The sequence below is a fragment of the Salvelinus alpinus genome, chromosome 29 (genome assembly GCF_045679555.1).
Source record: "Salvelinus alpinus chromosome 29, SLU_Salpinus.1, whole genome shotgun sequence".
NCBI lineage: Eukaryota > Metazoa > Chordata > Actinopteri > Salmoniformes > Salmonidae > Salvelinus > Salvelinus alpinus.
In genome coordinates, this window is record NC_092114.1 from 36,176,725 (window position 1) to 36,291,067 (window position 114,343).

A 114,343-nucleotide genomic window follows, 5' to 3' on the forward strand; every position below is an offset into this window, starting at 1 on the left:
TCTTTTGACTTCTTGTCAGGGTGATAGGGAAAATTGTGGGTTAACTGCCTCTGGTCAGCTTCCTCTTAATGAGCTGTGGGTGTGTGCATGAGATGTTGGCATAATTCTGTATTTGTCAAAGGCTACAGCCAACCTGATTCTCATAAATAGGCACACTACACTGAGAAGATAGTTAGTTTCAAGCTATAGGCAAAGCATCTACCATATGTGCCTAGGGGCCAGCCATGCAATTTTTGTATATTTTATAATTTTTCAGTGATTTTAACTTGTGTAAAAAGTTTAAATGATTTTAACTTTTGACAGAAATGGATGCGTAATGTAATCCATCTCCTTGTTGCAAGGGCTTGATAAATATAACCACTTTTTCTTAGCGTTCCACATTTTGTTTTGCCATAGCTTCAATGTTGCCATCTAAAGGCAAGGACGGAAAAACTATATAAAAGATTACTGCACCTTTAATTTCCTCCCTGCCACAGATTCTAGCAGAAATCTACAATGACTTATGTTAATTTGGGAAACTATTGACAATAACTGGACAGTTGTATGAAGCACATTTATTTGCAGATACAAATATATACAGTACTTGCATTCTCGCCTTTCTTTAACTCGCATTGTAGTTCTTGTGTTAAAAAAAAGAAAAGAAATCTATATTATTATCATCACTGCATTGTTGTCAAATAGCTCGCAAGGTAAGAACTGGAGAGGACTGTTTTATACCTTTTGTATCCTGTGCATGTGGCGAATTAACTTCACTATCAGTTCCAATATATAGCCTACCAACATTCACCCTTCATTGACCTTTCCTTCTTCTATCCTCTTATTTTGTCTCTCCTTTATTTAATGACTGAGTTTCACAGTCCAAATATCTTTGTCAGTTAAGATAACCGTTCTCTGTCACCATCTCAGTTGTAAATGAGAACTTATTCTCAACTGGCCTACCTGGTTAAATAAAGGGTGAAATAAAAAAAATAAACAGCCGTTCCATTCTTTCCAACCAGAATTCACAATCCTTATCAAGTCTCACTGAGTCTTTATGAATGAGATCAGATCCACAGACAAAAATATACAATGTGGATGGGTGGGTCTGTCAATACTAGTCAATGTCAATTGAGACCCATCTATTCAGATGGTATGGAGTGCGCAGAATCATTCTGGGCTAACAGCGCGGAAAACAGAAAAGAGAAAATGACTCTTGCGGTTCAGCGGTTGTCAGTCAATCAATCATCACTGTCAATCATCGTCGTCCTCTTCCGAGGAGGAGCGCATCATGCCTCCGCTATCGTTGCGGTAACAGCGGGCCAGGAGGCGGAGTTGCTCCAGGGACTCCTGGAAGTCGGGCAGCTCAGGCCCCTGGGAGAGGAAGCTGGGGGCGATGCGGCGGGGGTCCAGGGTGCTGGCACCGCGGTGCAGCTCTGACAGCCACGGGCCCAGGGCCGGAGAAGACTGCAGGGAGGTGAGCACGGGGAGGGAGGAGACCACACAGGACCGCTCTGTGTGGAAGAGAGGATAGGAAGAGGGAGATAAGGTTAGAGGTATAGACCTGACAATAATGGGAGAGACTGTTGGATACAAGCATAGTGAGGCATGAAAATAGAATAGACTTATTTAGGGATTGTGAGGCAGAGATCTGAAGTGAAGTGACTGACAGGGAGTGAGCGGGGAAGGGTAGAATATGCATATACAATCACCTGTGTAGCCAGATAAAATGGCTTTTACTATTACTATTTATTAATACTGCACAATTTAAAAACACTTGCCCCCTAATCCCCCCTTCCCAGATACATGTGTAAATATTGCACTAAAAATCATGCCTTCCTATATTATACTTCTGCAAAAATTATATATTCTACTGAGCCATTTACTTTATGTTCGTATTCTTATATTTTATTCTTGTTGTTGCATTGCCGAGAAGGAACCTGCAAGTAAGCATTTCATTGGATGGTGTATACCATGTGTATCCTGAACATACGACTAATAAAACTTGATAACAGAAACATAGACTGAGTCAGAGAGACAAACATTGAAAATAACTTGACAGAGTGAGACAGCGCAGTTAGATAAATGGACCAGAAATGCCAGAGAAACATTAGGATTAGATTTACTCACTGTTTGGGGGAGGGGCTTGACTCTGCAGAAAGCCCTGTGGACCCAAGGATTGGCTGAATATCTGTGGGAAGGGCGGGGTCAGCTTACTGGGGCTGGATACAAGCTGGACCGAACTGCACAGGGAGAATGAGGAAATGGTCAATTGTGATTTTCATGGTTTAAACAGCAGGATTGGTTTGGTCTATCAAACTACTACAGTCGTGTGTGTGTTGAATCCGTCCATGTGGCCATGTCTCTAAGCCTGCCTATGTGAGTGTGTGACATTGTCAGTGCATGAGTGGAAGTGTGTGTGTGTGTGTGTGTGTGTGTGTGTGTGTGTGTGTGTGTGTGTGTGTGTGTGTGTGTGTGTGTGTGTGTGTGTGTGTGTGTGTGTGTGAGAAAACGGGTGCTATTGAGTATGCAAGAATGACACTCACAAAGGCGTAGCGGGGTAGTGAGCATTGATGTAGGAGGCTAGCACCTCTTCCCCACAGTCAAGGCTATGCAGCTGGGTGGGCGGCTGCATCCCTGGTCTCAGCTGGCTGCAGATGGGACCGCAACGTTACAGCAATGCACATTAACACCAGAGCAACGTTTCCACACACCTTCAGAACCATTAAAAACATCTGCAAATTTGTCAACTCAACCTTTGACTAACGCTGACAGGATAACTTATCTGATATAAATGCGGAGTGATATTGGGAGTTTTGTATCTAAAACCCTATGAGTTGGAATACCCAGATGTACACAGACCTACATGCCCCAAAAATACACTTGCAGTTGACAGAGTAACATAACAGTAACATAACAGCCATGTTTTGTCTCACCTGACCAGACTCTGCCCCTCTAAACCCTTGAGGGTCACTGATTGGCCGAAGCAGTGGCCATCGCCCAGCTCGGGGCAAGCCGATAGGGGTTTCCACGGCAACACATCGGCGCAGTCACCCAGGGCGTCGGGGAGAGAGCTGCCTTGCGTCATCGGAAAGGGGAGGGCTCCGTACGCAGCCACCACCTGAGGAAAAACATCTCGGCCATGTTAATTAAATCAAAAACCAAATGAAACTTTATTTGTCACATGCGCCGAATACAGCAATAGCTTACTGTGAAATGCTTACTTACAAGCCCTCAACCAACAGTGCAATTCAAGAAGAGTTAAGAAAATACTTACCAAATAGACTAAAGTAAAAAATAATAATTGGGCGAGACGTTATTAGGCACCAAACGGAAGAAAACAGACTGAAACAGGGAGGAACTACACAGACTTGGCCAACAAGAAATGTTTTCAAATGATTTTTTGTTGTGTGCCCACTAATCAATATGACCCTGGTCTCACACACACTGTAAATCTGTTAAATGTATAGTAGGCTGTGGGGAAGACATAATGATTATCTTGTGCCCTGGACATTCCCTTCTAAATGTTATTTGAGGAGGACAACTGAAGCCAACCAGAGCTGCAGTCTAGCTTGAGCTGTTATTTTAGTCATACCTGTAAACCTTTCAGACCTTTCACAGGTTATTTAACCAGGTTAGTGTCATTGGGAAGAAGGGGAAAAAATTCTGACATAAGAGATAGCAGTAGGGTTAGCATTGTAAATAGCTTGATTTTAAACTAATGCATTCAAAGAAAGCACCCAACTCTCACCTTTCTCCCGGACACTGCCAGTGCGTCTGCAAACTCCCACATGGGGGTGCTGTTGTTCCTCAGCCTATAAGGGACAGTAAGGGAGTCCAGGGCCAGAGCCAGCACAGAGCTGGAGTGGTACCACAGTGAGGGCTGGAGACCGAAAAGACAGTGAGTGATGGGAATAGACAGAGAAACACACACATATTTCTGGGGTTGTAGGACATCGATGCTAACAGTGCTAAAAATAACTGTTAGCATCCTCTCAAGCAACGGTGGGGGAGAGCGATGTCAATCATTTGCACTACAGCTCAATCAAGTCTATATATTTTCAGCGACAGAACGAATAAATGAGTACCAAAATGTGGGAATAGACAGATGATAGATGGGAAAAGAGGGTGGCGTCTGTCTGACTCACGTCGTAGTTGAGGTGGGGGAAGGAGGGGGGTTGGGCGGGCCGTCTGCCCAGCCCGCCCTTCAGGGTCAAAGGGCAGAAGAACGAGCTGTTATTGGCCATGTGGACCATGCCTAAGGAGTAGTTCAACAGGTGATAGAGCTCCTTCATCGGGGTCTGAGGAAAGCAACAGAAGAACAATGTCATAGGACTTTATTCACAACACAATTGATGTGCATGAAACAATTACTATGATATGGACAAAACCAGATTATAGTCATTAAATCAGTAGCAAATTGTGAAATAAAAACAAAATCACAGATCTCAGCTGAACTCTGAATTACATTTCTATCTACAATTTACAGCGAATAAAACCCATGGCATTACATGGCAAAGAACACCTGGGTCATGTTCATTAGGCACCAAACGGAAGAAAACTGACAAACAGGGAGGGACTACCTGGACTTGGCCAATAAGAAATGCTAATTGTCCATTGAGTGCCCTAATGAACATGACACTGTTGAAGAAAACAGTGCTTACTGATGAACTGCCTGAAAACACACTGCCAAAAACCTCCCTCTTGTCACTCACTGTGTCTGGGTGACTAACAGGTGCGAGCCCCCAGGTAAGGATGCCCCGTCCCCCATAGGAGTCCTGCAGCATCTCGGTGACCTTTGAACCCAGGCCAGAGAAGCCATCAGCCAGGTCACAGAGCACCTGGAACCCCTGGGAGGGAGAGGGATGGCAGAAGGAAGAGCAGGAGAAAGAGAAAGGAGAGATGACAAACAGATTCAATCAGCCATTCGAGGAGTGATTGTACCGAATGGGGCCTTTAGAATGAACAAAGTATGTTTGGATGGATATGGATATTTTTGGTATTCGAGACATGTAGTTTTCCAGGACCAGGGTTTGTGATAACCCCTATTGGAGAGTCATGGTAAAGGATCACCAGTCAGTTACCTGTAGGTAGTCACATTCCTCTATGAAGAAGTGTAGTCTGTCCTCCAGATCCTCCAGCACTGAGCCATGAAGCAGAGCCTCCCCCTGGCCAAACGTTTCCAGGCGGTGGGCCTCCCTGTAGAACACAATGACAAAACAAAGTCATTTTCCTGAGAAATCCAAGTTAGTTCTGCTGTAGCGTATGGGAAAAGCACTCCGTGTGAAATAATTGGAGTAGACCTAGCCACATAATAGGACTGGATGTACACTAAGAAAGGCACTGCGAGTAATGTACTGTAGTGTGTGACCTTAATCATTTTTCAGGTTCATATCTGTTCAACAACTCATCAACCAAACTTTGGAACTGGTAGGGACAGCTCAGGGCTTCATGCCCTCTTATCCCGCTTTTCAGTTTCCAATTGAGGTTTTGGGTTGGGCAAGGGTGCATCATAGTTAACCTTTTCTTGTCATCTTCAACTTGACTTTTATTAAAACAAACTATTTGGTTTAAAATATGTAAAGAATAAAAAAGACAGTCAAATAAAGAGGGGGTGGGGTTGGATATAGGATACGAACCCGGGTAAAGGTTTCATTTTTTGGGTTGGGAATGAGATACGGAGAACTGCATCTTTGGCTGTTACTATTTGACTGTATGTGCCTATGGTGATGCTCTCACCCGTCATGGTTGTACTCGTGGATGACAGAGATTGTGCGGGGGTGCAGGTGGATCCTCAAGAAGTCCGACCATACCCTCACACTGCCCTCCAGTCGATAGCCCCTCTGAGCGCGCTCCAAGCGGCTGTTCACCGTCTCCATGGCTAAAGCCCCTACTCAGGAAACACGGATCGATGAAAAGGAAGTGTGTGTGAGTGACCGAGCGGCTTGTTTCTCGGTCTGATCCTCTTTTAGCCCATTCTGGACATACAGGTTCACACACAATAGTTTGCTAACATATAAATCATATTAAATATTGATTAAATGTCATCTTGGAAATTATACTTTAAAAGGAAGCCCTTACCTGAACAGTGAGGCACTAGAGTTGGGTCAAAATCAACCTCAGCCAATATCTCCCCCTTCTGGACATAAAAATAACTGTCATAACAAGACACTTGAATGAGAGCCTTTTCGAACACGACTTATGCCTGGTCCAAGAACAACTCCAATTTCCTTGCCCTGGGCCCAAACCCTTTGGTGATTGAATAACTGCAAGTATTGGGCAGGTGTAAGTAATATGGTGACGGCTCTACCTAGCCTTTCAACAGGCTTCAGCGAGTTTCGGCAATATTGCTTACACCTATCTCGTTCCTTCAGACATGCAATCGGGCTAATGCCAGGTGTACACTACACAACTTTCAAAATCCTGACGTCGCTGAGCCTCTCACATTAAATTACCGTATTTCCTGTATGTTTTTGTCTTGCCAACGTAGTGGTGCGCACACTCAACGATCTGGCACAGACGGGTTGTCACACACTACAAGATTCTTCACTTGGTCATGAAGATTCTCCATACCACCATGCTGTCTTGCGAAAAAACAATGATGTGATTAGATTGTGTAGCTAGAATGAGCTGTGGCTCAAAGCAGCCTCAAACGTTTTCAGTCAGATATTCACGCTTGCCATAGAGTTGACATTTCTAGCAAACATGTTGAATTGAGAGCTGTAACAATTTGGCACTTTTGCTTTGGTTAAAGCCAAGTACAAAGGCATACTAGTAGTACTCATTGCTCCTGCACGAGTGAACACATTCTGGGTGATGCAAAATAACGTTGCCATTTCACTGGCGAGCTCTCATTGGCTATTGCTGCTCACCGTTCTCAAAACTTGACGTTGCACATCTTACATCACAAGAGAATTCCAGATTTTGTGCTGATAAAATTAAACGTTTGAAAAGATCACGACGTTTGGGACTGCTCACAGACGGGATTGGTAGCGTCTCTGACACGCTCACAGTAAATGAGCGTCGGTGATGGCCGTGCACTCCAAATAGGCAACATGGGGATTTTGTCTCCGATCTCAAAAACTTGTATGGGACAGCCAAATCGGGGACAAAATTGATAAGTGTACACCCGGCTTAAAGGTTTAAAGGCTAGGAGTTGTTTTTGGACTATCCTGTTTAAAAAGCCTTCATTCTTTGGGTTTAAAGGGAGAGAAGTAGTATACTTGGTGTTTGTGTCATACTCACGTCTAGCTTGTCCAGGTCTAGGAGAAAGGAGTTCTTTGTTGGCAGGCTCTCTTTGTGCACCATTACATTGCCCTCCCTGCAAAGAGAAGTAATTTACTTCATACACATAAACAAGGTTTGAGGGAAACACACACACAGACAGACAAATGCACGCACACACACTTACCATGTAATAGCAGTGGGATCCTTCCCAGTCTCATAGAGGCTCCCCTCCTGTCTCAGTGTCTGAAGGCTACCTATATAATGGCAATGGACACAGAGGATGTTGATTCAGTATTTAAATGTAGCCAACCTTGTTGTTCAATCTATATCTACCACTGTAGCCACAGTAGCTATCCTTACTCCAATGACATGCATTGTCCATTTGTCACCGTCAAACCTAAAGATGTACACTGTAATTGTGGCAAACTTTGTAAAACCTTCAACATGACATGTTTACTCAATCTGTGAACTCTAAGTGACATTCAGCAAACCATTTGTGTGAAATTTCAAGGAAGCGGTTAAGTGCTTCAGAACATTTCGGCAACATGGTGCCCTTATGAATGATGCACTGCAGGTTACCAAGGGTTGGTTACCTTTAAGGTCCATGGCGATCAGGCGGGGGGTGTAGGTAATATGACCCCCAAAGGTTTGCCCCTCTCTGAAGAGAACATCATTCTGGAGCTCACCTGGGGGTGCATCTGGGTCATAGGTCAGTGAGGCATCCTGATGCAATACAAACAGGGAGAGAATAAAATGTATCTTAATAGTGGCATAAGATGCAGTCAAGATTTACATACATAACATATGATTTGCCTTAAAATATTTGCTATGTATACTGTGTCAACTCATACAAAGACAAATGGTAATTCAATGTGTCACCTTCCATGGTGCAAAGGGAGGTGCACTGAGCACCAATTGACAATGTTTATGAAGACAGACAATAAACAGCCCACACTACAACAGCAGGTCCCGACACCATAAACAAACCATCTCTGCCTACAAAGACATAGTTAGCAGCAAAGACATAGTTAGCAGGCTAGCTATCTCGAACGTTAAATCACGTCTTTTTTTCCTGAGATTTAAAAATGACTCCTGGGTTTTTCCTCGTTGTTACCTAGCTAGCTACAGTACATGGATTATTTTATCTAGTTACTTTTGCTCTAGCGGTATAACGTTAGATGGCTGTGCAATATTTGTCGATGGTTGTTGCAGTAAAATGTGGGCCACACCCTCGCCTCGCTCCCTTTTGCTGCACCTCTCACCCTCTGTGCACCAAAACACCACTCTTCTCCGCATTGTTAGCCTGGCTATTTCAGTTTGAATGTACGATAACTAGGGTCATGCTAGCTAACTACAGTAACTAGTTATTTCAGAATAGTAGTGGCTAGCTAACCAGCTAACTTAGCCACGTACTGCACCAGTTGTTAACTAAAATAGTAGCTAGATAGCTAGCTTGCCAACTACAACTTTTAAAACACATGCATGTTATATGCAGAAACCGCTAACTTTAGCCCGTATCAACCTGTAAATTCCACCAATGTGTGCCAACGAAGTTTGAATAGTGCCCGAGTTGAAGAGTGACGATTTCTCTACACAGGCTACCCATCGTGACGTCTATAAATTAATACAAAAAATATCACAAATGCATAAATCTGTTAATTTCAGAATATTCTTTTAGAAGAAGAAATGTGACGCTCCATCATGGCAGGAAAACATGACAACAGAGTTATGGTTCACTCTAACCGTGTGTGCATCGTTCAGAGGGAGCCCACCCTTGATGAAGGCCTTAGCGTCTACTATTGGTTAATAAGAAGTACACGAACGAATATGATTGGCTCTTTAAAACGTTTTTCAAAAAGTGGATAGGGTTCGGTTTCACTGCGCCGAGGAGGCACACGTGCAGCGCACAGCGCTCTGATAGGAGCGCGGTGAGAAAGCAGCCTCTTTATTGGCCTGTTGATTGTAGACAAAGACCCTGTTCAGTAGACTGTCTAATGTTGGCCTACCTGCGATTTATGAAAATAAAATATGATGGGTAGCCTATATTTACCACGAGAGGATGCATCTTCACCGATTAAAATGAATAAAATAATTTCTAAAGATTACCAGATGGGTTTAACATGGTATATAGACAAAAATGTGTTTAACAAACTCTCTCTATCAATGTTATATCTGTGGTTTTGAGCTCGTCAGATTGTAGTCCTAAAACCCGGAAATAAATTACTTCTGGTTGGCTGGGTTCAGCCATACCTATGGGAAAACAATCGGGTTTTGGGATAAACGTCGAAAATAAGGTCTGAGGTTAACACAGGCTTAGGAGATCGTATACGTTTTGTTCTATGATATAATATCAGCCAGTTAATATGACCATTAATAATTATGAACCCTTTATATGTTTTAAAAATATATATAAATGCCTCAAAATTCACAAAACGTGACGTTATCTGATAAAGATTATCTCATGGAACAAAACGTATAGAAACCCCTAACCCTGTGTTTAACACACACCATATTTTCGGCGTTTATCCCAAAACCTTAGCAAAACGCCATTCATTTCCCCATAAGCGTTACCATGTTAAACCATGGCAGAGTTAGTGCCTACAAAAAACGCCATTACTATTTTTCTCTGGCATTGTAGAAAACGTAATCGTGGACAGAGTTGTCACATGATACTGTGTTTGCAACTACAAAAATGTCCCGCGGTGCTTTACCTTGACACACCTGTGAAACAACCCACCCCTACTTAAGTTTCACTTTACGACCTAGTTTGACAAACACTGGGACAAGTTAACGTATTTACTTGATTAAAACATCATATTTGAATCTCATGGAACAGCAGTAGCCTAGACATCAGGTAAGTCAGTCTAACTACAATTAGGCTACAGGGTTCAAAGTTCCTTATGTCTTGATGTTTTCACTATGGATTTGGTCTAGTATCGTTTGACCAGACTCGCAAAGCAAGATTTTACGACAACATTCCTTCTCTGTAACGCTCTCTGTTTCTGCACTGCATTACAAATTGATATAAAGTAGGCTAATACTTCTTTCTTTACCTTTATCAACTGTATCTAATAATATAAAACAATATATCTCTTTCTGAGTGCAGTGGGCATAAGAATGTTGCTAATTCCCACTTTGCACAGGAAAAGTTCACTTCCTTCCATTTAAAAGATTAAAGTTCAATACTCACTGACTCACAGCTTATTAGCTTATCAAATAGATTGATTTGTAGTCACAAAGTAATACATAAACAGTTTTATTGCTCTTGCCTTTCAGGTGAATCAGTGGGACTTGCCCTTATGAGAATGTTTTGTACCAACTTGTTTTATGGAATATCATTTGAAATGTTGAAACACAATGGTAAATAGTCACTTTGCAGACAGACAGACGGGCCAATAATTGCACTCACAACACATAGCCCCTAGACATGAATATCATACAGACCGAGACAGGCAGAGAAACAGTGATGTCAGAGCACCTGACTTTAAACCCAGAGCCAGATGAAGAACGAGCTGGAGGGCCTTCTACAACCAGTAGATCTGCTGCTACAGGACCTCAAACACCTGGATCGGAACAACAGGGCCTAGAGCACAGGAGGATGGAAGGAGAAAAGGGGGAAGAGGATGAGGAGGAGGCAACCAGCTCAGCTACCTTTGAGCCTAGCACTTTGCTATGGCTGGGAGACAAAGGGATGGTGCGAGAGGGAGAGAAAGGAAGTGTAGCGTCTGAGAGCAAGGGAACTGAAGGGGAGGAGAGGGAGATAGGGAGCCAAGAGCTTCTGGAGGGACAGGAGAGACAGCAGGAGAGTGAGCGAAAGGCAAAATGGAGAGAAAGCATGCCAGAGGGAGAGAGATGGACAGAGGTGGAGGGAGGCCAAGATGAGAAAAGGGATGGTTCGCTTGCAGATGATGAAGATGAGGAGGAAGGCCAAGTCAATTGGATGCCAGAAAAGACTATGCAGGTCTTCACTCCGACAGTGATAGTGCGTCCATCTAGCAAATGGGAGGAGTTCCCACACGAAAATAACTACTATGAGGAAATGGACACTGAGAAGAGTTATTTCTTAGAGCCCCAGACACATACAGGCCCACCAGTATACTACTACCCACAATGGACAGAGGAGCGGGACAACTACACACGTATGTACCAGTGCCGGACCAAAACCATTTATGTCAATTGGGGTCAGTTCAATTTCAATTCTAATCAGTTCAGGGATTGAAGGGCATTACTATGAAACAAATATTTGTCATTATGTAGATTTTTTTTAAATACAAATAATTTATGGTACTTTTTTTTTTTTTATCTGATCCGTTCCCCCTGAAGCTAGGACAGCAGATTCCCTGTTCCCTGCCCATCTTCTGAAAACATCTGAAACCCTACCTCAAAGAGTGTTTAAATTAATTCTACAGCGCAACCCTTTTTTTTCTTCTTTTAAGTCTTAATTTGTTTTTATTATAATACTACTTTTTTGTTTTTATTTAAACAATTTTCTCCTATTTGGCTCTAATTAATTGAACCCAGATTCCTCTGTTATTTAGATATGTGTTGCGGTGATGTTCTGAAACTTGGCCTGGGCATTGGTGCTGCAGCTGTTCTATTCCCTCTACTCGTGTGGGGCGGCTATGCCCTCTTGCCCTTTGATGCCCCGCCACTGGACAGCGCCCCTCTCAGGCTGGTGTACACACTGCGCTGCTCCTTCTTTGCTGTCATACCCATCATTCTAGGTAAGACTGGACTATTAGGGTAGGGCCGCGATATGATGTTGTTGCCTATCAGCCATTTAATAGACTCATAACGTGTGTTACTTCTTGCTCTTGGCAATGCTAATGGTTTAATAAAGAAAATTGAACTCGCATGTATGCATTCCTTTGCTGTTCCTCACTTTTTTTGTCTTATTCAACCTCTGGGAGGGAAACAATCATCCTCTCCCCCTACCTCTATCCCCATCCCTTGCACTGTCCCCCTTCCCTCCTCTCCCCTCCCAGGTGTGCTGGTGCAGGGGGTGGCGCGGCTGCACTACGGCGCCTTAACGCCCCTCTACGAGGGCAAGGTGGGGGAGGAGAGCCGGGAGATGGCGGTGCACCGGCACTACGTGGTTGACTCGCTCTCCCTCTTCCTGCTCTACTTCCTGCAACTGGCCGTTATGGCCACCTACATCAGCCAGGACCTGCTCAAGATGGTGCCCCTGCTCACCATCATCTTTGCCTTTGGCAGGTGTGTGAAATATATGTTCTCAACAAGGGCCATGGCTTGTGGAGGGATAGGTAATACTGCTTCGTGGATGCAAAATGGGTTGTGTTCGTGCAGATGGGTAGTAGCATTCCCTTATCACTGATCCATACTTTCAGTCAACATTGTTATCCTTATATTTTCGAACCTTTTTATATCATGTTTGTAAACTCTTGATACGTTCTCTGTATATTATCTCCATGTTCTCTGACCCATAGAATTATCTGGTATTCGTTTTTTGTTCTGCGTCGCCTTTTGGAGATTTGAATTAGTCTCGGCAGACTGGAATTTTGATGTTTTCTGTTAGCAGGAAGTATCTTCAAATTACTATGTAGTCTACCTTAAGTTTAGACTGGGGCAATATGACAGCGGTTACTAATATTCACTGAATATGGGCGAGTTTGTTTTAACATGGCCGGTGCCCTGGGTGGGCAGAGTTGGTTCTTAAGTGAAATCTCCACCCACCCGGGCCATGCAAAATGTCTCTTCATGTCTCTTCTTCTATAGACTGAACTACTGGGTTCGTGTGACCCAATTGGCTGATCTTGTTGTGATCTCTCACCCTACAGGCTGATCTACTGGGTGTGTGTGACCCTAGGCAGCAGTGTGAGGGGGTTGGGCTTCGGCCTCTCCTTCCTGCCCATACTGGTCATGCTGGGCGCCAACCTCTACTTTGTGTGCTCGTCACTCAGTGAAGGGGCTGTCTTTGATGTGGCCCCGCCCACCACTGCTCCACCTCCCCGGCAGAGTTGGTGGGGCTAAGGAGGAAGAGGAGTAGATACGCCCAATCCTGAAGCCTAGATGGACCCCCAATCCCTAGACACTTGTGTAGATCTGATAAGGATAAATTACATGGGAATATGTCCACTTTGCTTTCTGATAGACCAGGGGCATGCTCAGTAGGCAAACATTGTGCAACCTTGCAAATAGAAATGTATTCCTTACTCTATGTCAGAGATGCAAGTGTGTTCACAATATAACACACATTCCCCTACTGAGGTTTGTTTGAAATGTTGTTGGTACCCATTCAGCTCTACACAACTGTCATGGTGTTGATTTGGAAGGAGAGAGGGGGGAAGAATCAATCAAGTTCATCAGCTTGGATTTCACCTTCATCTGAAACATTGGATTGCATTTGCAGTGGTTGATGGTAAAATACAATGACTTGAGGCTAGCAACCCCATAGAAGTTGCTTGTAATTGAAGGATCGTGTGCCATACGCCCTATGGGACTCCCAATCACGGGGGTCTTCCAAGTTTACATTTATGAAGACTTGAATGCAACTTTGCTGGAGTATAAACCTAGTGCAGAGTTGACCATTTTTTTAAGAAGAAAAAAAGTGGTGTCAAACAGGCTAGAAACCCATAACAAGGAATAACAAAATATATTTAACTGAAGTAACCAAATACAATTACCAATGGTGTGAGTGGTTGCGTGCATAGATGTGATAATGAGGGGTGTTGAATGGTACCCAAACAAAATGGCCACAAAAATGCTACAACCAAAATCCAACAGTGTTGTCTGCATGGAGTCTCCTGAATGGGGAAGAGGTGTGTCCCATTTCGCTGACAACCCTCCCGGCTTTGCCCACCGACATCCTAATAAGGAAAACGAGAAAGAATACGGCTGGGAGGGTTGTCACAGCGGATATAATTGTTTTCATTTCATTTCCAAATTTGTACAGCATTTAATACTCCCAATGGATGGGAATGAAGTGTAATTTAATGACTACATGCAATATGTGCCTTGTCTGTACAGTACCATAAAAAGCAATGAACAATCAGTACATTGTTTGTATATGGCAGCCAGCTGATATTGTTGTATTCCTTTTGGACATTGTCGTTCAATATGTTTACACTCATAATGGAATGATGTTTCTCAAAGCACCTAATATTCCTGAGTTGTGTCATGACATCATGAAGCCAAGGGATGAAATGAGGATTGACAGCCAGCTCAAAAGATGACAAGATCCCTTCACTCAATTTGTCTATTTAATATATAAAATACGGTAAAACATACGCAAAAAGGTTAAGGGACTTGGATACTTTGGTACAACAAACACTTTTGTAAAAGCGGTATAGAATTTTAATAACATCAGTGCATACATTGTATATGAAAATATACACAAAATGTATATCGTTCTCAAAAACAAAAATAACCTTTACAACGAAAACCCAAAGCAGACTAACCGAGCACAATATATTAGCTATCATTTGTTTTTCTTACGCTACATTTTTTACGAGGTTTTCTTACTCATTTGTGATGCATTGTGATTTTTTAAAAATGTAACGAGCAATTATTTGTTTTGTATAATCCCAGGCATTTACATTTCCAAATTCGGTTAATTGCTAATTACAGTCCCCCCCCCCCCCCGCACATAAATAAATGTTCATATCTTAATCAATATTGCAGCATTTAACTGGTATTTTCCTTCATTGCATTTGCTGTCACAATAACTGATTGTGCAATTTTAGCCAGTTTCAAGAAAGGAAGCCAGTTTCACTTATGTATATAAGGTCGATTAAATAAAAGGTTGAATATCCTACACAAAATACCAAAAAAATATAAGCTCCATAATAATAGAATATTAATAAAAGACAATGGAACTGTCACCAGCACAAATAAACACTTGAAAAATAGTAAGATCTAGAAAACATTTTACACAAGAAAAAAAGGGTGCAGGTTTTTCATTTAACATTATAGATTGTCTTCAGACTACATTGCTAGATTGGACAGAGAACCTTTTGTACATGAGTGGCCTGCAAGTGTCAGGGTATTAAAACCAAATCAGTGTGGTGTCAAATGTCTCAAACCAGAGGGACCTCTCCCTCAGACTGAGGTGGGCCTGACTACACAAAAGTTCAGATAGAAATGTAGCGTGTAGAAAAGAAAACCCTTTGTCATAAAGAATTGGGCATGGATGTCTGTTCTAGACATTACATTTCTATCTGCAACGTTGCACCCCACTAGAAAGGTCACTGGTGCCAGCCATACGCACTGAACCCTGGGATACTCTGAGCAGGCAATGAAACTAAATCTGTGTTGCATAATGTACAGTAGATACATTTATAGAAATCAACACCGCCTTCTTACATTGTGTTAAATAGGACAACTCCATTAGACGTAGCTCACGGCAGAGTGTGAAGCATTTGAAAACATGATTTCATATGAATGATTAAAATGTGATTTCAAAAATTGGCAAATTACTTTAAATAAAGTAGCATTCGTTTTCGCTCAGCCTAACAGTGTATACTGTAGTTTACGAAGTCTGATCCTTTTAAGACAAAATACCATGATTCAATGCAATTGTACTAGTTTAATAGTACAATCCATTTTATTTCTATAATTTGTTATAGTGGTCTATCACTTGACTTTGATTATTGGGGATTGGGTTCAGAGCGTGAGGCCAAAGGACATGTTGACGCCGCAGCCAAGCAGGCCTCAAGAGTGAGACAGAAAGTGCACACCATCAACACTAGCATTATATAGGTTACTGAAACAAACTTCTCGGCTACTGCGGCAGGACTCCTGCATCGTAGCTCGAAACATATCACAATCACACTCATATGCAAACAGATCCACTGAGAATGAACACATTGCTTGTTTTAGGGATACCTAGCGAAGTCTATGCAAATATATTCATATGTACACACATCTGTATTGAAAAGCCTACTGCTTTGCTGCCAACTGAAGCTATAGAAATATAGAATATGTATTTTTCCATTCTGCTGAAACAGCTCTTTTGAAACATTGCAAAGAGCTGCAGAAAGCTAAGGGAACATCAAAATGCTTTTGTATAATGGGTGATTGTATACAAAGTCTTACTCTTAATTCCCCAAAACTACAGTTCAACAGTTCTAACCTTTATGAATGTGTCCAAAATGCCAAGACCAAATACTTCCTTAAAAGAGAGCAACCAGAAGTCCAAAAACAAACTTTAAATATGCATTGCATTGGGGTCTTCTACTAGTAGAATGAGCCTTAAGAAGTCCTGTGACACACATCTCAGAATCTAGCCTAAATTCTGGTGCAACAAAGATTGCAAAAATTCCTTCAGAATCAGAAAGGAAACACAGGTGACGACACAACATACATCTGAGCATAGAGATATTGAGAGCAGAATCAAAGTCAGTGTTTTCTTTACTGTTTCATGGAGGTGGTCAGTCATAATAACTGAACAATATTCTTCAGTGTCCCTGTACTGCGTCTGAGGCATTTGGCATTTAGGAAAAGAGGTTGATATCGGCACTCTGGCAAGATGCTCGATTTGGCCTTGGCTGACAGTGCCAGTTGACCACAGAGTGCCACCTGAGGCTTTGGCTGGGGTGTTGGAAATTGGTGGCAGCGGCGGGATCCATTCCTGTGTATCCCTGACCGACCGGACATCCTGTTTGCCCGTCTGGGGTCTCTTCGCTCAGTGCCACTGATGAAGCTGAGCCAGCAATCTTTGCAAGCAGCGCTCGTCAAAACAGTCATTCCCAAAGTGCATTTTGAAGGGGTGCTTTCTGAAGCAGACAGTGCTAATTATATCTAACAACAGAACTGAAGAGTCAACAGGGCAGAAAGTCCCACGGTGAAAACTAGCACTTGTGTCAAGCAAACACAGCAAAAGCCTTCCGTCGTACTGTTAACGATAGTCGTGCTCAAATTAAAATACGTGACGTGTCGACTAACGTCTCTAGATTCACTTTTACGTCTTGTATAAACAGCAATGAGCAGTCAAAACATTTAGGAGAATATGTTCTATTTTAAATCCATCCATTATCTTATCATCCTGATAGCGCAAGTGTTAATTCCCACAAAACACACAAACTCAATTTGAGCGGGACAGCATCGAGATTCTTTGAGCCCCCATATTCACTGCGCGGCCCAATACAAAATCCAACAGCACACTATAGCATCCTCCCCTCAGGTGGAGCACAAGCCCATACATTTCTGTCTCTGCTTTGAGTCCTGGGGAGCTGGGTAGGTGGAGGTAAATTCTTTGGATGGAGGCAGGGAAGAGGGGGTTGTGTGGGGGTGGCAAATGGCAGGTGGCGGCGGGGGGGTGTTCTGTGTTTGTGGTGCTTCAGGGGTCGATGATGTTGGCGCCATGGCCTCTATGTGACCCACGCGTCGAGTCTCATGCGTTTTATGTTGGCTCCCTCCTGCTCCGCCTCATTCTGGGCCCGCAGGAGCTCCACCGAGGGGCTGAATTCGGGGGGCAGGGAACGGCCAGGGTTGCCCATGTTGCCCGCTGCACTTCCGCCAATGCCTCCTCCTCCTCTGCCGCCTGCCGCAGGGTCGTCGCGGTCGTTGCCCTCGTAGGAGCTGCCGTTGCTGCTGAGGCTATCGGCGGGGGAACGGCCGGTTGGGGGCTCCAGGCACAGCAGGGAACCAGGGTATTGTGGCGGGGGCGCGGCCGCCTGGACGCCCCCCCCGGAGGAGGACGGCGGGGGGCACGGGGAGCGGCGGTCTCGGCCAGGCGAGATGGGCTCAGACTTGATGCTCATGTTGGAGTTGGTGTTGACAGTCAGCATGGTGCCCTGAGGTATGTGCCCCACCGGCCTGAGCGTCAGAGAGGGAGTGATAAGTACAGGAGAGGGGAGGGGAAAGATGGACAAAGATTAAGCACAGAGATGGAAATTAAGAGAAAGAGAAGGAAAACAGGACGGGTGAGTTTCACTTGACAATTACAATATATTGCAATACAAGCATAGTGACAGGTTTCTGATGTGAAGTTTTGGAGGGAACCCCTAATCACAAGAGAGCACCAACAAGGCATAGTAGTAGCAACACCATTTGAATTGATGATCAAATCCATTCCAAGCAATTGACAAGTAAAAGTAACCCTCAAGCTCCCAAAACCCATACAAAACAGGCCAACAGCATTAGAAAAGCATGAAATTGTCTGTGTATGAAGGAGTGATTTGGCAAGAGATCATGGCGGCTAAGGAAAAACAATCCAGAAACTGGGTTTTTCAAAAATCCCAGTTGGAGGATTCCCGGTTCCGGAATTTTTGAAAAACCTGGGAACTTTGGTAAGGTGTAAATCACCACCACAGAATTGACATGCCGGGGCAGCCAAAAGCGCACAGACATGACATAGTACGGAGAAATACAGTACCGGCCCAACCACTCATCTCTACCCAAGAGGAGGTTGGACTGCGAGGCGCTGTGGGGAGAAAGAAACATTGGAGCACTTGCAAAAGAAAATGACAGAGTATGTAGCTATGTATGTGAAAGGTGTAAATGAAGGGGTATATTAGTATTCATCAATCTACCGATCCATCTATACAGCAATGCAAACAAAAATAGATGGATATAATAATACATTAATGGAAATATGTATATGTTAAGGATAGATAGATCATAAATAGATTGAAGTTGTGCCCAATCCCATTTCTTCCAATATAGAAGAAGCATTAAAAAAAATAAGAGCTGTGACCATCACATTTTCAGGAGCGGTAAATAATATTTCATGGTTTTCATAAGTGGTCTCTGGACAGTCCGTTGCCTGATTCAATCGATTCAATGTTAGTGCAAGCCTTTGTGTCCCCCTGTGGTTAATGCTAATATGTCACCATCTGGAAAAGACACCTCTCTCCCTTTATAATAAAAGACTTTGCTTACGTTTGTAAATGTATTTGGCATTGTCCTAAATAAAATTGTTCTGAAAAAGGGTCTGTGTTCTTAAGGAAGGAAAACATGGAATAGAGAACAGTCCCCATCCACCCGAAGGTACACGTGACACCTCAGCAAAGACATTCACCTCAGATTAGATGCCAGACTGGAGATCTGGCTAGACAGGTCCCCGCTCTGTTTGTCCATGCCCCACATGCTGTGGACAAGAGGAGAGAACACACTCAGTCACACAGGCTACTGAGGCTGAGTGTGTGTGCATGGTGGCCATTTTGACCTCTACTACTTGGGTCAATTGACCACCGGAGGATTTGGCTGGGCTGGGGGGAGGTATTGGTGCTAGCAGTGGGATCCATTTTGACCTCTCCTGTTCGGGACAAAACAGTGACTTTTCTCCTTCAGGCCTTGAAGACCCGCCTGTTAGCAGCTTTGGAGGTTCTAAGCAACTACGCTATCCTGTGTGCTGCCATCATAAAGCTGAGTGTGGAGCCACAACGCAGCATAATACGACCGCCCTTATTGGTGCCCTGTGTGAGGAAAATAATACCTGGCATCTGACCTAAGATAATGAGGTATTTTATCAGTATATAAACTTTAAAACAAATCCTGTATTAAGTCGCATCCCTAAAAAAAACGATGGTGCTTCAAGAAGAAAAGGATCTGGGGTGGCATATGTCAGTGACACCAATTCACAGACCCCATCTAAAGAATGTGAATTGCTTGCAGCTACAAATGACATGGGGACACTATGCTACATGACAGGAATGGCCAGTCGCATAGTGTTTTGATGGACAGGTCGACAGTCATCAATTGGTTTGTAGAGAATGGAGGAGGGCTTCATGGTTGCTTTGTGACGTGACAATGCAAGGATGGACTTACACCAAGTTGCTAAGCGACGCCAGACTAAGTTGTTGCTGTTGCTGCTGCTGTTGCTGCTGGGATAAAGACGGTTGCTGTTGCCACGACACGTTGCCTTGCAGCAGGCCGCCTGGTGACGCCAGGGCGTGGAGAGCGGTGATGTCAGCGCTCGTCAGCTGGTATTCTGAGGGAGGCGAAAGAGAGGGAAAATGGTTCATCCACATTCATTTCCTTTTATGTGCTGTAATGTTGAAATGAATCAATCTATATAGGAACTCTGTACACACTACTGCAGCTATGGTGCATTTTGCAGCTGTTTGTTACTCACTGTTTGTTACTCCGCCACTCTGAAACTACTGATTTTGGTGTGAGGGAGAAATGAAAACCAGAAGGACTGCAGAACTCGAAGGCCAGAGTTGTGCAATCCTGAACTAGTGTCTGTGCAATATATACACAATGCAAGCATGTCTATTGGACAAGAATATGAAACGCAACATACAACAATTTCAGAGATTTTACAGTTCAGTTCATATAAAGGATCAGTCAATATAAATAAGTTATTAGGCCCTACCATATGGATTTTACATGACTGGGAATATTGATATGCATCAGTTGGTCACAGATAACTTTTTTAAAAAGGTAGGGGCGTGGATCAGAAAACCAGTCAGTATCTGGTGTGACCACCATTTGCCTCATGCAGCATGACATCTCCTTTGCATAGAGTTGATCAGGCTGTAGATTGTGGCCTGTGGAACGTTGTCCCACTCTTTAATGGCTGTGCGAAGTTGCTGGACATTAGCGGAAACTCGAACACACTGTCGTACACGTTGATCCAGAGCATCCCAAACATGCTCAATGGGTGACATGTCTGGTAAGTAAGCAGGCCATGGAAGAACTGGGACATTTTCAGCTTCCAGGAATTGTGTATAGATCCTTCCGACATGGGGATGTGCATTATCACGCTGAAACATGAGGTGATGGCAGAGGATGAATGGCATGACAATGGGCCTCAGGTTCTCGTCACGGTATCTCTGTGCATTCAAATTGCCATCGATAAAATGCTATTGTGTTCGTTGTCCAGATGCCTGCCCGTAACCATAACCCCACCATGAAGCACCCTGTTCACAACGATGACATCAGCAAACCGCTCACCCACACGACGCCATATGGCGTGGTGTGCCGGTTGAACATACTGCCAAATTCTCTAAAACAACTTGAGGCAGCTTATGGTAGAGAAATTAACATTGAATTATCTGGCAACAGCTCTGGTGGACATTCCTGCAGTCAGCATGCCAAATGCACACTCCCTCAAAACTTGAGACATCTGTGGCATTGTGCTGTGTGACAAAACTGAACATTTTAGAGTGGCCTTTTATTGCCCCAAGCACAAGGTGCACCTGTGTAATGATCATGTCGTTTAATCAGCTTCTTAATATGCCACACCTGTAAGGTGGATGGATTATCTTGGCAAAAGAGAAATGCTCACTAACAGGGATGTAAAAAACATTTGAGAAATAATATTTTTGTGCGTATGAAACATTTCTGGGATCTTTTATTTCAGCTCATGAAACATGGGACTAACACTTTACATGTTGCGCTTATATTTTTGTTCAGTGTATAAGCTTTTGTGGCAATCTGCTCATGCTTCAGGTAACCTGTGTTGTAAGCTGTTGGCATGGCGGAGAAGGGCAGCCCCTGCGCCAGGAGGCTGGGCGTTGTCACGGAGACCACCGGCGTGGTGAGCGCCTGGGCCATTTGTGCGCCGGCCAAACGCTGGGCATTCTGGGAAGAAAGGAAATTATGGAAAATGTTAGACCAAATAAACAAAGAATTTAAACCTTGGTGTTTGACAGAAATGAGCAACATGTTTAAAACCTGTGTATTCAATGAATGAAACTTCTGACATGATCGAATGTCAATTGTTGATACGGTTGGATTCATGACAAGCTAAGCCTTTCAAAATGTATCTCGTATTAGGTGGAGGTGTTGTCGGGAGACATCTTGTGATATCATGCATCACACACACAATAGTGGTGGTGGCATTGCCAGGTGAATGTGAGCGAGCCTTAAAGGTATAGTTCACATTTTAAAATGAATAACTTACTTCAAAAAGTGAATTATCCCTTTAAATGCATGCCATTCATTGTTTGGGTAACCCCATGCAGTTTCCAGATGGACAGGGAATGTGCTGCAAGTTGGTGGTGGCAACAAACTGCCAAGTGAAATGACACCCATCATGCTGCCCAACAGTGTCAGCGTTGATGGAAGAAAATGGGCCGACAAACGATGAAAATGATCCAAGCGGAGTATGTGGCAAACGTTGCCCAAAGTTGCTGCTAACATTCCCACTGATAGATGCTAGCGTAGCTTGAAAGAATCTTTATTTTTCACCTTAAATACAGCATCTGATCATAGTTGTAGGACTATATGCAGTCATGCTGGAGTCACACAACTACAACCCTAAAATCACATGCATTCCAGTGGCGACTATAAACTCATGACCATACCACTGGACCATAGCCAAAGAGACTATCTATACTTTGCCCTTAAATGACACACTCATGAGCGTTGCATTGCACACTTGTGACCATGTGAATGTAAGGGGAAGGTCAACAGTCATCGACACATGCGAGTGACAGGAGAGAGAAAAAATATATTAAAAAATTCACCTCGTTCACCATCTCCAGCTCATCATCTGTCTGCAAAGGGGCGGGAGCGGAAATAATTACGCCACTGACCTTTCTCTGAACCCAAACACATGAATCTCTAGTCTCGACCGACCGTTGACTAAAGGTCATGCTGGACAGAAGACCGTGAACAGAGAGAAGGTCCTGTTTGTCAACGATACTACACTGAGTGTACAAAACATAGGAACACCTGCTCTTTCCATGACAGACTGACCAGGTGAAAGTTATGATCCCTTATCAATGTCACCTGTTAAATCCACTTCAATCAGCGTCGATGAAGGGGAGGAGACAGGTTAAAGAAGGATTTTTAAGCTTTAAAACAATTGAGACATGGATCGTGTAATGTGTGCCATTCAGAGGGTGAATGGGCAAGACAAAAGATTTAAGTGCCGAGGTATGGTAGTGGGTGGCAGGCACACCGGTTTGAGTGTGTCAAGAATTGCAACGCTGCTGGGGTTTTCACGCTTAACAGTTTCCCATGTGTATCAAGAATGGTCCACCACCCAAAGGACATCCAGCCAACTTGACTCAACAGTGGGAATCATTGAAGTCAACATGGGCCAGCATCCCTGTGGAACGCTTTCAACACCTTGTAGAGTCCTTGCCCCGGTGAATTGAGGCTGTTCTGAGGGCAGAAGGTGGTGCAACTCAATATTAGGAAGGTGTCCCTAATGTTTTGTACAATCAGTGTATATTACTGATATTATAGTGTATGATATAATATATTTTTTAGAACCTTTGCTTACTCTAGGTGGCACAGGTTGTTTTTCGGCAATCTGGTGGTTTTGGTGGAGGCACAAATCTAAAATAAAAATCTTTAACTAGAAAAAAAACAACTCCAAAGTCCATACTAGATTTCACTCTTGCTACGAAACTGAGATGACCATGTGCATAATAAGTGTCAACGAGTTTGTGGAAGGGGAATAGTCACAACCCGCATCAATTATTATTTTGATGCATATAAAGTCAACAAAACACAGACATGTCCCATTTAGTCTGGTAAAGCCTGGTTGACCCCAGTTAGACCTGGTATGGCCTGGTTCTGATTGAACTTGGTTAGTGGTTGAGCTCACCATCTGCATCAGGCTCTTCCCACCCTGAGAGGTGATTACCCGGAGGTCTGGCTTGCGGCTGTTGACCATCTGTGGGCTCTGAGGCGGGGGCGGGGACTTGGCCGGAACTACTTTCCCCAGGCTGTTGCCATTGGAGACAGAGAGGAGGCCCGGGGAGGCTCTGGCACTGACGTATCCGTTAGCTGGAGGGGGAAAGGAATGAAGCGAGATAAATGACAAAACCCATGCAGGTAAATCAACACCTAGGCACAGCAGTAATTGCTTAGTGTATTTAGAAGACGAAACCTCAGAGGCTAATAGTCCTTTTATTTCATCATCACTGATCTGAAAGGAGCTTATATGACATACAGCACAGAGCCATGTTTTAATCTATCCTTCAACTATACGTGGTCACAGAGGAAATTATATGAGGGAGGGGGGCTGCCTTCTTGGGACAGGTCTTTCTTCGTGCAATGCGATAATCGGAACGATGCAGAATTTTTAAAGATTTAGTGTTGGCATACACCAAGAAAACGCCAGGGGAAAATGTATTTCTTTCTTCCACAATTATAAAAATGCCTCCACTATGACAGAGAAAATGTTCATGGGGCAGGGTTGTAGTGCTGCCAGAAGACTCTCCAAAGGGTTGCTAAAATGTCTGTCCTCAAAACGGTTTGTGGACATAGGGCTCAGGTAGGCTACGACGCAATTAACTAACTCGCTCTACTGTCCAAGAGTATGTCTTGCAAGATCACATACGCCTAATGATTAATTAGTATTTTACATAGTAAAACCAAATATAATAGCATAGTAAGCCTACATTACACCAAAAACACTTAATCATATTTTATGAGCTTTTAGGAAGGTTAGCTCACTGAATCTGAATAGTCCCCCAAAAAATTCTAATGCGCCCAAAACTGAACAGCGCACGCCACTAGGTAGGATATAGTCTATGCTTTAATTGAAACAAAATACAAGAAATGCTTATAGTTTGAACACCATCTACTCCAATTCTTTCACGAAACAGTCATTCAAGAAGATCAAATGCATATTCCCATGAAACTGATTAAAATCAAATGATTGGCATGCAGATGCAGTTTGGACATTTCACCGGTAAAACGTGAATAATTATCGTTTATGATTGACAGGGATGATTTCCTATTTGTATTAAAAATAGAACATTTCAATCCAGGCTGTATCACAACCAGCCGTGATCGGGAGTCCCACAGGGCGGCGCACAATTGGCACAGCGTCGTCCGGGTTAGGGGAGGTTTGGCCGGGGGGGGCTTTACTTGGCTCATGCGGCTGGGTGTTAAGAAGAGTGGTTTGGCGGGTCATGTTTCAGAGTACCCATGACTCAACCTTCGCCTCCCGAGTCTGTTGGGAGTTGCAGCGATGAGACAAGATCAAAATTGGGGAGGGGGAAAAAATGGGGTAAAACACAACAACAAAAAATCTTCAGACAATAGGCATAGGCAGACATTGCAATTGGAGTATACATTTTCTGCATATTCTATAATGATATTCAATAGGCTACATCTGTCAGTACAAACTTTGAGAAATTATACAGTCATACTTTTTGCTCCCACACCTACAAAAAAAAAATACACTACCAACTGCACTACACCGCTGGTTGTGGGACAACAGACACCCCTGATGTGCTCCCAACACGCAACTCAATGAAAATGTTTTGAATGAAAAAGAAAAAAAAACAGCCCGTAGTCAGCTTGCATTGCTCGTGAGCTGTGAGAAAATGTGTACATTCCACAGCAAAAAGTACACACAGAGTACACAGAAAAACATGTTGTCGTGTCACACGATGACATATGACAAATTGTCTTTACACCATAATCTCTGGATTGCGTGCTTCAAGCCTTCTTAACACCAGGCCTCCCCTCTCGCCAAAAGCCTGAGGCTAGATTTGATTTCTCCCCAAGGGAGGGTTGACACCTGAACCTTCTGGGTCTCCCTCTTCGCCTGGCTCCCACATTGATCTGGTGTCTATCCAGGCAAGTGCTAAGGACACCAGCTGACGTCAATGGAGACATTCCAAGATGATCCGGGGCAGTCTCAGTAATAATGGGACAGTAATGGCAGAGAAGATAGAGGAAGAGATGGAGAAGAACTACTAAGGACTGGACCCTGGATGGAGTATATGATTGCTCTTGGCAATGTGACAAGCATAAAATATGTTTTTCACTTTCCCTTACTTTCACATTCTTTCAGCAGGCCCTTTTCTTGAAAAAAAACAACATCCACATCTCTAATATGCTGATATTTATTGAGACATTTGGAAAAGTTCTGTCATTTGAGCGTCTCAAATCTCTGTGCGAGCAAATCATAGTGCAGACATTTTTCTGTCTAGCAACTAAAATATTGGATTAAATATGCGTTTTTCAATGAGTACATCGATTTCTTAACACATTGACTGTCAATGAGCGTAGTATTGTCAGTAGAAGTGGTATTGTAGAGTAGTCCGTCATAAGGTTACTCACGGACTGGACTTGGGCATCCTCCATTTGAATTGTTCAGGTCTCCCCCGAGCATAGCACCTGTTGAAATGATAAACACTGGCTTAGCAAGGAAAATATGAACACTCCTAGCAGGACACTGAATTAAAATGTTTTTCAATTACTTTAACACATTATAAGTATTCAGATGTATATTGTTTGAAAATACAAGTAGTAGAATATTGGAATGTATTTGGAAAAACACTTGGAAAGCATTGGCATGCATTTGAAAATACTCAAATAAAATATATATATTCCCATGCATTTGAACCCAGGTCCTAGGAGTGTTTGAAATAATATATTTGGGAAAAATTATTATTAGTATTAGTATTTTAGTATTAGTATTTTATACTAGGCTATTTATAAAATGTCAAAATAGTTTCAAATGATTCCAATAGAAATAGATGATTTTGGCCACATTATTAGAAAACACTCAAATACACAGAAAGTAAATATTTAAATAATCAAATACACGTGTGTTTGATCCCAGGTCGTCTGGATTCATTGCTTCAAAACAACATTGATTTGAAACAGGTTTCCAATTCATTGAATTGGAGTTTGTGTGGAGAGGAAAGATGACCTCATTTCCCACAGATGCCACAGTAGAAGGCCGTCCCGCTCTTTCGCTCACCTGCACTGGCCGGTCGCTGTGGCAACCCAGGAGACACGGTGTTTCTCTGGAGCGCCGGTTGCTGGGGCGACAGGTGGTGGTTGTCAGACAGCGATGGCGACGTCACGTAGGAGGTGGTCACCATGGCGTTGCCAGAGTTACTGAATTGCAATGTGTTCTGATTAGAAGCCTGGACGGTGACGGGCATGGAAAATGTGGGGGGCGGGACCGCGGACTGAAAGAAAATTGATAGTTAGCATTTTTCAACATTGGTTCAGGTCTCTTGACTTGATAAGCAGACAATGGAAGAATAGCAGCATCAAACTGCTCTAGGTGAAGTGGAGCTTCCACCATATAGTTCAGTGTTTCTCAAACCTCTGTACCACCATTCAGTGCACTTATTTGACCTATCCCAGTGCTATCACCCATACTAGGGGATAGTGGCTCGCTAAGGGCAAGGTGTTTTAGATTGGGGGAGATGGTGAGGAAAAGGGGAGATGCTTACACTGACACCGTAGCGCTTGAAGAGGATGTCTAGGTCTTCGGTGGTCTTGCGGTATTTGTCGTCGTTCAGGGGGCTCTGGTCTATGGAGTCCTCTCCGTCCGGCTCGGGACTTTCGCAACCATTGAAGCCTTTCTTTCGCAACGTCTGTGAAGACAGGATGAAAAAAAGAGTGGTGGGAGATGAGAACAAAGGATGGGAGCTGAAGGTCCGTCTGGCTGAATAGGAACAAGTACAGTCGAGCTGTATTGTTGAATTATGCGTCTGAGGGAGGACAATTTCAAGGTACATTTGTGCGATAGCCTGGTTCCAGATCGGTTGTGCTGTATAGCCAACTAAATATGATCATTGTCATTGCGAAATGACAATAGGAGTTGGGTATACAGTACAAAACGAACGGTGACAATGCTAAGCATCCGATGCACTTCCTCAAAAATGCCCACCAAACAGGTGAGAGAGTTCCAGACCTCCAGGCTTGGCAAGAAGACACACAGATCAGATCAGTTCTGAGACAACATTCCCATTCCCTCTCTAGCTGCTATTTGTATTCTACAACACTGGAGGCTACAAAGAAGCGACGACACTTTGGCTGCAATAAGGTTCATTGTTCTGTGCAGACCTGGGCTCAAACAGTTAACTGTGCGTGATTGAGCTTGGCTGGCGCAGTGGAACCAATCGAAAAGTCACAAAAGTGCAAACCCTGCCCACCTGGCATTCCAGGCAGTCTCAAGCTAAAGTGGTACGGTCAGAGGCTGATGGCCCTTTCTGTTTGCTTTACCTCAATGATGTCGGCGTTGGTCCGGCTCTCGTGGGGTTCGTTGTACTCGGTGTACTTGAGCAGCACCTTGTCCATGTCGGTGCTGGCGTACTGGAACAGTTTGTTGGAGTGGTTGAAGATGATGAGGGCGATCTCACAGTCACACAGCACGCTCAGCTCGTACGCCTTCTTCATCAGGCCAAACTTTCTCTTGGTGAACGTCACCTGCATTGGGAGGGGATAGAGAATGAATCAATTCGATTTATTTATACAAGCACTTTTTCCCCCATCAGCATTGTCACAAAGGGATTTACAAAACATAATGGAGGGAGGTGGGAAGAGATCGCAGAGGTTGAGGAAAGTGAAAATGAGTTTGAGTTGGTATCTGTAGAAAGTGTCAATTTAGGTCATTAACGAGTGCCGACAGTGTTAAAAATCTGAGTGAACCGGCAGTGTGAGTTTCCTTTATCTGCAATGGAGTGAATTGGTGCCAGTCTGGTTCTTCAGTGACATTTTCATTAGGGCACACTGTAGCAAAATGCTTCAAAACATTGTGCCACGAAAAACGTCTCCTTCCATTTCAGTGTTTTATTCAGTTTTGTGCCTAATGAACATGACCCACATGCAACTAACCCCATTCTCTTCAGCTTCCATCTCTTTGCCCTTCTCTTTCCCAACTCTCCTTCCCCCTGTTGCTCAGATCCCTGAACATGCAAATGAGATGCATTGATGAGAAAACTGATAAGGGACATCAATATCCTTCCTTCAGAATACCCCCCCCCACACCCCCCCCAGATATAGAGAATCTTCCCACTTTTACGTCAAAAACACACATGCAAGTGCGCACACGGAAGAGCAATGGAGGACAAGGAAGGGTGTATCATCTACTGGGGTTATGCTTTTGTAATATGCTATTATGAAATGCTACTGTGGTGATACGTAACCTTTGGTCAGCAATTATGGATTTGATTTCAATGTCTCCTGCATGTTGTGTGTACATTTCGGAATGACCTGAGGCAATCACAGTTGTTATTGTAGTAGGAATAGTGAATGAGGTACATTGTCACGGAATAGTCAACATCATAAACCGACCATAGCATTGTACCTTAAGTGCAATGCTAATATGTTTTGTATGTACCCTCTGTGTATTGTGGGTATTTTCTGCGTTTTGCAATGTACAACCAGGAAGATTATTTTAATATTTAACCATTCATGACTAATAAATGAATCGAATATCGCAACATCAGTCAAATAGGAGGGTGGTGAGTGAACAAGAAGCGGACAGTAACAGATTTCCCAAGACCGTAGCACAGACACAATCCCTCTCCCACACTTTTACCCTTTCAAACATACACGTATGCAAACACTCACCTTTCTCAACACACACCTACCCCCACACACACATTCACCCTTTGAAAACACACACGCGCACAGATCAGTAACTTCTGTCCCTGATATGACTGTGTCCACTGGCCTGCAGCTGCTGTGGACAGACTGATTTATCTGGAGCAGCTGTCCGCAGGGCTGTGTGTGACCTGATTGACTCCATGTCGGTTTGAACTCTGTGCCTACTCGGCCTGAAACACTATGCACTCTCAGAGAGCTCCAGTCAAGTCAAACGCACACCTTCAAACAAACTAAAAGATACACTCTGCACACACTATACTGTACAAACCCAGAAAACAGTAACATTACACTACAACACTGCTACGATGTTCATTAAATGGGCAGTGACACTAACACATTAACACAGGGAAAGATATACATTTGCACCTGTTATTTTTAGGAGGGGAAAAAAGCTAAAACTGTAAACCATTAGCTGAAGAGAAGGAAGAAAAGCTTAAAGTTATGTTTGACCTTTTTGGGTACATTTATTTCAACAGGTGTGTAGTTTGCACCGGTACAAACATTCAGTGAATCTGGCCCATGGTGTCAAATGGGCCTTAGAGGTCTAACACATACAGTTGAAGTCAAAAGTTTACATACACCTTAGCCAAATACATTTAAACTCAGTCTTTCACAATTCCTGACATTTATTCCTAGTAGAAATTCCCTGTCTTAGGTCAGTTAGGATCACCACTCTATTTTAAGAATGTGAAATGTCAGAATAATAGTAGAGAGAATGATTTATTTCAGCTTTTATTTCTTTCATCACATTCCCAATGGATCAGAAGATTACAGACACCCAATTAGTATTTGGTAGCATTGCCTTTAAATTGTTTCACTTGGGCCTTCCACAAGCTTCCGACAATAAGAATGTTGGCCCATTCCTCCTGACAGAGCTGGTGTAACTGAGTCAGGTTTGTAGGCCTCTATACTAGCACACGCTTTTTCAGTTCTGCACACAAATTTTCTATAGGATTGAGGTCAGGGCTTTGTGATAGCCACTCCAATACCTTGACTTTGTTGTCCTTAAGCCATTTTGCCACAACTTTGGAAGTATGCTTGGGGTCATTGTCCTTTTGGAAGACCAATTTGCGACCAAGCTTTAACTTCCTGACTGATGTCTTGAGATGTTGCTTCAATATATCCACTTAATTTTTCTTCCTCATGATGCCATCTATTTTGTGAAGTGCACCAGTCCCTCCTGCAGCAAAGCATCCCCACAACATGATGCTGCCACCCCCGTGCTTCACGGTTGGGATGGTGTTCTTTGGCTTGCAAGCATCCCCCTTTTTCTCCAAACATAATGATGGTCATTATGGCCAAACAGTTCTATTTTTGTTTCATCAGACCAGAGGACATTAAGCCAAAAAGTACAATCTTTGTCCCCATGTGCAGTTGCAAACCGTAGTCTGGCTTTATGGCGGTTTTGGAGCAGTGGCTTCTTCCTTGCTGAGCGGCCTTTCAGGTTGTCGATATAGGACTCGTTTTACTGTGGATATAGATATTTTTGTACCGGTTTCCTCCAGCATCTTCACAAGGTCCTTTGCTGTTGTTCTGGGATTGATTTGCACTATTCGCACCAAAGTACGTTCATCTCTAGGAGACAGAACGAGTCTCTTTCCTGAGCGGTATGACGGCTGCGTGGTCCCATGGTGTTTGTGTACTATTGTTTGTACAGATGAACATGGTACCTTCAGGCATTTGGAATTTGCTCCCAAGGAGGTCTACAATTTTTTGGGCTGATTTATTTTGATTTTCCCATGATGTCACGCAAAGAGGCACTGAATTTGAAGGTATGCCTTGAAATACATCCACAGGTACACCTCCAATTGACTCAAATGATGTCAATTAGCCTATCAGAAGCTTCCAAAGCCATGACATCATTTTCTGGATTTTTCCAAGCTGTTTAAAGGCACAGTCAACTTAGTGTATGTAAACTTCTGACCCACTGGAATTATGATAGTGAATTATAAGTGAAATAATCTGTCTGTAAACAATTGTTGGAAAAATTACTTGTGTCATGCACAAAGTAGATGTCCTAACTGACTATACTAAAACTATAGTTTGTTAACAAGAAATTTGTGGAGTGGTTGAAAAACGAGTTTTAATGACTCCAACCTAAGTGTATGTAAACTTCCGACTTCAACTGTACATCGACCCGCCTGGATTGGGAGGAAGGATGCCTTTTTTTCAGTATTCAAAGAGACAAGGCCACACATCTTTCTCGCCCATCTTATAAGGAGTCGACTATATTCAAGGCCCTTGAATAAGACCCTGGTCCAGACTATGAAGACACGGCCACACATCTCTCAGTCTCACCTGTCTGTTCCTCTCGTCGGTGATCCGTTGGATCTGAATCTTTTTCCTCCCCATGCTTCCGGTTGGTTGGGGTCAGTCAATCAGGGTCAAGGGTCAGAGGTGCCTCCTCTCAGACGAGGAGAGAGGGAGTGTAGCCTATTAGCTCTTTCTAGAGTACGGGCAGACTCATAAACAAACACCACGTGCAGTTGCGCACACACACACTCCTCTGCCCAGGTCTGGGGTGACGGGGCAGAGGGTCTGCCGTTGGTAGAGCTGGTGGAGAGTTGCCCTCAGTTCATTGTTCGCTCAGGTCAAAGGTCACCAGTTTCTCAACCGTTGCTGTGGTGAGGACGATGTCACTCCTTGAAGAGAGAGAGAGAGAGAGAGAGTTACGTCTACATTCCTCATGTACACACAGCCATTATAATGTGTTTTCATAGTCAACAACAACATAGTCTCTTCTATGTAACCAGAATCTGTCGTCTACGCTACACTGGGAGGGGAAAAAAACGAACCCCAAGCTATTAATATATTAATTGGATTTATTCAGCAAAGAAGATTTGCTCTGAATACTGCAACTTTACTGTGAACATATCCGTAAGTACTGTGGACAGAGTTATGCGAGAGAAAAACACGTCGTTGGTCAAAACATGTGGCTCAAGGACAATAGCCCAGGTAACACTGTCTGACCTGTCTGAGTACACACACCCCTTCACACCGTGCCAACAGCTATTATGCTTCTCCATCAGACAGTGTAAACACACACACCCCCCGCAGCTCAACGACAGAAAGGCTCTGACGTCACCCTGCTATTGTCATTCCTCCCTGGTCAGATGTGATCCCACACTGAGGAAAGGCATGCTAACCGCCGCTGGTGCTTCCAACCGATTAGCGAAAGCCCTCACCTATTCATAGAGGCTAGTCTATGACAACAGGTTGGCGTGCTAAGCGCTAGCTGCCCAGGAGGGGGAATTCCCATGCACAAGGACATCAGAGGGAGAGACGGAAGGATTACGACAGGCATCTAAAAATACCGGTGTTCACACAAGACGGGGGGGGGGGTTGTTTACTTCAAGGTGAGCGTGTTAGAGGATAAGTATGTGGCTAGGGCTAGCATGTAGCATATTAGCGTGTGGCATGATGTTTCATAGGCTGAAGTTAGTTGACAAGATAAGAAGCAACATGGGCAATTTCCTTCTTTGGAGTCAACTCAAACCTTGTTCCTTGGGGCCTAAGATTGGTGGGTGAAGCAATATCACAGCGGTAGTGGACACATTCACAGTTTCATAACATTCTGAAGTGATTTCAGAGTTGGATACTGTACATGGGACTGAATGACTAATAGATATCAGAAGCGCCTTTATTCGCCAAGTGAATTTAATCAGGCCCGGAATTAGCCATGTCCTCGAACATCAGCCACTTCCTGACAAAGCCATTGGTCCTATTTTTTCACCATAGTCCACACAATATGCTGACTAATTCAGCAGGGTTTCATTTCCGTTCAGCATACATTTTCATTACACGCATGAAGAGGCCACAAAAATGAATTATATCCTCATATTCCTCTCATAGGACTTTCCTGGAAATGAGACAATGGTGTAAGTAGTCCCACATCTCAAGAGGGCCTTATAAGCTCTTTATAAAACTGTGTTCAAAAACTTGTTTGTACCAACCACACATTTTCAGAGTTTTGGCTTATATGAATTCATGAGTGGTCTTGATACAAACCCAGGCTATAGCCTACTGCCCTCCCTAAGTTGGGATCGGAAGCATAAGGGAAAGCATCTCTATTCCAATCTCATTCCATATGTTGTACAGTATTGCAGCTTCACTAGATGCTAAGTGCATTGATTACAATTAATACTCAGCTGGAGGGAAATCCTGCATACACAAGGGGTCACCAGGATCAATGTGGAGGTAAATTGCACTATAACAAAAAGGAAACCAGGTAAATTCGTGCAGACCATAGTAACCCCTGCCTCAGTCAGAACCCACCTGTGTCCTTTAGTACATTTGTGTCTGTGCCATCCACCTCCATATTCACATGCTGGAGCAGGTGTTAGCACACTTTCTGTTCAGACTGAACCAGGTTTTCGTCTAGAATTTTGCCTGTGCTTAATTCTATTCTGTTTTGTTTTTTTGTTTCATCCTAAAAAAATTAAAAAATAACTCAGTAGTCCTTGCCGATGACAAGCATGCCTATAGCATGATGCAGCCACCACCATGCTTGAAAATATGAAGAGTGGTACTCAGAGATGTGTTTGCCCCAAACATAACGCTTTCTATTCAGGACATCAAGTTAATTTTGTTGCAGTTTTACCTTTGTGCCTAGTTGCAAACAGGATGCATGTTTTGGAATATTTTTCTTCTCACGGTCATTTAGGTTAGTATTGTGGAGTAACTTCAATGTTGATCCATCTTTAGTTTTTTCCTATCACTGATTTAATGTCACCATTGGCCTCATGGCGAAATCCCTGTATTGATACACCATCCAAAAGAGTAATTCAATAACTTCACCATGCTCAAAAAGGTTATTCAATGTCTGCTTTTTAAATGTTTTACCCATCTACCAATAGGTGCCCTTCTTTGTAAGGCATTGGAAAACCTCTCTGGTTTTGTGGTTGAATCGGTGTTCGCCATCTTCCTTTTAAAACAGGGAGTACATTTGTTTTCAGCACTTTCATTTCCAAAACTTGGTTTCTCATTGCTCGCTCTTGTCCGTCTGTAGCAGACATATGGTAAGCACAATATGTTTGGAAGATCAAATCGCATTTCGGCACCAAATTATCGTGATAATATCGTATTGTGAGGTCCCTGGCAATTTCCAGCCCTACATTAGCAGAAAGCCCAGTCTGGAAATGTATTTGTTCCAAACAATGTCTTTAAAATTTACTAAATCAAAAATGGTAGTTTTGAGATATGAATATTTATGTTGCATAAATTAATGTGAACATGTGTATTTCAGAATCAAGACATACTCCATATTTCAGAGCACACTATAAAAGGAGTATAATGACACCAAGATGTCTGGATCATGTACGGTTCTTAGATCAGGGTCTTACAGGAGTAATGTATAGGTCTAAAAAGAGCCTAAAATGGCCACTGTCATCATGATTTAAAAAAAAATGTGATACAAATGTAAAAAGCATGTCAAACATTCTTCCTCCTAATGACGTTTGCATGTTAGAATTGCCAGAACAATCTGAGATCCCTAAAATTATTTTGGGGCTTGGAAATCGCACAAGCGGGCTCGCAAACGATTGCCATTTCAAGAGTTCATGCAAAAGTTCCATGCGTAAGCAATACAGGCACATAGCCTTGAGTTGTAAATACAGGGCAAAATACATTCATGTGAACACAACAAATTAAAGGTGAATTAAACATCAACTAATTCGCCCAAACCGCATATCAGAAATGACAAAGCCACCAAAGCTCTCCATTCCAATATCACGACTGAAAACAAACGTAAATCGTATGTTATGACGGCAAGTACCATTTAAGACTGTGTTAGAGCAGGGATTTGCGTATGTAGTTTACAGACTGACATCACTGGCCATGACAGGCACATGAACTCCAAGACCACCCGGGGGTTCATTCCCTGTGATCATTTCCATTATCTAACAACATTATATATGCGTCAAGAGTGCTTCATCTGGATAGAACCCTATGGCACAATGTGACACTCCATCGAGGTAAACTGCATGCAAGTTACGGTCTAAATTTGGCAAGAAAAATAGTACATAAAAAGCTATCACCATATTCATGGTAATCCAGGACATTACGACTCGCTTTCTACCTCCTCCTGAAAATTAGATCTGTACTTGATTCCAATGTCTTTTCCAGATTTTTTATATTTTCTTCCAGGAAAGAAATGGATGGTTTTAGCCTCTTTGCACTTGCCCCTTTCTCTACAGAACAATTGTAAAGAGCAGCTGGAGAGGTCAGTGATTACATTGTGGATGTGCATAACCCCAACAGTCTACCATAGGAGAAAATCTAAAAAAAATAAAAAAATAATAATAATTAAAAAAAGAGTAAACTACAGAAGTTTGGAACCCAAATTCCCCCACACAAAAATATTCTCCATCCAATTGTCCAAAATCAAGACTGTGCCAAATTGTAGCTGGTTGAGAGAAAAAAAAATGATTCGCCTGCGCTATAGGTAGGGTTGCACATTTTGGGGAATATTCAGAGGGGGAACCTTTCCGTGGGAATTATAGAGAATAAATGCTAATTAATACCATTTAAAATATAGATGTTTTTTGCATTTGATATATTTACCATATCATATGGAGACAGAACCATAAACATTTTACCTTATCATAAGTAGAAAATTGCAAATGATTAAATTATTCCAATGGAAATTTTAAAAAATGTTTAAAATGTAGTTACGAATTTAACATTAGTTGAGTTCACTCTTCACATGGGATGATTTCACTGACCAACAAAAGGGAATATTGAATGATCCATCGCATCTCCCCAAAACTTTTTCAACATACATAAAATGATAGTCGAAAAACTAAAGCTTTGGTTGTCTTCCTCTCAGTCTTCCATGTCTTCTCCCTGGACCTCCTCAATGTCCACCTCTTGAACATCAGACTCTGAAGCATCATCTTTACTGTCACTTTCCAACCTTGAGGATGGCTCGTTGTCAGGCTCAAAAAGTCTCAAATTTGCCCAGATGGCCATCAATTTTTCAACCCTTGTATTGATCAGCCTGTTGCGTACTTTGGTGTGTGTTCCCAAACAAGGACCAGTTGCGCTCTGAGGCAGCTAATGTTGGTGGGATTTGGAGGATGATGGAGGCAACAGGGGAAAGAGCCTCAGCTCCACAAAGTCCCTTCCACCAGGTGGCTGATGAGATATGTTGGCACGACTGCCATATTGCATCTCCATCCCAAAGCCCTTGCTTGGAAGTGTACTTCGCCAGACTGCCAAGAACCTTGCCCTCATCCAAGCCAAGGTGGCGAGACACGGTAGTGATGACACCATAGGCCTTGTTGATCTCTGCACCAGACAGGATGCGCTTGCCAGCATACTTGGGGTACAACATGTACACTGAGGCGTGTATGGGCTTCAGGCAGCCAACTTCAAGCTTTTTGATGTATTTCAGAACTGCAGTTTCCTCTGCTTGGAGCAACAGTGAAGTGGGCAGGGCAGTATGGATTTCTTCTCTTACATCTGCAAGCAGAGTCTGAACATCAGACAGGATGGCATTGTCTCCCTCAAGCCGTGCAATGGCTATTGCTATAGGTTTCAGGAGTTTCAGGCTGCTTACCACTCTCTCCCAAAATACATAATCCAGGAGGATCCTCTTCATGGGGCTGTCCATATCGGCAGACTGATATGGCAAATTTCTTGGAGAGGCTCCTTCCCTTCCAGGAGACTGGTGTCATCATGTATGACACCACCCTAACGGTTGTTTCTGGGCAGCTTCAATGTGGTGCTCTATTTCTTCTCACTTTGCTTGGTGAGGTAGATTGCGGCTATATGACCTAGATGACCCTTAACATACATAAACATTTCCTTGGCTCTCTTGTAGTGTGTATCCATTGTTTTTAGTGCCATGATGTCCTTCAGGAGCAGATTCAATGCATGAGCAGCACAGCCAATGGGTGTGATGTGAGGGTAGGACTCCTCCACTTTAGACCAAGCAGCCTTCATGTTCTCAGCATTGTCTGTCACCAGTGCAAATATATTCTGTGGTCCAAGGTCATTGATGACTGCCTTCAGCTCATCTGCAATGTAGCGACCGGTGTGTCTGTGCCCTTGTAGAATACTGGTTGAGGGATGGAGATGATGTAGTTAATTATCCCTTGCCCACGAATATTCGACCACCCTTCAGAGATGATTGCAATACAGTCTGCTTTCTCTATGATTTGCTTTCACTCTGTTGAACCCTGCATCTAGAAAATGAGTAGATAAAGCATGTCTGGTTGGAGGGTTGTAGGCTGGGCGAAGAACATTCAGAAATCTCTTCCAATACACATCGCCTGTGAGCATCAGAGGTGAACCAGTTGCATACACAGCTCGTGCAAGACATTAAATCAGCATTTCTTTGACTACGTTCCTCCATTGAGTCAAAAAAACGTCTGGCCTCAAATAGAAGTTGAGGGACTTTTGTCGGGGGTTGCTTGTTGTGAGCGCTGAGGGAACTTTATGCACTTGGCCAGATTATTCTGCATCTTTGTTGCATTCTTCACATATGATTTGGCACAGAATTTCTAAATGTACACAGCTTTTCCTTCTTGATTAGCTGCAGTGTAATGTCTCCACACATGAGTGCCCATGGTATTTTCCTGTAAAGATTAGGGGGAAAATGGTTAAATAAAAACCGAATACAATTCCATGTACAGATAAATAGTTAAGCATTTACATTAAACAACTCCTTTGTAAGATAAATGTTTTAAAATGAAACATGTAAATTAACACCCCTCACTTAGGCTCAAGCAAGCTAAAACCCACATGGTAGCAAAAACTAACTAGCAGACATGTTAACAAGTTAGAAATGATTTTAACACACTTTGCTGTAGGCTACTATTTACTAGTTAACAAAAAATGTTGTATGTCGTATAAAATATATTCACCCGACCCAGTATTGTAATCAAACCTTACCAGAAAGCATGTAGTCCTTGGCTCAGACAGTGGAGTAGTGTGGGCTCAATAGCATCTCATTACTGTGCAAGATCTTGAGAACCAGCTGTACATGTGATGGAAGAATGCACTGCGCATGCAGAGGGTTGCAATTCCATTGAATTGGGGACAGATTAACCAAAATATGCCACAAGACCTAGAATTGCCTTATGTGTATTGCACAAAAAAAGGTTCACCGTTATAAGCTAACTTTTATGATGTAACTTATAATTTCTCCAAATTTCCAGGCTTAACTTCGCATGGAAAATTCCCAGAAATTTACCGGAAACTTTTCAACCCTAGCTACAGGACTGCTATTTTTATTTATTTTTTAATTTATTTTTTAAATAGGTCCACTAATACAGGACTAGTAAAAGTCCCAGAGCACAACTTGTGAAAAAAAAATTCTCAACCACTTTTTGCAGCACCCAGACTCTCCCGCAGTGAATGGCAACCTAACAATTTCTTGACTTTGCTGACATATTTGATTAGCCGTAGAATTAACTACAACAAGGATTGTGGCCAGCCCTATTCTCCCCGTGCGGCACTCGGCATGGCTACCCCCTCTCATTACTGTAATTGACATGTCCATCCTCCCTCTCCCTCCCTCCGAAGGCGCTGATGGCTCAATTAGGAGCTGGCTGGAGGACTGATTAGATGCCAAGATAATGAGGCTGCCGCTCGACTCACACCGAGCCAGAGCAGAACCAGCTCACTCTGTCAGTGACATTACAGGAACCCCAAAGAGCTAAAGGAGAGACATAGCTTTCAACTAAGGCCCAGACTCAGACACTTTGGACAGGCTCAGGCAGGCTGGTCTGAAATAGACTGCTCCGGGTTGCTGAGACCTTAGAGACCGCCTCATTATCTGTCGAGGGCAGGCCTTCCGTCACCTTGGTTCAATCGACCTGCCTGGATGTCTCCTTGAAACGTCAACTGGGTGCTTTCGCACCCTGTGAAAATGTCCTCTGATTAAGAGAGAGTGCGCAATCAAGCCAGGCTAGGCATCTGTCGGTTTTGGAGTGGTGTACAGTAATTAGTGGCAGTGACCTTTTAGCAGATTACACATTGGTCAATGAAATGTGGGCAAAGTCCTAGAATGAAGGCCAGGGCCATCATGCCTTGAAGAGGGGGGGGGGCTTATAATACTCATCGGTTACCTGACTCCAGCTAATGGAGGGATTCCTCATTGTTTCACAACGGAGGACAGGTTGAGTAAATCTCAGTTCTGTCATTTTTCTTGAGTCTAGGTTCAGTGGTTTGCAAAGACTTTGCTGGGTTCCATGCAGAGAGCTGCTCAAAGGTAGAGGCCTGACGGTCAGTATTCTTCGATACAGTTAAACCCCTTCTTGATCACTTACACTTATCCCACCTAGGCCTGTTGGTTTTTCCTCTGTAACCAGATTCATTTCATTATGGCTCTCTTGAATCTCGGAATTTTCCTTGTCACCTCCCTCTCCTTTGACCTTTTTCATTGATAGAGATGATCTCCTCATGCGGCAGAAATCCCACACTCCAGGGCTACATGGAGTCTCTTTACAATGAATCACCATTTGAGTCCTGTCACATTGGCTTCACATTGCAAACTCTTGCTGAGGAAAGAGTGTTCACAGGTCCTGTCAAGCTGGACCTGCACATGGTGCAGCCAGGTGTACTGCTACTAAGAGCAGTCAGGTCTAACACAATAGCTGAACATGGCAGGTGTGAACTAAATTGTGTCAAAAGTGAGTTCCTGGTGTGTCAACGAGTGACCATAAGAGTACATGGTAAACAGTTTTACACAGGGATTTGTCTAACATTGAAATCCTTGGGCGGGTCCAAACAGTGTAAAAAACATTTTATAACTTTTTCGGGATGGAAAAACCTTCAGTGTAAACGACTAAACCAGATATAAAGTAAGTAGAAAAGATAATGACCCTATATATATTTTTTATAACAATCTTTGAGAACTAGCAAATCACCCAAATAAAAGCTACAGTCATGGAACATTTTAAATGTATTTAACAGTATGTTCTGTTATGTTTGAGCAAAAGAACAAACAATAAGCCATGGCAGAATGCATAGAGTTGCAGGAAAATATTTTAAACTGCAAAATGTTCTCTCAGCTCCATGGCAGAACATGTAGAATCACAGGAAGTGCTTTAAAAACAGCAACATTTTCTCTCAGCTGCATGGCAAAATGTGTAGAATCTGCCTTCTTAACGATACAAGATCCAACAAAGTTTTTAGTGGTGTAGCATCCGTTGTTCCCAGCAGCTTTCCCCAAAATATTCATCTTCTTCCTGACGCATAAGGACAACTATCCTCAGAGCCCCTGTACCTCCAGTTCAACCAGACAAATTAAAGAAGAGGAACTGTTTTACTACTGTGGCCAACTTTAAAATGCAAACAAGCCAGGCCAGCCAGCCTTTATCTCAAATCAGTAGTGTAACTTGTGGGAGCTACTGTTCCTGCTCCTGTTGAATATGTGGTGAAGAAAAATACAATGTTTCCAGAGGAAATCAACATTTTGACCAACATGGTGAAATATTTTGGGCCAAAAAAAGTGAATTGATATAGGTTGGTGGGGAGGTGTTTAACAGATGTAAAAATACAATGAACAAAAATATAAAGGCAACAATTTCAAAAATGTTACTGAGTAGTTTATATAAGGTAAATCAGGCGATTGAAATGAATTCATTCAGCTTTAATCTATGGATTTCACATGCCTGGTAGTACAGATATGCGTCAGTTGGTCAGATACCTTTTTAAAAAAGGTAGGGCCGTGGATCAGAAAACCTGTCAGTATCTGGTGTGACCACCATTTGCCTCAAGCAGCATGACATCTCCTTTGCATAGAGTTGATCAGGCTGTTGATTGTGGCATGTTGTCCCACTCCTCTTCAATGTCTGTGCTAAGTTGCTGGATATTGGCGGAAACTGGAACACGGCGTCATACTCTTTGATCCAGAGCACCCTAAACATGCTCAATGGGTGACATGTCTGGTGAGTATGCAGGCCATGAATGAACTGGAACATTTTCAGTTTCCAGGAATTGTCTACAGATCCTTGCGACATCGGGCCGTGCATTATCATGCTGAAACATGCAGTGAAGGCGGTGGATAAATGGCACAATAATGAGCCTCAGGATCTCGTCACGGTATCTTGGTGCATTCAAATTGCCATTGATAAAATGCCTTTGTGTTAGTTGTCCATAGCTTATGCTTGCCCATACCATAACCCCACCATGGGGCACTCTGTTCACAACGTTGACGTCAGCAAACTGCTCGCCCACACAACACCATACGCGCTGCCTGCCATCTGCCCAGTACAGTTGAAACTGGGATTCATCCATGAAGAGCACACTTCTCCAGCATGCCAGTGGTGAGCATTTGACCACTGAAGTCAGTTACAACACCTAACTGCAGTCAGGTCAAGCCCCTGTAGAGGATGACGAGCACGCAGATGAGCTTCCCTGAGGTAGTTTGTGCAGAAATTCTTCGGTTGTGCAAACCCAGTTTCATCAGCTGTCCGGGTGGCTCATCTCAGACGATCCTGCAGGTGAAGAAGCCGGATGTGGAGGTCACGGGCTGGCATGGTTACACGTGGTCTGCAGTTGTGAGGCCGGTTGGACGTACTGCCAATTTCTCTAAAACGACATTGGAGGCTAGAGAAATTAACATTAAATTCTCTGGCAAAAGCTCTGGTAGACATTCCTGCAGTCAGCATGCAATTTGCACACTCCCTCAAAACATCGGTCGCATTGTGCTGTGTGACAAAATTGCACATTTTAGAGTGGCCTTTAATTGTCCCCAGTACAAGGTGCACCTGTGTAAACAGCATGATCATTAATCAGCTTCTTGATATGCCACATCTGTCAAGTGGATTGATTATCTTGGCAAAGGAGAAATGCTCACTAACAGGGATGTAAACAAATTTGAGAGAAATAAGCTTTTTTTTTCAGCTCATGAAATATGGGACCAACACTTTACATGTTGCCTTTATATTTTTGTTCAGTATACTTGACTAGTGAAGTGGCCGTCTAACAGCACGTTCTCTAATAGGCTTGGGCGGTATACCTTACATCAGGGTATTTGGAAATAACCAAGGGATGGTTTTACAATACCATAAATATTACTTCTTTGAAGTTTTTCTATACATTTTAATATTTGTAGCTATTTTTTTAAGTAAGCATAAATACCTGCAGTCAACTTGTTCAATGCGTTAGGAGATAAAGCAGATTGCGTTCTTATTTCACCCGTCACATTATGAAGTTTACTTAGTTCCCCAAAACAGTTGAGCCAGTCAAGTGTTTGTTTGTAAATGGAACAACAGGAGAAACCGGAAGGTGATTCCAGCTGTGCATTGACAGGGGTTGTGTTTTATATTGAAAGTCAGTGATTTTTTGCTTCAATAGAGTGATAAGGGACATGCAACTATAATTTTCCTACACAGAAAATACATTAGTGCAACACATTTGGCAGAAAATAGCTTATTTTCATCAGATGACAGAAGTCCAACGCTATTTGGCTGGCAGCCACACAAGGGAGCTTACAATGAATAAGGAAGGTATTTTTGGCAAAAACGATGCATGGCCAGCATATTCCTAATGTTTAGGCCTATCAAGGAAAGAATGTAGCCAGCTACATTTCCTAATGTTGTGCTTTAAGTTCATCTTGAATTTTTACCAATAGATACCCATCTGTCAGAGTAGTGTCTGCTGAACGCCCGTTCGTGAATTCTCAGAGTTTAGAAGAGCAACTGAAGCACACACGTAATCTTATGCCGAGCAGAAATTTCAGTAAGAAGCATTTTACATCTGCGTTTACAAAAACAGCAAGAATATTTTTTTCCTGCGTGAAAAACTTTGAATTTTGCATTAACACTGGGCTTGGGCAGTATACCATATACAGTGCATTCAGAAAGTATTCAAACCCCTTGACTTATTCTACATTGTTAGTCTTATTCTAAAAAGGGATTAAATATAAAAATTCAGTCTACACACACACACAACCCTATAATGACCAAGTGAAAACAAGTTATACATTATTGTAAATGTATTAAAAATAAAACAGAAATACCTTATTTACATAAGTATTCAGACCCTTTGCTATGATACTCAAAATTGAGCTCAGGTGCATCCTGTTTCCATTGATCATCCTTGAAATGTTTCTACAACTTGATTGGAGTCCACCTGTGGTAAATTCAATTGATTGGACATGATTTGGAAAGGCACACACCTGTCTATATAAGGTCCCACAGTTGACAGTGCGTGTCAGAGGAAAAACCAAGCCATGAGGTCGAAAGAATTGTCCGTAGAGCGCCGAGACAGGATTGTGTCGAGGCACATATCTGGGGAAGGGTACGAAAACATTTCTGCAGCATTGAAGGTCTCCAGAAACACAGTGGCCTACATCATTCTTAAAAGAAAGACATTTGAAACTAACAAAGACTCTTCCTAAAGCTGGCCACCCGTCCAAACTGAGCAATCGGGGGAGAAGGGCCTTGGTCAAGGAGGTGACCAAGAACCCGATGGTCACTGACAGAGCTCCAGAGTTCCTCTGTGGAGATGGGAGAACCTTCCAGAAGGACAACCATCTTTGCAACACTCAACCAAATCAGGCTTTTATGGTAGAGTGGCTAGACGGAAGTCACTCCTCAGTAAAAGGCACAACAGCCCGCTTGGAGTTTGCCAAAAGAAACCTAAAGGACTCTTAGACCATGAGAAAAAAAATATTCTCTGGTCTGATGAAACCAAGATTGAACTCTTTGGCCTGAATGCCAAGTGTCACAACTGGAAGAAACCTGGCACCCTCCCTATGATGAAGCATGGTGGTGACAGCATCATGCTGTGGCGATGTTTTTCAGTGGCAGCGACTGGGAGACTAGTCAGGATTGAGAGAAAGATGAACGGAGAAAAGAACAGAGAGATCCTTGATGAAAACCTGCTCCAGAGCGCTCAGGACCTCAGACTAGGGCGAAGGTTCACCTTCCAACAGGACAATGACCCTAAGCACACAACCAACGCAGGAGAGGCTTCGGGACAAGTCTCTGAATGTCCTTGAGTGGCCCAGCTAGAACCCAGACTTAAACCTCATTGAATATCTCTGGAGAAACCTGAGAATAACTGTACAGCAACATTTCCCATCCAACCTGACAGAGCTTGAGAGGATCTGCATAGAAGAATGCGAGAAACTAACCAAATACAGATGTGACAAGCTTGTAGTGTCATACCCAAGAAGACTCAAGGCTGTAATTGCTGCCAAAGGTGCTTAAACATAGAACTGAGGAAAGGGTCTGAAAAATTATGTAAATGTATTTTTTTTACTAAATTTGCAAAAATTTCTAAAAACTATTTTTGCTTTGTCATTATGGTGTATAGTGTGTAGATTGCTGAGGGGAAAAAAACAACTGATTAATTTTAGAATAATCCTGTAACGTAACAAAATGTGGAAAAAGTCCAGGGTTCTGAATACTTCCCGAATGCACTGTATATACCATATACCGGGGTATTTGGAAAAAGCCATGGGATGGTTTCTCAATACTGTTGAACTATTTCTTTGTAGATTTTTTTCAAAAGTAACTACAAAAAGAAACATTGTATAAGTAAATACCTGCAGTCAACTTGTGCAATAAGGTTAGGAGATAAAGAACACGGCGTTCTTCTTTTCACCCTGTCACAATTTTTCATTATCAAGCTTACCGGTAGTCCCCAGTCACGTAGTGTTTGTTGACAAGCACACAACGACGAGAGACGGGAGCCTTGTGAGTCACTCACTGTTGTGCAGCATGCGCCAGGTGATCTAATTACAGTATGGAATCCACAACTAAATGTTTGCCAGCTACATATCTTATAACTCCTAAGTTAATTGTATAAAATGTGCTAAATGCTCTGCAGTCTCGTCTGATCTCGAAAGCTAAGCAGGGTCAGTTGGGTTTGAAAACCGTGCCCCTTGTGTGCAGTGACAGTATTACTGAATATCTCGGTATGCCAGTCTGGATACCACCCAAGCCTAGTTAAGAAGACCCCTAACTTAATTTGCTAAGTGGCTGAATTAATAAGGTGACAACGCATCATATTGGGTTAGCTTTTTGTCGTGTTTTGTTCATTTGCACAATGTCTCTCATTCGCTTGTAAATGTCCAAACTCACCAAAAATGACATTCGATAGTTACTACCTGTTTAACTTCATGAGCTGGATTGCCTGTCTTTGCAATTTTTTCATTTTCCCTTTGCGTACGTTAGCATATTTAGCTAGCAAACGACATGGAAATTCTCTATCACTTGTGCAATTTTTGGGGGGGCATTCTGGTAGACACCCAATAGGCTTTTTTGCGGGTTATTTGGCACCCCTTTGTGTACTAAGCCAGTAATACCGTAAATACTGGGGTGAGAGAAGTACAGTAGGGGTGCCAAGGCATTCATACTTCTTGTGCATCGCCGAGCAGCGCAGAACTGTTGTGAAGGAAGTTGTCAAGTAAGTAAGTTTGTGTTTATACATGACCTCCCGCCCTCACCTACCGTCAACCAATCATGTCAATGCAGAGCTATACGGAGCCCTCAGAATTGTTACAAAATTTGAGAGGAATGCGGCAAGGAGCTCCAATTGGCCACTGTGTCCCTCCGGAGGTTCCGCAATTGTGTCACACCATCCACCAGCCTCTGACCATATTTTTTGATCAAGCATAAATTGTCTCTTAGAATGGCATGTGATGTGTTCAGAAGGTTGGAAGTTCATTGGTTTCTGATAACAGCTTGAATGTGTACTCCATTGTTTATATTTATTTATTTCCCATGAATTCAACAAAATCAAAAGTTGGTTTAAGTCTGGGTGATGTTTTGTGTAACAAACTATGTCATACTGTAAGTAAGGCTTACAATAACTTGGGTTATACGAGTTTATTTTCAAGCATTGATAAAATGACTATTGGAGTCTACATGATTGTGTCCTTCAGACTGGCCCCAAAGCACAAGGCTGTGTCTGGCATACTTCTACCCGAGCAGCAGCATTAGAATCAGAGTAAGAATCGGATCCCTTGGGACCCTCCACACAACATAGCTGACAATTTCCAGGTCACATGACATTAAAATGATTAACGTTCCACTACGAATCTAAATCAAGGCCCGGAATCTAATATTAATGTCTGCTGATGCATCAAGAGGTTATGCATAAGCTAAAGTACAGTATTTAGGTGGACAAACAGCTAGGGAATCCATACCCTCTGTTCTATGGCACTGCTCACTTGGCTACAGAGATCTGAGCAAATCTTCCACATGAGATAACATCTGTTATATCTGAACAGTGGTCAAGGCCTTCAAAATACTTTGAAAGACCATCTCTGCATAAGAAGCTTTATACAATACAGTTTCCCTTCAAATGTAATTGGATTTATTAAAGGTATGCTGTGTGAAGGTATACAAATCTAAATGTGTAGGCCCCTATGTGCAGTACAGCATGCACATGGTATTAGTTGATCTCCAATCCCCAGCGTCACAGATTAGTGATTTGTTGTTTGTTTTAATAATCACATGCAAAGCCAGTACATCAAGGTGCAATACTTACATGAGAAAGATTTGAGAGGTATAATGATTTTAAAATGCAGAGAGAGATTTGAAGTATAGTGATTATAAAATGCAAACATAAAAAAAGGCTTGAAAGTTTTATCAGCGTGCTCTGACATGTGTTTTTGCCTTTGATAGCTAGCCTACCTGAGTATTTCGTCACTACCAGCTAAATTACATTGAAGATGAAAGTATGACTGTTAATCCAGGGGAAATATATGGTCTACTGTGTGCAGCCTATAATTTTCTATTAAAAATAATTGTCTATAAAAAATTGTAATAGCAAGCCAGCCTACTCTAGGCACAGACAAGTCAAAGACGGACAGACATTCTGATGGCGCTTTCAAGCCAACTGGGAACACGGGGGGGCGAGGTCAAATCATGACGTCAGTGATCTTCAGGTCGGAAAGTTGATGTTCTAGAAAGATGCCCGAGTTGTCAACTTGGAATTCCGAGTTGGAGAACCGTTCAAAACGATTTTCGTTTTTTCCCCGTTTTCATAAAAGCACTGAAGTCGGAGAATTCCGAGTTCCAAGTTATTTTGAACGTGGCAAAAGACTGACAGTCAGACAACAAATCCGCTGTGACAGCTCGCTCTAGCTCTATTGTTTTTGTTGTGGCCCTGTTGTCAACATGCGCGCACCTCCACCGTTATAAACCGAGAGCTTTCACCGTTCAAACCATAATGGAGGGTTCATATGTCGTCTAGCGAAGGTGCTCTTTTAGGCCATTTCACAATCTCTGGCGAAGCCGACCGACAGCCATTAGTCTACCTTGCTTGCCAGCCTCAACTCTTACGAAAAATACAACCCAACCATCAAGTGCCATGACTGCGACAACTGAGCTCACCAATTATAATAATAATTTTTAAAAACAATTTAGGGGGTGAATAATGTTGTCAATACAAATTAGCCTACCCTCTGTCTAGAACGGTTTGATTAAAACAATACAAACACTCTTGTTCTTACGAGGGGGAAAAAACGAAAACGCAGGAAGCAAATGTATAATTCCACTTACCCTGAAATATTACATCCACAATCGTGTGAAAAGATAGAGGAATGGTTTAAAATAGAGGTATAATAAAAAGACGATGCGCTATAATCATGATCGACGTCTCAATTTAGATAAATCCACTCTCCCCTTCTCCGTAAAATGTAACTATTCCGTTCAGCCAAACGATACAATGTAGCTAGTGCACAACCTACGTCATTGAAACCGTTCATGAGTGACTTGTAAGAAGCCAATAGAAAGCTGACACTCCAGCATCAAAGCCAATCACAGTATAAATTACTGTAAATAGGAAGGGCATGAAGGAGACGGGATGACCGCCATGTTCTATAAGGGTTTTTGTATCCCTCCGCTTCTGTATTTACCTTTTGCATGATTTTGCATGTGGGTAAAATGTCACTGTGTGTATAGTCGAATGGCCTACCTCCCCGTGTTCATGTAGAAGACCCGTTAGCTGTTTTACAAATATGTGGTTTACAGTTAGGACTTTAGTATACATACAGAATGTTGGGAGAATCTCAATTGTATACTCATCACGTCCTCTCTCCTTCTCAAAACCCATTGGATGAGAAAGCCAGAGGTCCCTCCCCTCTGACCTTCTCCTCCAATTAATTTTGAAAAGGAGGCAGGAGAGAGGACTCAAGGAGTATGCAATTGAGATTTTCCCCTAGTCTTTGAGTTGACAGCAAAGAAAGTGGATATGTGGACACTGTAAAAAACCTCTGTGAAGTCTCCTCCATGATCAGAAGAGGGTGCCACTTCAACAGTATAGGCATGTATAGGCCTATTATTTAGGCAGCAGGTAGTGTGTTCTAATTATCTTGATTAATCAATTGCTTTCACCTCCTAAATCGATTGTTATTGCACAGAACATAATTTCCAAAGACCTTGTGTAAAGGAGGTCATGCTTAGTGAGTAGCCTACCTTCCCGCTTATTGAACTCAGGACCAACAGTATGGGTGTGTTCAAGCGGGTCACTTTTGTCAAGTCATCACCACCTTTCAAAATGTGTTGCATTCTGGGGATAAAAATTGTCCGACTTGTGCGTACATGTCAACTGCATGAACTTTACAACAACCATGTGATCAAAGGTCATGAAGATTCTCAGTTGCATAATCCTTGCGTCCTCTCTCCTTGCCTCCTTCTTAAAACTCATTGGATGAGAAAGCCAGAGGTCCCGCCCCTCTGACCTTCTCCTCCAATGGGTTTTAAGAAGGAGGAGAGGAGCGAAGTCATGAGGAGTATGCAATTGGGAATCTCCCAACATTTCTGCAGTTGCTCTTCACAACCTTAATCCTGCAGCATTTCTCAGTCTCAAATTTGTCTTGGGCCTAACAACACCCATGCCAATATATCCTCCAAACACTGGCTTCTCGGGCATTATCACTTATATAGAGCCTCCCACAATGCAGGCGATAGCTGCAGTAAGTAAATAGGCATTTTAACATCATAGATTTCGCTGGTGGTAATTTGTGGAATAGACACAGGCTGGAATGTCCTTTTAACCAATCAGCATTCAGGATTAGACCCACCGGTTGTATAATGTCTGCATTGGGGTGTTTTTGTTTGACCCACGCGAACGTGGCCAAAGACATGACTGAAACAGGAACTAATTTGCCTGGATGTATGTGTACCGTGGATATACATATAGCCTACAAATCAGTGTGATATTTGTGGCTCTCTCACTCTGTCAATTGATTGTAGGCTCCAATGTACACACATGATTTCAGGGATTGTGAGTGTATGATTTGAGTGTTGGAGATGTTTATTTCGGCATTATAAAGACAAACTTTTACAAACATGGCAACTCTGCCATGTTGATTTGAGCCTTGCTGTTGAAAAAACACATTTGTGTCCGACTTTCAGCTGTCGCAGATGCACCTCCCCCGACTTCACTCATGGACTTTGGTCTACTACAGTCTGTTCCTTTAAAAGGTAAATTCACACACTATGGAGACTGACAATACGGAGCATAGCGCAGTGTTGCAATGTTGTTTTCCGTCACAAAAGGGGCGGCTCCTTGTAATATTCAACATACTTTTGTACAACCTGAAAATTGAGACGCGCAATACGGGTAGTGTTGTTGCTTGGTTCCCTGATCTAATCTATAGGCTATTCATCTAAGTAACCTATTTTGCATTGATAAACAACCAAATATAATCTCAGTGACTTTTCAAAAAGTAAACCAAACAACAGGAATATACCGAAAAAGGTATTTTGTTTCAAAGTAATAACTGGTGATTCCAGGCTATTGTGAAATGGTAGAACCTTCTGTAGCCAACTAGCTATGTGCTTTTTTTCTCCATGACCAAAACATGATGGTATTCTATTTTTAGCTGATATAGGAATGATTATTTCACATGGAGATGTGGGAAGCTAAAAAGGCTAGCTAGTTTGCTATGTTTTTAGCCAGGTTAAAGCCAGCAGCCAGGTTAGGCTGCCAGCTAGCTAATACTAGCAAGAGAAGGTGAAATTAAATGAAAAACTTTGCTATCACCCCCCAGTGAGCGTATCGTGTTACCAAAAGGTGTTCCCTGCTCCAAAAATCCCACTTCGCACACACATGCACATAGATCAATGGAGTGAAGCTTGTAGTAACCTTAAAGGCCAACACACCCACTTTTCAACCTAATTTTCAATATCTCCAGTGTCAACATATCTGAAAACGGCACATTTCTAAGTTTAGTAGAATAAATAAAAAAATACGGTAAAAAAGTTATAGCCGATGACATCAAAAGTTAAAACATTTTAAAAACAGTGATTTTCAAACAATATGAGCTTCACGGTGACGTGGGGAGCAAGAAAATACCCTCCCTTGGGCGAGAAACTTGTTGCAGGTTTTGAAAATCACTGTTTTTTAATCTTACCCTGTGTCACACAGAAGCTTTCTTCTTATATTTTTAACCACAGATCACAGAAATACTCTGTTTTCACATATGTAGACACCAGTGGCAGCTGGTGGGAAGAGCTATAGGAGGATGGGCTCATTGTGATGGCTGGAATGGAATATATGGAATGGTGTCAAACATATGGAAACCACATTGACGCTGTTCCAGCCATTACAATGAGCCCGTCCTCCTATACCCCTCCCACCAGCCTCCTCTGGTAGACACTGGTTTGGTGCTGGAGATGATGAATATGGGGTTGAAAATTTGCCCTTTAAGCATCAATATCGTTCACGTTGTTTATTCATTCACATTACCATAATCACTCCGTTATGTTGCACCGGATGTCATGCATTTCAATGGGGAGGTCCATAACAGAATGGAAACGCAGCACCCCCTTGCAGTGGAAGGCTCTGTTGCGTGACCGACACCGCATACTTTGAAAAATGTCAAACTTTGCATCATCTTCAGTCCAGCCAGAGTCCATCGAAGAACAGGATGTTAACAAACCACAGAAGAAGTTGAAAATGTATGGTTTTCGGTGATGTCATTATGGGATAGTTAGCAACTTGTAAACAATTACCCATTCCTATAAGTGAGAACAATTTCAATAGTAATGTTAACAATACACATTGCCTGTTAAGCTAATTATATTATATGACTGTTGCCTCCCGTTTAAGTTTATTGTGATGGTAATGACGTTTGTTTTTTATGATAATTATTAGGTGGAGGTGACTAGCCAAAATGGTAACTTCAACCTAGCCAAGCTTTAGCTAGCTAGCCAGCCTTGTCTCATAGACTAGATATAACAGTACACTCAATTACAATGATATGTTACATAAGATGGTTGGTTACTTAAGGCAAAAACACAAACAAAATTGCGAGTTCGAATCTCATCCTGAATTGTACAAATGGTAATTTGTAACATAGCATACGAAAAGGAGTCTCTCGGATTTACATACAGAATAATACAAAATGCTCTGAGACTAGGTTGAGCTAGCCAGCTCTCTGCTCTGCAGTACAAGCTAGCTTGACTTCCTATAAAGTTAGAGAAACAAGTTGATGAAAAAGTAACTAAACAAAACATGTTTTATTATCACCTGAAACAATATATATTATCCTGTGTTGAATGAAAATGTCATATTTTGCAATCTCCCAAAATAAATAACATCTCTGACGAGAGACACGGGCTGCCGTCCAAAAAACTTAAGACACACCCCCTCAGCCCTCAAATTAAGTGGACACGTCTGATGACGTATCATGACGTCTGACGAGTATACACTTGCAGGGCAAGGGGCGAGGGAGGAAGAAATTATTTTTTAATTAACCACCTTTCACCGGAAATGTGTCACTCGTTCATCCCGCGATGATTGTGTTTTCAGCCACCGGTGGCTTGTGGGTGCTTTAAATGCTCTACATTAAATTATAAGTGCATGTCTACTTATATTAAATATATCATTATTAATATATGCCTACTGTATGATAGCTAGCAAATTAATTAGCTAACTAACGTTAGCCTGCCTAGCTGGAAATTCTATAGAAGGGAAATGTTTTATTTCTACAATTTCCAAAAGATAACCAAACAATAACATATTAACTTTTTACGTAGTAGCAAAATGTCTAACTTATTTGCATTCGTTTTTACTAACACTTGTATGTTGACTTCTCTATTGATGTTGTTTTTACGTTTTTGCGGACTTTTCGTAGCGTATGTACAATCATCGCGAATTGAATTATGGGGTGTTTCAGGACCCGGAGTGAACATAAGTGTACACTCGCAAAGCCGACCGAAACGAGGGCCGAGGGGCTTAAATTGTAAACTTCCCTTGCTTGGTTAATTATTTGGACTACCCTCCAAGATGGCGACAGGGATTCCCCCAAGGGCATAAGGCATGGGTAAGTGGATGAGGGTGTGTCTTATAAGTGTTTGGCCTGCAGCCAGGCTCTCCTCCAACTTGTGTTACAACAAAGATTATGGATATACTGACAAGATGTCTCTCCGCCCTAAGAATTGTAGTCATTGTCCACAATGCGATACGGCAGGCTATCTAGCTCCCGCCAAGCTTTCATTGGATTTGTGGATGCATCTCATTATTGTAATCGTATTTTTAATATTCGATGAGGGTTGTTGATGTCAAACGCCTGTATTCAATGGAGATGCTATGCTACTAGTTTCAATCTAAGAATATGCATAGCCATCTCGAGACAACTCCGGTATAAAGTGTTTTTTCTCAAAGTTGTCTGGATGTCACGTGTTCTAATTATATCAGTACACTTGTAACTACTTAGCTAAGCATTACAAAACTTACATTCGATTAAATTAACCTCATGTAGCAAATAAACCATAATTTTTTTGGTAATCCAAATTCTTCACTCATTGATCTCCATACAAACTCCTTGCTTGGTGGGTGAAACAGCGGGGGGGAAAGCGCCACCTGCTGGAGGGAGACAGATTTTCCATTGAGTTGGGTGTCTCTCTTCCTCTCTGACATTACTGCAAGCTCTACAGAAATACAAGATTCAGAGTGTAGCACAATGTTGCACTGTCATTTGTCATCACAAAAGGGGGATTTCCTTGTTATACGCTCCAGCATTCAAAGTACTTTTGTACTGGGTGAGCTTGAGTGGTCGAAGTGTCAGCATCGCCCGTACCGAAGATCCGTAGCTGGGACAAATTGTGTCCCTTGAGAAGGCAAGAACAAGATGCATGTCAAGAGAATTGCAGCGTTATCATAAGGAGATGTATACTTGGAAAACGGAGGAGGAATGCAGGGAAAATGAGAGGCAGAGGAGGTCGAAGAGAGAGGGAGGAAGAGGGTGACCTTGAATCGGTTAAAAATGGCAGAAAAAAGGGAGATGGTTCGTTAAAAAAGAATGGTAGAAAGTGTAAGCAGAATGAGCTGAAGACAGGAGGAGAAATGGAAGTGTGTGAGGGCGAACTATCAGAGGGGGCAGGTGTGGTGAAGTTCTCGGAGCCCGAGGCTTGCACCGATGGTCAGGATAAAGATGAGTCTGTGACAGTAGGAGTGACATTTTTGAAAAAGTGGACCCTTGCCTTTTGGCTGATCCATAGGTGGTTTCAGGGTGGGTGAAAACAGAGTTGGGTGCTGTGGAATCGGTGAGGGTAACCAGAAGAGGTCTTGTGATTATTGTTTGTGTTTCTGCTGGTCAGAGGGAGCAGGCGCTCAGTGTTAAATGAATGGAGACGAGATGTGAATTGTTTTGCTCTCAAGAAAAGGGCACCATTGGAAGGAGTGATTACTGGGGTAGCGGTAAATGTGAAAGTTGACCAACTGAAGGGGAAGATTCCCGGTGTTTGTGATGCTCGTCGTTTGCTACGAAGTAGACAGGATGGCGTCAGTGGTGAAACAGAAGATTCGTTCTGTTCTTTTGAGTTTTGATGTTGAGTCTTTGCCCAACAAAGTGATGTTGGGATATATAAGTTATCCCGTACAAGCTTTTTTGCTGAATATATTACCTTGTTACAGGTGTCAAGCTTATGGGCATGTGGCAGCAGTGTGTAGGAGGGAGGTTCCTAGGTGTGAGAAGTGTGCAGAAGGGCATGAGACAAAGGCATGTGTAGCCTTGGGGAAATAAGCAGTACGTGTTAATTATAGGGGTGCCCATGGGGCTGGGGATCAGAAATGTCCCATGTGAGAGAGGCAGGTTGAGGTTTCCAGGGTTAGAGTATTGCAGAAGTTGTCATATGCTGAGGCAGTGAAGAAAGTAGAGGAAGATGGGTGAGTAAATATTTGTATGAACAACAACTGAGACAAACTGAACAAGTCCCACAGACATGTGACTAACAGAAATGGAATCATGTGTCCCTGAACAATGGGGGGGTCAAAATCAAAAGTAACAGTCAGTATCTGGTGTGGCCACCAGCTGCATTAAGTACTGCAGTGCATCTCCTCCTCATGGACTGCACCAGATTTGCCAGTTCTTGCTGTGAGATGTTACCCCTCTTCCAACAAGGCACCTGCAAATTCCCAAACATTTCTGGGGGGAATGGCCCTAGCCCTCACCCTCCGATCCAACAGGTCACAGACGTGCTCAATGGGATTGAGATCCGGGCTCTTCGCTGGCCATGGCAGAACACTGACATTCCTGTCTTACAGGAAATCGCGCACAGAATGAGCAGTATGGCTGGTGGCATTGTCGTGCTGGAGGGTCATGTCAGGATGAGCCTGCAGGAAGGGTACCACATGAGGGAGGAGGATGTCTTCCCTGTAACGCACAGCGTTGGGATTGCCTGCAATGACAACAAGCTCAGTCCAATGATGCTGTGACACACCGCCCAGACAATGACGGACCCTCCACCTCCAAATCGATCCCACTCCAGAGTACAGGCCTCGGTGTAAAGTTCATTCCTTCAACGATAAACGCGAATCCGACCATCGCCCCTGGTGAGACAACTGCGACTCGTCAGTGAAGAGTACTTTTTGCCAGTCCTGTCTGGTCCAGCGATGGTGGGTTTGTGCCCATAGACGACGTTGCTGGTGATGTCTGGTGAGGACCTGCCTTACAACAAGCCTACAAAGGCCTCAGTCCAGCCTCTCTCAGCCTATTGCAGACAGTATGCGCACTGATGGAGGGATTGTGCATTCCTGGTGTAACTCGGGCAGTTGTTGTTGCCATCCTGTACCTGTCCCTCAGAGCGCTCCTTCCAGAGCGCTAAGAACCTTGGCGTGATCCTGGACAACACCCTGTCGTTCTCAACTAACATCAAGGCGGTGGCCCGTTCCTGTAGGTTCATGCTCTACAACATCCGCAGAGTACGACCCTGCCTCACACAGGAAGCGGCGCAGGTCCTAATCCAGGCACTTGTCATCTCCCGTCTGGATTACTGCAACTCGCTGTTGGCTGGGCTCCCTGCCTGTGCCATTAAACCCCTACAACTCATCCAGAACGCCGCAGCCCGTCTGGTGTTCAACCTTCCCAAGTTCTCTCACGTCACCCCGCTCCTCCGCTCTCTCCACTGGCTTCCAGTTGAAGCTCGCATCCGCTACAAGACCATGGTGCTTGCCTACGGAGCTGTGAGGGGAACGGCACCTCAGTACCTCCAGGCTCTGATCAGGCCCTACACCCAAACAAGGGCACTGCGTTCATCCACCTCTGGCCTGCTCGCCTCCCTACCACTGAGGAAGTACAGTTCCCGCTCAGCCCAGTCAAAACTGTTCGCTGCTCTGGCCCCCCAATGGTGGAACAAACTCCCTCACGACGCCAGGACAGCGGAGTCAATCACCACCTTCCGGAGACACCTGAAACCCCACCTCTTTAAGGAATACCTAGGATAGGATAAAGTAATCCTTCTGACCCCCCCCCCCCCCCCTTAAAAGATTTAGATGCACTGTTGTAAAGTGGCTGTTCCACTGGATGTCATAAGGTGAATGCACCAATTTGTAAGTCGCTCTGGATAAGAGCGTCTGCTAAATGACTTAAATGTAAATGAATGTAAATATGTTAAATGTGTGATGTTTGGATGTACCGATCCTGTGCAGGTGTTGTTACACATGGTCTGCCACTGCGAGGACAATCCGCTGTTCATCCTGTCTCCCTGTAGCGCTGTCTCAGGCGTCTCACAGTACGGACATTGCAATTTATTGCCCTGGCCACATCTGCAGTCCTTATGCCTCCTTGCAGCATGCCTAAGGCACGTTCACGCAGATGAGCAGGGACCCTGGGCATCTTTCTTTTGGTGTTTTTCAGAGTCAGTAGAAAGGCCTCTTTAGTGTCCTAAGTTTTCATAACTGTGACCTTAATTGCCTACTGTCTGTAAGCTGTTAGTGTCTTAACGACCGTTCCACAGGTGCATGTTCATTAATTGTTTATGGTTAATTGAACAAGAATGGGAAACAGTGTTTAAACCATTTACAATGAAGATCTGTGAAGTTATTTGGATTTTTACGAATTACATTTAAAAGACAGGGTCCTGAAAAAGGGACATTTATTTTTTTGCTGTTTTTAGATCTGTACCAGTACATAGGGATAGGCCAACAAGTGATATATGCCTCAGTTAGATTGGATTTTTAGCGTTTATAGCAATGGTTATCAGCTGTACTGCAGGGATGGAACGTAGGAACGCAGAAAATTGAGGTTGTGGTGGCAGCTGCAGAGAGGTGTGCAAGACTTGATGACAAAAGAGTTACAGGGTGTATTGAGTGGTGGTGTCCATTCATTTCAGGCTGATGATCTGAGGTAGGACTAGATGGATTTAAATAGTGGAGTAGAGTGGTGGGTTTTTAGTAAGTGTAGGATATTTTTTATTTATTTTATTTAAGCAAAGTATAAAGGAGTTATACTTCAGCCTAGTAGGTGGCGGTAATGCAACATTTATTGGATGCCAACCGCCGTTAAACCTTATCGAAGAAATACTTTTGTACTAGCTGAAAATTGAGGTAGCCTTCTGGATAGTGTTGTGGCTTGGTTCCTTGATCTTATCTATAGGCTATTCATCAATGTAGCCTATTTTGCATTGATAACCAAATATAATCTTAGTGACCGTTCAAAGAGTAAACCAAACAACAAGAATATACCCAAAAAGGTATTTTGTTTAAAAGTAATAACTGGTGATTCCAGGCTATAGTGAAATGGTAGATCCTGCTGCAGCCAGCTAGCCATGTGCATTTGTCTCCGTGACCAAAACAGGATGTTTTTCTATTTTTAGCTGATATGGGAATGAATATACAAGCAGCATATCAAACTGGGATCATGTTTTAGGTTAGCCTTACCACTCAAATTATCCCCATGCCTCGCAAAAACGTGACCACCCTTCTGAAGCGTCTGTACCTGTCTGAAGAAGCCTGCGCAAGGGGCAACATGTCAGGCTTTTAGCCGTGAATTTCACAGATCCCCATCTGCGACACTTCCATTGATGTCAATGAATGTCTGACTCAAAGACGCCACAAGAATTTCCATACTTCTAAATCATACTACAGCTTTGGAAGGTCATAAATAATTCAGTAGAAGGAAACAATTTTTGTTGTATGATGGAAAAGTAGTGAATTCAGAGTGAAAAAGGACCCGTCCACAAAATAACTACTGCACAATTTAGACCCCTTTGGGTCTGTAACTTATGTTACAGACCACAATGTTTATTGGTATTTAACCAGGTTTTTAAGAACACATGACAGTGTGTGTATTTGGATGAGGTTTTATGAAGCATTTGTAAATCAACTTCTGTCAGGATGGATGATCTTGGAAAGACAAATTGCCATCTTTACGAACCATAAACCATTCTTGGTTTATGAGCGTAGCCTTTTGTTAATCATCAATAATAACTTAGTAAAACATGTCATGAAAATACAATGGAACAGTGTGAGTGAGGGGGAGAGAGAGAAAAAAAAGTCAGGCGTGAGGGGAGAATATTGCTGTATGTGTTTTATGTAAGAAGCTTAGGTAGGCTACAGGGGGAAATGCATTGCAAACAGATTGGTCCCCATCAGTCAAGATGTAACCCCCAGATTGGACAGAAGTCTTTACACATTCATATTAAACATGGAAATTTGGTACACTTATTACAGGAAAACGATATCATGACTTTATTGGGTGACCAGAAAATTCAACTCCATAACTGAATTGATGAATCAATGGATTTAATAGTGATGATATCCAATCTTATCTTGTTTTAGCGTAATGGAGTTTCAAGGAATATTAACTAAATTCCCAGATAATGCAGGGTGGGGTTGTCATGACGTGTGTGTAGGTGGCAGGGAAGTCAGGCGCAGGAGAATCAAACTTGGTATAATGGAGTAGTTTAATAACTTAAAACAAAAACTCCAAAACCGAAGTCCATAATAAAAATAAATGTGGGTACAAGAACCCGTCGCACACCAATCCATAAAACACGAGCATAACAATAAACGAACAAACCGTGACTACAGAGGTGCTATGTGCACTAACTCAAAACAATCTCCCAGAACACACAGGTGGAAAAATGCTACTTAAGTATGATCCCCAATTAGAGACAACGATAGCCAGCTGCCTCTAATTGGGAATCATACCAAAACACCAACATAGAAAAAACAAACTAGAACCCCACATAGAAAATATAAACTAGACTAAACCCCTAGTCACGCCCTGACCTACTCTACCATAGAAAATAAAGGCTTTCTATGGTCAGGACGTGACAGGGGTGGTAGATTGCCCTTCTTAAATGCTTTTATAAACATTATGTAACATGTAGAATGGATTATTTGTTTCAAATTCCCTGTAATATTATTGGTTTAATGACTGGGAACATCATATCATAATGTAAACACAATCTGTGATTTGATCTGTGAAAAAGCTAGAGAAGAAATGTCTCAATGTGTTGAAAAGCATCGACTGGCTCTTTACCTTTACATTTCACATCAAGTCACCATTTGTATCTACCAAATATACAGTTGCGGACAGATATTGCACCCTTGAACTTCTGAAATAATTCCCTATTTCTTCAAAACTTAAGTTAAAATTGAAATAACCAATTGGTCTCCACACTTGGTATTGGATTGTCAACATTGCAGAACCAATTTTGTTTATGAAAAATTACATTTATAATGTTAATTAGGAACATTAAATCAAATGGCATGGCCCAAATTATTGGCACCCAGGAGCTTCAGCTGCAAACTACTCCAATTCTTCAATGTTTGAATGGTGCCTTCCACCAACTGCTGTTTTCAGGTCTCGATACAGGTTTTTGACGGGATTCAGATCTAGACTCATCGCTGTTCACTCCAAAATAGTCCAGTGTTTATTCTTAAAACATTCCTGCCTTGTTCCCTCTTTCCCTCTCTCCTCTGAGGTGTTTGTGTGTGTGTGTGTGTGTGTGTGTGTGTTTGTGTGTAGTACAGCTGAGAGGTGTGTATGTGGGTGGAGAGCCCTTAGTGTGCAGTGACCCGCTGCTCCCAAGGGCCATCGCTTGCTGCCTGGCAACACGCCGTCACCATGGCGACAAAACCAACCAAAGCGGCCACTCGCACACCTGCTCAATCTCTAGCTAACATGGGGATGCGTGTCGTGTGTGTGCTGTGTGTGTGTGTGACAGGCATATAGACAAATCAGACAGACAGACAGGCAGGCAGACAGAGGAAAAGAGAGCAACAGTAATGGGGGCTTAAAAATTACAGGGCTCAACGTAATTTTCGATAGTACTACTAACTACCAGTGGAGGCTGGTGGGAAGAGCTATAGGAGGACCGGCTCACTATAATGGCTGGAATGGGATAAATGTAACTGTATCAAACACAAACATATGGAAATCACGTTCATTTATTCCATCCCAGCCCGTCCTATAGCTCCTTCCACCAGCTTCACTGCTAACTACATAGATGACATGCCAGAATATTGTAATACAGTAGTTAAGATACTATAGGATGTAGACTGGAGGTATTGGGATAATACTCCAATCCCTTTTTATCCGTCACCTGTTTCGTAAACAACAGGTGTGGACTAATGGTGAAATGCTTACTTACGGGCCCTTCCCAACAATGCAGAGAAAGAAAATAGAGCAGTAAAGAAAAGTAAAACACGTAATAATAGATACATAATAAGTAATGATAACTTGGCTATGTACAAGGGGTACTCGTACCGAGTCGATGTGCAGGGTTCACAAGGTAATTGAGGTAGATACTGTATGTACATATAACTAGGAATAAAGTGACAGATAATACACAGTAGCAGCAGCGTATGTGATGAAACAAAGTTAGTGCAAAAAGGGTCAATGCAGATAGTCTGGGTAGCTATTTGGTTAACGATTTTAACTAACTATGGCTTGGGGGTAGAAACTGTTCAGGGTGCTGTTGGTTCCAGACTTCGGTACCACTTGCCGTGCGGAAGCAGGGAGAACAGTCTAGGACTTAAGTGGCTGGAGTCTTTGACAATGTTTAGAGCCTTTCTCTGACACCGCCTGGAATAGAGGTCCTGGATGGAGCTCGGTCCCAGTGATGTACTGGGCCATACGTACTACTCTCTGTAGCGTCTTGTGGATGGATGCCGTGCAGTTGCCATACCAAGCGGTGATGCAGCCAGTCAAGATACTCTCAATGGTGCAACTTTTTGAGGATCTGAGGGCCCAATCATTTCAGCCCCCTGAGGGGGAAGAGGCGTTGTGTCCTCTTCGCGACTGTGTTGGTGTGTGTGGACCATGATCGATACTTAGTGATGTGGACTGTAGTAACGCACTGGCAACTCTGTTGAAAGCTCTGCTGCTCTTCTGTCTGTTTTTACCATGACATATCGTCATTTTACTGTATTTGGCTGTATTTGTATTTGTATTTGGCCTCAGCAGTCACAACTGACTAATTACGTTTTTAAGCCATTACCATTGAAAATGCTATAAATATTTCAGATTTTACCTTTACAGATCAACACATTACAATTTCCCAACCAACAGATAAACATTGACTCTTGATTTTGAAAAAGAGAACAACGCAACTTAGGCGACAGCAAGGGGAAGCAGTATCCAACTATACGTTGTCAACTCTCAGTAAAGCATGGGGATATGAAGTACACAAAAACACCACATGATGGCAGCATCGTCTTTAGAATGGCGATTAGCTCTGTTCTGTCGCCACTTTCCACAGGTAATAATTGCGTACAATCAGGGGCGTTCCTTCATCAAATAGTCATTAGTGCAAGAAAATTAGAAGTGACAGTTGTAGTGGCCTACCAGTTGTGTAACAGTCACAGAGGAATTGACCTAATTGAGGTTACCTCTTTTACCAAATGTATTACACTTAATTTAGCCGATCTCATTTGACATTCAATAAATAAATAATGTCGTTTTTTAAAGCGTACCTTTATAAATAATGACTGTATGAACCCCAATGTGTCATTTAGTTTTCATGATGAATGATATGACGGGTGCAACAACTCACAATGGTAAAAATCGTTGTGTGTAGGGGGGACCCTTTACGCAAAACCAACAGGTGCATTATAACTTTTTTTAAACTTGTTATAAGCATGTATAAACCTTTATAATGCCCTTACAAAATCCTGGATAGAAAAACTATTTGAAGCTATATTCCTGGGTCATTCTTGAATTGAGGTGACATTTGGGCATGGCACTTTAGAATTTTTTTTTTTTCTAAATGTTTTATTTATTTAAATGTATTTGGGTACATCTTCCCATTCTAAATAAACTAATATGGTAGCTTAATCAATTTAACATTAGTTAGAATTATATCAAAAGATTGATTAATGCTTATGAAGGCGCCACTTTTAAAGTCACTGAGCTCTTCAGTAAGGCCCTTCTACTGCCAATGTTTGTCTATGGAGATTGCATGGCTGTGCGCTCGATTTTATACACCAGCAACTGGTGTGGCAAAGCTGTCAAAAAGACAAAGGGTGGCTTCTTTGAATAATCTCAAATATAACATATTTTGATTTGTTTAACACTTTTTGGTTACTACATGATTCCATATGTGTTATTTCATAGTTTTGATGTCTACACTATTATTATACAATGTAGAAAATAATGAAAAACCCTGGAATGAGTAGGTGTGTCCAAACTTTTGACTGGTACTGTATGTGACACAGAGTAGGCTACAATGAGTGGAATGTTTTCTAAAAGGACTGGTACCCAGTCTAGGTCTCTTGGGGAGAATATAGGCTATATTCAAATATAGGCTACGTTTTCAAATGGAATGAAGGGAATTTCGTAATTTTCACCATAAGTCAATTCTCAAGGGGGTGGACGGTCAAATAGGCTACCGTAGATCTTTAAATACCAATAACAGCCCTTTGGTACCTATCAATTACATTTTTATTTTGGGGGGGATTTCACAAGTCAAATGCATTGAACTAACATCAAACAGATCGAATTAAAGAAGCGTACAAGGAAACTTGGGACATGGACAGAAAGTTAAACAATTGGTAATGTCAGGCTTACAGTGATACAAAGGCTTATAAGGGTTTCAACATGGGTAAGTTATTTTTATTTGTGTTTTGAAACATTGACAGAAAAAAAGTTAGTAGCCTATTAGCCTGGATACAAATAGGTAACTTATGAGGTTGTAAAATACCATTGACAAAAAAAATGTACTTAACGGAATTAATTATAAATGGACTATATTGAATAAACCAGCGTTAACTTATTGGGTTATTGTGTAGCCTAGCTATATTCTATGTTACGGACTCTGTTACTACTACATATTTTAAACTTTTTTTCCATCGCGTAATATCACGGGCTTGGAAACACCATGCAAGGCACTGTGCAACCTACTTCGAAATATATGTGCTTCTAAACATGAAAACATGCTGATTCTGTTCAATTAAGCAAACATAATGAATGCTTTATTACGGCTATTGTTATGATTTCAATGTAATGTATTCAAATTGCCATAAAAAAAAAGTAAAATAATTTATTAGGCAATTTCATAATAATAATTAGGCATTCGAAATCTATAGTTATCATTAAAAAAAGATAACCATTCAAGTTAGCGGATTCAAATCATAATGCCGACAACGGGCACCTGTTTACACCTCTCAATCATGTCTCTTACGTGAGCGACGGCAATTCTAATCTCCTAGTGCGGGACGCCATTTGGACAGGAGAACAAAGCAACAGATTCTCAAATTTGTCCGAACGCTAGTTGAACGTGGCAAAGGTTGGGAACCTTTAAGCTCAGTCAGGAGTGCTTTGTCCTTGCGCTCTAGTCTGAGTTTATTAGCTCGACCTTCCATCCACCGTTCTTCCGTTCAAACGGTTCTAATAAAGAAGGCCTCATGCTGGCAACTCAATCAGATGCCTTCAGACCGGTTTCTTTGACCTATATAGCCTGCCCTATACCCTGTAATTCAGCCTTCCTATACTGCTATTCTTTAAATTGCTATGGGGATCTTGCCTTAATGCTGAACAGGCATTTCTTTCGTGTCCTTATTATCTGGATGGAGAATTGTCTATGACATAATGGATAGAACAGAGCTACTCTGCAGGTGTCTCTGCCTCCCTCTCCGTGTGTGTGGGTGTGTGTGTGCGAGAGAGAGAGAAAGAAAGAAACAGAGCAGGCCTAGTTATTCGGTCAAGCTAGGATGCCCCCTAAATATTAACATTAGTTTTTATTTAACCTTTATTTAACTAGGCAAGTCAGGTAAGAACAAATTCTTATTTACAATGATGGCCTACCCAGGCCAAACCTGGACGACACTGGGCCAATTGTGCACCGCTCTATGGGACTCCCAGTCACTGCCGGATGTGATACAGCCTGGATTCGAACCAGGGATTGTAGTGACGCCTCTTGCACTGAGATGCAGTGCTTTAGACCACGCCACCACTCAAGAGCAAGTGATAGTTGAGTCTCAATCAATGGAGAATTGTCCAGATGTATACAATATCAATAGCTTCATTCCTTCCCATCACTATCTTGTGGAATTTGTCAAGAATAAGATGATGATGACAAGAAGAAAAAATTGTAAAAAGGTTTTCGGTCATGCTCGCTATGCCTCAGCAAATAGAAACTTCAGTTTGTTACATAAGCATTAATCAATCTTATACTATCATTCCAACCCATGTATTTTTTAAAGTGTACCTTATAAATAAATGGCTGTATGCACACCACTGTGTCATTTAGTTTTCATTATGAATGATATGACAGGGGTGCAACACTCACAATGGTAAAACTAACTCAAAACCAACAGGTGCATTATTACTTTAAAAAAACGTGTTATAAGCATGTATAAACCTTTATAATGCCCTTACAAAATCCTTGATAGAAAAACTATTTGAAGCTATATTCCTGGGTCATTCTTGAATTGAGGTGACATTTCGGCATGGCACTTTAGAAAAAACGACATTTTTCTAAATGTTTTATTTATTTAAATGTGTTTTGGTACATCTTCCCATTCTAAATCAACTAATATGGAAGCTTTAATACATTTAAATATATATTTTTACCATTATGATAACATTGTGCCACCAGTAGGACTAGTAACACCAATGATGACAACACCAATGATACGATTTAGGTAAATTAGGAGTAAATAAAATGGAGGCCACATATTCTCAAATCTAAGGTCATTAACCTGTTAGAAATAATTTACTGAAGTGATATGATTAATAATTTTGCTCACAATGTATTTTCCCTTCATTTAATTTGAGTAACATCATGTGACACTTTGGATTTAGACAAACCAAATTATCAACAGAATCCTCAAATGTATGACATACTAAAAGGGTGTTATTATCTAATACATGTAATCTAGACCCTTCCCCGATAACAGTTTGCCACTGGACGGAATGCTCAAGGTCCTTGTATATATTCATAATGAGGGATTTTCAAGGCGGTAACACCAATGACTTTAAACTGAGGGACACGTATTATATATATATATAATTATTTTTAAAGTATTTTAATAGCCTTTGTTTTTTAATTGATCTATACAATTTATTCAATAATTTTGTTTACTTTCTAGCATTCAAAATAATAAATATCTCTAAATCCCCAAAACACTACAACACTACTGGATAACTACTGGGAAAAACCTATTTGTTCACCCTAAGTAGGCTACTTTAAACAATGCTTAAACATAAAATGTTGCAGTATAAATAACTTGCATTATGTTTAATCGTTGATAAACAGTTCAATATAAAAAAGAATACATGTATAATGCGTAACTATTTGTCATTTTAAAGTGTTTTTCATGGTTGCAAAGGCGAGGGACACAAATGCTTCTGAAATTCAAGAACGACCCACTTGTAAACTTTAAGCCCCCTGAATGAACCATAGATTTAAGCACTACTTTTAGTCAAGACAGCTAACCATTATAGTACAACACACTATTCAATTCCAAAGGGGTTGGGTTAAATGTGGAAGACACATTTCAGTTGAAGGCATTCAGTTGTACAACTGACTTGGTATCCTCCTTTCCCTTTCCAATTTGTGGTGCTGGCAGATCCACACCTAGGAGCTGTCCCTTCAGCACCACACATCACTGGACAGCAGATCCACACCTAGGAGCTGTCCCTTCAGCACCACACATCACTGGACAGCAGATCCACACCTAGGAGCTGTCCCTTCAGCACCACACATCACTGGACAGCAGATCCACACCTAGGAGCTGTCCCTTCAGCACCACACATCACTGGACAGCAGATCCACACCTAGGAGCTGTCCCTTCAGCACCATACATCACTGGACAGCAGATCCACAACTAGGAGCTGTACCCTCAACAACACACGTCCCTGGACAGCAGATCCACACCTATGAGCTGTACCCTCAACAACACACATCACTGGACAGCAGATCCACACCTAGGAGCTGTCCCTTCAGCACCATACATCACTGGACAGCAGATCCACACCTAGGAGCTGTACCCTCAACAACACACATCACTGGACAGCAGATCCACACCTAGGAGCTGTCCCTTCAGCACCACACATCACTGGACAGCAGATTCACACCTAGGAGCTGTCCCTTTATACACATATATATATATATATATATATATACACACATACAGTACCAGTCAAAAGTTTGAACACACCTACTCATTCAAGGGTTTTTCTTTATTTTTAATATTTAATATTTAATATTAATATTTTTAAATTGTAAAATAGTGAAGACATCAAAAGGATGAAATAACAAGTATGGAATCATGTAGTAACCAAAAAAGTGTTAAACAAATCAAAATATGTTTTATATTTGAGATTCTTCAAAGTAGCCACCCTTTGCCTTGATGACAGCTTTGCACGCTCTTGGCATTCTCTCAACTTTTTTGCTTACTACATGATTCCATATGTGTTATTTCATAGTTCTGATGTCTTCACTATTATTCTACAATGTAGAAAATAGTACTAATAAAGAAAAACCCATGAATGAGTAGGTGTGTCCAAACTTTTGACTGGTACTGTATATACCAGTCAAACTGGTATATAACTGATATAACTGTATATAACTGAAGAGCCCTGAAGAGCTTTCAAGACAACTGGTAACTCTGACAAAAACAAGGTTGAATCATGATGACGTCAGTGATCTTCAGGTCGTAGCTCTAGAAAGAGGCCGAGTTCCCGACTTACAATTCCGAGTTGGATGACCGTTCAAAACATATTTTCCCTGTCGGAGATCTTTTTCCCAGTGTTACCAGTTGTCTTGAACTCACTGAAGTAAGATTTCCCAGTTCCGAGTTAACCGTTGTTTTGGGCGTGGCAGAAATCCTGTTGGATTGACAGCATGGCCAATGTTGAATGTTTATCATTTTAAACTTGGAAAAGAGACCCTTAAACCCAGACTTGGACCACACATCCACTCCACTGAATAGCAGGCTAGTGATTTATTTGCAATGCTTGCAGTTAGCCACTGATTCCTTTCAAACCACTCATTGTTGAATTTGCGATTTCCAACTTGTTGTGTAATGTTTATGTCCAATGGCCGATTAGCACAGATACATTTTTATCTATAATTGATCTTCAGTATTTCTCTTCATATGACAAGGATTAAAAAGGACTTGTCAGTAGATTGTTGACTTGATTCATGATGATGACTGCTAGCTAAGATCAGTCCAATCAAAGCTACTGTTGATATAATGTGATTTCATGTCATTTTATCTATGGCCAATGACCTTGAGCCTTCTTGGATGGGCACTTCTAATGTAACTCTATGGCAGAACCCAAGGGGCTTGAATTTTCGAGCTCTACCCTTAGATTTGGCGGTGACATAGTGTCCCCATGAGTGACAGAACAATGAGCCGATCACTGCGCAACTAGAGAACATTACCAGCCCCTACACTCCGTATTTTCCGCTGGCTGCCCAACCACCACAGAAAGCACTGAGCTAGGCTGAAACACCTGCATTTTGAAGGCGCCGTCACTCAAGAAAGCAAAAAAGAGTCCATGTTTGTATTCGGCTTTATTAACACACCAAAAAAAAAATACTAATAATTTACATTGTTTGCAAACTGATATGTGACACATTAATGGCAAAATATCATGCAAAACAGGCAAAAATGTCTGGCTCAAAACAGGTGGAGCTCGGCCCTGAATGACGGGTGGACACTGCATTACTGGCTTTAAAGGTTTTGAAAATCCATCTTAGAAATTGAACGAAATCTTGTGGGAAATATTTCAAATCACTATATACGCCGAAAATATTATTGAAGATGCATAAATTAAACATCCAAACGCAACATAAGCGGTCTACACTCGCCCTCTGCTTCAAAATAATGAATTCGCTCGTGCTTCTTATGATTCTATCCACGTTAGTTTTCTCAGTCAGTCTTGTTAAAACAGTGTTCTCTATTTCATAGCGCATGCGTAGTAGTTTTTTGTTGTATACTTTTGCATGTATTTCTCACAGTGTATGGCTAAACGTACTGGTCTCGTCTGGTAGCGCGGATGATAAAAGAATAGTGTGACATTGCATGTGGTTTGCTGCTGTCTGCAAGGTTCTGAGATTGTGACATACGACCTGCCAAGTGTCTGCTTCTCACGCTGGTATCTTGGCAACGTGTGTCGCGCGCCTGCGTTTGTGTGTGTGTGTGACTGGAGGTTGGGGAGGAGGGAGGGGGGCGGGTCGGTTTGATAATGAACTTGAGTCATCTCATCACGATTCTGAAAGTCTCTTGTCAACTGCGATGGATCCGGGTTCCCATGCATTGCTGGGAGAAAAACGGGGCCATTGTGTATTATCCTTAGCCCATTAGCCGCACTTTTAAAAGGAGCCCCGTGGCCGAGAGCGGTTTAGGCAAAACATGAAACAGTGGCTGTATTTATAAGGTGGTTTCCAGGAAAACATCCAAAAATTGAGAAGACAAGGACATCTTTTTTTCATTTATTCAAATCAACAATAAGGGCTGAGCCAGTAGCTACAATGACTGTTTGGTGGATTCGCCCCTTATTGAACAAATAGGCTATTCAAAGGGGTTTCTTAGCCCCAACCCCATGTGTGATTATCATGATAATCATGCAGCCAACCCAGACTGCCTCCCACAAACTCGCATTCTTGGAAGTCTGAACTTGGCTGACAGTTTAAATGCACTGTCCAACCCCTACGACCTAACGGACGCGCTCTAGTTTGCTATGCATGAATTGTTTCTGGTGGACATTTATGAAATATATTAATTCATGCATAAAAATATATTTCCCTTTGTTTTTCTCCATCAATAATTGTATTTATTTATCCAAGCCTATATCTTAGTTATAATTCAACGTTCACATGAATATACCCCAGTTGAATGTAGTTCTAAGCTATTTTGGTTACTTTTGGTCCAATATAGACCTCAGTATGTAGTCCTATAAGCTATTACACGTTTGTTTGTGATGATTGATGTGTATAGGCCAGGGACAATCGGGTGCGTGTGTGAGAGAGAGAAAATGCGTGCGTATGTATGTATGCGATGCGGGAATGGGGAGGGGGTTGGAATGTTGCGACAGGTCCACATTGTCACTCCACGGATTTGTCTGGTTAATTTCAGAGGGTGGGGACAACGATGTTACCGCATTGAATCACAAAGGGGTGGGCCTTGGCAATGGTATATGATTTCTGACATACGAGATCCAGACCATAACCAGTTTGGAAACAGTCGTATTGTCAGGTTGGAAGGCTAGGAAAACGGACAGCCCCAACTCTGCCTTTTACAAGGGGGAGGACAGGGCTGTCTGTGTGGGAAATATTGCTACTACGATAGCTGTGAAGAAACAGTGGGACCCGGTTGATTTAAAACGAATGGATGGTCCCAGGCGACGTCACCATCAACCGTCGCCACGAAGCTCGAGAATCTGCTGATACTATTCTGTAAGTGCTCATTTCGTTTACATCGCTCTGCTCATGCAGACAAGTCGGCAGTTGTGAGAGGCGCGTGACAACCCCACTAGATCCACCCTTGTCTTCTGAGGGTAAGAGTCGAACGTTATGGAATGAAATAACAACATACAGGCCTATTTGTGACCGATGTTGCCAGCGCAATGGCTTTATGCATATGGTAACTGTTCTACATTCTGTGTATGAGTAATGCATTATAGGTTCGGTGCTTGGCAAGAGGGATAGTCGCAGTCAATAGGGAACTATATAATAGAAACGGAAACAACGATTTGTGGATTAAATCGATGGTTAAATAACAGTTGTGCATTTCTAATATTCACAAAACAGATGGGCTCTTCTCTCATGGGAAGGTAGAATGTGACCAACACAATAAGTATCCCAACACATGTAAGCGTTCTGTAGCCTATTGTTATCATGGAGATGCAGATATGATGAGAGTAGCCTATGTGAGCGAGTGCGCATGATTCATTAGGCTATGTTGGACGATGCTATTCAGGGTAAGTTTGCCTTGGGTACGGAGTTGGAAGGTCACGCTGGCTTTCCACTTGGACGTTTTGCTGGTGTAGTCTGCGAATGTATGGCTGGTATAGCCTACATAGGCTCACTTCATTTTGGGAGATGATGAGAAGTACTTATTTGTACTCGCATGCTTCTCGTGTCTGATATTTGCAGACTTATTTGAGGCTTTGTGGGTAAATCTATGAACGACCAATTGCAGAACTCACAAAATGCCGCGATACCATGAGTTCCTCTCACAAATGCCTTCTTATTGTGTGGTCTATGCAGTGTTTGCGCCATATGGTGATCTAATGGCAAAACGAAAACAGATATTATAGGCCTTACCATGATTACACATTCCATATGACTCCCCCATATGACGGAATAAGCTATCACTATATAGGCCTAGACTACCAGATATAGGCCTACATTCAAACTTGCCTTGTCTGCCTAGGTATCAATTAAATCTAAGCCAACTTCTTCAACACACTATAGGCTATAATGTAAAAAAAAATCTGAATTCTTGTTTAATGTATAGGCCTATGTCTCCGCGTGTGGCTATGGAGAATTGAGCAAGGCTACCCAGACAATCCCAAAAATAATATTTGTATATGTTTGCTATGGACTTTTCAAAGTTTAGTGCATAAAATGGCCAAGAGTAAAAAGCATGTAAAGAGCAAAGATGATTACATGAAACCAGCTGCGCACGGACACAACACAACACATTGGCTCGAGCAGCATGGGGATTATAGAGCAAAGCCCTTATCGGGCCTGTTACGTAAATCGTGTAAATCTCGTAAATCGTGTAAATCGGGAAAGGGTGATTTCAAACATCTAATGTGCACTTTCTGTTTTCTGAAACAGACGATCTTGTTTAATGAATGGTTTACTTCCCAAACAGAAGGTCAGCATTTTCTCATGGCTATTAGTCCAATTTTTGCTTCGCTTTCACAACCGGCATGTAATTGGAAATAAATTGCGCATTTGTCAATTGAAATGTCTGCTTGTGAGCTGTGAAGTGGTGCTCGGGCGATTATTTTCTCGCGTCATCCCCCACTTGTGAAATGTATGATTACTGGGATTGTGGTATTTTGGGACTAACTCTCTTAAATCTGATTTGGAAAGAGGTTGATTAAAAACCTTTGGGATTGTGTATTGGGAGTAGGCCTAGTATTTTAACGTGACGTAGTTTTATGGCCTGAGCAAGACATAGGCCTATATAGTTAAAAAAAAAAAATGCTATGATGTCTTATGTTTTTGTGTTATTGTATTGCGCTCTGAAATTTAATAAAATAAAACATGTCAATAAAATAAAAAAGTCTATATAGTTTTGTTCTATATTGAAAGATGAAATGCATAACTGTTAATAATATTACCATTAACTATTATATGTCCGTTATTATTAGTTATTCGTTACCAGTTATTAGTTATTATTATTATTATTAGGCTTGTTGTTATTATTGCTGTGTTATTCTGTTCTGCATAACGTTGTGTTTTATGCTAAACTGAAGATGATTTGATGTTGCCAACCATCATGGTAGCATTGTCGCCATGCCCTGTATTATGCAGTTACAATCAAGATATAGGGGTAGTTAGTTATTGATGATGTTACACAACGCATGGACGACAGAGTCATGACTGCTGCAAGGTATAAAGAACTATTGTTTTATAGTGGCCTATTATGGTCACCAATGGGGGTGGGATAAGAAAAGTGTATTCGTGATTAGAAGCACTTGCCTGTAGGCTGCTTTAGGTGTAAAGTACTTGTTTTGTATTGGTTATTTGCGGGATTGTCATTGACCATGCTTTCGACTGTTTGAATTGAACCTGACACGTGAGTCAGGAATTTTCACACGCACACGCACCCACACAAACACACGGACTTGGCTCACGCAGAAGCATGTGCGTCTTACTGCAGTTGTGTTTATTCCGATGCCTTTCCGTTTCCAATGGACGGCGATAGTTATCAGCAGTCCTATAAAATATATTTTATGGCGTTATTTTATCGCTGCGCCTGAATTATGAGCTTGCTTATTGTTATGTTCCATTTTCGCCCACTAACGTCTTATTCCTTCCATTTCAGCACTTCGTCCCACGATATATGAGGGAGTACCATACAATGTTGCACAGGTAACATCTTTTTTCAAGGACCGTTGATATAGGATAGGCCTAGACCATCATGCCATAAAAAGCGATTTGAACAACCAGTCAATTTGTCCCATGTTAGCCTAAAATGAACTTGAATGAATCCTTAATTTGTACACATTGGCCTCTTAAAATCACTGAAATAAGCTATAAAGACAGAGGATATTCCAAAAGCACCTCAGAGAATGTATAATTCGTTTGATAGGCCTACCTGTGTAGCAGCCATCACATGACTCATGGGCAATAGGGTGTGTAACTAGCGAAATCACATCTGTTTCTCTTTGGGGACACTTCAAATGGGGCTGTGCGCATCATTAGAAATCGACATGTGACCATAGTTCTGCATGCAACGTGTTCAGTGTGTGTGCTCTTCGGATACATTTTCATAGTGCAAACTGAGACTTGATTTGTATGTCTCTATCCTTGCCTTTCTCTCTCTCTTCCTCTCTCATCACACGCGCGCACGCACACACAAATATATATATATATACACACACAAACATGTGTGTGTGTGTGTGTGTTTCACTGAACTTGTATGTCAAGGTATCACCATAATAAAAGCATGTAAAAGTGTATCATTATAGGCCTATACGTTTAATATGTAGACCTACGAATATCATAATTCAAACGGAAAAATCATTGAAAGTAAGACGTTAAGGGGGTTTTGGCTTCCTCGTTGATATTTGTTCTTATAGTCGATAACGCAAAATAAAGAAAACCCTCCTCTTGAGCAGCAACACCAATCCACCCTTTCAATTATATGGATCACAGTCGAAAAACTTTCTAGACATCTTGACCGATATTCAAATGTGTAAACTTTCAAAGTGCTCTTGTTTTTCTAAAAACAAAGGTGCTCTGACATTTAAAAAACAGGTTGAGTAATAGGCCTATATACTATTTCAAGAATCGCAGATGTTTGTATTGTTTGAATTGTCATAGGTTACAGAATTTGGTCCAAATAGTCAGCCTTCAATTAAATCATCTTTTTTTTGACTAAGGTGTGTGTTTAGAGTATAATAATCATCTATCAGATATGTTATGCAATCCATACTAATTTGACCCGATTAACGCGAATACTCAAGAATATGGACGAAATATTAATTGCGTTGTTACAGAAAATACCCCTATAAACTTGTCGGAAAATGCGTTTTGGTTGTGGGTCTTCCCTGTGAAAGATGTCACTTCACCTGTTCTGCCAATGATGGTGAAGTGTTCATTTCTGTAAAGAGAATCCATTATATACAACCAATTTTAATATCGTAACAACAGTCTTCGAAATGAAGATTTTCCGCAATCAATTTAATAGTGTAGGCATATGCAACATAAATACATTATTTTATTTGAAAATCATTTCTCAGGATTTAGTTTAATATTAACGGTTGAATTCAGTCACCAATTCCTCTTCATATTGGAATTATGTAACTAGATGGGGTCAAATATTCGATTGGATATTAATATAGATACATATATGGAAGCGTATGTAATTGAAATTAGGCACTGTTGCGGCCAATGCACCGATTTTGCATTACACATTCCAATGGAAAAACGTTCTTAACATCGTTAAATTTAATAAAGTGTGTATTGAATCCAACAGTGATACATTTGCAGACAGAATTCCCTGCGTCTCAGATGCATTATAATACAACGAAACAAAAATGATGTAATTATTCAACACATTATTATTATTTAATTAAATAAATATACTAATATAAATATGTGTAATTACGATCATTGAATTGGCTATAATATGCTAAATAATCATTATAAGAATAAGAATAAAGAATAAAAATAATAATAACACATTTCTTTCTATAAGGACCTTCACTTTGCCTAACTTATTGTGAAGAAAATATGATTCTAAGTTTATGGTCTCAAAATGCCTGTCTCAACATCCCTATATTTCTCAATAGTGCTTCCAATAACTCTCTATATTAAGAAATCATCTAAAGGTTATCTATGAAGTGCATTTCCGTCAATGTATTCTTAGCTTTTAGGTAGACTTTGTTTTACCAACCTCAGAATATATCATTAATCCCAAAGATTCAGATCAGGTAAATTATATTGGCCTACACAAGACACCAAGCCCCCAAAACAATGACATTAGAAACCCTGCAACAACAAAAAAAAGAGGCCTCTGCAAAGTAAGGTGGAAGGATATTGAAACCAATTCCAGACATGAAACAGAGAAGAGATGTTCAAAATGAAGAAGTGACTAACATAAACACAGCATGTGATAACCCTAAGATATTTCATTATGTTAACATACATAGTTATATAGATAGTATATTCATCAAGAGCTTTTTCTATTTGTTTATTGTTTGGGGGGTAAATGTCTTCTGAGAATACATTGGAAATGAATCCCTAATCAATACATCATTACATGAAAGGCTTCAAATTGCCGTGTGTGTGTGTGTGTGTGTGTGTTATACTGTGTGCTCTCTGTTGGCTGCTGTCATCTTGATGAGATGTCCCACCTTGCTACAGACACACTGATTGAAAGGCAACGAGTTCTCTCTGGCTTCCTCCCTTTCTCTGGCGTCATCCCTCTCTCTCTCACACGCTCTCTCACTCTTATGCTCATGAAACACTCGTCATTTCTTTGACTGAAGAAGAACATGAAGCAACAAGGATGTTCTTTGTTGAATCTGATGATGGCAAAGAGAGGTGCTCTGTATGTGTGTGTTCTCTGTTGATCTCCATGGATTTGAACAACAAAGGGGTACAAGCAAAAACACACCTACGCCATTTTGTTCCAGCAGTGGTGAATAACAGTCTAACGAAGTGGCTGTAGGTTTCTATTGTAGTGATTAATAACGGGCCATACTGATAGGCCTATGCCAGTGCCATGGTATTTTACTAAGGATTTGCTATATGATGTCGGTTGTGATTTTTCAAAGTGAGTCATTGAACAAGCACACCTCGCATTCTGATCGCGGATTGGCTGTCAGGTTGGAAGTCAAGTGAAGTTTATTTAGGACCAGTAAATGGAAGTCTTATAATGTTCAATTGATCGCATCATTTAAAAATAGCCGTGTTGATTTTGTTATAATACAGGCCTACTATAGTAGATACTTCCGGCCACATTACAAGAGTAAGCTTGTTGTCCCCTTTGACAATAGTTGATTTAAATAGAATTCCCACGCTTGGTAACATGATTTGTCTCCAATATTAACAACATGATTAGTCAATTAATAGGAAGAAAAGCTTGTCCTGCATATATTGAGGCAGACTGGACATCTGTAGACTACTGATTGTAAGGTTGTGTGGCACTGTATTTGGTAACATTGTTTAAGATGTTAGAATTCTGTGCTATTTGTTTTTCTTTGCTATTGAAAGCTTTTCTCCTCCATTACAAAACCTACTGTGTGTTTGTCCACTCACTCTTCACATTCAATACTTTGCCATAATAACAGTGCATCATTTGTTTATACCTCGTCTACAGGTGTGTGTGTATCCCAGCCTAGCTGCTACTACTCTTCGCTGAGTGGGTCCGGGATGGCCCGAGGGGTTGGCTGTTATCTTTGGTTATCTAGCTGTATGAGTGGTGTACATTCTTCATAAAGCTAGATAACCGAAAGTAACAAGAATCCCATTACGCTCCTGCGAGGCCGGTCTCTTGTGCCAACCCAAAAAAACTAAATGGGCGACGCTCGCGAGGAAGTAACTCTGGCGTTTGTGCCCAGCCGACCAATCAGAAGACCTAAAGGTACAGTATAATGTCAGACTCAATTGTCACTAAGGTAAGCTCACATGAGCATGTGTAGTAAGTTTTGGGGATATATGTGTATCGGAGTTAAGAGCGTACCGTAAACTCACTCCACAGCGAGCTTGAAATGTCGCTGACGGAGCCATCCAAGAGGGATCTTTTGTACTGCTTAATCGGTTCGCATGTCATCAAAGAGGGCGGTCGTGTGTGTTGCGATGCAGAGAATCACTGGTTCAAGCCCAGTCTGGGGCAGTCGGACAGTGGAGGAAGCTACTGTAAGCTGTTAGCAGCAGACTCACCCCCTTTAAAAAAAAAATATATATATATATTGTTGAAAAACATATGGCCCAAATAAGGGGACTGTGCATAGGATACATTTTCTATTTTCTACATGGTGTATTTAGGTGTATAGCTTTCACAACTGGTTTTGGGATGATTGTTTTAGGCTCATTGATATCCTTTGTCAGTGTGTATTCTTGTGGATTTAAGTTAATGAGGCTTCGAATTGGCAGAAGAGATAAACCATTATGGTTTGATATACAGCATGAAACATAGTTAAGCAGTTCATGGCGCAACTTTATGAAAGGTGTAGCTGTACGAGTAACGGTGATAATTCGATTACTATCAGTATTGTCAACACTGACGAATAAAGCAAGGAGAGCGAGACAGAGAGAAATTGTGCGAGATACCTAGCTGTTTCTCTACTGCAGTGATAGAGTAAAAGACATCACTCCTGCACAAAGACCTCCCTCAGACTTTTCTCCTCCATCTACAAGCAAAAGAGGGTCCAAATGTCTCACCATTCACTGGCCGAGCTAGCCAGTAAGTTAGCGATTCAAGTAAAAAAAATACAATCATTTTTGCCATACACCATTGACTCCTCTCAACCATACGCACGCACGCACGCACGCACGCACGCACGCACGCACGCACGCACACACACACACACACACACACACACACACACACACACACACACACACACACTCCTGCAGCACAATCATTTAGCCAGAGCTTGGCCTCCTGACAGACATTTCTTTCTTCTCTCTCTGATTCTGGCTCTCACTCTTTCTCCCTCACTACTCTCTCTGCCTCCCCCTCTTTCTTTCTTCCTCCTCCTCTCTCTCTCTCTCTCTCTGTCTCCCCCTCTCTGTCTCTGTATGCCACCCTCACCGCTTAGAGATTTAGGAAGCAAGAAGTGGATCCAGTAGAATGGGTAGACATACAGTACATGTATAGATGGATTTCTGCGAACATACAGACATACTTCCATGCAAACACACACCCCATTCTGCGGTATTCACACAGTAAGCATACCGTACAAATATAATCCAAGCATCTTCATATCGACCTGCGTCACTAATGTCAGGGTCTCCAGAACGGCTGCTTATTTTGCATACTGTACTTTTCAAGCTCGGGCCGAGGGCCCTTAGATGGCAGGTACCACCTCAAGTGGCAATTAGTGGCGCCATTCATTTACCCATGCGGCACCCCCCTCTCTAAAAACATACTCTACCCTGCTCCTCTTTCCCTGTCTCTCACCTACCACACTCTTGTTCACAAAGAGGCGTCCATCTTACATGCTTTGACTAAAATCAAGAACTTATCTCACGGTTTTGCTCTGAGGAGAGGCAGTGAGGGAGCTTAGCTTTTCTCCTCCAGCCCTGTGTTTTTTCCTCTTGTACAAAGTGTACAGTGTTTGCTGATTCATTTGCCGTTCACTTGGGGGGAAAAAGTGTCCGTCTATTTGTTCGGTGATTCTTTTGTTAGTTTTATTAGCTGATTAGTCGATTTAGGTTAGTTCTATTTCCACTGGTCTGATCGTTTTGTGTGGTGAGGCTAGTTCCACGTAGTTGTTTCTCTGGTGTTTGAAAGTGTTAGAATATATCGTTTTTAAATCCTGGTCAAATCTGAAGGTGATGTATTATAAATTGGTAGTTTTGTTGACTTCAATGCCATGCAATATAAGTGTGGCCAGCTTTTACGAAACTGAAGTGGCCCCAGCGAGTCAGAGGCCCCAAGCAAATGCGTATTGCTCAAGAGCCCAACCCACAACATCCCTCTGCTCTGCTTAGATAAACTGTATGCTGTGCTAATCAAGCTTCAAAGTATTTGGTTTGCAGATTAAACACAACTGATTTGCAGTTATTTGATTATTTCTAGTGCTAGCCGTAGCTGGACAGTGCTAAGTATTGTAGCATAAATTGTCCACATAGATGGGGGTATTGTGTAAATGATCTGTAGAAAAAGTGACTGTCACTGGACCTGTTAGTACACTCAGTCTTTGCAATACTTGTAGCCGCACTCGCATCTCTGGTTCCTTTTTGTATACATTGGTGCCAATTGAAGATTGAATTTGTTAGCTGATTGAGTTTCCCTATTCATTAGATTTGATGTTTGGTGAGCTTTTTGAAATACTTGCCTCTGTACTGTAATCCCAATGGAACAGCTGTTGGTTAAAGATGGAGATTCTAACAAGGAAATAGCAATCAGGCATAGCGATTGTTTGTTGATTCGACAAAAGATCTGCGCCAGTCTTTTTGCTCTAGTATGGGCCACCGTACTTTTTCCTTCCACACTGCCGCCTGCAGTGAAAGAGGATTTTTATCCCACGTTTCTGATTTCTTTCTCACTCTCTCTCTGTCATTCATTTCATTTTATTCTCCTCGTTTTTTCCCAGCCTGGATTCTCAGATGGTTGGTTCTGATTTGCATGTATTTGCATAATGAATGTAATTTGCATGCTCAGGGGCAGACCATACCATGAGGACGAGTATGTTGCCTGCTTGTGTGTGTGTGTGTGTGTGTGTGTGTGTGTGTGCGCATATGTAGATATTGAGTGTGTGGAATATAGCAAAAATAGTCAGGTCATCTTGTTGTTCATCCATAGTGTGTATATCAAATGTTTATATAGTTTTTTGTGCACATTTTGACATATACAGTGGGGAGAACAAGTATTTGATACACTGCCGATTTTGCAGGTTTTCCTACTTACAAAGCATGTAGAGGTCTGTAATTTTTATCATAGGTTCTCCTCCAAATATTAATACTGTAGTAATTATTTAAGCATGCGCGATATGTGTCAGTGTATGGATGTTTGTGTGTGTGTGAGTGCATGTGCGTGAACCTGAGCAAGACATGCAGGCATGTCCCACTCATTGGCCAGTAGACCTGACAATCATCTCTCTTCCTCTATCCCTCCCATCCCCCTATCATCCTGTCCTGGTAACCATTCTGTAATGCACTGACTAAATGAAAGAGATTCACTTCTCTATCCCAGCATCCTTCACTCTCTCCCTCCCTCCCTAGTTTGCCCCCTTCTCCTGCACAACGAGTCACAGCCCTGCTGCCACCATCTTAGAATAGGACTAGGACTGGCACAAAATGGCAGTAAGTAAAAATAACATAGGTAGTGTTATTTTAGCGTCCTATTCCTAACCCCCTTCCACCCATCGCGCTTTGGCCCCCCCTCGCCTTCCCGCGCCATTGGCTGCCTCGAGACGGCGTTAATTACTGGCAGTGTGTTAATTGCATAGATCGCACCGAGGGACATGGGAGGAGGGGATGTGATTTGAGTTAATCACGAAGCCACTAAATTTTTTTTATGTCTTTTAAGCTGGCATTCTGAGGGGCAGCTGTGGTCTTCTTCATTCTCATGCAGTGATCGTTGTGCCCTTTGCGATGAGGCTGCAAATGGCGTCGTTCAGCCATTTTGTGAATTTAGAACCGCTTGAGAAGAGGAATTTATTTTACCTGACTTATTTCGGCGACATTAATTCAATCAATTGAGGGTGTTTTAATTAGGAGTGCATATTAATGACTTAACACTGTGGGTCTATTTGCATATGGGGCATACAAGCGTTCTATATTCATGGAGCATGTAGATGAGGATGGTTAGATCATGTGAAATATAACCAGCTACACACACCTATACACATCATTTTATCAACACAAACCACTGTGTATACATGCATAGACACTAGACACACACACACACACACACACACACACACACACACTGTCCACCATACCCTCACACAGAATATTAACTCATAAATCTTGAGCACATGCCTTAATACACTCACACAATTTTACAAATATACATAAAACTATATTTTGTACACAGAGTTATTGGACATTTGATCCACTGACAGTTGATGCAAGGACAGTTCTTATTTCAACTGAACTTTCGGGAAAAGTAGAGTAGCCCCTTTTACTAGCAAGTATTTCATGTCGTCAGGTGACAGAATTGGTTTAATTCCGAGAATAACTACTATATGAGTTTAGAGGAAACCGGTCGAAGCTGGATGCACCAACGGACATACCAAGAAAATGAAGTCACACACACTGACAAGATGTTCTCCAATGTCTGGTAAGACAATTAACACTTCTAGTAGTGTTGATCACTCTGTCCAAGTTCTTGGAAACTCAAGGGGCCAACTTGGGAGGAGAGAAGTGGAGCAGACAGAAAGAGAAATGAGGGAGCTCCGTAAGAGAGCAGAGTGAATGAGATGGGGGAGAGAGAGGGAAAGAGTGAAGGAAAGAGGAAGGAAGGGGAGACCGATGAGGAGAGAGGGGAGACAGTGAAGTCTCAATAGCGAGTGGCTTTCTTTGTGTTTCCGTGTGAGGTTTATTTTGGGAGAGGGGGGTGGGGTGGTTCAGCCTTGCTCAGCGCAGCCAACAAGCAGAGCATTGTCCTCCGTTGGTGCGGCGGCACTTGTGGCATAACGCCATTATTTAGGCCAGTGGAGGGATAGGGGTCTGGAGACCAGCTTAACCAAAACGCCAATTAGACCCGGCTCGCCCTGATTAATGGAAGGGGAGGATTGGCAAACAATGCCGCCCATTGTCATGGTAACCCCCCCCCCCCCTCCGGACCCCCCCCCCCCCCCCCCCCCACCACCTTTGTTTGCCATAGGAGTGCTTAGAAGCCTTAGATTAACATGGTGCTCTTGTGTAGCCAGTTCTTCACCCTTTCCTCGTCACATGAATCCCTAGTTTAGGAACTGGAGTTGAAGAACTGAAGTTGAGGAACAGAGTTTTCCCTTGCTGTCAAGTTGACTTTCAAGTAGACTAGACACACATACATGCACACACACACACACACACACACACACTTCATATTATCCCTTCATAATGCAAAATATCAACATTCTGATTTGTTTGAAAGCAAACAAGATGGAATCAAATAAATACAATTAAAGTTGGACTTGTAATAAGAATGATATTTGTATTGTATTAATATGTTACAACATTAATGTTACACTATAAATCCTTTTTAAATATTTGGATGACGAAGTAAGAGAATTAGGTCGTCCCACTGAAACAGTATTCCCTCAAATGTTTTGTTGGCGTTGCAGCTTAGTGTTAATCACAGACTGTCTAATACTGGGGTCCACATTTCCATACGTCCTACTTTATTGTTTATTTAAAGCGTATGCACTGAATAATTAGCTCGCCGCGTACTCCAATCAGGGGCATGCAAATGTTGGTTGCCGTGGCGACCTCATCAGGGCCCCCCGCCAGCCGCAAACAGGACATAGACAAATAAAGCGTGGGAAAACACTAAGGGGCTTAGACAATGACAGTGGTGTGGCGATGGAGACTGAGACTGTGTTGGGAATGGATGAGGATGGGAGGGAGGTGGAGGGGGGAAGTAACTGGGTGTGTGTCTGTTGGGATGGGATGGGGTGGGGTGGTGCAGCTTGTGTCTGGACTGTAGTTACTAGACATGTGTGCCTCAATGGGGTGGGGGTAAAGGCATATTGCAGACCTGTCTAGCTAGGTCTGTGTGTGTGAGGATGGGTGTCCAGCTGAGGACAAGTGTATCAAGTCAGAATATTAAATATATCTCAACATAAATGGCAGCTGTACTATAAAGTATATGACATATTTAATGTTAAGACACATGCATAGAGATATATACCACTTCAGAAAATCCTATAGCTATATGTAATATTACCATAGGGCTTCGGATTAGTAATGTATTTTATTTTTTATTTTTTTGCAATCTCCAAATCCTCCTGGTGTTTGAGTCTCTTCACATGACCCATTTCTAAGGTTGGTAGAACTTTAGCCCTGGCCCCATTCCGATCCAATAGCAATCCTCCCTTCTCTGGGCCCTTGACGAGTTGTCTTAGGAGACCTGAAAGGACTGTGTTCATGTAGGCCTACGTGATGTAATATGGCCGGATGCTCCACCTAAGCTATACCAGATGGCTAGGTGGAGTTGGCACCATATTTGTTTTTATTCATTTCACCTTTATTTAACCAGGTAGGCTAGTTGAGAACAAGTTCTCATTTACAACTGCGACCTGGCCAAGATAAAGCAAAGCAGTGCGACACAAACACAGAGTTACACATGGAATAAACAAACATACAGTCAATAATACAATAAAAAAAGTCTATATACAGTGCAAATGAGGTAGGGTAAGGCAATAAATAGGCCATAGTGGCGAAATAATTACAATATAGCAATTGAACACTAAAGTGATAGATGTGCAGAAGATGAGTGTGCAAGTATGCATTGCAATCCTTGTAGTGTAGATCCACTCACACACACAGGGGGTCCATGAAAGGGAGTAAATTCTTGACTCAAATTGAATCCCATTCTAACCAAAAATCCCCCTCTGCTTCGCCCTACTACTTCAAGCTTGCCTGTTAGACCCATGAAAAGGAGCACTTTTTAACCTCTGCCCTTCTTCAATCCCCCTAGGTGACCCATCACATTGAAGTTATGTCACAGCCAGTCCACCACCTTCCAACAGCCAGCCCACCTCACCAATGGTGATGTCCATTTCTGAACGTAGTGGTGCCGACCTGACCTAAATGGAACCAGATTGGCTCCTCTTCCATTTTCTTCTGTCCCAATATTTAAACCTGGAGCACTTTGTGGACGTTGAACGATCTCCTTTTGGTTGGGGTGAACTTTAGGCACATGCCTGGACATGCCTGACAAACTGAACATGGTGTAATGTACTGTTGGGTCATGGATACCAGTGGATACTCAACCACAGCTGCCTCTGTGGGCCTAATCCCCAGACCGTCTTTGGATGCACCAATCAAAGGAGAAGTTGAAATGGACTACTGTGCACGAGTGTGTCTCTATCCTCCTACAACTAACTGACTGGATACATGGACAGAAATGGAGGGTGTGAGATGTGTGTGTTGTGATGGTACACTGTCTTCTCTGAGATGGCTCTACACACAGCTGTGTCTGTCACATCTGCAATGCATTCGACACGGGTCAGCATGCTGATCTGTTCATGTGTGCTGTGCTTGTTTGTCTAAGTGCATACACTTTGAGTCACCCTCACTCGGCGCAAGTTCTGTTCTGGGATTGTAAGCAACACACACACATCACAGTAAATGTATTTTAACCTCCTTATGGTTAACGGACATAGGATTTATCATGTGCTTATGCTACCTGGCAAAAATAATATTTGACACTGGAGGAGGTTGTATGGTTTAGTAGTAGAATCGCACTGCACCACTGATTTTATTATCAAGGAGAGGTTACAACTGGCAAATAAGTATCTTATTGGACAGCCCACATAGTATTCAGATTATGTATGTATAGATAGAACACGTACAATTAATTAAAATAGAAACATAGAAATGTGCTAATTGAGTGGTTTAAACAATTGCAGTATAAAAATCAGAGTAGGACGATTACCTATGTGTTATTTAGTTTACATAATGGATATGAATACTAGTTTAGTTAGAATTTCTCAAATTATTTTCAAAGTGTGAAAATTTGTTTTTATTTTGTGTATATTATTTCTATGCATCTTTTGAAACCTATGCAAATGAATCCACAAAGTAGATATTTTATCATTTGCTAATGACGATCATTCAAATTCTCAGAGGGTTTAGATTTTTCTCCAGACAATCTGTTATATGCTGTAGGGTGATGTGAGAGATTAGAAATGAAAGTGCAATACAGGAACGTTTCTGAGCACTGGTCCAGACAGTAAAATATGTTGGGATTTTACAGCGTTTTTCTCAACTGATTTGGATTTTTATATATTTTTTACGAGTGTATCAATATCAAAATATAAACATTGGAATGTTTCATTTGCTTAACTGTACAGGGACATCTATAGATCTTAAATTCATGGATTGACTAGAAAGTTACATATACAGTTTTCCAAACAATTATTTTGGTGTGAAAAAATGTGAACATTTTTACTCTATGCAACTTTTATACTTTGTAACTTTTTGTAATAAATAATATGACTATCATTCGGAGCAACTGCAATTGATATTTTGATTTATGTCACGCTTTTGAGGATTAACTTCCACAATGTTGAAAATGTTTCATATTTTTGCACTGTTTCAGACTTCATTTGAGAAACTATACAATGGCTGTATACTAAATATGTTTGATAGCGTGATGTACGGTTTAACAACAATGTGTACTCTACATGAACAACAAATGTGTACTATATGAGCGAAGTATGTAATAGCCTGTAAATATACTGTATGTTATCAAGACCACACTATATGTAGTTGGTTATGGGCAATTTGTTGTGAGGAATGTGCAATCAGAGTGCATGTAAACAGTCAGCGTGAAGTGTGTGTAGAATTATGTACCATGTAGAAAGCAAGAGTTCAATAGATGGAATGTGTGTGGAGGCAGGCACTACGTTGAGGGTGAATGCAATGTTTTAATGACAATGTTGGATTGTAAAGAGATGTTTGCATGAGTGCACTATGGCCCACAAGATCATAGACTACATTAGGCATGTTTGCAAATGACCTGTGAATCCTGACTGTAGGGGACTGACTCATTCTTGTACCATGGACTGTGTACTATGTACGATGAAGTCAACACAATAAATGTTTACGTTTAAAAAGGTTAAAACACAAATGTCTATCTGGAATTTCTATCTATTCAGTCTGTTTTTCATTGAACCCATATCTTTGAATCAACTCGTAGCTCAGTGTAAGTTTGCATTGAGAATTCAAATGTGGAGAGAAAAAAAGTTAAATAGCAAAGGGATCATGAGTATTGCCGCAGTTAGAAAGATACCTGGAGTGACAGTATTCCAAGATCCAGGGCCTGGAGCGTATACTGTATGAAAGAAATAGTACTTTAGAGTCAAATAAAATTATTCCCTGAGCATCTTATTGTAATCAGGTTTCTACAGTAGAGTGCACTTGTTTCTTCAGCAGGCCTACGGTTGCTGTCATATTGAGGGACAGTTTTTAGTGTCAACCAAGGAGCCATGTGTTCAGACGGGAACATAAGCACACAGACAAATGATCAATGTTTACACGGTTGCGCAATTTTAGAGTAACCACGGGCCGCATCTGGGCAACATTTGGGACACCGCGACATGGCCGCCCGTAAGGAAGCAAGGGCCAGTGGAACAGCTGCTATGTTATCATCAGAACTAAGAAAAGCAGTACCATTTTACAGGCAGTTCTTTTGTGTCAATAGTTGGCTACCAATTTAACGGCTTTATTTTTATATGATATATTATGCAGCAATCCTGCCTTTGTTATGCATATACCACCACTTCCAAGTAACGATACTGACACTACAGCTTGTGCACCTGCCTTTGGAGCACAGGGTTGCTGGTTTGATCCTAGGCAGAGTCAACTACCCTGATTGGTACATTGGTGTCAGAAGTGGGATCCATTCACAGGCATATACAGCTAAGATGCAGAGGTGCTTGTTGAAGTAGAAGCACAGAGATGAGCTTCCCGGAGGAGGAAGTGGAAATAGTGTAGCAATACTATTGGATAATCACAATTGTATTTCCTTGAATCTGACCTTCTCATCCAATGAGATTTGAGAAAAAGGAGATGAGTGAGGACACAGGGAATCAAGGAAATTAGATTCTCCCACTGTCCACTTGACTCAATGCGGACTGCGATTAGTGTGCTCGCCTGAGGAGCACAGGGTTGCCGTTTTGATCCTAACCAGATCCAACTGTCCTCTGACTTTACGACAATACATTACGAGTGCTTCAATAGTTTCCTCTATAACTAACACAATCATAGGAAGTGTTACAGTCATGTTGCCAATAGCACTAACAATATTTTTGAAAGTTTGTAACTTTTAATGCGATTCTGTGTCTTCATGTTTTTATGCCAAGACATACTATACCGCACAAAAATAGAAATCCAACATGCAACAATTATAATTTTTTTACTGAGTTACAGTTCATATGAGGAAATCCATATATTTAAATCAATTCTTTAGGTCCTAATCTATGGATTTCACATGACTGGGCAGGGGTGCAGCTGTGCTTCTAGCCCCTATGCAACTTTGCAGTATTTATTTTTTTCTTTTCTTTATCTTACATTGTTACCCCAGATCTTTTTTTGTGTTATTACATACAGCATGAAATAACTTTTGGATATCAGAGCGCCGGTAACTCACCAGCATTACCAGCGTTACGACCAGGAATACGACTTTCCCGAATTGGATCCTTTGTTCGTACCCCCCAGGGCAATTGAACTGATTCCAGAGGCTGATCCAAAACACATCCGACGGAGAAGAGGGATTCGGAGTGGACTTCTAGCACACCACGCACCGCTTCCGAGTATATTACTCGCTAATGTTCTGTCTCTGGATAATAAAGTTGATGAGCTCAGGGCAAGGATTTCCTTCCAGAGAGACATCAGGTATGTTTCACTGAAACATGGCTCTCTCGGGATATACTGTCTGAGTCCGTACAGCCATTTGGGTACTCTGTTCATCGCGCAGACAGGAATTAATATATCTCCGGGAAGAAGAAAGGTGGGGTGTTCGTTTCATGATTAACTACTCATGGTGTGATTGTGATAACATACAGGAACTCAGGTCCTTTTGTTCACCTAGAATACCTCATAATCAAGTGCTGACCGTATTACCTCCCAAGGGAATTATCTTCGTGTATAGTCACAGCCATGTATATTGTCCCTCAAGCCGATACCACGACGGCCCTCAAAGTACTTCACTGGACTTTATGCAAACTGGAAACCACATATCCTGAGGATGCATTTATTGTAGATGGGGATTTTAACAAAGCAAATTTGAGGAAAACGCTACCGAAGTTCGATCAACACATCGACTGCACAAACCATCACATTTAACCATGGCAAGGTGACTGGGAATATGGTCGAATACAAACAGTGTAATTATTCCCTCTGTAAGGCAATCAAACATGCAAAATGTCAGTATAGAGACAAAGTGGAGTCGCAATTCAACAGCTCAGACATGAGACGTACGTATGTGGCAGGGTCTACAGACAATCACGGATTACAAAGGGAAAACCAGCCACGACACAGACACAGACGTCTTGCTTCCGGACAAGCTAAACACCTTCTTCGCCCGCTCTGAGGATAACACAGTGCCACCGACGCGGCCCGCTACCAAAGACTGCTTGCTCTCCTTCTCCGTGGCAGATGTGAGTAAGACATTTAAGCGTGTTAACCCTCGCAAGGCTGCCGGCCAAGACGGCATCCCTAGCTGCATCCTCAGAGCATGCGCAGACCAGCTGGCTTAAGTGTTTACGGACATATTCAATCTCTCCCTATCCCAGTCTGCTGTCCCCACATGATTCAAGATGGCCACCATTGTTCCTGTACCAAAGAAAGCAAAGGTATCTGAACTAAATGACTACCGCCCCTTAGCACTCACTTATGTCATCATAAAGTGCTTTGAGAGACTAGTCAAGGATCATATCACCTCTACCTTACTTGACACCCAAGACCCACTTAAATTTGCCTGCCGCCCCAATAGATCCACAGATGATGCAATCACCATTGCACTGCACACTGCCCTATCCCATCAGGACAAGAGGAATACCTATGTAAAAATGCTGTTCATTGACTATAGCTCAGCATTCAACACCATAGTACCCTCCAAGCTCATCATTAAGCTCGATGCCCTGGGTCTGAACTCCGCCCTGTGCAACTGGGTCCTGGACTTCCTGACGGGCCGCCCCCAGGTGGTGAAGGTAGGAAACAATAACTCCACTTCACTGATCCTCAGCACTGGGGCCCCACAAGGGTACGTGCTCAGTCCCCTCCTGTACTCCCTGTTCACCCATGACTGCGTGGCCACGCACGCCTCCAACTCAATCATCAAGTTTGCAGACGACACAACAGTAGTAGGCCTGAATACCAACAATGACGAGACAGCCTACAAGGAGGAGGTGAGGGCCTGGGAGTGTGGTGCCAGGAAAATCACCTCTCACTCAATGTCAACAAAGCAAAGGAGCTGATCGTGAACTTCAGGAAACAGCAGAGGGAGCACCCCCCTATCCACATCGACGGAACCGTAGTGGAGATGGTGGAAAGCTTATCGGCGTACACATCACTGACAAACTGAAATGATCCACAACAGCACCTCTTCAACCTTAGGAGACTGAAGAAATTTGTCTTGGCACCTAAAACCCTCACAAACTTTTACGGATGCACAATTGAGAGCATCCTGTCAGGTTGTATCTCCCGCAACCGCAGGGCTCTCCAGAGGGTGGTGCGGTCTGCCCTACGCATCACCGAGGGCAAACTACCTGCCCTTCAGGACACCTACAGCATCCGATGTCACAGGAAGGTTAAAAAAAATAGAGGACAACAACCACTCGAGCCACTGCCTGTTCACCTCGCTATTATCCAGAAGGCGAGGTCAGTACAGGTGCATCAAAGCTGGGACCGAGAGACTGAAAACATATTTTATCTCAAGACCATCAGACTGTTAAATAGCCATCACTAGCACATTAGAGGCTGCTGCTCTATATACACAGATTTGAAATCACTGGCCACTTTAATAATGGAACACTAGTCACCTTAATAATGTTTACATATTTTGCATTACTCATCTCATATGTATATACTTTATTCTATTCTATTCTACTGTATCTTAGTCTATGCCGCTCTGACATTGCTCATCCAAATATTTATATATTCTTAATTCCATTCCTTTATTTAGATTTGTGTGTATTGTTGCAAAATTGTTAGATATTACTTGTTAGATATTACTGCACTGTTGGAGTTAGAAACACAAGCATTTCACAACACCCGCAATAACTGCTAAACACGTGTATGTGACCAATAAAATTTAATTTGATTAGACTTTTGATTTTGAGGGCATAAGTCCACACACTTGGGAGCCAGGCCCTGCCAATCAGAATTAGTTTTTCCCAACAAAAGGGCTTTATTACAGACAGAAATATTCCTCAGCTGTCCGGGTTGCTGGTCTCAGATGATCCCGCAGGTGAAGAAGAAGGATGTGGAGGTCCTGCGCTGACGTGGTTACACGTGGTCTGTGGTTGTGAAGCCGGTTGGACGTACTGCCAAATTCTCTAAATGATGTTGGAGGCAGCTTTTGGTAGAGAAATGAACGTTCAATTATCTGGCAACAGCACTGGTGGACATTTCTGCAGTCGGCATGCCAATTGCATGCTCCCTAAAAACTTTAAACATCTGTGACATTGTGTTGTGTGACGAAACCGCACATTTTAGAGTGGACCTTTATTGTCATGCTGTTTAATCAGCTTCTTGATATGCCACACCTGTCAGGTGAATGGATTGTCTTGCAAAGGAGAAATGCTCACTAACAGGGATGTAAACACATTTGTGCAAGAACCTTGACAGAAATAAGCTTTTTGTGCGTATGTAACATCTCTGGGATGTTTTATTTCAGCTCATGAAACATGGGGCCAACACTTTACATGTTGCGTTTATATTTTTGTTCAGTGTATATTGTGGACAGCATGAAAGTTAAACAATTACTATTTTTGATGATTTATTCCATTCTCATCTGGACAATTTTTTGGAGAAAACATAACCCAAATAATAACATGACAGGCACGCCTGAAGTCAGTCTTGGGGACTTATCTGGAGACAGCAGAAAGTTAGGCGAACCCTCTCATTTGAAAAGAGTAAAAAACAATAGGACGTGTCTGGGAGCCAAGTCGTGGGAATGCCGCCCAAGGGCCCGATTAGCATTCCAAAACGCACGTCTCTGTGGGTTGTCTACTACAGGAGTCCCCCAGGACTGAAGAAGGGGTGGGTCGAAAGATGGAGGGGGTGTAGAGAAGGGCAGACGGGAGATGGTGAGCAGACAGCTCCACAAAAGGAGGCCGAGTATTGGGGGGGCTTGAGTGTAGGCTAAGGAAAACATGGATCTCTAGGGGACCGAGACAGGGTTCAAGTTCAAGGGTACGTCCCAATCTACATTTTATCGACCTGTGCCAAGTTCCCAAAGTCCTGTGGTGGGAAAGGTCCACATAGTTGGCCAAAACTTGTCTGAGCCCAAAACCCTGTCAAGGGGTCCATAGTACCAAGGTTACTATAGTAAACAAAAATTTAAAAAAACGAATATTAGAAAAACAATTTAGTTAATAAAATTATTAAGAAGAAAATTTGATAACTAAAACTATACTGAAACTATTATCTTTGACTGCAAAACTAACTAAACAAAAGAAAATACATCATAAATTATGCACAGAGCATGAGCATGAACCATAGGTGTGAACAATGTCTCAGCAAACCCAACACCGGCAGTGGTCGGTCGCAAAAAAGCAAAGCCCTGTACGGGATTATTTTGAGTACATTGCTAGAAAGGACAAAGGCAAAGGTACTATAGTGTCAGAAGATGGCAGCCTGTGTGGAACAGAGATAAAAAGGAAAAACCCAACCAACCTCAAAGTTCATCTGAACAGCACCCACAAAGAAGTTAAGGATAAAGACAAGGTGAGACAGTTATTATGTTATTTTTGGAATTCAGTCAGGATTCGACTCCTGGTATTATCTGAACACAAATAAGACGTGGCAAATTTGAAGAAATGCAGAAAAGTTGCTTTAAAACTGCATATTTTTCTCTCTGCCAAGAAGAAGGGTGGAACAGTTTGAACAGTTTGGGGTTGCATTGGGTTGCGAGGTGAGGGTTTGTTACTATGCCAATAAATGACAATATCCATTGGGAACTTTGCCACCTAGGAAATGTGTGTGACCTGGACCATCTCAAGCATTACTGGAGTGCCCATGCTATAGAGCTACGACACACACATGGCTCCTAGCCTCCCGTGCATGAGGCTACTTTCTGTCCCTAACCCTACAACTAAAACCAAGTTAAAAAAAACATTTTTAAATACATGTTTTTATCAGACTGAAGCTAAATAAAAACTAGCAAATCAAGTCTGAAAACTAACTGAAACTAAACTGAATTAAAAAAATATATCAAATAAATCACAAAACTGTAATGAGATCCATACACATTGAATCTAAACAGACACATTTGTCTTTGTAAATCTGTAGGAATATCACAGGACCAATTTTCAGTTACTTGTAAAATAGTATTATTCTTTTTTCTTTGATCTGGCTTGGGGCTTAGATGAATCGTTGAAATAAATCGTATGTGGTGTGCTGATCTAATGAACCTTTATTTATTTGGTACTAGTAAAAAGAGATTAGGCAGACTCAGAAACACAACGCTTACTTCCTCTCCAGTCCATGACCCCTGCAGGGACAATGGTGGGTTTGGGGGGGGGGGGGGGGGGTGTGTGTGTGTGTGTGTGTGTGTGTGTGTGTGTGTGTGTGTGTGTGTGTGTGTGTGTGTGTGTGTGTGTGTGTGTGTGTGTGTGTGTGTGTGTTCCACCAACATATCCTTCTTAGACAGTTTGTTAAATCCACAAGTTATGTGACCCTTGACCCCCTTTTGATGACTGGCCTGTGTTCTGATAGGCCTCTGGGGATGTCCCAACAAAGACACCTGTGGTGCTCTCCTTTAGCCCTATTCAGTGCTTAGCGCAGCAGATACACCCTCCTCGTCTTAAAGGTAAGTGCCATGGGCAAATGGGCGGGGAAAGAGACTGGCAAGGGGTGTATTGATTGAAAGAGCACAAAAAAAGTAATTGCAGAAATATGGTGCAATCATGCCTTTCCAGCAACACTGTATTTGCAATGCACACTGCTTTATCACATTAGGAAAATGTCCTATGTACGTACATAATAGGAGGACAGATTTCCAAGTAAACTATACAATTGGACAGAAAGAAACCTGAGTCCTGTCTATTTAATGTAAATATTATGGTTATTTAACATTTAAACCCACTGCGTGTGCTTTTAAGAGGAAATGTCACACTGACTGGTAGGGCTGGCGATTGCCAGAGACTTCACAATACAATATTATCGCGATACTTAGCTGACGAGACGATATGGATTGCGATTCTCACGATTCTATATGTATTGGGGAGTTGCATAACTGAATGCATTCATCCGAAATGTGTCTTCCACATTTAATCCAACCCCTCTGAATCAGAGAGGGGAATTGCAATTCGATACTGTGATTTTATTGCGATTCAATGTTCCATGCTCACCATATGTCTGCTGCAGAGGGACAAGAGAGAGCCATGAGATAACGAGTTTTGATCAGTCATGGAAATAAAAATTGGCCCCTTATTTAAAAAGAGGACGAGGAACACTCTATGAAGACAAAATACAGGAGTTTTGGTGCAGGTACAGCCAACTAGCGCAAAAATAATATTGTGATATTGTCAAAATGATACGATACGATATATCGGAAAAAATAATGATGTGTAACTGTATCGATTTTTTCCCCCCATTAATACTGACTGGACAAGACGTAGAGCTAAACCTTTACACTAATGTTTAGGAAATTACTAATCTTCAGTTTATTGCAATGTGACAGAAAGGGTCAAGGCCAAAGGAAGTGGTTCTTGACCTCTGGTCTAAGTGATCCTGAAGGCTGGTGATGAGGTTGACCTCTTGACCTCCCACGTGCCGGAGCAGACTCAGAGGTCAAGCAGGGGTTAGGGGTCAGAGTGGAGTCCCTCAGGGACAGTCAGAGAAAAGGAAGTTGGGGACATCCTAGCTATCAGTGGCACTCAGCACACACTCACAGGCACGCGCACGTGCACACGCACGCACACACACGCACGCACTCACATACTACACACAGATATAGCAAGTCATTCATGGTGGTGGGTTTACGAAGTTGCCTAGGCAATGTTTGTGTGTGTGTGCATGTGTGTGTTCACTCACTGTGTTGTAGTCAGACCTTGACAAAGCCTAAGGACCCTAACAATGACTTCCCTTGAAAGAAACGGAATGCATTATGCACTTGAAAGCACATTTGAGCATCCATCCATATCCAGCAACTGGCTGAGAAAAGAGTATTGTCGGCTATCTTCTTCTGTCTACAAATCAGACACATTCACTTGCTTCCTTGTTTCCCACAAATTCAGTCTAGGGCTGTGGACATTTTCTTAAGTGAAGTATCACTTGAATAAACAAATAATATGGGGTTAAGGAGATGAGAAAACAACTTCACATTGATTGTGCGGTATAAAACCGTTCAAGACACAGACACGTATATAGTACCAGTCAACAGTTTGGACACACCTACTCACTCAAGGGTTTTTCTTTATTTGTACTATTTTCTACATTGTAGAATAATAGTGAAGACATCAAAACGATGAAATAACACATATGGAATCATGTAGTAACCAAAAAAGTGTTCAACAAATCAAAATATATTTTACATTTGAGATTCTTCAAAGTAGCCACCCTTTGCCTTGATGACAGCTTTGCATACTCTTGGCATTCTCTCAACCAGCTTCATGAAGTAGTCACCTGCAATGCATTTCAATTAACAGATGTGCCTTGTTAAAAGTTAATTTGCCGAATTCCATTCCTTCTTAATGCGTTTGAGCCAATCAGTTGTATTATGACACCTCAGATTGCAGCCCAAATAAATGCCTCGCAGAGTTCATGTAACAGACACATCTCAACATCAACTGTTCAGAGGAGACTGCGTGAATCAGGCCTTCATTTTATTTTATTTTTTTAACCCTTATTTTACCAGGTAAGTTGACTGAGAACACATTCTCATTTACAGCAACGACCTGGGGAATAGTTACAGGTGAGAGGAGTGGGGATGAATGAGCCAATTGTAAGCCGGGGATGATTGCTGCAAAGAAACCACTACTAAAGGACACCAATTATAAGAAACTTGCTTGGGCCAAGAAACAATGGACATTGGACTGGCGGAAATCTGTCCTTTGGTCTGATAGGCCTAAATTTGGGATTTTTGGTTCCAACTGCCGTGTCTTTGTGAGATGCAGAGTAGGTGAACGGATGAGCTCTGCATGTGTGGTTCCTACCGTGAAGCATGGAGGAAGAGGTGTGACGGTGTGTGGGTGCTTTGTTGGTGACACTGTCTGTGATTTATTTAGAATTCAAGGTACACTTAACCAGCATGGCTACCACAATATTCTGCAGCGATATGCCATCTCATCTGGTTTGCGCTTAGTGGGACTATCATTTGTTTTTCAAAAGGACAATGACCCAAAACACACCTCAAGGCTGTGTAAGGGCTATTTGACCAAGAAGGAGAGTGATGGAGTGCTGCATCAGATGACCTGGCCTCCACAATCACCCTACCTCAACCCAATTGAGATGGTTTGGTATGAGTTAGCCTGCAGAGTGAAGGAAAAGCAGCCAACTAGTACTCAGCATATGTGAGAATTCCTTCAAGACAATTGGAAAAGCATTCCAGGTGAAGCTGGTTGAGAGAATGCCAAAAGTGTGCAAAGCTGTCATCAAGGCAGCTTTTTTGATTTGTTTAACACTTTTTTTGTTTACTACATGATTCCATATGTGTTGTTTCATAGTTTTGATGTCTTTACTATTATTCTACAAGGTAGAAAATAGTAAAGATTTTTTTTTAACTTGAATGAGTAGGTGTGCCCAAACTTTTGACTGGTACTGTACATAAGACATGGCTAGAAATCAGCCATGAATGTGTCATGGCACTTTGGAGGGTTTTTGAGCACTTAATTACACATATGAAAAGACTGGGTCAGACGGAGCAGATGAGGCCCTTCAGTCTGTCTGTGTCAGACTGTGGGAGTGTGTCTGACTGACTCTGTGTGTGTATGTGTGTGTGTGTGTTCAGCGCTATCGATGAACGACTCTTGGATGAATCCAAATAACTAATTAAAATGTGTTGGAGTCTCTGAGTGGGCAGGGAATATAAATACTGTACATACAAACTAATAGAGAGGAGGGGGTAGCCTGGGAACAGACCAGGGTAGACAAGTCTAGGTCTCCTCTTTTCTCCAGGGTCCTGGGTGTGTAGTCTGCAGCCGGACAGAGGGGCGGGGTGAGAATCCAAGAGGCGGGACCTTCCAACATCAGCACATCTATTTGTTGTCTGCCAGGCATAAAGGGGAGGGTTCAGAGGGCAAATAATTTCACATGAACTGGGATCTTTCACATGCTAATGACTTCAGGGAATCCCAACCCGCCGGGAGTGTTGAGTGGAAGTATGGTGGCACTAGTATAGCAGTATAGGGTATGTGCATCATGGGGTATCGGTGCTAGCCTCATGTCACCAGCTCCCCAAAGTGGAACATTTGGTAGTTTACCTGAGGTGTATTCAATAGGGACACTAAGTTTGTACATATTTTATAGAATTTTGATGAAGCGGACAATGGTCATATTACTTTATTCCACGTGATAGAGAATATATGCTACATTGCTTGTTTTGTCACATAAACTGAAATTAGGCAAACATTTTAGAATTTTAGCAACCAGTCAATGGCGGAGCGATTTCTACATATTGCGCCTTTAAGCAGTTTGTTTTATGTGTTGAACTGAGGGTGTGTGGTATGTATGATCATCTCTGACTAGATCTACTCTTTGTGAGGTTATGGAATTGACAGTGTTTATGAGACCAGCTCCAGACAGTGAGGGTCTTTTGTGACCACAAGTCGTGTGAGCCAGACAACTGCACAACCACTTGTGGGGACTCTGGTATACGTGCACAAACGTGCATTTGCGGCACAAGCTCTCACTACGTAGCAATATGCTGATCACCTGATCAAAAGCTTCAGATTCAAAGAGCACAGAATTTGGAAAACTTTTTAATTCATTTCTTCAGCTTTGAATGAACCTCTCATTAAAGCTGCATATCATTATCAGGCACGAAAGGGGCATCAAATTAACATGCACTTTATTATTGTGCAGAGAGCACACACACACACACACACACACACACACACACACACACACACACACACACACACACACACACACACACACACACACACACACACACACACACACACACACACACACACACACACACACACACGAGACATCATACACATTAGCAATGTAAATGATCACATTCAGTGTACTCATTCGAAGGGAAAGACAATCTTACTTATCAATTTTCATGATCTATGATTTGTAATATTTGTCTTGCAAGATGGTGTTTCATTTAATGCAGGTTGCCGGCTAAAATTTCAAGCATGCATGCATGCAATTTCAAACATGCGACCTCATCCGGACTTTAGGGAAATGACTGCTGCCTTACACATGTGCCATGCACAATATTCTTTAGTCTACACTTGCCTTTCTGACCCCAATGCTAAATTGGAGTTATTCCACATCCCTTTTGATTGTGATTTGGTCAAGTGTGAAACTCTCCATCTAGAAACAATTAATCCTTGATTGCAATACGGTTTTGGAAGCCTTGAACACTCAACTTAATTATCAACCAAAAATAACTTTACAAATACAAACGATACACTTACCGTTAGCTGTTTTACCACAGATTACAAAAGTTTTTTTGTGAAACAGAGCTTCGAGCCAATGTTTTTTTGGGTGTACAATTGGTGTACCTTTTGTATTTGTCAAATTATCTTGGGGGGCAATATGAAAGTAGAGTTTCTGAGGTTTCTAAAACCATATTGCATGCAATGATTATTAACGGTTAGACAGAGCGTCGGGACAGTTGTAGGCTACGCATTGGCCCCGCTGTGGTCAATTGTTCAAATGAGAACCCAATGTCTGTATGGCTTTGGGTTCTGGAAAGACAGTCTACTCCGGACAATATGATCCATGGATAGGAGCCAACACGAGAATGGAAATATAAAGCCATATTATATTTTGAATCTGGAAGGTAAAAACAAAAGTACATTTTAATAGCAACACCCTAAAAATAATGATCTACAATGAACAACAGAACACAAAACAGAAAATATTCACTTAAAAAGCTTATCAAAATAGCTGATAGAATTGTATATATGGGCAGGGCATCTATAAAATAGGTTTCCCGGATGGATTTACTAATGGCTGGCCTACTACACTGAATGCAAGAAAAATCTCTGTCAATTATGTATCCCCTGAACATCACAAGAAAACATGGAGCTTCAGACTGTGAAGGCTACTGTTGGTTTTCGGGGAGTAGGCTGGCTTACGAATACATAGGCCTACACATAACATCTGACAGGGGATTTTCACTATCAGCGTTCATTTGTATAGCTACACTAGCGTCGCCCTCATGTAGGTGCTATCAAGCTAGCAGGCATGCTAGGTAGATAGTGCTAGGTGTCAACAACCAATCCAGTAGGGGCTGGAAGCTATAGTGAGCTTCGATTGGTCAATCGTGCTGCGATATTGCAGAGTATTTGCATTAAGTTCAGCTTTCCCCAATTTACCATTCATTCCATTCTTGTAGGTCGGCTAAGGAGTATTGGTGTCTCCGAGGGGTCTTTGGCCTGGTTTGCTAACAGTGTATAAAGTCAGAACATCTGCTGTCTCAGCCACTGCCTGTCATCAACCACGCTCTTCTCAATTTACATCAACAACATACAGTAGCTCAGGCAGTAGGATGCTCTCTCAGCTGTTTATATGCAGATGATACAGTCTTATACTCAGCTGGCCCCTTCCTGGATTTTGCATTAAACGCTCTACAACAAAGCTTTCTTAGTGTCCAGCAAGGTTTCTCTGCCCGTAACCTTGTTCTGAACACCTCCAAAACAAAGGTCATGTGGTTCGGTAAGAACAATGCCCCTCTCCCCAACGGTGCAATTACTACACAATATATACAGAAGTACTGTACCTCTGAGGGTTTAGAGCTTGTAGTAGTCACCTCATAGAAGTACTTGGGAGTACAGCTAGATGGTACACTGTCCTTCTTTTGACACATATCCAAGTTGCAGGCTAAAGTTAAATCTAGACTTGGTTTCCTCTATCGTAATCGCTCCTCTTTCACCCCAGCTGCAAAACTAACCCTGATTCAGATGACCATCCTACCAATGCTAGATTACGGAGATGTAATTTATAGATCGGCAGGTGAGGGTGCTCTCGAGTGCCTAGATGTTATTTACCATTCGGCCTTCAGATTTGCCCCCAATGCTCCTCATAGGACACATCACTGCACTCTATACTCCTCTGTAAACTGGCCATCTCTGTATACCCGACAGAAGACCCACTGGTTGATGCTTATTTATAAAACCCTTTCAGGCATCACTCCCCTCTATCTGAGATACCTACTGCAACACTCATCCTCCACATACAACACCCACTCTGCCAGTCACATTCTATTAAAGGTCCCTAAAGCACACAGATCTCTGGGTCGCTCCTCTTTTCAATTCGCTGCAGCTAGTGACTGGAATGAGCTGCAAAAAAACATTAAAACGGGACAGTTTTATCTTCATCTCTACATTCAAAGACTCAATCATGGACACTCTTATTGAAACTTGTGGCTGCTTCACCTGATTTATTGTTGTCTCTACCTTTTTTCCCTTTCTACTCTTGTCTGTGCTTAAACGTTTGCACTGTGTGTGCTGCTACCATGTTGTGCTGCTGCCATTTTGTGTCCTACCATGTTGTTGTCATTTTGTGTTGTTACCATGCTGTGTTGTTGCCTTAGGTCTCTCTTTATATAGTGTGGTAGTGTCTCTCTTGTCATGAAGTGTGTTTTGTCCTACATTTGTAATGGCTTTACCGCCCTTGTGTTCAATATGAATCAGTGGATCCCCGCAACGAGGTGGGAAAGTAGGCTGAAACAGGTCAAATGAGTGCATAAAATAAGACAGACAAAACCATGCATTTTGATGAAAGCTAACTTTCCATAAACGATAGCCTTCTGATTTCAATAGGCAAATAGGTTAAGCCTAATAATGGTAGGTTAAACATTGTAATATTAAGAGAAAGAAGATGGAAAGAAGAAAGAAAATCCCAATGGGTCAGTTTTACATTTGGGATAAAAGGCTAAATAAAATGCCGCTAAATTGTATCAATGGAAGTAGCCTAAATACTATAATTGGGTTACTCTAAATATATAGGCTATATGTTATCTCTTTTTTTGGTGGATAATGCGCGAATTCATGCACATTGTCTCGTGCAGAATGGTTTAACGGTCTTTTCAAGTAGACTATGAATAGCCTACATTTTTTGATTTAACGCGCTACTTATGTTCACGAGGGCAAAAGAAATTCAAATAAGTACCTCCAATGCTTTCCCTCCCAGTTCCCTCTCACATCTTGCTCCATACGTGGGAGTAAATTGGCAAAGATTCGAGTCGACAGAACATCAATAAACGTCTGCAGTGGGTGGCAACCTAAACTGGATGGCACAAACACGCTGTCTAAAAAGACGGACATTGACATAATCCCACTCCTTCTATCTTTCCTGTTAGTGGCAAATTGGCCAATAAAAGTGTATTGCACAATGTTCAAAATGATGAATATTGTCATGCTGCGATGTTTTGACCTTTTCTTACAGATAGGTTACAACAATTATGTTACATGCCAATCTGTGCCATTTATAGCCTATAGGCATATAATGTGCCCAATATTTCCTGCATAAATAATCTCATTTTTATATAGGCCTATCAATTTAATTAGATACAAATGTCAGTCGATTTGGTTATTAGATGATGAGTTGAAAACAATTTGAATGTGCTGCTTTCAAAAGCAATAGAGAAATCACGAAAAAGGGATATGTAAATTGGACTATTCTTTATAGTTTTTTTCTTGGAATTCACGCATTTTCATCGAGAGCATGTTGCCGAGATATTATCTAAATCTAATTATTCGTTAGTCCATGTCCCATACAGGCCTACACACAGTATAGGCCCTATATCCAAAAGGAAACACGCAAAATCTGTTCCAATTATTTAAAAGTAGGGCTATTTCATCTAGATTTTGAGGGAGGGTAGCCTTACAGGATTCATCCTCTTATTACCAGCACAAGTTATATCCGGGCGGAGGAAGGAAGCCCTTATTGCCGAGGTCACGCTCTTTGTAGCGTCAAATGATCGTGTCCACCGTGACTCACGCTCAGCATGATGCAGCAGCCTATTCGTTCACTCTCTTCGCTGTTCTTCAAAGTCCGGATTTGAAGAAATACAAACAACTTCGATTGTCAAAAATTCAAACCTCTTCGATAATGCATATCTATGCAAAATATCGAAATAAAACAACATGTTTAGTTCAAGTTCCAAAGAGCAATTTAAGAATCTATTTAGCCTATATCACTTTAATCTGAAAATCCCCCTATTACCTTGTTCGACTAGTCTATAGTGTTTAGTATTGTAAACTGTGGTTAATATTGGACATGAAACTATAGGGACTAACCTATACTTTTTACAGGCACATTTTTGGAGGATCTTTTTACAAAATCTCCCAATACAATTGAAAGCAAAATTGCCACAGGATTTGATAATAATTCAAATCCTGTGGATTAGCCCCTAAATGTAGCCTAAAAATATAATCGCTCTCATAATTAGCCCTACTTTTATTGCACTTAGGCTAATGTTTGTAGGATAGATATTATTTAAAAGTATAGCCTACAGTCTCAAAACATATTTTTTTCTCAGATTAAAAGGCCCTACCTCTTCAAATTAGGCTTAGACCTATAGTTATAGTAGGCTATTGGTGTGAGAAGTTCTAAAATCGCTGTTGCCTAGATTTATAGTCTGTATAGGGATTCATACATCCCTCGTTTTGTCTCCAGTGAACAGACACATCAGATCCAATAGACATAGTTTGTCCCTCTATTCCAGGGGCTCCCAAACTGTGGGGTCGGCGTGGGGCGCACGTGGGCGCGGGGACCCCCCCCCCCCCCCCCAAAAAGGAACTCAGCCCGGCTTTAAATTTACTCTTGAAAGTTGTAATAGTAGAATGCACAAGGTGCAATTTCGAAATTGGGTAGTGCATCATCAGTTCCTCTTGTCATGTTAGTCATTGCAGAACTTAGAGAGCTATTTATAACTTGTCAGAAATGTCCAGATCAACTAGCCCATGTTGCCTAACGTTTTTTTGTTTCGTTTTTTTAGCCCATAGATATTGTTAGCTAGCAAATGTTTTACCATATTAGCATCAATTTGACATCCGACAAAACACCTTAAACCAAGACATGGTATCAAGAACAAGATCAAACAAGCTGAAATGAGCCACTTGAGATTCACCACATGGAAGTTTCTTGTCATTATTGATGGCAATCTGGCCATCCAGAATCACAACACACAGCCTTCTGCCCCTTTGAAGCGCGCGCCCATCGTTTTTGTGACATTATCAGCCAACCCCTCTATAGGCAAAGTGGAATAAAGGGACCTGATTCAATGGAGGTTGCATGAACTGCCTTCATACATTTGTCGTAAGGGAAAGTGGAATTTCAAAGTGGAAATTACAAACTTCAGAAGCTTTTTCAAACCTCAAATACACTATACGTTTTACATTTCCATTGCAGGAAAGTTCTCCTGAAACAGGGTGATCAAATTAAGATCCTACATCTGTAGGCCTACCGTTATTTTTTTTGGGGGGTGTAGTCCTTTGACATCAAACTGCTATGGGTGTGTGGTAAAAGATGAATATCATAAAAGCAACAGTTGGATATTAACCAGTGTTCTGTATTGCCACATCTCAGTATTTCTCTTATAGTCTACATCTTGGCCAAGTCACTTTACCATAGCAGATCCTCCCCCTGTTTCTGTATCCACTTCCAATTCTTTTAGAAAATTGTCAAATTGGCAACATGTAAACTGACTCAGAGCTGTGGGCTCAATGCAAGGCAATTAGCTACAACTTTTCACCATGAACAGAGTCTATGATCTTGCCCGTGGCGCTTGCCTAATAGCTGTCTCTAGAACTGTATCTTTACACAATAGCCACGGAACAAAAGTAGCAGATAGCGATGGAGCAAAAAGTAGACCTGTCTCCTTCCTCGCCACTGCTCCGTTTCTGCTGTTGACGTTTGATTAACATTCAGGCTATGCCCTCCATTGCCTCCATTCTCCTCCCATTCTCTCTTACCCTCTCCTGTGAGTATCTCTGTGTAGATGCAGGATCTTAATTTGATCACCCTATTGCAGGTAAACTTGTAGTGTATTATTTGAGGTTTAAAAAGGGCTACTGAAGTTTGTAATTTCCACGTTGAAATTTTAGACTTGATTTAACCTTAAGAAAAATATATCAACCCCTACAAATATGTCCAATAATTCACATTCACATTTCCTGTTGCTGCAGGATTATTGTCCTGCTGTAGCAAACTGACTCAAATTAAGATCCTACATCTGTTAGTTAAAAGTGAATTGTTTTAAAAGTACCATCTGCAGGATGAACTTAGTGTGTGTGTGCGCGTGCATGTTTGCATGGTGACGTGCGCATGTGTGAGTGATTCGTCCAGAGCTAGGGAAGGATAGTGGTTGAGGTGTTGCTGTCAATGTAGAAAGTGCTGTTGATATTGTATTTGTGCTAATTGGAATGCAAGGGAGATTGGTGTGCACAAAAGTTGTTTGTAATTTGAGAAAGGATGCAATGAGAGTTGGGGTGAAGGGTTATGGGTAAAGCATATCGGCGGGATTCCTAGCCAACTTGGCACGCCCGTCTAACATTCTTTTTTCACTCACTTCATTCTGTTTTTTTTCATGTTGTAGATGCCAGCACTCCTGTGCCTCCAGTGCTGTTATTTGCTGTGCTGCAATTTGTTGCTCATTAACTAAAACCTCCCCATATTCTTTTATTGGCTACTGACATTTTTATGAGTATACCTATAAAATATACCTATAAAATATACTATGTAACAGGTCATGCCGTGAACTACCAGAAAATATGACATATTTTGTTCTTCCTATAGGCCCTAGGTTAAAACATGTTATGATAAGCATAGTTTGCTTTTAAAACAAACATTGATTTTCTTCTTATAACGGATAACAAAATAGCTTGTTGCTAAATACAGTGCCCGTCTGAATTACTGGCACCCAGTAATTGTAATTGTTGTTTATCGGCTTGATCTTACACTCAAAATATCATATAAATCTAACCTTTCATTTAGTTAAAAAAATTAAATAATAATAATCGTCATCAAGAAATAATACTTTTATTCAAAAACACGCACCCCTAGAATTGATAATTGATGTACTGTATAATCCGATAAACATTTTACTTTTTAAAGTTCATCTGAGTCTTTGGGAACTCTTAAAGGAAAACTATGCACTATGTGACTATGCATGGATAATAACAGAGAGTAGCAGCAGCGTAGAAGAGTGGGGTGGGGTGGCAATGCAAATAGTCTGGGTAGCCATTTGATTAGATGTTCAGGAGTCTTATGGCTTGGGGGTAGAAGCTGTTTAGAAGCCTCTTGGACCGAGACTTGCCACTCCGGTACCACTTGCCATGCGGTAGCAAAGTTAACAGTCTATGACTAGGGTGGCTGGAGTCTTTGACAATTTTTAGGGCCTTCCTCTGACACCGCCTGGTATAGTGGTCCTGGATAGCAGGCAGCTTGGCCCCGGTGATGTACTGGGCTGTATGCACTACCCTCTGTAGTGCCTTGCGGTCGGAGGCCGAGAAGTTGCCATTGTTGACATAGTCCCAAAATGTTTTGCTTGTCAGCACTCAAGTTTTCAAGATATGTAACTTTCAAAATACAGAAATCATCCCCTTATGATGCATTTTGCATCATATGATGCTGTTTTGGGGTGGAATTGTCCTCTAAGTGATCATCAATGACTTCCTGTTTCATTGGGGTATAAATATGAGGTGACACACAGGCTAAACTCCCTTAGCCATTCATCAACATGGGAAAGGCCAGAGAACACATAAATTAAATGAGACAAAAGGTTGTTGACCTTCACAAATCAGGCAACGGCTATAAAAAGAAAGCTACATGTCTGAAAATACCCATCTTCACTATTAGGGCAATAACAAATTAATGCAAATGAACTGGAGCCTTGATGAAGCTGCCTGGAAAAGGACGCAAGTGTACTTTGCCCCAACGCACAGTGAGAAGGATGGTTCAAGTGGCAAAAAAAATCTCCAAGGATCACAGTTGGAGAATTGCAGAAGTTGGTTACATCTCGGGTTCAACAAGTCTCCAAAACTACAATTAGACGCCACCTCCATGCCAACAAGTTATTTGTAAGGGTTGCCAGAAGAAAGCCTCTGATGTCACCAAACCACAAACGTAAGCAGCTGGAGTTTGCTAAATGTCATTGGAACTTTGATTGGAACCAGGTTCTATGGTCTGATGAGACTAAAATAGCTTTTTGGCAACAAACACCAGAGGTGGGTTTGGCGTAAAAAGAGCCATAGTCATGCAGAAAATAACCTAATCCCCACTGTGAAGTATGGTGGTGGATCTGTGATGTGGAGCTGTTTCACTTCTAAGGGCCCTGGGAACCTTGTTAGGATACATGGCATCATGGACTCCATCAAGTACCAGGAGATTTTAGGCCAAACCCTGTCTGCCTCTGCCAGGAGGCTAAAACTGGGTCGTCGTTTGATCTTCTAGCAGGACAACGATCCAAAGCAAACCTCCAAATCCAGATGAAAATCCTTCACTCACCAGAGAATCAAGCTTTTGCAATGGCCATCCTAGTCCCCTGACCTAAACCCTATTGAAAACTTGTGGGGTGAGCTGAAAAGGAGAGTCCACAACCGAGGAGCAAGGACTGATCTGGAGAGTTTCTGTATGAAGGTATGGTCTTAAATCCCTTCCTATGTGTTCTCCCACCTCATCAAACATTCTAGGAGACGACTCAGAGCTGTTATCTTGGCAAAGGGAGGGTGTGTTCTCCCACCCCATCAAACATTCTAGGAGACGACTCAGAGCTGTTATCTTGGCAGAGGGAGGGTGTGTTCTCCCACCTCATCAAACATTCTAGGAGAGGACTCAGAGCTGTTATCTTGGCAGAGGGAGGGTGTGTTCTCCCACCCCATCAAACATTCTAGGAGAGGACTCAGAGCTGTTATCTTGGCAAAGGGAGGGTGTGTTCTCCCACCCCATCAAACATTCTAGGAGAGGACTCAGAGCTGTTATCTTGGCAAAGGGAGGGTGTGTTCTCCCACCCCATCAAACATTCTAGGAGAGGACTCAGAGCTGTTATCTTGGCAGAGGGAGGGTGTGTTCTCCCACCCCATCAAACATTCTAGGAGACGACTCAGAGCTGTTATCTTGGCAGAGGGAGGGTGTGTTCTCCCACCCCATCAAACATTCTAGGAGAGGACTCAGAGCTGTTATCTTGGCAGAGGGAGGGTGTGTTCTCCCACCCCATCAAACATTCTAGGAGACGACTCAGAGCTGTTATCTTGGCAGAGGGAGGGTGTGTTCTCCCACCTCATCAAACATTCTAGGAGACGACTCAGAGCTGTTATCTTGGCAAAGGGAGGGTGTGTTCTCCCACCTCATCAAACATTCTAGGAGACGACTCAGAGCTGTTATCTTGGCAAAGGGAGGGTGTGTTCTCCCACCTCATCAAACATTCTAGGAGACGACTCAGAGCTGTTATCTTGGCAAAGGGAGGGTGTGTTCTCCCACCCCATCAAACATTCTAGGAGACGACTCAGAGCTGTTATCTTGGCAAAGGGAGGGTGTACAAAGTACTAAATGCAGGGGTGTCAATAATTGTTACATGCATGTTTTTGAATAAAATTATTTCTTGATGACGACACAAAAAAAACTATTTTAACTCAATTAAAAGTTAGATTAATATGATATTTTGAGTGTAGAATCAAGCTGATAAACAACAATGAGATTTTTTCTCAGCCTTTTTTGTTCATATTTACCTATGCTGTAAATAATTTAGGAGGTCAGAGTAGATGGTATGTTTTTCAATGGAAATGACAAGTACAGTATATTGAGAATGATAAAATATGAACCTTTTTTTATTACACTTGTTGAAGTAGGCTACAAGGGAAAAGGAATGAAATATACTGCATAATCGAATATTTTCAAAATAAACTTTCTTTCCTTCTACCCATGGGGGTTGGGGTGGCTGATCATTACAGAGTGAAAAGCACTTTGCACTTGGGACGGGGGCAGAGAGCAAATTTTTGACCAGTTTTCAATTACCGCTAGCTTCCCTTTGCTTAAAGGGCCACATGTCCTTTGAAAAGAAGGAGGAACTCCATAAAGTGTTCATAAGCACTGGCCTCTCTTCACCTCTTACTGACCCTATGACCTTGGGATCAAGGCCCACAATGCAACCCCATTTGGGGCCGTGTGGTTTACTTATATGGTGGAGACCCTGAAACTTTCACCAAACAACCATAAGAAAAATTGCATTCAGGGTTCACCTCATTGCTGTCACTGCACAAGTGCATATACACGCACGCACGCACGCACGCACGCACGCACGCACGCACGCACGCACGCACGCACGCACGCACGCACACACACACACACACACACACACACACACACACACACACACACACACACACACACACACACACACACACACACTGTTCAAATTCTGATAACACTGTTTTTCATGTTGCTGACAGTGAAAAGATTAGCTGGGGCCAACCTTGGTCAGGATCTGAGAAATTTGCTTAAGATTCTGCTCGGAGCGGGGTTATTATCATAATCACAATTAGCAGCACTTTCTTGCATTTTATAATTAGAGCTTTACACCATAATTAAATGGTTTCTTAATTACCGTCCATTCATTAATGCAAAGAACACCTGGCTTGGCTCATGGGAAAGCCCTGGCACCCTGGTTCACGTGGAGACGGGGCCTAAAGCAGGATTCTGCTTATTAAGCCCACTCTGTTCCGCCATCACACACAAACACCACTCTAGCTACCCCCCAGGCCCTGCTTAACGGAGTTGGTGTTGGGAAAAGTACCCAATATTCATTCTTGAGTAAAATCAAAGATACCTCAGTAGAAAATGACTCAAGTAAAAGTGAAAGTCACCCAGTAAAATATTACTTCAGTAAAAGTCTAAAAGTATTTGATTTTAAATATACTTAAGTATAGCAAGTACATGTAATTGCTAAAAGAATATTCTTAAGTATCAAAAGTTAAATAATTTCAAACTGCTCATATTTAGGAAACAAGACGGCACAACTTTCATGTTTTTTAAATTGACGGATAGCCAGGGGCCCACTCTAACACTCAGACATCATTTACTAACGAAGCACATGTGTTTAGTGAGTGTGCCAGATCAGAGGCAGAAGGGATGACCTGGGATGTTCTCTGGATAAGTGTATAAATTAAACTATTTTCCAGCATTCAAAATATAATGAGTACTTTTGGGTGTCAGTAGAAAGTACATTACTTTTATTTAGGAATGTCGTGAAGTAAAAGTTGTCAAAAATATAAATAGTAAAGTAAGTACAGATACCCCCAAAAATGACTTAAGTAGTACTTAAGCACCTTACACCACTGAATGCAGTGTATCAAAAAAGAGGCATGGCAACTGTGACTTCAGTCGTTTGATCCTTTTCATAACTGCAACTGTGTTAATTAAGCCAAAGATAAACACCATCTGGATGCCAACAGTATCCCTTGCTGCGCTGATATCACAGCTTACATAATGAATTCATAAAGATTAGCTCCCACACACACGATCAACACACACACACACACACACACACACTTTCACAAACATAGGCACAACATCATTTTCACATGTAAAAGAGGGGAATTTAAACTCTATACCCTCAATATCTCAAATTAAGATACCCTAAGAAAACAGGCTGTTTCCCCTCTTAAATGATCCCACAGTTTATAAAGGGCTGTTGTTACAAATCCCCCCCCCCCCCAAACCCCAACTGCTATCGAAAATAAATGCACTAGCGTTGAATCTATATAAGAACATTTTCCCTGTCTTCCTTTGGCTCTCTAAGCACACCCAACTATGAGTGTATAAACATGTCTCAATGATGCCATCTAGTGGTAGAAAAGGAGGCGCGAGCAAATGCTGGATTTACCTCCCTCCCCTACGATTTCTAGAATGTGAACACATTCTGATCGTTCTGATTGGTATCAGAAACTGATGGCTTGGGCCAGAGCCAGCCTTCATGAGGAGTTATCAACTTTGATACTCTGATTGGTCAGATTTGTTAGAGATGATCTAGGATGGCAGATTCAGACTGAATGTGTGTGCAATCTATAGAGTAGCGGAATTCAATTCAAGGTGAGTCGACAGTGAGTCAACCCCCTCAAAGGAAGGAAGGGTTGTACACTACAGATGTTGTAGAGCATGAACCTGCAGGAGCGTGTCACTGCTTTGATGTTTGCAGAGAACGACAGGGTGTTTTGCACTCTGGGAGGGCGACACTGGAGTTGTGATAGAGAGGTCTTTGAGTGGGCAGACCTTCCCTGTGCAGATCTTCGCCGGCAGGAAGAGCAGTTCCGTTTGGTCGAGGTTGAGCTTGAGGTGGTGGGCCGACATCCAAGTTGACATATCAGCCAGGCACGCATAGATACGTGTCGCCACCGTGGTGTCGGAAGGGGGGGAGGAGGAAAGTATTTGATTGTCATCCGCATAGCAATGATAGGAGAGACCATGTGAGGATATGACGAAGCCGAGTGGCTTGATGTATAGAGAGAAGAGGAGAGGGCCTAGAACCGAGCCCTGGGGGACACCAGTAGTGAGAGTATGTGGTGCAGACACATATCCTCTCCATGTCACCTGGTAGGAGCGGCCTGCCAGGTAGGATGCAATCCTAGAGTGTGCAGAGCCTGAGACGCCCAGTCCTGAGAGGGTGGAGAGGAGGATCTGATGGTTCACTCGAGTGTTGGTTTATTGAGGAGGGGAGCAACTCGGGTCATTTTGAAGTCAAAGGGAATGCAGCCAGTGGTCAGGGATGAGTTGATGTGGGAAGTAAGGGATGAGACAAGGTCTCCAGAGATGGTCTGGAGACGGGAGGAGGGCATGGGGTTGAGCAGGTAGGTTATCTCTGGATAAGAGCGTCTGCTAAATGACTTAAATGTAAATGTAAATGTTATCGGGCGGCCAGACCTCACTAGTCGCAGGATGTCATCTGGAGAGAGAGGGGAGAAAGAGGTCAAGGCGTAGTGTAGTAGTCTTCTGGCTATAGAATGAAGTACACTGTGATGGAGCCTGAGAAGCTGGTTATATAGACTCAGAAAAGAGACTCAAACCAATCCCTTTCCAATACAGCCACTGATTACTAAAACAAGTAAAAATTGCCCTGCCTCTTGATCCTGTTTGATGTGTAAACAACCATCTGCAAATGATGAGCAGTCAGCAGTTCACACACCAAGTAGGCTACTGGGAGACAGGCAGCACTTAAAGTAGATGGCCCTAGCTAGCAAAAAGACAGTACTAAACCACAACAGATTAAAAAAATGAACGTCAAGATACCAGAACCATTTGAACAGTTTGCTGTTACAGTGGATGAAGGAGCAGAAAGAGCGTGAAGATGTGGAAATGGACAGCAAGGAAGAAGGGAAGGAGTGGTGTGGTGAAGAAGATTGGCGCCATGTACAACAACAAAAGAAACGTACTCTGGTAGCTCAGAAATCTAGCCTGACGAAAGTGAGCATGAATTACCTGCGGTGGCAGGTGTGGTGAAAACCGCCGAGTTTGGGCCTCGTTCTGATGATGACAAGGACGATTCTGGTACAGTCGGAGTTATGAGAATGGACCCTTGCCTTCTGGCTGATCACATGTCGTGTCAGGATGGGTGGAGAAGAGGTAGTGGACTGTTGAAATGGTGAAAGTAAGTGTATTCGTGATGATTTTTTGTGTCTTCCATCCAGAGGTCACAAGACCTGTGACTTGCTTTGCTCTCCGGAGTAGGGAAAGGAGTGATAACTGGAGTAGCGTTAAGTGTTGAGGAGGACCAACTGAAATGGAAGATTCACGGTGTTTGTGACGCCTGCTGTTTGGTGCGAATCAGACCTGGTGGAGAGCGTGGTGAAACCAGAAAGACACTGTCTGTCCTGCTGAGTTTTGATGCAGAGTCTTTACCCGACAAAGTCAAGTTATGTGTCAGTTATCCCGTGAGGCTTTTGTTCCCAAACCAATTACAGTATTTTAGGTGCCAAGCTTTTGGTCATGTTGCAGCAGTGTGTAGGGGTGAGATTCCTAGAAGTGAGAAGTGTGCAGGAGGGCATGAGACAAAGAAATGTGTGGTATCGGTGGAAAAAGCTGTGTGTGTTAACTGTAGGGCTACCCATGGCGCTGAAGATCACAAGTTTCCGGTGAGAGAAAGGCAGGTCGAGGTTGCCAGGATCAGAGTAGTACAGAAAGTCTCGTATGCTGAGGCAGACATTGCAACGTTCCCATGAAACGTGTCTTGAACATTAATATCTTATGTTCTAAAACATGGCAACCATGTTCTGTGTATGTTTGCGGGAACGTTGACGGAATATTCCCCCTAACCCACAGAAAACTGGACACTAATGTTTTTTCAATGTTCCCCTGAAACGTGTCTAGAACATGAATATATTAAATTCTGAGAACATGGTAACCACGTTCTGGGTAAGTTCTATTTGTCATTAAGGAAATGGTCTATTGGAAACATTCCTTGCACATTACAGGAACATTCGTATGAAAACACAGTTAATGACCTAATGAGACTCTTAAGGAAACTAAAGTTGGGGGAACGCTTTTTGTTAGCTGGATTACACTTTCAATATTGCACACTTTGAAAATTGAAAATCCCAAAATGTTGACTAATGCTCTAGTTATGACCTTTGAAGCAGCTTTTGCCTCTGTTGGACACTGAGTGTACACATTGTCTACATTGGCCTATTTAGTTATGCAGTCCTGGTTTCTCTGTCACGCAGTTGCCTTGTTAGCAGCTATAACGTGGGATACAAACTCGCTCAAAATGTCCTCGCTCACCATCTTTTCTCCATTTGAGGAGTTCAAGTTATCAATGCTATATGACTCGCTTCTTTTCCCAGAAACTTTTCATACTCCCTCCTCCTTTTCACATTGAATACGGTTGAACATGTAAGCACGGAAACGACACTTTATGTAAATACTGCATGCCACCGTGTGCCTGGAGTTGGACCTTCCATTTTGGGAACCATAGTTCTATGATGTGTCCAAGTACCTGGCTGTACCATGTCTTTCACAAAACCTGCAACATAAACTAGAAATAGGTTAAAAACAACAATTTCCGAGCACATGTTTTAACCGAACAAAGTGTGTTTTGACTCAACTGTCACTTTGATATTCTCACCCAGGGAACCTTTCCTGCCAATGTTGATTCTAATTATAGTTCCCTGAAGCCTTCACTATGTGTTCAGCATGGTAGACATACTGAAGAGCTGAGATCGGCCACCAGTAATTTTTATATGGCTGTTTAATGGTATGATTTCATGCTGACCAAGTTTGAAAAACCTAATTTATTGCAACTTGAAGCCTCAAGTAAATGTGGATTATAACTGCAACATTATCAAATACATCAAATGTTTTTTAGAGTGGTATACACTTGTTCTTGTAAGGTTCTGTATTTATTTTCTTAGTCAACCTTTTGTTCTGTTTCGTTGTGTTCTTGAACGTAGCCTGTTTCTTTGTGTTCTTGAACGTAGCCCTGTCTTTCATTTTTGTTAATTGTTTTCACCTGTGTTAGTTACTCACCTGGTCTCATTAGCTCCGTATTTAGTTCAGGTCATTCTGTTTGTGCCTTTGTGAGGACAGGGTTGCAGCAGTGCTACTGTGAGTTTCAGTTTTCTGGCTAGCAAGATAGCTCATTGTTTTGGTCAACAGAGATGTTTGGGGTGACGGCCATGTGTTTAGTCAGTTGTTTACAGCTGGTAGTCGCTAAATACATTAGGGCTGGTGAGGTGTTTTGCTAATGGGCCGGAACATTTTGTGTTGACTGTTTTTGGCTATGGTTTTGGTGGCTTTTGTTGGCGCTGTTTGTAGGATTGGATTTCCCAGTTTGGAGTGTGGAGGACTCTGTGGCACATGCATTTGTGTTAGCCACTAGCTAGCCTAGCGCTAACTGTTTAAATCAAATAAAGTATTTGTCACATACAGTTTACAGCAGATATTAAAGGTGCAGCGAAATGCTTATGTGCTACCTCCCTTAACAATGCAGTACACTAATCAATAACAACAATGAAGAGTTGAGTCAAGTAAAAAGTAACAAATAGTAGAAATAAGAGAAGATATAGTATGCATAGTAATAATGGACTGTATTTACAAATATAAAGTGGGTAGTGGAATCAATCATTTATAATAGAACCGCAGTGTTGTGTGTGTGAGTGTGTGTGTGTGTGTTTATGGGTGTCTTTGTGTAAGGCATGGATGTGTGGGTAGTCGGTGCAAATAATTTCTAAAGTGCAAATAGTCTCTAAGGTGCAGGTCTGTGCAGGGAGACGGCTAGGTTTAGCTTTTCAGCAGTTTGATGGCCTGGTGGTAGAAGCTGTCTCTGGGCCTGTTGGTCTGAGACCCGATACTGTTGGTCCGAGACCCGATACTCAATGTTGGGACAACATCCTCTATGCATTTCCTGATGAACCCCGTGACTGTGTATGTATACTTGTTGATGTTTTTGTCGGAAGCAACCCGGGAACTTAATTATTGGCTGGGAGCAGAAAGTCTTAAGGGTTTGTACAGTCCTACATCACACCATGAGTTGTTGATCATGAACCATGCTCCTCTGCCTTTATTATTCCCTAAAAGCAGTTTTTTTTGTCCATGAAATGTATAAAAAACACTGCAGGCTGTATTGCCGTGTCAAGCACCTCCCCCGTTAGCAAACTTTCTCCATGATACACTTCCACACTCCATCCCCAGAGGGCAGAAGCAAAGGTTTAGGGGATGTGCTCTGCCAGGAAGCCTTGATAATGACTCAGGGTTTGGCAATCAGTATGATGGTCAGTCCAGGAGAGGGAGGCCAGAAGCCTCTCAGACAACCTTTGTTTGTTTCTTCGTGTTAAAGGGGAAGCCTGAAAGAGATTTGGATGAGAACCTGGAACTTTACCAGAATAAACTAGTGAATAAATTCTCTTACCCTGACCGTCTGTAAAATAGGATGTGGTGAAGGCTTCCCCTCGCACTTTGTATCCTATTTATGTGTTTGTTGGAGGAGCCTGGAAGGTTGACATAACAAACTGGTGAATAACCTTTTCCTCTGGCCACATGTCAGCCAGTATGTGTCGAGGGCTTCCCCTGGCTGTTTGTAGACTCCCCATGGTCTATGGTGACGTGTTCTCTTTAGGAAATAGGGGGAAAGGTTATGCACTAGGCATGCATTTGGTGAAGGAAATGCAATCACAAATTCACATCCATTGTTCAAAGTTCACCCAGTGCACATCATCACATTACTAAAATCGAGATGTTACCTATAAGTGTTACGAAACCAATAACTAGCCTGCTGATATTGATACGCTCGCTAAATCTAGGGGTCTAAGGCCTAGTTAACTGGTCTGTAACGTAACCCGATTTAAGATGTGCATCTATGTGAGAAATCAGCATATGAGGACTGTTGTATGTACATGTGCCCAGGAGACAGATAACTTGCAGAGTTCAGAACCATCTCCGTTTTGAAATCTTGGTCGGCCAGTCAAAGCAGATTATTATATACTGAACAAAAATATAAACGCAACATGTAAAGTGTTGGTCCAATGAGCTGAAATAAAAGACAATCAACATTATCCATACACACAAAAAGCTTCTTTCTCCCAAATTCTGTGCACAAATTTGTTTACATGCCGGTTAGTGAGCGTTTCTACTTTGCCAAGATAATCCATCCACGTGACAGGTGTGGCATATCAAGAAGCTGATTAAACAGCAGGGTACATTCAACAATTTCTAAGTTTTACTGAGTTACAGCTCATATCAGGAAATCAATCAATTGAAATTAATTCATTAGGCCCTAATCTATGGATTTCACATGACTGGGAATACGGATATGCATCTGTTGGTCACAGATGCCTTTACAAAAAAGGTAGGGGAGTGGATCAGAAAACCAGTCAGTATCTAGTGTGACCATTTGGCTCATGCAGCGCGACACATCTCCTTCACATAGAGTTGATCAGGTTGTTGATTGTGGCCTGTGGAATGTTGTCCCACTCCTCTTCAGTGGCTGTGCGAAGTTGCTGGATATTGGCAGGAACAGGAACACGATGTCGTACACGTCGATCCAGAGCATCTCAATCATGCTCAATGGGTGACATGTCTGGTGAGTATGTGGGCCATGGAAGAACTGGGACATTTTCAGCTGCCAGGAATTGTGTACAGATCCTTGCGACATGGGACCGTGCATTATCATGCTGAAACATGAGGTGACGGCGGTGGATAAATGGCACAAATATAGGCCTCAGGATCTCGTCACGGTATCTCTGTGCATTTAAATTGCCATCAATAAAATGTAATTGTGTTCATTGTCCGTAGCTTATGCCTGCCCATACCATAACCCCACCATGGGGCACTCTGTTCACAACATTGACATCAGCAAACCGCTCACCCACATGATGCCATACACGTGGTCTGCGGTTGTG

General features: G+C 42.1%; 3 protein-coding genes and 1 long non-coding RNA gene across 12 annotated transcripts; 2 read left to right on the forward strand and 2 right to left on the reverse strand.

Annotated features, from left to right (window-relative positions):
• Positions 1 to 534: 534 nt before the first annotated feature.
• On the reverse strand, positions 535 to 8,992 carry msto1 (misato mitochondrial distribution and morphology regulator 1). 3 transcript variants are annotated; one of them, XM_071373845.1, is made up of 14 exons: positions 8,947 to 8,992; positions 7,797 to 7,926; positions 7,388 to 7,457; positions 7,222 to 7,297; positions 6,058 to 6,115; positions 5,716 to 5,866; positions 5,061 to 5,175; positions 4,692 to 4,826; positions 4,125 to 4,277; positions 3,728 to 3,859; positions 2,913 to 3,097; positions 2,523 to 2,627; positions 2,107 to 2,219; positions 535 to 1,490 (listed from the first exon to the last, which is right to left on the reverse strand). In XM_071373845.1, the coding sequence occupies exons 2-14, from the start codon at positions 7,807 to 7,809 to the stop codon at positions 1,231 to 1,233; spliced, it is 1,566 nt and encodes a 521-aa protein (XP_071229946.1). In that variant the 5' UTR covers positions 7,810 to 7,926; positions 8,947 to 8,992; the 3' UTR covers positions 535 to 1,230. The 3 variants fall into 3 exon arrangements, with proteins under 3 accessions (XP_071229946.1, XP_071229945.1, XP_071229947.1); XM_071373844.1 differs by having other exon boundaries at positions 8,726 to 8,955; XM_071373846.1 differs by lacking the exons at positions 7,222 to 7,297; positions 7,388 to 7,457; positions 7,797 to 7,926; positions 8,947 to 8,992 and adding an exon at positions 6,432 to 6,503 and having other exon boundaries at positions 821 to 1,490.
• An 867-nt stretch (positions 8,993 to 9,859) lies between these two features.
• LOC139558609 (transmembrane protein 79-like) lies at positions 9,860 to 14,215 on the forward strand. The gene is made up of 5 exons (XM_071373838.1): positions 9,860 to 10,057; positions 10,480 to 11,342; positions 11,742 to 11,927; positions 12,189 to 12,417; positions 13,002 to 14,215. The coding sequence occupies exons 2-5, from the start codon at positions 10,631 to 10,633 to the stop codon at positions 13,192 to 13,194; spliced, it is 1,320 nt and encodes a 439-aa protein (XP_071229939.1). The 5' UTR covers positions 9,860 to 10,057; positions 10,480 to 10,630; the 3' UTR covers positions 13,195 to 14,215.
• A 190-nt stretch (positions 14,216 to 14,405) lies between these two features.
• LOC139558608 (myocyte-specific enhancer factor 2D homolog) lies at positions 14,406 to 48,087 on the reverse strand. 5 transcript variants are annotated; one of them, XM_071373832.1, is made up of 13 exons: positions 47,907 to 48,087; positions 31,735 to 32,078; positions 28,051 to 28,254; positions 27,276 to 27,419; positions 26,792 to 27,005; positions 26,146 to 26,202; positions 23,672 to 23,853; positions 22,581 to 22,610; positions 21,567 to 21,693; positions 19,933 to 20,095; positions 19,184 to 19,252; positions 18,539 to 18,586; positions 14,406 to 17,979 (listed from the first exon to the last, which is right to left on the reverse strand). In XM_071373832.1, exons 2-13 carry the CDS (start codon positions 31,786 to 31,788, stop codon positions 17,532 to 17,534), a joined length of 1,740 nt encoding a protein of 579 aa, XP_071229933.1. In that variant the 5' UTR covers positions 31,789 to 32,078; positions 47,907 to 48,087; the 3' UTR covers positions 14,406 to 17,531. The 5 variants fall into 5 exon arrangements, with proteins under 5 accessions (XP_071229933.1, XP_071229936.1, XP_071229934.1 ...); XM_071373835.1 differs by lacking the exon at positions 18,539 to 18,586; XM_071373833.1 differs by lacking the exon at positions 22,581 to 22,610 and having other exon boundaries at positions 47,907 to 48,086.
• Positions 48,088 to 51,887: 3,800 nt separating this feature from the next.
• On the forward strand, positions 51,888 to 84,729 carry LOC139558610 (uncharacterized). Of its 3 annotated transcripts, none has more exons than XR_011671610.1 (5): positions 51,888 to 52,678; positions 65,653 to 69,488; positions 72,097 to 72,143; positions 75,601 to 75,864; positions 82,579 to 84,729. It is a non-coding gene; the product is annotated as an uncharacterized lncRNA (long non-coding RNA). The 3 variants fall into 3 exon arrangements; XR_011671609.1 differs by lacking the exon at positions 51,888 to 52,678 and adding an exon at positions 62,306 to 62,684; XR_011671611.1 differs by lacking the exons at positions 51,888 to 52,678; positions 65,653 to 69,488 and adding an exon at positions 69,520 to 69,589.
• The last annotated feature ends 29,614 nt before the right edge of the window (positions 84,730 to 114,343 follow it).

Coding starts and splice junctions, on each gene's coding strand:
- msto1 (XM_071373844.1), bottom strand. CDS start 8,809: ATGGGTAGCCTGTGTAGAGAAATCGTCACTCTTCAACTCGGGCACTAT. Junction 7,458..7,796: donor GATCGCCATGGACCTTAAAG/GTAACCAACCCT, acceptor GCCATTATATAG/GTAGCCTTCAGACACTGAGA. Junction 2,628..2,912: donor GAGGGGCAGAGTCTGGTCAG/GTGAGACAAAAC, acceptor TCCCATCTGCAG/CCAGCTGAGACCAGGGATGC.
- LOC139558609 (XM_071373838.1), top strand. CDS start 10,631: ATGAATATCATACAGACCGAGACAGGCAGAGAAACAGTGATGTCAGAG. Junction 11,343..11,741: donor GGAGCGGGACAACTACACAC/GTATGTACCAGT, acceptor TCTGTTATTTAG/ATATGTGTTGCGGTGATGTT. Junction 11,928..12,188: donor TGTCATACCCATCATTCTAG/GTAAGACTGGAC, acceptor CTCCCCTCCCAG/GTGTGCTGGTGCAGGGGGTG.
- LOC139558608 (XM_071373832.1), bottom strand. CDS start 31,788: ATGGGGAGGAAAAAGATTCAGATCCAACGGATCACCGACGAGAGGAAC. Junction 27,420..28,050: donor CCAACGCCGACATCATTGAG/GTAAAGCAAACA, acceptor CTGTCTTCACAG/ACGTTGCGAAAGAAAGGCTT. Junction 18,587..19,183: donor AGTCTGGCATCTAATCTGAG/GTGAATGTCTTT, acceptor TTCTCCCCACAG/CGCCTCGCAGTCCAACCTCC.